This window comes from Lytechinus variegatus, chromosome 9, assembly GCF_018143015.1.
Source record: "Lytechinus variegatus isolate NC3 chromosome 9, Lvar_3.0, whole genome shotgun sequence".
Taxonomy (NCBI): domain Eukaryota; kingdom Metazoa; phylum Echinodermata; class Echinoidea; order Temnopleuroida; family Toxopneustidae; genus Lytechinus; species Lytechinus variegatus.
The window spans coordinates 26,545,499-26,689,677 of record NC_054748.1 but is presented as its reverse complement, the minus strand read 5'-3'; the positions used below and the strand labels follow the sequence as shown (position 1 = coordinate 26,689,677).

General features: G+C 37.2%; 6 protein-coding genes across 6 annotated transcripts; 2 read left to right on the top strand and 4 right to left on the bottom strand.

Moving 5' to 3' along the window:
- Positions 1 to 12,321: 12,321 nt before the first annotated feature.
- On the bottom strand, positions 12,322 to 13,572 carry LOC121421909 (gastrin/cholecystokinin type B receptor-like). Its single transcript, XM_041616710.1, has one exon. It carries the CDS (start codon positions 13,570 to 13,572, stop codon positions 12,322 to 12,324), a length of 1,251 nt encoding a protein of 416 aa, XP_041472644.1.
- Positions 13,573 to 28,916: 15,344 nt separating this feature from the next.
- Positions 28,917 to 36,128, top strand: LOC121422111. Its single transcript, XM_041616943.1, has 5 exons — positions 28,917 to 29,152; positions 31,186 to 31,280; positions 32,709 to 32,919; positions 33,140 to 33,205; positions 34,796 to 36,128. Exons 1-5 carry the CDS (start codon positions 29,077 to 29,079, stop codon positions 35,281 to 35,283), a joined length of 936 nt encoding a protein of 311 aa, XP_041472877.1. The 5' UTR covers positions 28,917 to 29,076; the 3' UTR covers positions 35,284 to 36,128.
- A 3,471-nt stretch (positions 36,129 to 39,599) lies between these two features.
- Positions 39,600 to 45,465, bottom strand: LOC121420996 (alpha-N-acetylgalactosamine-specific lectin-like). The gene is made up of 5 exons (XM_041615567.1): positions 45,376 to 45,465; positions 43,760 to 43,867; positions 42,063 to 42,182; positions 40,679 to 40,860; positions 39,600 to 39,866 (listed from the first exon to the last, which is right to left on the bottom strand). Exons 1-5 carry the CDS (start codon positions 45,446 to 45,448, stop codon positions 39,633 to 39,635), a joined length of 717 nt encoding a protein of 238 aa, XP_041471501.1. The 5' UTR covers positions 45,449 to 45,465; the 3' UTR covers positions 39,600 to 39,632.
- Positions 45,466 to 66,456: 20,991 nt separating this feature from the next.
- LOC121421780 (sodium/hydrogen exchanger 10-like) lies at positions 66,457 to 98,000 on the bottom strand. Its single transcript, XM_041616579.1, has 21 exons — positions 97,381 to 98,000; positions 96,228 to 96,457; positions 95,412 to 95,577; positions 94,734 to 94,853; positions 93,767 to 94,037; positions 92,395 to 92,538; positions 91,858 to 92,105; positions 90,614 to 90,798; positions 87,833 to 87,976; positions 86,989 to 87,147; positions 84,682 to 84,999; positions 80,299 to 80,499; positions 79,601 to 79,802; positions 78,515 to 78,663; positions 77,046 to 77,171; positions 76,423 to 76,521; positions 72,302 to 72,472; positions 69,746 to 69,883; positions 69,429 to 69,545; positions 68,691 to 68,876; positions 66,457 to 67,436 (listed from the first exon to the last, which is right to left on the bottom strand). The coding sequence occupies exons 1-21, from the start codon at positions 97,622 to 97,624 to the stop codon at positions 67,041 to 67,043; spliced, it is 4,014 nt and encodes a 1,337-aa protein (XP_041472513.1). The 5' UTR covers positions 97,625 to 98,000; the 3' UTR covers positions 66,457 to 67,040.
- Positions 98,001 to 104,664: 6,664 nt separating this feature from the next.
- Positions 104,665 to 124,907, bottom strand: LOC121421581 (secretion-regulating guanine nucleotide exchange factor-like). The gene is made up of 10 exons (XM_041616330.1): positions 124,802 to 124,907; positions 115,502 to 115,631; positions 114,416 to 114,565; positions 112,272 to 112,360; positions 111,798 to 111,969; positions 111,114 to 111,191; positions 110,627 to 110,791; positions 109,145 to 109,320; positions 108,151 to 108,187; positions 104,665 to 107,369 (listed from the first exon to the last, which is right to left on the bottom strand). The coding sequence occupies exons 1-10, from the start codon at positions 124,832 to 124,834 to the stop codon at positions 107,209 to 107,211; spliced, it is 1,191 nt and encodes a 396-aa protein (XP_041472264.1). The 5' UTR covers positions 124,835 to 124,907; the 3' UTR covers positions 104,665 to 107,208.
- A 28-nt stretch (positions 124,908 to 124,935) lies between these two features.
- Positions 124,936 to 143,895, top strand: LOC121421579 (nuclear transcription factor Y subunit alpha-like). The gene is made up of 12 exons (XM_041616329.1): positions 124,936 to 125,025; positions 128,584 to 128,740; positions 131,018 to 131,164; positions 131,899 to 131,955; positions 133,631 to 133,717; positions 134,944 to 135,087; positions 136,666 to 136,762; positions 138,008 to 138,085; positions 139,927 to 140,012; positions 140,679 to 140,852; positions 142,065 to 142,265; positions 143,399 to 143,895. The coding sequence occupies exons 2-12, from the start codon at positions 128,618 to 128,620 to the stop codon at positions 143,531 to 143,533; spliced, it is 1,329 nt and encodes a 442-aa protein (XP_041472263.1). The 5' UTR covers positions 124,936 to 125,025; positions 128,584 to 128,617; the 3' UTR covers positions 143,534 to 143,895.
- Positions 143,896 to 144,179: the final 284 nt, after the last annotated feature.

Genomic DNA, 144,179 nt, shown 5'->3' with positions numbered 1-144,179 from the left:
AAAGAAAAAAAGAAAGAAAGAAAGAAAGAAAGAAAGGAAGAAAGAAAGAAAGATAAGAAAGAAAGAAAGAAAGAAAGAAAGAAGGGAAAGAGAAAGAAAGAGAGAGAGAAAGAAAGAAAGAAAGAAAGAAAGAGAAAAAAAGAAAGAAGAAAGAAAGAAAGAAGGAAAAAAGAAAGAAAGAGAGAGAAAGAAAGAGAAAAAATAAAGAAAGAATGAAAGAAACGTCGGACGAAACTGCTCTCCCAATACACCGACCCTCGACAAAGACTTCACTGTGAGTTGACTAGCGTTTTCAGTGCATTTGCTGTGTTTTATTCATTCCACGTCACAGACTGAGCGAAGACTCGCTAGTATCATATCAACCGATTTTTGCATTCACTATGCAGCCGCTTTCTAGAACGCACCAATTCCTTTGAAAATGCAAGTCAAATTACAATGACAGCCGAGAGGTTTTGGTCAAAAGTTGCATGGTTGACTTAGAAAGCAGATCGTCTGAAAATTGCAAATATGTCGTTTGTCCCGAGCCCAAGAGTCGTCTCATTAAACTTGCTACGATAATAAATTTACAATTCTGTTTGTGGCAGGACAGCATTTTGATGGTAAACGCCAAGCTGGCATATTACCTAGGAAACATTTTACGTCTAGGTTAATCAGTCATAGTGGCTGACGTTACAGACGACAGATATCACTCTCGGGCCTTTTTATCAAAGTGGAGACAATGGCAGAGTTGGGATTCGAACTCACAACTTTGCGATTATGAGTCCAATGCTCAAACCACTGGACCACACGACCCGTTATAACAATAACAGTTAAAAGCTACTGAAATCCACCAATCTGATTGGCTGACAGTAATTTTTTTTTACACAAAAATGGTGCATTCGTTACACGTTTAATGAAACGGAACCCAGGACGACACCGCTGTTTTGATTCACTGATTGTTTTGTCATTGAAGAGCTTTTGACAAACGCTTTTCTGCGTTATAGAAAGCGTCTGTGTTGTGATTGCAAATCAATCCTTATTTTACAACACAAGTACGCCGGAAGCAATCATAAGAGAGGGGGCTGCAAGCCGCTCATTTTCCTTTCTTTCTTTCTTTCTTTCTATCTATCTATCTATCTATCTGTCTGTCTGTCTGTCTGTCTATCTATCTATCTATCTATCTTTCTTTCTTTCTTTTTTTTCTTTCTTTAATTTCTTTCTTTTTTATCTTTCTATCTATCTATCTATCTATTTATGTATTTATTTATTCATTTATTTATTTATGTCTTTATATCTATCTTTATTTCGATTTTCTTAGGGGGTCAGAGATTCTTTAGATTTTCGGAACGTACTCAAAAGAAAAGTAGGGATACAACCGAGCAAATTAAGCGACTGTGTTTATTACGATGGCAGACAGAGTTACTTCATGATTTTGCATTGTAAGAAATAAAAGGTGGGATTTGGTGCACAAATTTGAAAATTTCGGTTATATTTTTGGCAAGAAATGTGTACGTACCCACACACTTTTTGTTGTAGTTTTAGTTGTTGTTAGCTTTATTTAAGCCCCTTTCACATTATTGCTGCTGCGACTACTTTCAACCGTTGCGATTGTGTGCATTATATATTGTGACCAAATGATCGCAGACGATCGCACGAGCAATTGTGAAAGCCCCTTTAGAAGGAAGGTGGTTATCAATCCCCTACGAACGATCATATGTGCAGCTATGGAAATACCCCCCCCGCGCCCCCACATTTGGAAAGTACTACCTGAATGCCAATTCAATAAGCGTTATTGTGGAATGCTCATCCCTCTCCAATATTCAAACAAACGCATTATGGGGGAAAGTGCTCGTTTCCAGTGGATATTCTGAAAACCTGGCCTAGTTATCATCAATATGGCTATTAGCTATTCATAATGTTTTCTTCAAAGCCACCAGAAACCTAAAACCATGGCAACAGGCAACGCTATAGCAAATGCTGCATACATTACTTTATCCAGTCCATACTGAGGATTCACTAGTATATATATATATATATATATATATATATATATATATATATACATGAGATCAAGAGTATGGAGAGGGCTTTAACGACGTCAACACCCGTCTTCATCAAGCTTTCGGGCACATGCCCTTCATCAGGATCTTAACCAATATATAAAATACAAAATATAGGCCTACCAATAAAAATGGTAGATACAATACAATGCAATATATAACGGAGATAAGTAATTATAGTCCATAAATAATAACAAAATATAGATGCAAGTTAATTGTGAGTCAAAATGTAACGAAGTATATAATATACATGTATATAGTTACCGTAGGGTCCGTAAGTATAGTGTATTGTTGACAGTAACTATAGAATATATATATATAAACCGACACATTTTAGTTTAAGTAGCGGATCAAAGAAAATTCTTAACCATAAGTATAAATCTCGGCAGATCTCGAACCTCTCTACCTAAGCAGATTCCTTCTCTTTCTTGTTTTTTTTCTCCTCTCTTTCCCATCTCCTCTCACCCTTATCTTTTCTATTCCTAAATGTGCATTTTTCTTTTCCCTTTTTTGTTGCTTGTTCTTGGGAGCGTTTCATGAAAGGACTTGTCAGACGTTTTATCCGACAGGTACTGTTTTATCCGACAGTTACCATGGCAACAGTGCATCTCAGCCAATCCCAATCAAGGAAAGTTGTCAGACCTTACAGTTCCAGTTTCCTGATACCGTGTGGCCAGTTGAGAAATTGCTCTGTGCGAAGAACCAACACGTCTTGCAATTGCTCGATGACTTTCACCTGCCTCAAGCATCCCAATGGCCCTTAATCGTTGTTCGTGTCAGACGTGGCCTGATTTTCCTGATGGAAGCTTGCTTAGACCAGAGTAAAGTACTGTCAAGTCTAAAAGAGCTAATTTCATTCTGAGAATTTGCATAATCAGGAAGGAGAGCATCCCTACATGCAGAGCACACTCATGAACATAATTTTTGACAAAACTGGGGGCCGTTTCATAAAGCTGTTCGTAAGTTAAGAGCGACTTTAAGAACGACTGGTGATCCTTTCTTACGCGCTAAACCGTCGCCAATGAATATAGCATATACTACAAGAAAGGATCACCAGTCGTTCTTAAAGTCGCTCTTAACTTACGAACAGCTTTATGAAACACCCACCAGGTGTTCACTTTGACATATTGGTTCTTAAAAAATGTTGTCCATTCAGTGGCCATTTTTGCTTGGTGGAAAGTGCTTTTGCGTGGGACTTTTGATTCAGAGACAAAGATGCTATGCATGTCAAGTTCTTCTTCGTTATGAAGATATTCAATTGCTTATGTGCATGTGATTAGTAAGGGGTATTGTAGCACACCTGTGTACAAAAATTGTTTATATTTATGTCGTGAATTTTTGTGTGCGGCCTTTGACAGGGGTGGGTACTTTAATTCTTTTGCTGTCCAGTTTATATACCATGGACATGATATATTGTATAGATTTTCACATAATGTGTAGGCATTTCATGACAATTTGAATTTCATTGAAGAATGATATATCTTAATCAAGTATTAATTGCAGCAAACTCACTTATACAAGCGTTGCTGTCCAGTGAGTTCCGTTTTTTCATTTCTGTATTTTTTTATATATATATTTCATACTATTCGATTTATAGTATGTTCAAAACCGTTACAATATGAGATATAAATTCTTAATTTGAAATGCTAAACTTTACGCCACTGATCATTTAATTATGTTTATATTATCACATAATACTCCGCCTTGCATTGTAACTTAATTGTTGAACATTTGAAATGAAATAGATTCTTTACATAAAACGATCAATCCAACTTTTTTTCTTCAAATGACCATCTTGGCGATCTCCGAATTAATCACCACCGTAGTACATTTATTCACAACCAAATGATTCAAAGAAAACAGTGAATGCACTTTTTGGTGGTATAACATAATGCATTTCATTTATTTGATAGATTTACGTGACAAATTCTTGTAAAACATGACTGTGTCCGAGTACCATTTCTGCTTGAGACATGTTATGATATCCTAAAATTTTACACTGACCGGAGGACTTTCACTGGTTTGTATGGCACGATTCGTAAGAAACACATCAATTATATAATTTAAGAGGATTTAATGATGATAAAAACGGCTGATGACGTGCAACGGATACATCGTAAGATGACTGACTGCTTTCAATAATCGTGACATTCTGAAATTATTTAGGATCGAAGCGAGATGAGCACACGTATTCTGTTTCATCTACAGATAAATGACTGAAAACATTACCATTATTCCTATTTCTATAATGATACACTCCACCACAGCAATCACTTAATCCAGTGAATAGTGGCGCCAATGAACAGAACAGAGCATTGAAAAGTACATTAACTTTAATATTAAATTACATAGTTGGAATTCTCTTTTAGCTAAAAGGGGATAAATTCCCCCTCTAGAATTTTGCACGACACAAAACCATTGTATTTTATATTTTTGTTGTCAAATTCTCACTTTATGTGATAAATTTTACCCTTTGAATATAAAATCTCTGGCATGATTTGTCGAATTCCCTGTAGCTCGCCTTCAACATTAGTTCCCTTTCTCAATATCAGTGGCGTATATAATGAGCCAAAAATTGACCGGCCAGATATGGCGCATCGGGCAAATTTCAAGGGGAAAAAAAGTTTCCAGCAAGCCAAAATTTCGACATTTTTATTACAAAATTCATATTTTGTGATATATTTTGACATAATTATTATATTTCACCCTTCTTTGTTTCATTTTCTTCCCTTTTCTCTTTTTTTGGTCACGATTTATTATTATTTTTTTTTTTTTGGGGGGGGAACAAGTCCCCCATCTGTACGCCTCTGCTTTATACGTTCTTTCGCCAATGTTAAAAAAGGTGGGGTTTTTTTAATCTTATATGGAATCTTGTATGGTAGGGAATTTTCAAATTTTGAAATTTTTCAAATTGTTATTCAAAACAGTTACGATGAACTTTAACGACGTGTATGTGAATATTAGGCCTGGGGCCCGTTGCAGAAAGAGTTGCAATCAATCGCAACTCTAAAATTCACGTGCAACTTGATTTTCAACCAATCAACAGAGCGCATTTGGGACTTGCGATTGATTTTTTTTACTTGTTTTTAAACGCAACTCTTTCTGCAACGGGCCCCAGGTAATCATGGTAAATAATGGGTACATATTACCGTTTGACAAGATAATGTTTACTTTGAAAATCATGGGAAAAGTGTTATTCTCAATCTTTGATGGATCATCTTTGATGACATTTTATCTTTCGCTTTTGATAGTATACCCCACTTAGGCCTATGAAATGTGAGAAGAAAAGCAAATAAAATTTGTTCCAGAGGGGGAAAAGAAGAAATGGGTAGAAATCCTACTGGAAAGAATACAGTACAGGTATTGAAGGAATGGTCCGGGCTGAAAGTATTTGTAGCTCAATAAATGCCATAAAAAATAGGATTAACAAATAACAATGTTATTGAATTTTAAAGTTTAGCAATATTTTGAGAAAATAGTCGTAAAGGAATATTCATTAGGTGGGCTGATGATATCACATCCCCACTCGTTTTTTTTTTGTGTTTTATTAAATGAAATTTGGTTTATTCAAAATTTTTCTCCAAGATCTAGAAAAATTGGATTGACAACTGATTTAGTGCATTAGATATTCATTGCTGCAACTCATTTCATTATAATGGAGACATATTATTCACACAAGTATGAAATAATGAAAAAAAACGTGATTTTATTTAGCATAAGAAAACGGAAAGTGGGGATGTGACGTTATCAGCCTACCTAATGAATATTCATGACGACTGTTTTCACAAAATGGTGCTAAACTTTAATAACTTGCAGAAAGAGTTGCGATATATAATGACAGCACAACCCAAACCATTTTAAATTTTCTGAGAAAATTATTATGTAGGAAAGCTGCTCGCATATGACGTCACAAATCAAATAATCAAACTTCTAACAACTTTTTTTTAATTCATTGATGGATTTTCTCAAACCTTCACCAATAGTTTATTTCATTATTTTTCTGCTATTTCTAAAATAAACTTTTGTCAGGGTGAACTTCCCATTTATTTATTTATTCAAATATATTTATTCAGGATGACAAGATAGGAATAAAAAAGTGGTATCATTTACATTAAAGTATGAGAATACATAACACATGTGTTTCATGTATTTATGAAGCAAACTGAATTATAAAATATTAAAAAAATTATACATAATAAATTGTAACGAATTACGACAAAGATATAGGTACTAAAAAAAAGAAAACAATGTTTGGATCGAAGTGTATTTGAACAAAATGGTAGGTTTAGAATGCTCGAATTTACTATTGTGAAATTATTTCACACTGTAGACGCAGCGACTGTGTCGCAAATACTTTGTTGACCCCGTAGACTATGTGAAAGTGTGTGTGTGTGTGTATTTGAGTTTTGTCAGACGTGTATCAATCAGATATGATTATTTACGTCTGGGACCGACCTTTAACGTCACCGTCCGAAAAACGTGACCAGGGCTCGAACCTCTGCATCAATTTGTAACTTCCACACAGCTTGGATTACAGGCGCACGCAACAACGCCTAAGTGTGGTTTACACAGAATACTGAAATTTAAAAGTAAAGGTGCTTCACAGGGTTAAATGCTCAAATATAACAGTGTGAAAATAATTTCACACCGTAGACGCCGCAACTGTGTCGCAAATACTTTGTTGACCCCGTAGACTATATTATAGGGTGTATTTGTACATGCATATCTTAATTCTACAGACATTTATTTTCTATTTCGTGATACAGACCTAAAGGAATATATCCCCGTTCCCACACTTTGAAAATTATCATAAATTAAGCACCACTGAGTGCATTTCCCCCTGTAATTTGTAGGTATGTACACTGAAAAGAAAAACGGTGTTAATTTAACACAGGCCCGTTATCTATACACGGCAATTCAATTCAATTTATTTAACATCTCTTAATAATGACAAACAACCCGCAAACAACATATCGAAATAACATACAAAACAATAATCACAAAACAAATTAAAACAAAGCATTGCAAAATATTATCACAGAGCTACTAGCTCTATGCTAGCATGAAGCAGATGTTGTTTTCTTTGAGTTTATTTGTAGCTAATTACATCTGAACCATTCTTCGTAAATTTTCATCTCACTTTGTAGTTCTTGTTTCATATATTTAACATTATTCCCTGATAAAAAAAAAATTGTATCGTCTGCCAATTGGATCACTGACGTCTTAGAACTTATATTTTGAAGGTCACTGATAAAGATAAGAAATAGTATGGGTCCAAGTATAAAACCTTGAGGAATACCTGTAATTATAGATTTAAGAGAGGAATTTATGTTTCCAATGATAACATATTGTTCGAGGTTGCTTTTAAACCATTCTATGACTAACCTCCTAATACCATAGAAGTACAGTTTATCAAATAAAATGATATGGTCCATACAGTCAAATGCTTTCGACAAATCAAGGAATATTCGAATAGTTATTTTCTTCTGCTCAAATGATTTTACTAGTTTCTCAACTAATTCGATGAAAGTTAAATTGGTGTAGTATAATATGTCTGTAAAGCGCTTAGAGACGTCGTCCCGATGTGTTAAGCGCTATATAAATGCGGATTATAATTATTATATTAGTAGCCTTGTCTGAAGCCGTATTGTTTTGATAATATTTTTCTTATTTTTCAATGAAATTAATCTTTTACACAAAACCTTTTCAAATATTTTAATGAACACATTCAATACAAAAATGGGACGATAGTTATCAACACTGTCCTTATTCCCGTTGTTATAGACGGGTATAACTTTTGCGAAAGACATAGGTATCAAAGCAATTTGAACTCCCAGATGATTATACATGATGGGTGGAAAATTATGTAGTTGATTTAATTGATGTAGAATGATACACATCAGACCCTTGGTCAGAATTTCACTTCCTTTTACAGCGTTAAAGAACATAGAGTTAACATACTTCCCATTCAAATATTGTAAATGATAAGATAAATGGTCGATGTTTTCTTGAAGCTGTTTTGCACCTTACTACCAAATGAATAGAAGTAAAAAAAAAAAAAAAAGGGAGTTTCATAAGTCTGATTTTCATCGCTATTAAAATTACTAATATCGCAACGTTTCTTTTATTCTATTCCTATTTCATTAATAACTTTTCATGTTACTTTGGAATAATTTTTAAGTTCTTAAACTTATCAGTATACTACTTGCGTTTTGCACTTCGAATTTCATTGCTAACACTACTGTATTCCTATGCGTTTTATAAATTCTATGATTAAAGTCGGTGGGATTTTACGATTATTTGATATAAAATATACTGTCTTCCTCTTACACATACTCTTCAATGATTTGTGAACCGTCGTTTATTCCTTTTACAAAGGATTTTAAGGGTTTTCTTTGGTAATTAAAGGAAATCACGCATCATGAAGTGATTACATGCAAAATTAATTCAAGTTGCTTATTGAAGTCGTTGTCATTATGCAAAAAAAGACCATCTAGTGTTTCCTGCAGTTATAGATCTAAGTTAAAAATGTCATATTTTCGATATGTGTCTTGATGGGAATTCATCGAATTAATTAAATGCTTCTATCGAGAATGGTAAATTGGGACGATGGTCACCTGATACTTCACCATTTCAGCCTTGAATGCGTCCCCCACATTATAGAAGCCATATTATGTAGCCTTCATTATGTACATTGACCATCAAAATGGCGCAAGCTTTGTTCACATCACTTTTGGTGTAATAATGAATGAATTATATAAATGCAAACATCATTACCGAACACTGAATTATAATGTCCCTGGCGCTTTTTTTATCATTGTGTTTTACCATATAATGGAAAGCACGGTAAAATAAAGGAGGAGAGAAAGAGAAAAAACGAAAAGAGACAGGGGAGCGATAGCAAGTGCTTTCTTATCTTTCCAATAGAAAACAATATATTTTTCTGAATGGCTGTTCCTCTGAATTGCGGGATATTACTTGTGGTGTCCCTCAAGGGAGTTTGCTAGGCCCTCTATTGTTTATTATCTATATCAACGATTTTTATAGATCATCAGATATGGCATCTTTTATATTATTTGCTGACGATACAAACTTGTTTTTCTCTCATTCAAATCCAAACACCCTTGTTGAAATTGTGAATACTGAACTAAAAAACATTACTCAGTGGATTCGAGCAAATAGATTATCTCTAAATTTAGAAAAGACCAAATATATCCTTTTTAGTAATTCAATTGATGCCTTACCAGCTGATATAGTTTTTGATGACACTCCCTTAGAAAAGGTATTATATTCTAAGTTTCTTGGTGTAATAATTGACAATAAGCTTTCATGGAAGATTCATATCGATAATATTTCTAAAAAGATTTCACGCAACATAGGTATACTAAATAGACTAAAGATCCAACTTCCACCTTCTGCCTTACTAACATTATATTTTTCTCTAACATTACCGTATTTGAATTACGGCTTACTTGCTTGGGGCAACGCTCACCAAACTATCTTAGACAAACTTTTAATGTTGCAAAAAAGAGCGGTTAGAATTATTAATCAAGTAGATTTTCGTGCTCATACTGATCCACTTTTCTATGATAGTAGTATTCTGAAAGTAAAAGATTTATATCTGCTTCAATTAGGTCAATTTATGTTTAAGTATACTAACGATTTGTTGCCAAATTCTTTCGAGAATATGTTTTTAAGAAATCGCGCAATTCATTATTACCCAACGAGACGATCAGAAGAGTTTCATTTGCCTTTGCTTAGAACTCTCTTCGCTAAAAATACGTTTATATATGAAGGTCCAAACCTCTGGAATTCCTTTTCTGATTACTTAAAAAATTCTCCTTCTTTATATGTATTTAAAAAAAAGATTGAAATTATCGTTACTCTTAAAATACAAAGATTAAGTTATTGTTCCTGCTACGCGCGCACCCATACATTATCTGTCCTGATCATCTGAATGATTTTGCATTATCACTCTTGCTTTCTTTTATTATTTATTCCATACGCGCAGTGTTACCTTATTTAAATATTTAAATTTTAAAATGTTTTATCTGATGCTATGACAATTTTGTTTCGACAGTAATTCTTCAGGGTATGAAATATTTAATATTCGTTTGATTTTTGTGCTATAATTTTTTGTTCTTGTTATATGTTTGTGTTTTGTAATTTTGTCTGTCCTATATTCTATTTTACATGTCCGTCTTCGCAGGATTATAGTTACTATAGCATAATAATTGCTATTATAAATATTGTCACCGCTATCATTATTTTTTTTTTCTCTTTTCTTACAAAATCAAGTATTTTTCAACCAACAAATTTGTTTTTATTTTTTTTTGTTAATGTTGTATAAATAAAAAATGTTATTTCACTGGGTCCTAAGCAATACAAGCTTTGCTTTTAATTTAGGTTCCCCCACTTTTGTTATCTTTTTTTGACAAATTATTGTTAATTTTTCGATTTTGTGTAACTATTTCTTGATTGATATGTATTATTGTCATATTTGATTTGTTATTGTAAACGAAAGTGGAAAAATAAATTCAAATCAAATCAAGGAAAAGACAGGGGGAAAGGGGTGGCATGATAAACCAAAAATATTTTGATTTCACCATATATGTCGTATCGTAAAAATATTTATATATAAATTTTGACATTTTTTATTCCGAAAATCATTTTTTTGGGGGATAGATTTTGACATAATATTCAGAAAATAATATATATTTCAACCTTCAATATTTCATTTTCTTTCCTTTTTTCTCTCCTTTTTTTTTGGGGGGGGGGAGTTGTGAAAAATTTGGGGAGCAAGCGCTCCAAGCCCCTGTACGCATCTGGAGAAAAAACTGAGTATTGCTTAAATGTGAACATATTATTTAAAGATACAATTCCTCTGAAATAGGAATCATACAAACTTTTAAAGATATCTTTGGTATTTCCCCTCTTTTTTTGTGAAATGGGCTGAATATGCCATGATATTTCTTTGTATTACATATATCAGATCAATGGTACACTGTAAAAACTGTGGTGTTAAAACTGACACCAATTGGTGTTAATAGAGGACCACACCCTGAAGTGTTAAAATTACACCCTAAAGATTGAACATAACACCAAAGAGTGTAAATGTAACAACCAAAGGTGTTGTAATAACACCTATAGGTGTAAAACTAAAACCACCAATTTAACACCGGTGTAAAATAACTGGTGTGGTCCTCTATGTACACCGGTTATCACCACAGCTTTTGCTGTTTAATGGCATAAAACACACAAAAATACCGAAAGAGGTCTCTTGATATTTAAAGATTAATGTTTGAATTCTCTCAGAGAATTAGCAGTTGAATGAATTTTCAACAGGAAGTAAGATGAGATATGTACTTTAGATGACACACCATTAGGCCTATAATTCATACTATCGACCCTTCATCAAACTGGTAAGAGCTCTTAATACGGAAAATTAGATTATATCATTGATTTACAATAACTTATATATATCATGTTCTATCGATCCTTTCTTAATATTTTTTTTACATTAATAGTGCACTGTAAAACTGTGGTGTTAATAGAGGACTACACCCTGAGGTGTTAATGTTACACCCTAGAGATGAAACATAACACCAAAGAGTGCAAATGTAACAACCAAAGGTGTTGTAATAATACCTATAGGTATTAAACTAACACTGTCAATTTAACACCGGTGTAAAATAATTGGTGTGGTCCTCTCTGTACACCGGTTAACACTACCGTTTCTGCTCTGTGGCAATCATCCACTGCCCAAACCTCCTTGATATTGCATCTGAGGTGTATGTTTAGCATTATTCGATACATACAAGATGTAAATACAGATCAGGTGGCTCACAACTTTTGATATTATCTAAAATCGTCGCAGAGGTGGTCACGGTCGCCTGACTAGGCATTTAAAAGTCCGGGGTACGATCCCGGCCCCGGTACCTATGCCGGTGAGAATGGTATTTAAAATGCTACATGCATTTTTGGTAACTAGGTGTGCACTCGCTCAATGAAACACACAGACACACACATGACCGTTTTAACAATATTGACAAGATAATAGTGGTGTTAACGTTGTTGCTCCACCTGATATTTGGGATTTCTTAAAACACAAAGGAAAAATAAATTGATACGACAGCACCATAAATACAAGATTTCATATATATACTTGTATCCTCTATTATCTTTACTGCTTGAAGATTCACATAGATTGGTTGGCGCAACCCCTATTATTACATCAAAGGAGGTATTAATGAGAAAAAGTGGATGAGGAAAAAAATGATTTCTATCCGTTCCTTGATCGTTTCAACTTGGCAAGGATAGCTTGGCAATCTTTCCTGAAGTTTGCGTTGAGGAGGGCATAGACAAAGATACTGACAATGTGATTAAGGGTGCGCAACTGATAACAGAAGGAGATGATGACGCCCTGTGATGCCTTGCTGCGGTATGCAGTTACCTCTTCATCGGGGACATTGGTTAGGATGAAAGATGGCAGCCAGGAGAGGATGAGGATCAAGTTTGTTCCAAGCAACATCCTGGTCATGAGGCGTTCTTTCCTTTGCCGATTGCGATTCGGATTGACGTTGACCCTTGGAGGTTGGTCCTGAACGACGGAAGCTGCAGGGTAGGAGGAATACTCCACCGAAGAAACATCTTGAAGAGCATTCCCTTCTGCGGGACCCTTGACGCGCAGGAGATTAGTGTTTCCTACGACTGGTAAGTTTCCATTGGTCGCTGCTCCTTGTATAATCCCACTGCTGCCACCGCGCTGGGCTGAAGTGGTCGCCATCTCATGGAAATCACTTATACTTGTTCCACTCTGCTGCGGAAGAGCAATCTGACCTTCTCCTGCTCTCGCCCCCAAACCTCCCGCCTTGCTGATAGCGAAGCAATTTCTTTGGCGATCCGCACCTTGGTTTCCCTGGACACCATTTCCGGTAAGTCCCTCTCTGACCTTCATTTGCTTGCGGATCTCCAGATAGATCCGGACATAGACGCACGAGCAGATCACCAACGCCACCAGGTAGGACACAGACGTAAAGATCTCATTGCTGATATCCAGCCAGTCGGGACCCCCTCGGTAGATGCATTTCTTAACCGCGCCTATCTGCAAGTTCTTCACGTACAAAGCAAATTGGAAATTGCCAGACACCGCCAGTCCTATACTCGCCAGGATGACGACTAAAAGCTTCCGAGGGTGAGACCGCGACTCTAGGGGTCTGCAGATAGCCATATACCTGTCAAGTGCAATACAGGTTGTCAAGTAAAGTGCTGAAAACGAAAAGGCACGACTCCCGTAGATGCTGGACTTACAGACGAAAGCGTTGATGACTCCACCGCCCAGGGATCGAACGAGATGAACAGGGGCTATGAGACAAGCACACAGGTCTATAATGGAGAGACTGAGTATCAGCAAGGATGTGGTAGTTTTCCTCGATTTCTTTGCAAACACCCAAACCACCAGAGAGTTCCCAGGCACTCCGATGACAAAGATGATCGTAAAAAGAGAAACTGCTACGATAGCTGATGCATCCATTCTCGACAAACCATCCTTCAAAATGAAATCAAAGTTCCGTCCTCCTATCCGCGATCATGTCATTTGATCCTTTTCTTTTCAATAGAAAAGTAGTTTTTGGAGCACGCACTTGTAGGGGATACAGGCAACTCGTAAATTTCCTTTAAGGTATTCCGAATCTGTGATCATGACCGACGCACTATGGATCTTCTTTAATCGCAGTTTAAAGACCAAAATTCACTTTTTTTAAAATAGAAAATGCGATTTTATTTTGCCTGAGAAGGGTCCAATCATGATTCAACCTGATGCTCACCCATCGTCGGTTTCATATGAACTGGCCACACAGATGCATAAAGGGAAGGTATTTAATGCGATCGATGTCAACAGTTTTCTTTTGAGAAATGGTCACGTGACTTTATTTTCACCTCGTCTCAGCTCTTCTTTTCTTACCCAATCAGCGTCTCATTTCCCTCATCTCCTTTTCTCACCGTACAGGTCTTAAAAGTTATATACAAACATGACAAACAGCGAGTGATACGAGTAATGATGACTGCATGGCAACCGTTGACGAGTTAATGCGGGAGGGGGGGGGGCAAGAATCTGTACAATGTGAACTATTTGGGAATAAATTGAGGTATTTAAAGTGTCATTTGTCATTTGGAGACCAAAACCAAAAACAGAAATGACCATCATAATCCAGGGGCGGATCCAGCTTTCGCCAATAGGGGGGGGCCGAAAAATTATTTTCATCAACATTTTTCTCGATTGGCCGCTATAATCTGTTAGATTTTCAGGGGGTTTAGTCCTCACAAAAGACTGAAGTCTTAAGTATATGTTAGTTTTTATTGTTATAAACAAGATAAGGTATCTCATGTGGTCTTGATATATAATTCAAGCGCGAAGCGCGGGCTAAAATTCTTTGATATTTTGTGTCCTTAGAACTGAAGATTCTGAGCATTTTTTATAATCATGAACAAAGATAAGTATCCAACTAAAAAATGCGAGCGCGAAGTGCGAGTCGAAATTTTATTAGACTAACGTGAAAAGGGACTCTATTAGGACTGTTTTAGTGATTAATGAAGAGGATACAAGTATCACCAATTAAATAATGAGAGTGCGAAGCGCGAGCTCAAAATTTTTGATATTCCGACCTGAAAACTGGACAGTCTAAGCGCGTTTCAATTTAAATAACGAACAAGCTGTGTGTCTCAAACAATTAAATGCGAGCGCGAAGCACAAGCTTAATTTTTTGATAGACTGACATGATAAAGGAGCATTTTGACAAATTTTGGAAAGAATTTCCAAAGAGGATAGGTATCTCACAAATCAAACAATGCCAGCGCGCAGCGCGAGCTGAAAATTTTGATATAATAATTTGTGAAAATCAAACAAAATAATTGAAGCTTGATGTGCGAGCTAAAATATTGTGTGCGAATTGATTTCAGAACTGGATATATTAAGTGTCATTTAATCCTCTTGAATGCGATTCATTACACATTATAAAGTCCATTTTCCAATTCTTCCCCTCACCTTTTTCTTGTTTCCTTTCGGGGTCGGGCCGGTCGTTACGAGTCTGTAAATGACACATCATGGGTATAATACCCCTTTCTTACTTTTCTTTCTGTTTTTCGTATCAAGTTAAAGAGTATTTTCTGCAGGTTGTCAAAAAATAGGATCCAGGAGGGGGCCGGCCCCAGCCCCCTCCTGGATCCGCGCCTGTAATCTTTAGTCTCTGCGGGTGTGTGTGTGTGATTCTGTATCACTTTATTTCAATATTCAATAAATAAAGCATCAGAGTTCAGATAGAATTAAAAATGTCCATATAGTACATAATCTACATGCACAATGAACAAAAGATATAATGTATTATAAGCAAAGGTAGTCCCGGCTATATAATATCAAATCTTGAATTTTATATCTGTTTCACTTTACAGGGGACCTTCCTTTCCCTTTTCTTAATCAAAATCATGACATAATGCAGCTCGGGCGAAAATTTGACGATTTGACCTACCTTCAAGTTCTTCATGAAAATAAAAGAGCATTGATTCTCAAATACATAACATAGGAACCAAAAACCCCCACATAAATTGTTTTGACAAGCAGAAAATTGCTTCTGAATGAGGGAAAACGATATTTCTCGCTACTTGTATATGCCTATCAAATTTGGCCGTTACCCTGCATCGGTGAGGCAAACCTGAGCAAGAAATTGAATTTTACTTCCAAATTATGTTCTTACACAACTCGTCATTCCATTATACCCTGTTTTTTATTTCTTAGAAACAAGAAAAGCGTGTGATTTCATTTGTGATCGACGGCTGTAGTGGAACTTTGACATGATATTAGTCGGTTGATTGCTCGTACGACCTTTTATAAGGTATATAGACAGGGGTCGATATTGTTATAGATATCAAAATATAAAACTAAAATGACTGAAATAACAATCATGAGAGTGATAATAATACACAAAGTAGATAAAAAAGGAATTATTATGGCAAAGACTATAATATCTGCATGCCAACACCAATGTAACTAAGAGAGGTGCTAGTGACGATGATGATGATGAAAATGATGATGATGATGATAATGATGATGATGACGATGATGATGAAAATGATGATGATAATGGTGATGATGATGGTGAGAATGATGATGATTATGATAATGGTGATGATAATGATGATGATGATGATGACGATGATGATGAAAATGATGATGATGATGGTGATGATGATGGTGATGAGGATGATGATGATGATGGTGATGATGATGGTGATGATGATGATAATGGTGATGGTGATGATGATGGTGAGAATGATGATGATTATGATAATGGTGATGATGATGGTGATGATGATGATGATGATGATGACGATGATGATGAAAATGATGATGATGATGATGATGGTGATGGTGATGATGATGATGATGGTGATGGTGATGATGATGATGATGGTGATGATGATGGTGATGGTGATGATGATGATGATGGTGATGATGATGATGGTGATGGTGATGATGATGATGATGGTGATGATGATGGTGATGGTGATGATGATGATGATGGTGATGATGATGGTGATGGTGATGGTGATGATGGTGATGGTGGTGATGATGATGATGGTGATGAGGATGATGATGGTGATGTTGGTGGTGATGACAATCATAGTACATGTGATAAAAATAATAGGCCTCATAATAATGATACTGTTAATAAAGATGATAGTAATGATAATAGCGATAAGTTTGATAATGATAAACATCATGCAAATAAAAACAATTATACAACACATACAAGTTGAAACAATCTATTTTACTTGCACACTAATGTAATATTCGGAACGATCGCACTCATCAACATTGAATATTTGTATAATATGCTATGATAACGAGTCAAGTGAAGAGTCAAACCGCAAACGTTTCAATGACGCGTTGTGGCCCAGAGACCATAGGAAGTTACCGCACTTACCAGTCCCGACCTTTCGTTTGAGGACGCGCACGCTAATTTACAACGGTAGTTGATTTTGGAAGGGACTTTCTGGGCCCGTCATCATGGTCGTAAAACTCTGTCCTGCAATGCATATTGTGTGACATGAGATTTTTTGTTCGTTTTGCATCTGCGACGGAAACATTCAATATGCGTTTCGTGTGCAAAATTCTGGTTGCTACTATGGTAACAGCGATATATCGGATTGAGGACGACTTTCCAAAGCCACATTTGACTCCATCCTAGAGCTCCAGAGGCCGCCCGGGGGGCCACTTCCATTGATTAGTGGATACCAGGAGCGACCACGCGTAAAAGGGGACAGAGTGGGCAAGTACGTTACGTATAGTCCTATGTAACGTTATAAGGGTGTCAAAACGATGTCTAAAATACTGAAAAAGAAATATATATCCAATACTTGTAGGGTGTCACAACCTAAATACTTATTAAGAGATGCATTTTCATAATCTGGAAAAGACTTCCATTGTTTAGGGTGCTTTTCGAAACCCCATGGTCGCGCCTGGTATACACTCATCAATGGAAGTGGTCCCCCCGGAATTTGAATCTAATCCCCATTTCTGGGGAAAGTAAAACATAATGCCCATTACATCGTGTGCTAGAGGCATATCGTTTGTGTAGAAGGCGTAAACAATAAAATAAAAGAAACCCGTAAGCTCAAACAATGGTCCCTAGGGTCCATGCTCAAACGTATTGCATATGTTGTGTACAGAAATGGTTTCGGCTATAGAGCTTGATCTGACCCATGAAATCAATTGCCAGTGATCCACCAATAATCCACATTAAATGCAATATCGATTCGATGGACTGTAATGATCCATATCTAAGCCTTCATTCAGTAAGTTTTTCCTCACTCAAAATGTACTCGATTTGTTTGAAAAACCACTTTCTTATCCATGTCATAATCTATTTTAGGTCCTGCATTTCGAATATCTCCAGCCATCAGTCGTAATATAGTATGGTGCGGGTGTCGCGGGAAAGGATTTTGCACACGAAAAGCAGATCTGTCGGGCCTGTAACCCCCTTAACACAAAGCTTAGCATTGCTTGTAGAGCAGTTTTCTACGTTTGATTCTATTGACTATGATGTACAATCAATCTTAAAATCAAGTGTATGATTAAGCGTTAACTTTTGTGTTAGGGACCCCAATATTAGCGTCGGTGAGGATTGCAAAAGGTCCCAACTCTCTACATGCTCTACAACGCATCTATTCCTTTCAAATTGCAAGTCATATCATAATGGAGAGCTTAGAGGCTTTTGTCGAAAGTTGGTGGACTGGGACCAGTGATGTACCTAGGATTTTCCAAAGGGATCGAGGGGGGCCGGGGGGGGGCACTCAGTATATAATAATGCATAGTGGGTATGTGCCGCGGAGGGGACCCCCATCAGTTTTACACTCAAATTTCCGTTCCAAGGCATAGCATTTTTTGTCTTATTGAGAAAAAGAACAAAAAAGCCGCTCCAAGGCATAGCATTTTCTTCTTATCGAGAAAAAAAAAGAAGAAATCCGCTCCAAAGATTCACATATTTTTCGTTACGCCGTTCCGGTCGCATTGATCTGCTGCAATGAGCTGCATTTTTTGGTGAAAAGCGGCCGCAGAGCGCTATCCGACCATCGCCTCTGCGCGAGCGCACCCGGCGAGGGCCGCATGAGATGCATCATGCACGTCGCATGCCCGTTCCATGAGGATGCATACTCACTCGGCGATCTGTTCCAAGGACCCCCGTTTTCACCAACATTTGTCGAGGACCCTCCTGTTTACAATAAGCCAGCTCCATGGTGCCCGTTTTTTGTCTCGCCCGCGGCACACCCGTACCACTTTTTGGGTCGAGTGAAATTCGTCCGCTAAATAATTTGACAAGCAAAAAAAAAAGGGGGGCTTCAACCACAAATAAAGGGTTTCGTACCAGAAAAAAATTTGACAAACAAAAAAACAAAAAACAGACACACAAAAAAAGGTCTTCAAGTTCGAAGGAGCGGGCCGCATGTTGCTCGTCAGGAATCAGAAGTGACTCGTCAGGGGGGGGGGAGGGATACGTCCCTTGCATGGGTTGTGACTCGTCAGGGGGGCACTCTGCCCCCCTCCTCCCCGTAGGTACGCTAATGACTGAAACAGCAGATTATCCAAAGATTTGCACCGGACAAACAATTGCAAATATGTCGTTATCCAGATTCAAAGAATTCCGATGCTGTCACGGTCAATCAACTTTGTTATTTGACTTGCAGTTTCAAAGGAATCGGTGCGTTGTAGAGTGTCCCGTCATGTCCGTAGTAAATGTGGAAACATAGTTAGCATGGTTACTGAGGGTTATGGATTAAAACCCAAGCAATTGGGATATTTCCTTCCAGAAATAAAAAAAGAGAAAGAAAGAAAGAACGAACGAACGAAAGAAAGAAAGAAAGAAAGAAAGAAAGAAAGAAGGAAAGGAATAAAGGAATAAAGAAAGGAATAAATGAATAAAGCCGAAAGAAAGATATTGAAAGAATGAAAGAAAAACCCAAGCAAACAACAAAGAAGGGGGGGGGGGGAAATGGAAAAGCGGTCTTCAACGTTGGACTGTATATTAACATGAATGAACACAAAGAAATAAAACCTTGTTTCCATTGTGCCTGCTTCCCATGGGAAATGTAACACGAAATCAACCGGAAAACAGCGTACGGGACATGAATAAAATAATTTCATTTCATATTTATTTCATTTCATGTTGTGCTTATTTGATTTTAGCTATGTTTTCGCTATACAAGAAGAGGCATGACCCAAAGTCAAGGGCGATAAATTCTTTAATTCTGGTGGCCATCCGTAAAGCATGGCTGATTTAATAAGATTGCAACTAGTATGTCCTTGTTCAAAATCTCACCTTTTTGTCTTGACGCACTGTTTACTACTAGTATTAATATTGTAAAATTGAAGTAAAGTACCTGTGAAAATAGCGCTGACATTTTAGGACATGTTGAAACGCATTGAAATAAAATAAAAGAAGACGAATGTGAAAAGGAATTTAAAGGCACGAAAACGAAGAGGTCAGATTGGCTGTGAAACATTACTTTTAAAAATAATTACGTTAAACAACAATAATCATCATCATAAGATACAATAACATTATCATTGCTACTGCTCCTTTTCTGAAAATAAACAATTCGCATTATTGGGGGTAAGGGTGCACCTAACAATGCAGAAACGTATATATATATCTATATATGATATATATAAAGGGGGGCTGTTTTAGAGATGTCTTTAATACGCCATGGGGAACTAATACCCCAGTCACATTTCCCTTACGGCGAGTCGAAAACAGCCGTGTCAATAATTTTTATTCAAAGACCTATTATGTAGCTGGTACAAAAATGTTAAAACGGCTGTTTTCGACTCGTCGTATACGGCCGCCGTTGGGGAAATGTGATCAAGGTTAAAATAACACTCGATTACCGGCATTGGTGCAATACCTCGGCGTATACATGTATATTTAGCAATTACTCTACTGGTGTTTTAATTGTATGTCATAACTGGACTCAAAAGCGCCGCTAAAGGGGGGAAGAGGCAGTTGCCTCCGTGATATTAAAAAAGATGTTTTGTAAAAAAAATGCCCCCGTGTGTATGTATATAATACATCAGTCGCCTCTCTTTTTACCTTCTCTTACCAAAGTCATAAAAATATGGCTATAGATAGTACATTACATTTCCTCCCCATTTATAATCATAAAAACTGTTTTGAGAAGAGAGTGATATGTATATAAATAGTCATCATTTTCCTCATAAGCAAAGAATACTGGTATTTCAACAATGGCTGCTACATTAAATATGAAGTATCTATACCATTGTTTTTAAAAATAGGAATATCGTGAACATGGTTAATGATGGTGATGCTGCTGCTTCTGCTGATGATGGTGATGATGATGAAGATTCAAGAAGAAGAGAAGGAAGAAGAGGGAGAACCGAAAGAGGGAAAGCACGCTGAAACTTTTGAAAGAACTCATGCAGGTAATTAAAAAAAAAGAAAAAAAATCAAAATATCATAGATACTAAATGTTGATTTATATATTTTTTTATCAATGACCTGGCAGAGATCGTTCAATTCGGAAGTTTATCCTAATGAACGGGAAAAGGAAAGAGGAAGAAGAAGATAGAAGAAGAAAGGGAAGAAGAAGAAGATAGAAGAAGAAGACGAAAGGGAAGGAGAAGAAGAAGATAGAAGAAGAAGAAGAAAGTGAAGGAGAAGAAGAAGATAGAAGAAGAAGAAAGGGAAGGAGAAGAAAGAAGATAGAAGAAGAAGAAGAGGAAGAAAGGGAAGGAGAAGAAAGAAGAAGAAGAAAGGGAAGAAGAAGATAGAATAAGAAGAAGAAAGGGAAGGGGAAGAAGAAGATAGAAGATAGAAGAAGAAGAAGAAAGGGAAGAAGAAGAAAGGGAAGGGAAGAAGAAAAAGGAGAAGAACAAGAAGAAGAAATACAAGAAGAAGAAGGAGAAGAAGAAGAACAACAACAACAACAAGAAAGGGAAGGAGAAGAAGAACAAGAAGAAGAAGAACACGAAGAAGGAGGAAAAGCATAAGAAGAAGACGAGGAGAAAGAAGAGAGCATTCCAAGCAATAATCTGGATAATTAACATAAATTCTATTGAATGCTAGCTTTATAGCAATGGTATGCATGTCATAGCAACATACAGTAAAGGCAGAACGGCATATTCCTCTGAAATGACTCGTGCGTTTGTTACGGTCTTAAACTGTAAACTCCTGCTACAGTGTAACTCGCTCCCTAGATTATTAAAGTTCTTTCATCATCAAAAGGCAACTTCCATAACAGATTTGAGAAAGTTCAATGTGCTTTGACCATATTTTAAATATACACCTGTATATATTTAGTGTTTGAATAATCACAGGAACAGGATGGATGTAAAATAGATTATATCTAGGGGAAACACCTGCTTTATAGAAAATTCGGGAAATTCCACGAGATTTTTTCTTATAATGATATCCACGACCACGCGCTGCTTGGGATTATTTAGGGGAGGGGTGGATGAGATCTCAACTTCGGCTTTAGGAGAGTTTTGCATGCTCAATCGCAAACTGTAAGAAGCTTTATTTTCTAATTTTTTAACGAAAAGGTGGTAAGGCTGGCGAACCCAGGTGAGGTAAATGGGTACCGGTAGGAAGCTGTGTGCGCTCTGAACGCCTAGCTTTGCCGGGTAATATAGGAGCGCCTTGAGCACCTAACAAGGTGGATATGTGCGCAATATAAATATCCTATATTATTATTTTTTTTATTATTAATGATGGAGTGAAGTCAGAGAGGAAATGTCACACTCACACCCGGGGGGGCACTCGACAAAAAAATGGTGGGGGAGTGCCGCGGGCGAGACAAAAATCGGGGGCCTTGGAGCGGGCTTATTGTAAAAAGGAGGGTCCTCGGAACGGGCTTCGGAACGACCAATGTTTGTGAAAAGGGGGGTCCTTGGAACGGATCGCCAGCGTGTGAATGCGTATGCATCCCTATGGAACGGTCATGTGTGCATGATGGAGCTAGCACGGCCTCCGCTGGGTGCGCTCGCGGACCGGGCTCGCGGAGAGCTGAGGCGATGGCAGGACAGCGCTCTGCGGCAGCTTTTCACCAAAATTGCAGCTCATTGTAGCAGATCAATGCGATCGGAACGCCGTAACGAAAAATATGCGAAGCTTTGGAGCGGATTTTTTTCTTCTTTTTTCTCGATAAGAAGAAAATGCTATGCCTTGGATCGGCTTTCTCTGTTCTTCTCCTCAATAAGACAAAAATCGGCTATCTATGCCTTGGAACGGAAATTTTAGTGTAAAACTGGGGGTCCCCTCCGCGGCACATATCCACTATGCATAATATACTGAGTGCCCACCCCCCGCTCGGGGGTTACACCGTAAAAATATTTCCCTATCGACTGACTGTTATATTGTGTAATAACGTTATAACTTTTGTCGTTCTGGCGTTGGCGTCACAGGTGTGACTGAAGCTTGAACAGGGAGAGAGGCCGCTTACAGTGCCAGTGGCGTAAAGGGATTTTCGCAGTGACTGTAAAAACTGTGGTGTTAAAACTGACACCAGTTGGTGTGTATAGAGGACCACACCCTGAGGTGTTAAAATGATACCCTAGCGATTGAACGTAACACCAAAGAGTGTAAATTTAACAACCAACGGTGTTGTATTAACACACATAGGTGTTAAACTATAACGCTGTCAATTTAACATCTGTATAAAATAACTGGTTAACACCACCGTTTTTGCTGCGCCCAATTGCTCGTGCGATCATTTGGTCACAATATAGGATATAATATGTTGCACACAATCGCAACGGTTATAAGCAGTCGAACCACCAATTGTGAAAAGGGCTCTATGAAAAAATTATTTTGAGGGAGTGTTACACCCACAAATGTAATAATCGCCCACAAATGTAATAACGCCCACAAATGTAATAACACTTTACCCACAAATGTAATAACGCCCACAAATGTAATAACACTTTACCCACAAATGTAATAATTTTTGATCGCCCACAAATGTAATAACACTTTACCCACAAATGTAATAACACTTTACCCACAAATGTAATAATGCACTTTACCCACAAATGTAATAATGACTTTACCTACAAATGTAATAAATTTGAAGTGATTTTTGGCGAATTCGTTCTAACCTAATATCCTATAGTAATGCGTTCATATAGCACAAAAGTTCAAAGTCTTTTTTCCAGACCCGGTTAATGAAATATTACAGTACAAGTCCAAGTCTTTTTCCAGACCCGGTTTTTCAAAATTATAATATACGTCCAAAGTCTTTTTTCCAGACCCGGTTAATTCAAAAATTATAATGCAAGTCCAAAGTCTTTTTTTCAGACCTGGTCGTTTCAAAAGTTATAATATACGTCGGTGAGGGGTAAAGACAACACTCTCAGCCCAAGCATTTTAAGTGGGTTTAATTTTGAAGATTGGTCTCAGCTGTCATTTTTTACAATATTTCTTTATCTTTTAAATAACCGGGTCCAGACGAAAGACTAAGCATAATACTCGTGTTATTCCACAAGAATAAGAATATGAGTCTTTTGTTTTTAGGATTGTTTAAATCATTTTTAAATCACCGGGTCTGGAATAAAGACAACGCTCTAAACATGTGCTTTTCTACATGCATGGTCTTAATTTGGAGGAATGTTGGTTCTTAGATTCGTTGTTGGGGGTTGAGTTTTATTGATTTTTTATTCCTGAAATAATTGTGTCTGGAGGAAAGTTGATCTTCGACAATCGGTCTTCATGTTGTTCCACAGTAATTAGATTATTGGGTATTCGTTTTAGAATATTTGTAAAAACTATTTTATTTTTCAAATAGTAACCAAGTCTGGAGAAAGGATGTCTGCTTTATACCCACGCGTTATTACGATGTTTTGTAGGGGTAGTAGTATTATTTTAAAAAGACATATTTTTACTGGGTGAAACTTTGGAAATTTGGTCTTAGATTCGAAGTTTTTCAGTTACTTTTTTTTAATAGCCGGGTCTGGAGGAAAGAGTACGTTTTAAAACTTGTGTTATTCCACGAGAATAAGAATATAAGGTCTTATGTTAGAAGATTTTTTTTTCGTAACTGTTTTAGGTCTGGAATAAAGACAACACTCTAAACCTCTTTTACAACAGATTCTTAGGTTGAAGGTTTGTTTGGTCTTAGACTTTGATTTTTTTTAATTCTTACTATTAGCGTTTTTTTAAAGAAAACAATGGTCGGGCTGAAAGACTACGCTATATCGAGCATTAATAAGATTATGGGGTCTTTATACTGTTTTTAAACTGTTATTCATAATGTTTAAATAACAGGTAACCGGGTCTGGAGAAAAGACTACGCTTGATTCTCAATTTACTCTTAGTGCATAAATTTCACAATATACACCGTATAATTTGAAACAACAACAAAGACATTAATTCCACCAGTTTTAATTAACTGGGTCTGGAGAAAAGACTAAGCTCGATTTCCATTTTTTCCACAGAAATATCATTATCGTATCTTAGTTTGGATTTATATGATAAATTTTGAAATAACTGGGTCAGGAAAAAGACTTTGGACTAATTAAAATTCTTGAAACAACCGGGTCTGGAAAAAAAGACTTTGGACTTATATCACAATTTTTTAAACAACCGGGTCTGGAAAAAAAGACTTTGGACTTTTATTATATTTTTAAACAACCGGGTCTGGAAAAAAGACTTTGGATTTATATTTGTACTTTGATGTTTTATTAACCCGGTCTGAAAAAAGACTTTGCACTTTGTGCTATATGAACGCATTACTATAAGATTTTAGTTTAGAACGGATTCGCCAAAAATCCCTTCAAATTTATTACATTTGTGGGTAAAGTCATTATTACATTTGTGGGCGATCAAAAATTATTACATTTGTGGGTAAAGTGTTATTACATTTGTGGGCGTTATTACATTTGTGGGTAAAGTGTTATTACATTTGTGGGCGTTATTACATTTGTGGGCGTTATTACATTTGTGGGTGCAACAGGGAGATGGGGCGTTCTGGGGGGCGTTTCATGGAAGGACTCGTTTTATCCGACAAGTCCCATTTCATCCGACAGTTACCATAGGAACAGTGCCTCTCAGCCAATCAAAATCATGGAAAGATGTCAGATCTGAAAACTTGTCGGATGAAAATATTGGGGAAACGCTCCAATACTTTACGTTCATATGACGGCGCGAGTGTGGAAAACCGCGACCGAATCACAGGAGGGGCATAATTAAATAAAAAATCTTATTTTTTGACTTTTTTTTAACATTATATTCCTGTCTTTTCTACATTTCTGTTATTTTCTTTTCATTTTTTTTTTGTTTCTCGGTCCTGGATTTTTTTTCCTTTAGGGCGTAAATGCCCCAAGCGCCTAATGGTGTATCGGAAGGATAAAACAGCACCATTAATATTTGAAATATCTCATATTCGCTATGGGAATATGAGATATTGCAAAATGTTATATATTTGTTTATATTTTCCGCACATCGCATTTGACGGCATATGTTCCGAGAACTTTCCCTTGATTTTTACCCAGAACTTTTTTTAATTTGTTTGTCCCCCCCCCAATTAAAATAAGTGAATCCTGGACCATGTACGCCTTGTCGCCCCCCCCCCCCTAACCCACTGGAGGGAATTGTGTATATACTTTCCCTTTTCCCCATTATCGCTCACTCTCTTCCGCATACAACAGGAAATAATAGAGAAACCTTAATGGCATACGTGTGTATTTTGGGTGTTGTCATGGTAGTAGGGAGAGTTCACCTTGTCAAGTTAGTTTTGATAATAATACAAGCAATAGCAGATTTCTTTTTTGGTGATGATTTATTTGGATGAAAATTTATCTAAAAGGAAGAGAGTTATATGACTGATTAAAGTTTCTAAAATGTCACGCGATATGCGGGCTGCTTCCCCCATCCATATTTGTTTCTGCTCATCTGTTTTGTTTTTTTGGTACATATCTGTACTTTTTTCTTTATTATGTACATTATGTTCCTTCATTCTTTACATCTCATTTACTGACAAGCTCTGCCTATCAGGAGTCCTCGAAATCTCTCATGTATATTATTTATCTTTTTGTATTATCTGTTTCATTGATTTGTACTTATATGTCTGGTCTTTGGATAAATTCACCTTGAACTTGATATATCATTTGATATAAATTCCAAAATTATTTTTTGTTTATGTAGAAGGAACATGATGAACATTATATTTTTTGGTCATAGATAGTGTATAAAATTATTGGCCTTTCGTAACTGATCGCGAAAATGTTTAACCATTCAAAAAATTGTCTACGATCAATACGATTGCCACGCCTGATCTGATAAGATCACTATGATTATTTACGATTAAGTACGCCGTTTTAATCGTAGCGCAAATCGTGAAAGTGGGAACTAGGCACAAGTTATATGTGACATGGCCCGTATTCTGGGGGCGTTTCATGAAAGGACTTGTCGGACGTTTTATCCGACAAGTCCCATTTTATCCGACAGTTACCATAGGAACAGTGCCCCTCAGCCAATCAAAATCATGGAAAGATGTTAGATCTGACAACTTGTCAGATGAAAATATTGATGAAACGCTCCCCAGAACTCTGGTTTAAATTAGACCCTGGTTTAAAGTTGTGGTTTAACTATGGAGAGCCAGTTGGGGTACAAATCCCTAAGATTATACACATCCAATCTATTTACTCATATGACACGCAAATTGTCCGGGAATGATAACTGAAATATTTTGAAGTATTTTTCTTCATTATGAAAGCAAAAGGAAACAAAATAGTAAACATAAGAAATAAAAACAGAATTTTTAAATTTTGGCTCCGCATAATTTTAGCACAGCTAGACCGTGGTCTAAGTTAAACCTGACTTCAGAATACGGGCCTATGTCTAAAAATGTTTAAGTATCCATTATGATAGAAAAATATATGTAAACAAAGATATAAGACTTACGGTAAAACCCCAAAAGAGAGAATATACAAAGTTGACCTTAAAATGTTAATGAGGTTTGACAGCCAGAAAGGGAAATCGTTTTGTTCTTTATGGTATCGTACGTTTCCTGTTTTTCATTATATCCTGTTTTAAACTAAATGGGGTGTTATTCAAAATGTTTTTTTTGTTCAGTGTTTTGCTATTGCTGGGATAATATATTATCAGGCTGACTGAGTATAAGGTCCCTCCCCCCCGTGGGGGGTTCTGTCGATCATTACAAGGTGGACACCACTTAAGTACACACAACAAAAACTGTGGTGTTAATCGGTGTACAGAGAGGACCACACCAGTTATTTTACACCAATTTAACACCGGTGTTAAATTGGTGGTGTTAGTTTTACACCTGTAGGTGTTATTACAACACCTTTGGTTGTTACATTTACACTCTTTGGTATTATGTTCAATCTCTAGGGTGTAATTTTAACACCTCAGGGTGTGGTCCTCTATTAACACCAGTTTGTGTCAGTTTTAACACCACAGTTTTACAGTGCAGATGGGCGGGAGGGGCTTAGGGCCATGACCCCAAAATATTTCATGACCAAGAAAAAAAAAGAGTAAAGGAAAGAAAAACGCAGAAGGGCAAAATATGATTTTATTTTCTTTCAAACTGTCAATGTCAAGATCTATCTTAAGTTTCAATTTTGTTCTGGGAAAATGTCTCAGGTTTTACGCGCTCGCAACTTTTATTATTATTTTTTTTTTTTTACAAATTTTGGCCGATACGCTATGTCTGGGCTTTGCAAATGGAACCTAAAGAAGTATCAACGTTTGATAACTGGCCCGATATCAGGGTACCCTAAACAAATATTTTTTATCTAGTATTCCCACCCTAAAATATGCTTGATATATCATAATTATGCGTGATAGGTTGAGATGTATACCCTTTTCACGTATCGATCATTGAGAAGTAACCTATTTCCCGTTTTCCGATTTCAGCAATATTAAAACCCTTTGCACTATACGAGCTGATTTTGCCAGGCTGTGAAAAAAAAATCAATCATTTTCAAACGCTTTAATGGGTAAGCGTGATCTCCACCTCCCCCACCCCCCCCTCGTTCAAAAAGGGGGGGGGGGTTACTATTGAAATATAGAGGGGAAAAAGCGAAATAACAGATTATCATTACTCAATGTAGTATCTAGAAAACTTTGAAATTTAAATTTATGTTAATACTCATCTGTCCATTTTTTTTATTTCTTTTTATAAATACACGCCCGCCACTTGGCACTTGCACTGGCATATTTTTTTTTAAAGAAAGTTGCACCTGTGGCAAAGTACAGCGAGTGTGGGAGTTCGTGTCAGTGCGCATGCGCCATGGAGCAGGAAGAATGGAATCCGAGAATGAACCCCCCCCCCCCCCTCGATGCCCCGATGTCGGCTTCATAAAAAGTTCTGCACATCAGTATATATTGAGAGCGGCAATGTCAATCATTCATAAACTCTTTTTGACTTTTCGGCATAAACAAGATTAATTGGTCTCTGTAATCCAAACGTTAGTGTCAATTTGAGATCCTTGAGGTGACTTTGGTGCAATATGGCCATATCATATTTTCTGATCAGTTTACTGGGATGCTTTCTTTGTGTAGCTACAACTTCGCCGATTAATCAAGGTAAACTAACTGCATTTATAATACATTAGATGTTTGAACATATTTTTATAATAAAGTGGAGAAGGTGCATTCATTGAATGCGGCCATGCAAGGATCCGATGACCGGGGTAATAATTTGTCTGTAAAGCTCTTAGAGACGTCGTTCCGATGTATTAAGCGCTATATAAATGAAGAATATCATTAGTATTATTATTATTACAATTAGGACTCTGTTGAAGGTATACTTACTACGGGATAGGGCTCATTATACGCAAAGGAAAATGAAATTTGCATCGCGATCCAAATTTCGATTTTAGAAATTTAAAAAAAAAAGATCAAGTTCACGTTCTCTTGAGCCAGGAAGAAAAAAAGCGAGCAAAAAGTTGATTTTGAGGACAACGAAATCGCATATTGCTGAATATGAATTAAGATAAATGGTGATATCAAGAAGCTTTGGTATATAACCTGACTCTTGTTTCACAGAATGTAGAAGAATATTTTAAGTTGCATGTGATGTGTGTACAGGTGAAGTGAGTGTGTGCATGGTGGTGGAGAGCATAGGCAGCGGAAGCGGGGGGGGGGGGGGGGGACGGGGGGACAGTTCCCAAAAAAATTGAGGTGGGGGGACAACCCCCCTAAATTTTGAGTTGATAACTTTTTTTTTTGCTTGTCAATTTTGTTTCCTGCATCCCCCTTAAATTCTGGCGGACCTCCCTAAAACTGTTTTTGTCCCCCCCCTAAAATTTAGGTTGATAGCCTTTTTTTGCTTGTCAATTTTTTTTTACATGAGTCCATCACAAAATTTCAGGTAGACCCCCATAATTTTTTTTTGGCTTCCGCGGCCAATGATGGAGAGGGGGAAGGGTGGGTCGGAGTCATATCCCATTTCGGTTCCATGACATTTTCTCCGACGACAATTGCTCCGCTGTAATGAAATTCCCCACACAAACCGAATTATCAACTTCAACCCTTGATTTTCCACTGTACACTATCCTAAATCTAACATTAAACCCTATTGCAACCCTAGATTTATATCTTTTCCGAAATAAAGCTCGGGCCAATTGTCGCCGAAGCAGATGTCGTGTCGTGTCATCCCCAGTTCAGTAGGTACCTCGGTAATATATTTTTCATTTTTATCTTTAATTTCAGAATGGAAAATCTGGAACATTTGCGATCGAAATGAAAAAAAATTATGTCACAAGCGATTATGTTATGTCATAAAATTATCAAATAATATGTGTATTCGATGTTTGTCTCATAATGCGCATAGTCTGTGAAAGAATTGTTATCTTCAAATTACTGTTGCATAGAAAAAAAATTAATAATTCAAATTCATGTATTGTTTGAAGTTTATATCTGACATCATCTTAATCATCCTAGTATGTCATGTTTAATAATAATGATAATAATAATAATATGCAACATTTATCATGTGCTTAATACAAGGCTTCAAAAGCGTTGCATACTATTACCGCGGATTTAGGAAGGCTACACTGATCGGCACTCGAGCATTCGAGAAATTCCTTCCTACCGAGTGTCCATTTACTATACCTGAGTGAATAGTGGCAGATGTAACGCCTTGCCAAAGGACGCAAGTGCCATGGTAGGACTCGAACCCCGGACCTTGTGGTTCCAAGTCCGGAGGCTTATCCACTGAGCCACAACACATCTACAATGCTTATTGCGATATCTACTAGGATAAGTATTTGAATGAAGCACTTTTAAAAAATATGACCAATTCAATTCATGCGATGGTCACGCGTTTCTTTGCTATCTTGAAGATACAAAGCGCTGCTACTATTACCCTGGCCTTAGTTGTGCTGCTTTACAGGCGCTAATTATTAAGCATTCAAGAAATTCCTTCCTACCTCACCTGGGTTGAGAACAGCACAACGTTGGTAAATTTCTTGACGAAGGAAAACATGCCATGGCTTGGAATCGAACAAACACCCCTCATACTGAAAGACAAGAGTCATAACCTCTAGACCACGACGCCCCCACAAACAACCCAATTGGCTGTAAGTCAATTATGTCCTCTCTATTGATCATTACAGATGAGGCAACAACCGCAGAAAATCTGGCAGAACTTTCTAAAGATTTCCATGAATTAGTGAGCGTATTGAGACAGATAATTCCCGGACTTCATCAGGTAAAGTCAATTAATTCCGTTTAGTTCTTACACAAAGATCTCATGGCTTTTCGGTGTCACGACATAATTATGCTCCTGCGACATTTGTTCCAGTCCTATGTCGGAGGGCTTAGGGAGTTAGATTGTAGTCGAGTTTCTTTTGTTTAGAGTAATGTCAAGATAAAGATTATGGTTTATTTAATTTCCGAGGTAAGATTTTATGTTTGGCTTAGCGAACAGATTTTCTATCGTTGCAATTATCGCCGGAGCAAGTGTCTCCGAACCGAAATTTTCACTGTTTTTAACTTCGCAGTACTGTGGTATGAAGATTTCTCATTACAGGACATGAAACCTCCTTTTCCAAAAAAAAAACAAGTTTACTGCGCATGAATATATAGAGAGCGAGAACGCAGCGGTACGTGAAATTGGAATCTACGTCATGCATGGGCTAGGTTCCAAATTTTAATTCTAATGGCTGAAAAACTATCCAATGACCGCTATACTTTTGCGATATTCGAAATTGGGTAAAAATGCTCCATGAGGGTAATTATGTGTCCAACCAATATTGGGCATTTTTATTTATCCGGTGTGATAAAGTTTTGCCCATTCTAAAGTAATTGCTGCCCCGGATTGGTTGGAAACGTAAATACCCTCGTGGTGGTTATTTACAGTTTACTGGAATATAATAATTATTGCTAACTCTTATCCAAAGGTTTTGATGGGCTTTATTAAAGGTCAAGTCCACCACAGGAAAATGTTGATTTGAATATATAGAGAAAAATAAAACTAGCATAATGCTGAAAATTTCATCAAAATCGGATGTAAATAAGAAAGTTATGACGTTTTAAAGTTTCGCTTATTTTTCAAAACACAGTGATATGCACAACTCGGTGACATGCAAATGAGATGGTCGATGATGTCCCTCACTCACTATTTCTTTTGTTTTTTTATTGTTTGAATTATACAATATTTCATTTTTTAAAATTTAACAATATGGACCAACCTGACTGAACCGTATGGTATTAAACAATGCTTATTCCATATGTTCAGAGAGGAATTATTTTCGTTTCACTTGACAATGAGGAGAAAATTAGAATTTTCTAATTTCATACAATAAAATACAAAAGAAATAGTGAGTGGATGATGTCATCAGTCTCCTCATTTGCATACCGACCAGGATGTGCATATAACTGTTTTTTCGAAATCAAGCGAAACTTTTATATGTCATAACTTTCTTATTTTACATCCGATTTCGATGAAATTTTTAGTGTTATGTTTGTTTGATTTTTCTCTTTTTATTCAAATAAACTTTATGCTGGGTTGGACTTGTCCTTTAAATGAGCATTATAATATTATTGTAAGTTCCTTCCGATTTACTGATTTTTATATGTTTTGATAATACTTTTCATTCATCTTAATATGTCTCTATTTGCTTCGTACGATCATCAGTCTCAAGAACCCGCTTCGGAAACAATCGGAAATGGCAGCACCGAAGAGCTCCGAGACTACCTCGTGAATCACTTTAAGGTTCGGAACCGCCGAAGTAGCGATACGGCACTCTCGGCTCTTTCCGGTCCATTTACGAACGAGTCCGACGCTGTGACCGGTGTCAGCGAGCTAAATCGCATTCTTCTCAGCTATCATTCGCTTACACCAGCAGGTGATAATCAAATTATATATATTTCTTTTTGAATGATATGATACACAATAAAAAAAATCGTAAAATATGTGTCAAGTAAACCAATGTTAATTATCATTTTACCATCTTTATTAAGCATCAACGATATTAAGTCATGGTAGATCAGCTATGACTAGACAAATATCAGAATATGAATACTTTTTCGTTAATTCCCTGTTATTTGCTTATATACTTCTTTTAGGTGGCACTATTTATACTCACTGGGGACGAGACGATTGTCCCAACGGGTCAGAACTGGTCTATTCAGGTAGGTCATGGAACAGTGCCATTTTAGGACTTTTTATTTATACCTTTACTCCTATGGGGGTCCTTTTTAAGATTTGCATGTTGGGAGGAATAGTAGGAAATAAATGATTACTAAGTCAGTTCAGTGAATCATTAATGAAGTGACACTGAATAATTGAGAAAAGAAAAAAAAAATTGTATTCGTGTGTGTGACAGTACGTGGATATGTATAAGTTGTGCCTGAAAGAGGGTTTGTGGTATCAGCGAGGGTGTGTCTGGATGAGTGTGTGGAGTCGTTTATTAGAGATTGTGAGGGTGTGTATCTGGCAGCGAGGTTGAGCGTAACGGGATGTGTATGTGTGTGTGTGTATGGGTGTGCAATAATAATTGGGCGTGAGAGAGGGTGTGTGATGTTAGTGAGGGTGTGTATCTGGTGACGAGGTTGTGCGTAAGAGGGAGTGTGGTGTATTTGGGTGTGTGTATAGGGGTGTGCATGACAGGTATGTGCATGAGAGAGGGTGTGTGATGTTAGTGAGGGTGTGTAACTGGTGACGAGGTTGTGCGTAAGAGGGTGTGTGGTTTATTTGGGTGTGTGTATAGGGGTGTGCATGACAGGTATGTGCGTGAGAGAGGGTGTGTGATGTTAGTGAGGGTGTGTATCTGGTGACGAGGTTGTACGTAAAAGGGTTTATGGTGTAAGAGGGGGGTGTACGGGTGTGAGAGAGGGTGTGTGTGAGGGTATGTATGAGAGTGTGTGGTGTTAGTATAAGTATGGGTGTGTGAGTGCCTAATAGAGGGTGTGAGAGAGTAAATGTTTTGTGACCGAGTGGCTTAAGGCACCTAATTAGACATGACAGTCCGGAGTTCGATCCCATCTACGGCATCTTCAGCAACACATTTATATACGCCGATCCTTTATATACAATTGAAAATGTTTAAGGCATTATTCTTCACAACTTATGTGGATGCGACAAGGCAAACGTGTAAGTGTTAGAGTGTGTTAGTAGGATTGCAAGAGAATGAGGAAGAGAGAGAGAAGAGGGGTAGAAGATTCATGAAGTTGCAACTACTTCGGCCTTCTCTCAAAAAGAAATCTAAAATCTTGCAATTTGGTAAATCATTCATTCAAAATTCATATCCCTTCTACTTTTTACAAGTGTATAGTTATATAGTGTTGTAGTAGTATAATTCAATATGATGGCGCCCTTTATTCTCTTGATTAATCATATATATGGAGGTGCCTTGGCCGAGTGGTCTAAGGCGCCTGGCTATACATGGAAAGTCAGGGGTTCGATCCCGGCCGCGGCACCTATGCCCGTGAGCAAGGCATTTAATCTACAATGCTCTTTTATCCTGCTTTCAAATAAATGGAAATGCTTTATGCATTATAGGTAACTAGGTGTGCACTTGTTTAAAAAAAAAAAATACTACTACTACTATTACTACTACTACTACTACCACTAGTGCTACTACTTCTACCGCTGCTGGTGCTGCTATACCGACTTCTTTATGTCTTTCGGCGATATATTGCGTTGCTTCATTATGTTAATGTTAAGTCGTCGATTTGATGCCTCTTCATATCTTTGATTTGCATTTGAATTTGATTTCACAGGAAGTACAGCAGGAGCTTACTACAGCCACACTGGCGGTGGTGTCAATTACCTTTGCCTCCCAAAAGAGCCCATCTACAGCGAAGTCGAGAGAACGGCCCACGCGTCGCGATCCCTGCTTTACAACGCGGAGTACGAGACGAGCACTGCCCAAGTCCTGCAGGATCTCCATGACCAAACCCCAGCCTGTGCCATATGCAGAGCTCCACCAACCAGGCTCACCAAGATCATGATTCCAGGCCGTAACGTGTGCCCGTCTTCAAAATGGCGCCTGGAATACAAGGGCTACCTCATGTCGAGTCTGTACTCTCACAAGACCAGGACCGACTTCGTTTGCATGGACGAGGATGCAATGGGAATTCCTGGAACGACCGGAAGTCAAGATGGGGCCCTATTCTACATGGTGGAGGCTCGGTGCTCCCCAGGAGGGATACAGTGTGGGCCATATGTGAACGGATACGAGCTGACGTGTGCTGTTTGTACAATTTGATTCAGCTAAAGACAAGACTTGAATGGCGCTATAAAGATCCCAAAATGAAATTTAGGATCAAAACACCAATTTCGACACTCGCCTGATTACCAAAATAATTTCTCAAGGACATAATTTTATTCAAACCTCGGGCAAAAATACGTACACACCCAACAAAACTGTGTCAGCAAAGCCATGTATAAACCCATCTGAAATTTCAGAAAACAATCCCCCCCCAAAAAAAAAATTTAAAATGTGAGAGAGTAAATTAATTGAATAAGGGCAGGCGCACGAGCAGTGCATGGTATTGAAATTTAGTATTTAGGTATTGCCAAATTCAAACTATTAATAATCGATTTCGAGCATATGGATTGCATTTTGAAATATTTTCAGTTTTTATTGAAAGGTGTTATTAGAAATGCTTTACTGAATGTTTTTGTTTGTATGATTTATTTTAAGACGTCAAAGAAATAAAAGTGGAATGGTGGAAAATAAATCAAAATAAAATGTTTGCAATAAGCGAATTTTCATTAACATGATTGAATGATCTGATTATTATTATTTTTTTTTTGCAAATGGATGAATAAAAACTTAGATAACCTCTGATTTCTATACATTCACGAAAATGACACGATGCAATATTTTGTCAATTTTAAGATATATTGTTTATCATGAACATATTACGTTATTGTTACGCTTTAAAAAGTGGTAGCGAGCATATTTTAGTGACTTAAAAAGCACTATTCCGATTCACGACCAAGGGCCTTTAGCTGCTCATGTCAAAATTGTAATAGAAATTTGCTTATTGCGTTGAGCTATGCATGTTATTATATTCTTAATGAAATATATTTCAATTTTTATTTGGATTCTTATCTGGATTATAGTCATTAGTATTTCACTTAATATAACTATAGGCCTATCTATAATTATGTATAAACAATGATTTCAATTGATAGTCTAAACTCTATATTCCAAGAGTTTAAAATAAATTCAGATCGGCTGTGAATGGTGACCAGCCGAATTTTTAGTTTTAAATCTAAAAAAAAAATTGAATTCAAATCTGTTAGATCTATATCTAAATCAAAAAGGTTTAAATCTAAATCAAATATTCGGCTGGTCACTGTTCACAGCCGATCTGGATTTATTTTAGATCCTTGGAATTTAGAGTGTAGTACACAGCAAAAAATGTGGTGTTAACCGGTGTACATAGAGGACCACACCAGTTATTTTACACCGGTGTTAAATTGTTGGTGTTAGTTTTACACCTATAGGTGTTATTACAATACCTTTTGTTGTTACATTTACACTCTTTGGTGTTATGTTTAATCTCTAGGGTGTAATTTTAACACCTCGGGTGTGGTCCTCTATATACACCAATTGGTGTCAGTTTTAACACCGCAGTTTTTACACTGTATCTATCAATTGGCCAGCAGCACAACGTGTGAGGAGCAATCTACAATCAAGACAAGATAACAATGATTAAAGGGCCGAATGACTGACTTGCCTCAATAATGGAAATTAACTTGCAAGATATACATATATATGACTGGTGTGTTGGCTCAGTTGATAGAGCGTCCGTCTCACAACCGGGAGTTCTGGGGTTCAAACCCCGGCCGCGTCAGACCAAAAGACGTTAAAAGATGGCAGTTGCTGCTACCCTGTTTGGCGTTCAACGATTAAAGGGATAGAGCCTCGTCGATCTTGCGCTGCAGAGCGGCTGCCGGGCCCAAGATAAAAGTGGGCAAAGCAAATTTTTGGAGTATTTCATTTCATGTCAATTTCGAACGATAAAATATGAATTTTCATTTTCATGTACATGTATTTCATGAAGTGATAAAAAGAGATGGATAAAATAGATGGAATAACGGAGAGAAAATAGGAGAAGGAGGGCAAAGGCTACACTGGAGTAAAATAGGAAGAAAACGTTGAGAGAGGGAGCCAGAGAGAAATAAGAGAGAGAGGGAGAGAGTTGTGGAGGGTAGACGTAGAGAGTGAAAAGCATAGACAAGGATATATAAACAATTATCAAATCCGAATAAGCATGTCAATACACATTCTTTACAATACAGTAACATTAACACATATTAAAGAGACAGAGAGGAATACATACATGGATATAAAGAGGGAGAGAAATAGATGTAGAAGAGAAGTAGGAAAAAGAAGGAGAAAAAGGAGAAGAGGAAGGAGGAGGAGAAGTCCCTTAGGAAGTCTACAATTTAAGATATTTAGTACTAGGTACATCTCAGTTCATTGCTTTGTCTTTCTGTTATTTCAGTAATTGATATGATTCGAAAATGATAGTCAAATAAATTAAATAATCGCCCAACAGGATAAAGTACCATATTAACATTTAGAAACAATTTGTGGTTTTTATTCACAACCTTAATATTTAACGTCGTGTGTGCCTAAAATAAAGGGGTTTTCTAGCTAGGTTGAAAATAAAGTTAGTAGAATCTGACAAAAAAATCACTGATATTTCATCAAAATCGAACGAGGAATAAAAAAAGGGGGAAAAAGGAAAAAAAAATACAAAAAACAAGCCTTCACTTTCAAGGGGGGGGGCACCTCTGTTTTAATGGCATTTTTACATTACAAATTTCAATTGTGGCTCTCAAAGGGGGGAGGGCCGGGGTGTGGCACGGGCCGGCTTTTCCTCTGTTTTTGTGAAATGAAGCGAAATTTTGAAATGTGATAACTTTCTTATTTTACACCCGATTTTGATGAAATTTTCAGTGGTACGCTTGTTGAATTTTTCTCTTTTTATTCAAATCAAGTTTTTGTTGGGGTGGACTTGTCCTTTAATAATCTGTATTACATGCCCTCCTAGGCTCCTATAGAAAGAACACATGAACTACTGATAGATGTGATAAAAGAGGAAGTTTAAGTCGTATTGTCAATATGAGGATCTCCATAGCCTTAGTGATCGCAATATTCAAATGCTGATAACTTTGTCATTATTTGTCCGATTTTTCTCAAACTTTCATTGATCTATTTCTTTGCATTTTCTGTTTTCACAAATGCTATCTTGTTACAAAGGTTTCATTCTCCTTAAAAAATATAAAAAATAAAGCGCAATGTAAACAATCTAAGAACACAACATATCCTCGACATACCAGTCATGCCATTAATCCTAACCACGAAATTAGGCTGAAATCTAACCACAGTATTTACAAAAAGCTTAAAGGGGAAGTTCACTCCGAAGAAAGGTTTGTTGTAAAAATAGCAGAAAAATTAATTTAAAAATATTGCTGAAGGTTTGAGGAAAATCTTATAAATACTAAAAAAAAGTTATTAGAAGTTCAAGTTTGGGATTTGTGACGTCATAAAAGAGCAGCTTCCCCATTTGTAATATGAAATGTATAAATTTTTTCCTTTTTTTATGGTTCGTGATTAATATTTTTTTATTTTATTTTATGCTTGCATGCTTTTACCAGTCCTGGAAAATAAATTGAATGTAATTATTATTATTATTATCAATGTGATTAATATTATTATTATTATTACTATTTTTATTATCATTATTTATCATTACTATTATTGTTATTATTATTAATATTAGTAGTAGTAGTAGTAGTAGTACAAGAAGAACAATCTACTCTTCCAAAATTAATGTAAATTATTAGGCTCATGTTTATGTTTGTTATGTAATGTCTGTTTAGGGTTTGAAAGGTTTTGTTAAATGTTCAGTTTATCTCTGTTTGTATCACCTTTTACTTTTAAATATCAAGTCCTCCTACGAGTACTGTTGATTTGAATCAATAGAGAAAAATCAAACAAAATTAAGCATAAAGCAGAAAATTCATCAAAATCGAAAATAGTTATATGCACAAATGATATGCAAACGAGAGTCGATGATGCCCACCACTCACTGTTTCTTTTGTTTTGTATTGTTTAAATTATATGCAATATTTTAATTTTACAGATTTGACATATATGACCAACTTGAATAAACCATAAAATTTGAAAGCAATGTATTTTCACATGTACAAGGAGGAATAAAACGTTTCACACGACAATGAGGACAAAATTACAATGTTTCATATTTCACATAATGAAAAACAAAAAGGCAGTGGGTGGGTGATGTCATCAGCTCCCTCATTTGCACCCCGACCAGGATGTGCATATAAACGTTTTGTGAAACTACTCGAATTTTTAAAGTGGAATAACTTTCTTACTTGACATCCGATTTTGATGAAATGTAAAGCTTGTTGGATTTTTATTTTCTTATTACCATTTCTTGAGGTGGACTTGTCTTTTGAGTATTGTTATTATTACTATTATGTTATTATTATTATTATTGTTATTATTATTTTTATTATTGAAGTAGCAAGGATGACGTTCTTATACTTTCAATGTGTTTTGTAAGGTTGTTATAGCTGACACGACACAGAGAGTTTGCAAACGTAGGGTACGCTAACTGCACAGGAGATATCATTCCATTTCCCGTTATTTTGACGTGATACAACGCAGTCTTCATTGCCTCCACCATTATTGGGTTCATTATTCCGCCAGTTGGTATAGTTGAATTGTGTCCCATCTGACCAAACAAATATCCCGTTTGGGTCTGGTTGATGAAGTCCGATCCATAAATCCGGCCTGTTAGTCTGCAAGGAAATTGAAATAACACGGGCCATCCTTCATTATTCAAAGATTGAATTTGAATGTATTGGCTGATTTGATCCCTTTTTCAACTTTCATCTTAGGATATTACAAATGCAAATCATTGATTAAAAAAAAGACAAGAAACTGAACTTACAATATTTACAACAGTCTCACGTTGAAACATTCATTCTGTCAAGCACATTAGTTGCCGCTTGAAAAGAATTTATTTTCATCGTGTGGAAAGCCGGCCGAGTAAGCCAGCCGTCAACGTTAGTCCACGTAGCCAATCAGAAAATGACTTGTTCTATCCTTCGGGGTAGTTACCCATTTAACCTCTCTACACAGTGCGTATCAAAAAAAGTTTACACTTTGAAAAGACCTCGGAATTAAAAGATAGACAACATGCGGGTAATTTTTTCACATATAATCTTGGGTTTGGGTCTCATCTATCCAAAGAAAGTAAAAGTTTTTGACAGAATGTTACACTACGGTGTGCACTGTCCATTTTTGTAAAGCTCGCAGAAATCTGTTTGCGCACAAATGCTTTTATTTCACGCAGTGTCAAGGGAAAAGAACGAAATCAAACTGACCCTGCGAAACATTTCTCGTACATTTGCTTGCACTTTTAGTCATTTGAAATAAAACGGATACATTAAAGCATTTTGTAACAATTTTACCACCCAAATTGAAAATTCAACACTTATTAAGCACAACCTTTACCCTTTTTGTGCCAGCTGAATCTGAGGACAAAACTGAATCTGAACTTATCATTTTATGCGATTCGATTTCGATTTCACTCCATCATAATACTCACTTGACTGAGTCCCCGGATGAAGTCATTTTCCTCTGCACAGTGAATAGAAACCAAGTCTCCATGACACGACTGTTCATTGGTCGAGTTTCGACAGGTGGACAAGGCCTCTTGAAAGGAAACCTCCTCGGCAAAATATTTATAGCAACTTTCTTCGAAAAAAGTCCATTCATCCGGGCATCTTACTGTTAAAAAATGAAAATAATAAGAATAATACTCGCGGCATAAGCTTGGCTGCCATATAGGCGCTGAAGCATTCAAGAAATTTCTTCCCACCGGGTACCCATTCACCTCACCTGGGTCAAGGGCAGTACGATGCGGGCAAATTTCTTGCTGAAGGAAAACACGCCATGGCTGGAAGCCCACGTCCCTCAGATTGAGAGACGAGAGCTATAATTACTAGACCACGATGCCCCCGCATAATTAATAATTAATGTTACATGTACAACTAATTGACAGAGAGCTGTCCTGCCAAGTTCCTACGGGGGTGACCGTGATAGAAACAGAATTATCAATATTCATCAAACTGGTAATCAGGCTCCGTAACAAAGACTTACAATATATCGCTAAATGTCGTAGACAATTATACAAAACATTAAATGCAAGACAACGTAGAGAACAAAATAATAGCAGGGACAATGGTCGACATAGATCTTACAATAAAACTGAAATTAAAACTAATAAATTACTAGTGTAAAAAGTACACATTCGTTGCTAGTTCCCCCTTTAATAACAAGAACATTACAGCAATGAATCGCCAATAACTGTTCATAATTGGTAGAAATTTTTTCTTTCATAAGTAGCGACGATTACAGTAAGTATAAGTAGAGCAGGCGAGAGTGCCAGAGGCGTTCCACTTGTTTTCCCGTTTTCGAATTAGATTAGCAAACACTACAATATTTTGAGTTATTTGAATTGCATTGTAGACATCAAACGGTAAATCCAGTAATATTTCAATGATTAAGAATTTTAAGAAACTAAAACTCGTGGTTAATACATCGCATCTAAATGGCTTTATACAAGAACATATCCCTCTTCAGCCCCAATTAGCTTTTCCATTAATCGTGCCCCCATAACACAAAGGTAAGTAATTAATCGCTAAGTGAAATGGCCTATCAAGATTATCCAAGGTCATTGTTGCATTCGCATTTTGCTCAGTATAGATTGATAGAACCAACCATAATTCTTTTTATTTTTAGAATTAGCGATATGTTATGGGGGCCCTATGTAAGGGTAATCTTCAATTCATTGTTCAGAAAAATAATTTTTTTCTCTCTCTTCATTTCCTTTCTTCTATGAATATTTCAAATATATTTTTTTAATTCGACGCTTTTTTTTTTTTGGGGGGGGGGGGTGAGAAATTGTGTTTCATAACCTAATTACCTACCATGTTCACAGTTTTGACCGTCAAACCCAGTCTTGCAAGTACACGATGTAACAGAGCCTTCGGATGAATCTAAAGTCTCCACACAGGACCCTCCGTTGTGGCAAGGGTTGGGGAGACAGTCTTTGAAAGATAAATGACAGACAAAAAGTGTTAGAAAGGGTTAGAACCATCGATATAAAAGCTGGATGGAACGAGTTGGAGGCTGCCGCACACAAGACCTTGAAGCTACAGGAGAAATATTCCCTGACACAATTAACAATATACGAGGCTATACTAACACATAATAGACAACACACACACGCATAGAAAAGTGTGAAACTTCGTGCACGCTTCATGGCGCGCTGGACCTCTTGGCGGAGTACTTTTGAGTGTTCTCCCTAGCCTTAAAAGAGCGACTCAGTGTTGCTCCATCTATTTTTTTTCTATGTCGTCGGTTGAAAAAAGGGACGGCCCATGAGGCTGATGGTCCCACCCACAAAACCGAGGGCTGTGTACGTTTGTCTAAGTATACCTATATAACAGATACACCTTGAAAACTCCTGAAGAAGACGGAGGACCGTCGAAAATTCGAGTGAACCATAAAAACTTTATTGTCAATCAAAGCATTATCATCAGCATTTATTTTGTCACCTTACAGAAGCCAATACGTGAAACTTTAAGATGTTTATACAGCAGTTACAATGTTCAGATACATATACAACATGTTTTCCGCTTGGCGTAGCTTATCTCCAATGTAAATTGAATACACTCTATCGAAAACACCGTAGATTCTCTAAATGCAAATCAGCTAATCTAGTCCCAAATCATTTACATTAAACTCTTTGCGTAGTACTCTTGGAGTGATACTAGGGATCAATCCCTTTGGAGTGAACTGTATATTCATCCTTTTAGAGTGCACTATGACTCCTTTTGGAATGAACTACACGAAGAGGTCCCTACTATCAGCCCAAGAGGGGTGTGATTAGGGCAGGGACTAGATTAGCTCTTTTGGATTTAGACATTAGTCATTTTCACCATGTAAAATTCAACCGTGCACCTTCAGGACATGGTTTTGTACTGAAAGCAAGGTTTTTTCGTTGAGATTAGGCTATAAAGCAGAAAATTATTTTGAGGTAGACAGACGTAATCATCGACCTCCGAGGGAAGACTCCATTTGGGAAATAGAGGGTAAAGAGAAAGAGAGGGAGATAAAGAGAGGGAGAGAGAGGAGTGTGCGGGTGGGTGTGTGGATGGGTGCGTGAGAGAGAGAGGGGGGGGGGGTCCGGAAAGAGGCAGGGGAATAGAAACAGGACATGGAACCATGGACCTACTACATGATGGAACACACACTTTGCCCAAACAAGAAACCCATCAAGAAATCCCAATCAAAATATGTCATTTTAGCTTGACACAACTTGGGTTAAATTTCAGTCTTAATTTGAAACCAAAGTGTTGGTGAATCTGTTGGGCAATTTACCTTCAAATCTAACATCATTCATACTCTAAGGTAAATAAATTTAATTCGTCAAAATAAGAAAAACTGAACCTTATGATGATGTAGATATCATAAATCATATGCCTATGTTGAAAAGAATTGATACTTTTGTTTCGTTTTTTGTAGGACGCATGGTATAGAGAGAAAGAGACGGGCTGTTGAGATGGTGAGACAAGGAGGGGCGGTGATGGGGATGCAGCGATGTATAAATGAGGTTGCTTACGATTTGTTGTTGTAGTTTGCCTGCTAGTGGTTCCGGGAATAGACATGGCATGTGTTCTTTCCTTATCGGTCATAGTGGTAGGAGCAGTGGTAGTACCTGATCCTGATTCTGGAGGTAAATATTAAAATTTGTAATAATGATGATGATGATTATAATGAAGAAGTACTCAACTATTGAAAAAGAGGCCTTGAGTCTCGTACTTGCCCTTCAGCAGTTTGAGGTGTATCTAACCAATGGAGAGATCACAGTCCATACAGACCACAATCCTCTTGTGTTTTTGGAGAAACTCAAAATAAAGAATCAACGACTGTATAGATGGGGCCTCATGCTCCAACCATTCCCACTGAAAATTGTACCCATATAAGGGAAAAATAATGTAATTGCTGATGCTCTTTCAAGAGTATAAAAATTGAAATTATTTATATTTTAGACCAAGTGTGCCAATAAAAGAAAATGTCTTTGATGTTCATTTATTTTAACATGTTTGTTAGTACTATACCTTTGTACACGATAAATGTAAATGATTTATCAAGATGACTTTGAAAAGTTAAAAAAAAGTAATCTTAAAGAAACCTTTACTACGGTAGAGTTTTCTTTTCCCAGGTGGGGGAAAAGAAAGCTTTATCCTCTTTAAGGATATTCATAGCATGGAATGATTAAGAATACTCCAGAATGTCTCAGTAAAGCTCTGTTAGACATGTGTAATCTTTGAATAATTTTTGTTATTTCTGGAATGTCAGATAGACAATTTAAACCCCTAAACAATAGAACCTGCCTGCTGTGAACAGGACAATATGATGAGCTATTTTGTTTACATTGTTAATTTCACTGAGGTCATTCAAGAGTCTTCTGAAATTAGACTGCTCTAGAAATTTGCAAAATGTTCTTTTTGTAGACAATACTAGAAGCTTCCAGAATAGTGAATACTAGAAGCTTACAGAATAGTAAATACTAGAAGCTTCCAGAATAATTAATAATTTATATACATGTATATTAGCTGGCAGTTTCTTCAAGGAGATCATCGCATCACATCAGAACTCAGAGTTTAACGCCAGACTTTATGTCAGAGCATAGTTTATTTCCAACTGGAATGCAACATTTATCTTCTGTAGAATTATTTGCACGCCATCAATGAACTGTTTGCATGTACTTTGAGAGAATAATTCTCAGTTCTCATCGAGATCATGAATCTGTTTTAATGAACGCTTTTCAACCCATGGATTGCTGAAATTGACTGTCAATCATCATCAACACCGTCTTCACAGACATTTCAACTCATTACAGTGACTCTTGTTATTCATCGTGCTTCAACATAAATTTCATCATCGTCATCATTTTGAACTTTAATTAAAGGAATTTTCGCCAGCCAGCTTGGATATTATCTGGATCATAACTTTGGATTATAATCAGCACTCAAGATATGTAAGATTAATATTTATTTATATTTTGTTTAGTGATCTATGTATTTCCTGTAATAAAAGAAGAGGAAATCAAATTTAAAGCTAAATTTTCATTGTATTTGTTGCAGTATCGTAACACTGTAGAGATGGTGAGACAATGATGGTGTGAGGACGGGCGGTGGTGGGGCTGGGGAATGCATAAATGAGGTTGCGTACGATTTGTTGTTGTAGTTTGGCTGCTAGTGGTTCCGGAAGTAGACATGGCATGTGTCCTTTCCACTTCCGTCATAGTGGTAGGAGCAGTGGTAGTACCTGAACCTGATTCTGGTGATAAAATTTTTTTTTAATAATAATGATTATACTGATAACCAAAATTAATTATATTAATTATTAAAACTAATGATAAAGACATGATAATATAATGACATTAATAAAAATGTTAATGATAAATAATACTAACAGTGACAATAAAACATAGCAATAAGATAATAACAAAATGTCGTTATTATATTGTTTCTTACAATAATCATTATTTAAATATTATTATTATATTATTACTATTATTATCATCATTATTACCATTATTATAACTAATATTATTATTGTTATTATTATCATATGCTATTACTACTGGCGATTATCATTGCGTCACACTTATTCTTTTGGGGTGGATGATCTATTGTTCCATCCCCCCCCTCCCGAACAAAACGTGTGACGCAGGGATTTACGACAATGATTATTATCATCATCATCGTCGTCATTGTCTACTATTCACTGTCATCAACATAGAAAGAGAGGGGGGAAATGGGCGTGGCCGCATCTATAAGTGAGGTTTATCAGTAAGGTTTATAAGTTGGTTTCTTATGAATAGTTTCTGTAGAAGATATGGCAGCACCTGAACTTGATTCTGACGACGAAACATTAAAATACTGAATAGTAATAATAATGATAATCATATGAAATAAATAACAGTAATAAAAATGATAATTACAGACATTAATAATAATAAAATAGGTAGTAATAATAAGTGTAATAATAGTATAATGATATTGTTACATTATTTCTTTCAATAATCACTATTATTAATACCATTAATATTATTATCATTATATTAAATTTTACCATCATTACCATCATTTTTATCAGTATTTATTTATATTCATTGTCATCGAAATAGGAAAAGAGGGGGAATAGGTGTTGTTAGATTTCTGCTTTCTTCTGCCGTCTTAGTGGTAGAAGCAATAGGCCTACCAGTACTAATACTTGATAATAGATGAGTAATAAAATACTTGTTTATTTTGTTAATATTTTAATTTTGGTGGGGTTTTACAAAATTTTGAGCACCACTGTACACTGTTAGAAAATTTATTCTTAAAATAAAAGAAGTTCCTGCAGCAGAGTCTCGAGAACACCTGTAATCTTACCGAATTGCGTAATCTTACAGGAAATTGGTATTTGGTGTATGGAATCTTACAAATTTCCTTCAATAAAACACTCTTTTCCCCTTTTTAAACAGACCTGTTCTGATAAATTGCAAAAAAATCCTGTTTTATGAATTTACAGAATTATTCTGTTATTGCTTTCTGAAAAAAATTATGTTTATTTTCTGTAAAATCATGGGTTTTTTTCAAGTGTACCTAGACAAGTACATACTTTTTATCCCATCCCCCATTATTGAGCATATCTCCCATATGGTGTCCCCATCCCCCCCTTCCGTTTGGCTGCGCTTCAAAATACTGTAACTCTCTCTATATCTTTTGTCAAATTTCTCATATGGTGTCCCACCCCCCCCCTTCCGTTTGGCTGCGCTTCAAAATACTGTAACTCTCTCTCTATCTTTTGTCAAATTTCTCATTTATCAAGATTTATTAAAAAATCAAAATTCATGTGGCTTAATAGACTTTACATTAACATTTAATTTCAATCCATTTCTGTCCGTTAAAACACATAATATCTTTGGTTGATTCGGGGTCACTTTACAAAGCTTTAGTTACACAAAAGAAACTGACTCCAGATCCAGTGGCGGATCCAGAGGGGGTGGGAACATCCGGCCCTAGCCCCCTCCCCCCCCCCCCCCCCCTCTTGGGTGTCGTAGTCAATATTTTCAATGTAAATATGTCGTTCATAATACAAGTGTACCCCACACCTGGTGATTGTCACAGCAAATATTTTTTCGCCTATACACAAGTATACACATGTGAGGACCTTTTTTTTGCTTGTCAAATTTAATTCCTAGGAAAGAATGTGCCCCCCCCCCTTGAAAAAATCCTGGATACACCCCTGTCAAAGCTTGCATGCCGATTCGACTGCAATGAATGGTATATCATAGACTGGTTTGGTGTCGGTATCGTAGGTGTGACTTGTGACTTTGAATTGAAAATTTAATTGAATTGTGCCCCGCCCCTCCTTATACTCACCTTCAGTGCAACGTTCTCCTCGATATTCCGCCGGGCAGTGACATTTGAAGCTTGTCATGGTCTCCTCACACCATCCGTGTCGACAGGTATTATCTTTACAATCTAAAATAATCAATACATATATATATATATATATATATATATATATATATTTACAATATTTAAATAAAAAAGAGTTGCCAAAAAGCTGTTGTACATGTAAAGCTTTACACATTTGTATTTCTTCTCCCATACGTGTACTGTATCAAAGCAATAGCTTTGATCCAGCTGAGGCATGGCGGCTTGTCATTGTTCGAAACTCACCTTCACCCAACAAAGGAAATTATAATTGATATGGTGTCGAAAATCTGTCTTTCTGACGGTCAATTGAATCAGGGTTGCCTTAGCCATTAACCCGTCTCTGTGGTCTAGTGGTTAAGGCACCGGCGTTCAAAGCTGGGGGCCCGGGTTCGATTCCCGGCAGAGACATTTTTTCGGCATCACAATTTTTCCAAAGGGTAGATAGCTCTGGGGAACCTTGATTTAAGCTACGCCTACCTTTGTTCTCTTCATCCATTTCTTTACAATATTTAAATAAAAAAGAGTTGCCAAAAAGCTGTTGTACATGTAAAGCTTTACACACACACACACACACACACACATATATATATATATATATATATATATGTGTGTGTGTGTGTGGGGGGGGTGTGTGTGTGTGTATATACATATATTTTATGCCGATGACATGACTTTGTTTGTTAGGAATGAAACATCAATTAAAAGAATACAGGACATATTCCAAGCTTTCCATGACTTAAGCGGTTTAAAGGTTAACATAGAAAAAACTAATATAATGAGGATAGGAAAAAACAGGAATGACCAGGGAACACTACCATTTGGCAATATTGTAACGGAAATGAAAATTTTAGGCGTATATTTTTCCTTGGATGTAAAGAGGATTGAAAACCTGAATTATAAGGAGATTTTGAGTAAAATAAAAAGGATTCTGGGATGGTGGAAACAGAGAGACGTGACAATAATGGGGAAAGTACAGTTGCTTAATACATATGCCTTGTCAAAACTGAATTATGTTTCGTCATCATTAGTTGTTCCAAAGTGGGTAGTAACAGAGATCAAGAAAATTTGTTTTGAATTTATATGGAACGGAAAAGACAGAATTAAAGGAGACATTTGTTACCAGGACTACGGAATGGCGGCTTAAGGATGATAGATTTTGATTTATTTGTGAAAACTCAAAGAGTAATGTGGTTAAAACGGTTGCTTTATGGGTAAAGAAATATGGGCTGGAAGCGTTATTTTGACTATAGCTTTAGAAAAGTGGGAGGTAGGTTTATTTCACTCTGTAATTACGATGTTAAATTATTAAATTTAAAAGCACCAATGTTTTATTTTGAGATGTTAAGGGCTTGGCAAGATATGGAGGAAAATCGGAATTTTAGTGCAGGAAAAGCTAATCCAATTTTTTTCAATAATAAAGATTATATGTTGAGAGGTAAAATTATTTTGATGAAGACTTGTTTAAGAAAAATATTTATCTAGTAGGTCACATTCTCGAGGAAGAGCAGGTGAGAACAATCGATTATTTTCATAATTTAGGTTTGAGTGCTGAAAATATCATGGAAATTTGGAAGTTAACTGAGGTAATTTTGAAAAGCGGAAAATATAATGGGAATTTCCACCATTTATGCTCGAATGACGTACACAAGTACAATATCTCTTTGAAGATGTTTGGAAAGATAATTTTACTGAAAGATGTACCTTCTAGAAAGGTTTATGAAAATTTTGTAATAAATTTACAACATTTCTATACTTTACAAAGAAGGGATGGCCACAATAATTTTGATGTCTCAAAAAGAGAAATCTCAGGAATATTTATAAGACCTAGAATCACAATAATCTTACCAAAAGTAAGATAATTTCAATATAAATTACTTCATGGTGCAATATACACCAACGAACATTTGTTCAAATTTGGTTTTATAGATACTAATATCTGTTCATTCTGTAAACATAACCCGGAATCTTATGAACATTTATTCTGGCTTTGTAATGATGTTAAAGCTTTATGGCAGAGGGTCATTGAAAAACTTAGTTTGATAAAGCTTCAAAATGCAGAGTGGAAAGATATACATGTGGGAATTAATGGATCCGATCTTGAAGTGAAATTTTGTAACACGGTAATCTTTTTAATAAAATATATCATTTTTAGATCAAGGTCAGAAGGTAGAGTTCCTACTCAAGAAGAGAGTATTCAGAGAGTCGCAGAATATCGAAATGAAGAAAAAGCAATAGCTATTAAAAGGAACAAGTTAGACAAGCATTTATTAAAATGGGAGAGAATGTACCGAAATGGCAGGACTGAGGGCGATATCCAGGTGTGATTTGGGAGAAAGTAACTGTGTAGGTGTGTGAGGGTGTATGTGCATGAGGGTGTGTGTATGTGTGTTTTGGGGGAGGGATAATGAAGTTTTCCTTTTGGGATGGGTGATTCTTTGGGATGTTCTTTTTTTTTACTCGTCGATTTCTTTTTTTGATTTGCTTTGTTTTTGATGAGTGCAATTTATTTTAAAGCCAAGTAATCTCATATAGTTTTAAATCATTGTTGAATATTTGATACATGAAAGGAAAAGTGTTAGGCATATTATATGTATTTTTTAAGGGGATCCTAGTGTCAGTATATCTATTTGTTAATTGGTTTGTTTTGGATTTGGGTCTACTTTGTTTTGTTCTTTGTATTCCATGTATAAATAGCCCTCCACAAATGTGCAAGGGAAGACTTTTTGATTGGGGCGGGGGGAGGAGTGGTGTTTCAACCATTTTTATAACTGATTTCATTGTTTCTCCTTTAAGTTATATATGATTTATGCTTGTATTAAGTTAGTGAAAAAAGTCAAAATATGAAATGTAAAATATTATATTATGTGTTTTGAAATGTTAAATTGAAATGTTATATATTTTTGTTCATGGAATCAGAATAAAACAGTATGAAAAAAAAATATTCCGAATACGTCTATTCGGATGGATACGCAGCTGAATCGGTTGCGTTGTCACCCTGGCTTCATGTTTGAATTCGCTAATACACTGACAAAAAGTCAAGAGCTTCTTCCCCCCCCCCCCCTCTTCACCCTCTTCCACATTTTCACTGCCTATCTCTACACCCCCTCTTTATATCTATCTCACTCTTTCCCCTTCTCTCTATGAGACTCTCTCTCTTTCTGTTTGCATATAATATATCTTAATGTAAGGTATCCTCGGTATACTATTCACCATTTGAAAGGTAAGTGGAATCTCATATAAATGGTATATAACTTCCAACATTGAAAATGGTCATTTTTTTATATTATATACATGTATGCCATTGTTGTCACTCAAATCTTGGTTCTGCCTAAAGGCTTCCAGTAATTATAATGATTAATCCCTAAATAAATTACAATGACGGATATCTGATCAATTTCCTAATGGGAACTGCTTTCCATGCGGGATACAATTCTCTTCACTCTTTTGACAAAATTCAATTAATTAGGTATAACTGGTTCTTTTATCGACAAGGAATATGAAATGGAAATATATCATGGGCGAATAAGCATGCATTTCAAACAAGTGGGGATCCAACGAAGAAATATGGATAAATGATAATAAAAATTGGAAACGAGCAAAGAGGAAATGAAACATGTCCAGGCACAAATACTATGCACATTTAAAACCCCTAACAACAATGATATTTTTCCCTTTTTCAAACCGGTTGCCATGCCTTCCATAACAACGCTGAGCAGTATACATGTCTTTATCACTCTTTCAATTTTTTTTTAATTCTCTTTAAAAATTACCCGCTTTTTTCCAAAACGTAGTAAAGATATATACCGTGTTTGCACTTAATCGGCTTTTGAATCGGCTCGCGGTTCAGAACCGCGAGCCGATGTAGAATCGGCTTTTTCATAGCATGTAAACGCGATTTACTTGCATCGGCTCGCGGTTCAGAACCGGCAATTTGCACCACTATTACCGTGTTTACACTTAATCGGCATTTGGTTCAGAACCAAAAGCCGATGCAGAATCGGATTTTGGTTTGCGTTTACACGTTGTTACAGCTCGCGGTTCAGAACCGCGAGCCGATGCAAAAACCTGAAATGATACGTACACCAACTATATACCTCATAATACAGACAACGCTGTATCAGTGCGCTTACAAATACGTCACAATGGTAAAGTAAATGAAATGGGCGCAAATTGCCGGTTCTGAACCGCGAGCCGATGCAAGTTACTCGCGTTTACACGCTATGAAAGCCGATGCAGAATCGGCTTTCTACGTGTAAACAGAAAGCCGATTCTGCATCGGCAGTTGGTGCGCATTTCATTTAACTTACCATTGTGACGTAATTGAAAGCGCACGGATCCAGCGGTTCCTTTATTATGACGTATATTTTGTTGGTGTGCGTATCATTTCAGGGAGCGTTTCATCAAAGGACTTGTCAGACGTTTTATTTGACAAGTCCAGGGGAGCGTTTCATCAATATTTTCATCCGACAAGATGTCAGATCTGACATCTTTCCATGATTTTGATTGGCTGAGATGCACTGTTCCTATGGTAACTGTCGGATAAACGGGTACTTGTCGGATAAAACGTCCGACAAGTCCTTTCATGAAACGCTCCCCTGTATTATCCGACAGTTACTATAGTAACAGTGCTTCTCAACCAATCAGAATCCAGGAAAGTTGTCAGATCTGACAACTTGTCGGACAAAAATATTGATGAAACGGCTTTTGCATCGGCTCGCGGTTCTGAACCATGTAAACGCAGTGCAAGATAAACCAAAAGCCGATTCTGCATCGGCTTTTGGTTCTGAACCAAAAGCCGATCAAGCGTAAACGCGGTAATAATGAGATAATGTAGACTTTTCTGTAAAGAATTATGTGTATCGACCCTGTGTGATAAAATAGGACAAATTTCGTACAGCACGGTTGAAGTATCAATACACATATCTATTTAGATAAGATCCTTAACCTAACCAACAAAAAAATTGACTTTAATTAAAGAAAAAGCACAAACATAATAAACGATGATTTAAAGAAATGTATTGATTAAAGAAAATGGCTCCAAAATAAATTTATGCATTGAAATTTCTCATAAAATCATTCTTCCGTTTGCCACCTAATGTATGCCTTGGGAGTTGGTGGGGCCTTTGTTTGTCGGGATTGTTTTACAAACAAAATCCGAGTGTTTGATTAAAAAAAGTGCAAATTGTGGTGGTGGTGGGGGGGGGGGGTTCCCACTGATATTATAAGAATTTTACCTCGGCATATTAACAAGTTAAATTGCTTTTTTGCCAATTTATGCTAATCCAATGCCATCTTCCAGCCAGGGTTAGTTATGGTGACAACAAATACAAATACTTTCATTTGTTGTCAATACTATTTATAATATAAGAATAATTTCAATAGGAGGCTTCATCCTGCAAGCTCTGCCTTTTTTAGCAGCCTCCCACATTCCCAACCTGTTTTTTATAATCTTGACTACATGATATTTGTACGTAGTTCTAAATTCGTTTAATATATCAAGATGAACGAAACCAAATGATATATCGTAAACGTTGGAGATTAAATTAAATTCAATTCAATAATGGTATTTATTTCACAAACTTGCATGTATTATGGCACTTAGTTGGCTGAAAATTTGACGTACTTACATGGATTTTTAAACACATTTCAATTCAAATAGGAACACAGAATAAAGACAATTACAGTAGTATGGTACCGTTATACAAACCTTTCAGGATAATAAATAATCATGATAAATTCTAATAAATGGAAATAGACGAAAATAAAATGAAATGAAATAAAATACAACTCTTCTACATGTAATTATGAAATTCGTAAGTATGTGTTGACCAAGTGGCAATATTACACTGATTTTGATAGTAGATAGCCCATGTATGCCACGTGATATATGAACAGAAGACCAACTACTTGTGAATCAATTAACACAATGGGTGATTTCAAGTTCGCTGTTGGTGTTGGTATTGGTGTTGGTGGCACATTTTGGATTGTGTTTTCTAGCTGAAAAATCTATTTTGAGTTAATAGAAATTATTCAGATCGCAATATTGACAGCTCAATACAATCTTGAGCGACTTTTCAGGACCATCTTCATTCAGTTATGTTTGGTGTTATACTCGTGTAAAAGTTGACCTAACACCAACACCAAGAGGTCACCACTGTACTTGAAATCACCCAATCACTAACGGAAAAAACAGGGCAGGGGAGACCGGAGAAGATTCGCCCACTCCCCCATGATTTTGATTTTTTTTTAATATGTGGATAAAAAGTGGGGGTGAATACAGGGATAGAGAAACGATAGAAGAGACCTAAAAAGAGATAGGATTCGTTTATTTTTACCTTATCCCTCAAATTAAATCGAGTTGGAGAAATGATATATTCTATGACCCAACGGTTACACTTCGTAATTCCGAAGGTTCGTAATTCCGAAAGTTTTTTTACTCCAAAGGTTCTTAATTCCGAAACACGCAAATTGACTATACCTCGATGTTCGTTAATCCGAAAACGTAAAAGGGTTTGTTAATCCGAACATTTGTGGTGTTATTCCGAAGGTTCGCTATTCCGAAGTCTCGATAATCCAAAAAACAAAATAAGGTTCGATGTTCTGAAGGTTCGTTAATCCGAAAACGAAATAAGGTTCGTTTTTCAGAAGGTTCGTTAGTCCGAAAACGGAATAAGGTTAGTTAATCATTTAGTTTTCGGACTAACGAACCTTCGGGATTACGAACCTCATTCTTTTTCGGATTAACAAACCTTCGGAACAACGAACCTTGTTTCGTTTTCGGATTAACAACCTTCAAAACAACGATTTTTATCTCGTTTTCGGATTAACGAACCTTCGGAATATCCGAACCTTCGGAATTACGAATGTATGCGGACCCAACAACCCCCATGCACAAATAACCATGGGGCGCCCCTCGGGGGAGGGGGGTGCAAACTCACCGGGAAATCTGCAGACGCGGTGTCCTGGTGGTATGCCAAGATTGCTCTTTCTCCTCGGGCAAGCAGCGTCCTTGTCCGTGTTAAGAACGAGCTTTGGCAAGGTCTGTACCATGTTACCATTCTGGTGGAGTTTCTGCTTGCATTCGTTGAACATTGGTAAGGTGTAATTCAGTCCTAACCCGTCTGAACAACAGGTCTGCTCCTCGCTTCCAGTTGAGGATACGACACAGGCTGTAAATATAGATATCATACGAATGGGAAAAATAACGGTTATAAACCCGTGTACTTCAGTTAGATATACCTCCATTTTAAAGGATAGGAGGGCTGCCAGTAAAGCTAGCCTTTATTCTGCTTGTTACCTCTCAGAAAACTTTGTCCGCCACCCCGCCCCCCCGCCCGGATCCAGGATTTTCACGAAGGGCCGGGGTGCATTTTGTGTCTGATATTGACGAGCCCACCCCCCAAAAAGGTCATCACTCACAAAATGAAAGGAAAGGGCCATCACTCCCGAATAAGAGCAGTCTCTCTCTATTTCTCTCCAGTGGCGTAATAAGCCGAAAAGATCGAAAGGGCTCAATATGGCGTATCACGCAAAAATAACAAAAGTTGCGAGCGACCAAAGCCAGCGAGCAAAAATTTACATTTTTATTACAAAAATCCAAGTTTGTGATAGATTTTGACATGATATTCAGAAAAATAATATATTTCACTTTTATTCCCTTGTTTATTTTTCTTGGTCGTGATTTTTTTTTTTGGGGGGGAGCCCCAGCCCCATATGTACGCCAGTGTCTGTCTCTCTCTTTCAATTGTATGGGATGCACTTGCACCTTCTGCTCCCTGGATCTGCAACTGCCCCCCCCCCCCCTCTCTCTCTCTCTCGATGGTGGTGGATTATAGGTCTGCTCCTGATCACAGCACTCGTCTTCTGTATACCATACTCATCAACTGCCTTCTACCCCCCCCCCCCCCCACTTAGCCCTAAAATAGACTGGGCTATTTCGACACCCTACGACCCGACCGCACACCCTACGACCCGACTGGTCGCCAACTGGCTTGCGACTGAGTGAGAGGAGATGAATCGCAATGTAGTCATCATAGGTGAGCGGCCAGAGCCCAAAAGTGCCTTATTTCTTAACTTTAATCCCCCTGGCTGGATCAAAGCAAAATCATTCATCAAATTAAAGGGAATTTTCTGAATTTTTCGGACTTGGGCACTAGCTAGAAATGCCATAATGTGTAGCATCACCATGGAAACCAACCTTGAGTAAGCCACGCCCATTTTCAATACCTATTGAATAGTTATTGTGAATTCTGATTTTTTTTTCGCAATAATTTAAATCATCAGGTATTTTTTCTTATTTTCAAAGGATAGATGCACTATATATTGTAAGAAGAATTACTGAAAAACAACTTAGCATGAATTTTATGAACATTTTCTCAGAAATTCTTGCCTAGCAACATAACTTTCCTTAGAAACCTTTCCGCTCCTTAAAGCCACTTATTTTTCCAAATCAAACCTAGATTTTAAATTTTTTAACTAGGTTAAATTAAACCAAATAAGTTACACAAATGAAATCAAAATGAAAATTTGCTTAGCTCTACCCGACATACCCTTTCACAACATACACATCGCCATATTATTGTTCATTTTGACTGCATTGAAACACGTAAGTACAAGTCATATACTTAACACTAGTTTGTGGTGAATAATACCTGATCAATTAACATGCAATATCTTGTCTTCAATAGAACAACAACAAAATTACCATTTGATATTAACCAGGGATACCAATTTGTTGCCTATATAGCAACGACTCTGTTAACACTCTTTTCCCTGGACAAATTCTGTGGAAAATAGTCCATTATGAGCAATAACACTGACACAATTATCTGAGAGATGCCTACAACCTCGTTTTCAATAATAATTCAACAAACTGACTATTTTATAGCTTCCATGGAGACAAATGTATTGCCTGAAAACAATATTCCCTAGTCTAATTAAATCTAATTAAATTTATTTTTTAAAAAGGTCAACATCACATATATATTTGATGTATTTTTTTTGTTTTCTAGATTTCTTATGTATTTCTTTGTTTTTCGATTTTTTTTCAATGGAAATAGTCGGAGACTTTACTTTGACCATAAACAAAATAAAATGAATTGATTTTAAGCAGTAAAAGGAAAAATATGATACTTATTATGAATTTTGACGAAAAACACTATTTGCATTGGATTTGTACACAAATTGACGTTTTTGAACAATTTTGGATCTGCATGCACTTACGAAATGTTGCGTAATTTCGCGAAAAAATGTCGAGAGGGCTGAATCTGCCCCCCCCCCCCCGTCTTCTATAGGGTTAATGCTGCTACAGCGATGTGTGCTACCCTTTAGTACTACTACTACTACTACTACAATTACTGCTAATACTACTACTAAAACAATGATGATGATCAAGGGCGCCGGAAGCGGGGGGGCAGGGGGGCACTTGCCCCCCCAAATAAAATTTTGGGGGGGCAAAACGAGATTTTGCCCCCCCAATGTGCCCCCCTGAAAGATGAAAAATGATAAATTATGTAAGGACAAAAGTAAATGAAGGCACTTTTCTGCCTGAAAATTGTCATTTCCATTGTCAAAAATGAAAAAACTTTGCCCCTGACGGGGCAAATACATTATCATAGTAAGCCTCGCGTCTTTTGACGAACAGTTCCTCTGTGAAACATAGCTTTGATAAGCCCCCTTTCCATCTTATTACAGTGTGATAACGTTTAACCTTTTAATGAATACATTTCAGACTAAAAGCGAATGGCAAATTCATAGTGGTCCATCAATGATTAGGTTTATAATTCTATGATGCTGGCTGTGTCGTCTAACAAACGCTCGGTCGCCCAGAAACGCCCAGACCGGACCCGATATCACTAACGCGCGTGAACACTAGTTACTCGAGCAAGATATGGAATCTATGTCATAGCTGTCAAGCCCAGAAACCATAACATCTCGAGAAACTTGTTTCAATTATTTCATTTTCAACTAAATATAAATTGAGTTAATACAGTGATAACAAGAGAGCGGTGTTGGCTCAGTCGGTAACGCGTCTGCCCATCGAAGTCGAACCAAAGATCGTAGGTTCGAGTCCACCCTGGGCGGATGACTGAAGTCAGTGCGTTGTGTGTAAACGTCTCTCCCATGTTTCATAGATGCAGGCTATGTTACAATGGAAAACACTCCGTCCCTCGGATAGGACGTTAAATGGAGGCCCCGTGTAAAGGAGAGTCACCACCCTTGCACGTTAAGAACCCACTGCACTATTCGTATAGGGGGAAACCCCGGTGTCGAGGTCCACCTGCACCCCCCCCCCCCAATCAGTTATATCGGGAGAAGAGACCTGTGGATCATAGTGATTCAGTTCGCTTTTCGCCTCCCAGGCACAGGTGACGCCAAACAAATAATAATAACAATTCAGCGCCCTAAAGAAAATACCAAGGTCATTCCAACTCATATAGACATGTTATCAGAACTACACTCAGAATAATCATGTGTAGAGGATTATAATTTATTATTTGTAAAAATGGTGAATCCCACTCGAAAGCAACTTAGAGATAATGTTTAGACATGAAAAAATAAAATCATCTGTGAAAGTGTCTTCTTGACCGGACTCATATTATCCGAGATATGAATAAAAATGTAAAGAATATAAAAGAAAAAAAGCGTTACAGCACTGCTCTACTATATAAAAAAAAATCTTAAGATATTTTTACAGCCCCGTATTTTCCTCTATTCCTTTTCATTGGCATGATTGGAAGGCGTTTTATCTGTTACTATTTCAGCTATTTACTGCACCCGCACCTGCACCTGCATTGCACCCACTTGATCAATGAAAGAAATTTATGTACCATTTTACGAGGCCGCCATCATTTTCAAGCTTAACCGCTCACGATGGCGGTCTCCTGCATTCGTTTAAACTGTTATTTTATTTTCATTGAACATTGCTGCTTTTTTATATTAATTTTTCATTGCTTTGTTATGACTATTTCTTAACTTGTTTTGTAAAACTTAATTGTATCACCTAGATGATATGTTGAATATTTATGCTGAGTGCAGAAATAAATTCAAATCAAATCAAATCAAAGCTCATATATAGCACTTATAATATATGTATTTTAGATTCCAAAACTTCTTCCCATTACCTGTTACTAATCAGATCGAGATGGCAGCTATGTTCTCTGGTTCATCCCAGCTTTTGTTATTCATGGACGTTTGCAAAAATAAAAATAAAAACAACCCGGGAGTGGGTGGGGCTGCAAGACCTAAATTTTCGAAGAAACGTAAGAGCGAGGGGATTTGTGATGGGGGAGCTTTTGCATTTTCTAGAATAAAATTGAAGGATTTCGTGCACACTTTTGGTGAATTTTGTGAATTTTGCCCTCTCGATCGGCGGCCCCGGCTCTTACGGTCATGTTTGTCATCTTAAAGTCTTTAAAAGGCCTATATAACATTGGTTTGAAACAATTTCGTTTGCAATAAGGCTCGTAATTTGCTGGAACTGCGACCCTGGTCATGAAGAAACACCAGGCTGGGTCAGAAGGGAGGAAACAGAAGGAGCAAAAAGAACTCCAAGACTGCTTAATTCTCAAGAAATTCATTTTTGAATGCACTTAGAAACGCAACTTTTATCCTAAATTTTACAAAAAATCCTTACCGTGGGGGGGGTGGGGGTCCCATAGCCTCTTCCGCTCGATCGCTTCGGTATCTCACGCTGTCAAAAATATTGTGCCCCCTTCGGGATTTTGCCCCCCCAAAACTGAAAGTGTTCCGGCGCGCCTGATGATGATGATAATGATAGATAATTATGATCATAATAGCAGTGTAAATAAGGGAAATGATAGTAAAAATGATAACAATAAATAATGATAATCATCATTATCATCATCTTCATCATCAAAATAGTCTACCAATTCTTCTGATTTCTTCCATATCCTCCTCCTCTTCTTAATCTATTTTTTTCGCATTCTTCATCTATTTTCCTCCCCCCTCCTTCATCTTCAATTCTCTTCTTATAGTTATCACGGTTTAATGAATATTACCATTGATATGCTGACAATATTGATCTTTTCAGTTTAATTTGTAAAACCATAAACAAGTTGATAATTCAATTCAATTCAATTCAAAATGGTTTATTAAAAATCCTTTCTTTGCAGCCAAAGCCGAATTGCGAAAGTTTACATTTCAAACAAAATCATCAATAACAAGGTAAAAATAACTACTACGAACAAATTTCAATATAGACATATATGTAACAGAGTATTTCATAAATAAATTTAAATCAATACTCACTGATAAATAAAAAAAAAAGAAAATATTCAAAATACATGTAAATATGAGTGGATACAGGAAATGAAATGGAAAGCAGAAATTAATAGAAATAGTGGAAGAGAGAAGAGAAGCAGAGAGGGGGGGGGAGAGAAGAGAAGAAATTGATAGTGGAAGGGAAGCTGAGAGAAAAGGGCGAAAAAGCAATTAGGTCACATTTTTTCATACATACTTGCAATGATACATATTTTGGCAGATTTTTGTGAAATTGATTAAAAAAAATAAATGTTGATAACGAGAACACTTACCGAAGGATATAAAAAGCAGGAAAACGAGGATCAAGTGTATTTGAGGCCCTTTGTCCTATAAAATAATTATGAAATGAAAAGGACTTGATATGACAAGAAAATCATGAATTATACTGAATGAGGAAGAAATGGAGAAGGAAAACTGAAGGAGCAAATATATAGTTGGGCTCTAAGCTGTGAAGGGATAACACATAAAATATAAACTTTGATATTGTCTTGTTTATTTCTTTGAACATCAAAATAAAACTTGTATTATTTCGATTATTCTGTAATAGTTTATCATGCATTTGTTTCATGTGTTTTGTAAATGTTATTTGATTCTTGATGTAGACAATGCTTCATTAATTCATTATTTGTTATGTCAAGGCATTTCGTGAATGAGAATAAACACAATATGTGACCCTTAAATTAATCAAACAAACAAGTGGAATGCCTCTGGCCGTCTGACCTGCATCACGCGGTTCAATATAGCAGCAGTGCTGACTTTGAATACTACTCTAACTCGCACAAGATGTTCAGTGATACTTGATTACTCTTATGTACAAGTTTCATGAATCAGATCCATAAACTTTTAAAGTTATGATGGTAATTCAACAGATACACCCAATTCGGCCAAAGTTCATTGACCTTTGACCTTGGTATGTGACCTGAAACGCGCACAGGATGTTCAGTGATACTTGATTACTCTAGCTAATGTCCAAGTTTAATGAACTAGACCAATAAACTTTCAAAGTTATGATGGTAATTCAACAGATACCCCCGATTCGTCCAAAGTTCATTGACCCTAAATGACCTTTGACCTTAATCATGAGACCTGAAACTTGCACAAAATGTTCAGTAATGCTTGATTACTATTATGTCCAAGTTTCATGAATCAGATCCATAAACTTTCAAAGTTATGATGGGAATTCAACAGATATCCCCAATTCGGCCAAAGTTCATTGACCCTAAATGACCTTTGACCTTGGTCATGTGACGTGAAACTCATGCAGGATGTTCAGTGATACTTGATTAACCTTATGTCCAAGTTTCATGAACTAGGTCCATATATTTTCTAAGTTATGATGACATTTCAAAAACTTAACCTCAGGTTAAGATTTCGATGTTGATCCCTCCAACATGGTCTAAGTTCATTGACCCTAAATGACCTTTGACCTTGGTCATGTGACATGAAACTCTAATAGGATGTTCAGTAATACTTGATTAACCTTATGGCCAAGTTTTATTAACTAGGTCCATATACTTTCTAAGTTATGACGTCATTTCAAAAACTTAACCTCAGGTTAAGATTTGATGTTGACGCCGCCGCCGCCGCCGTCGGAAAAGCGGCGCCTATAGTCTCACTTTGCTTCGCAGGTGAGACAACAAAAACTGGGCATCTAAAACCTCCACGTTCGTTAATTACTGAACAAAACTCTATTGGTTCACGTAGCTTCATCTAAGGAGTGCAAGCACTTTGCAATGTCACTTAACACCCCCAAATCATCCAAGAATATTCTCGTTGCATTTATAAGTAATTAAACTTAGTGGGGAAAAATAAAGAACTTACCATTCTTGTATGTACAAGCAATCACCCGAGGGTCGCCAAAGTCTAGATGATGGCAATTATATGGTCTGGTTTTGTCCGTGCTGTCTTGACCCGTAGTTTCTTTAACAAGGAAAAATAATTATTTTTCTCCTTCTGATGGTGATTAGGAGGTACGGTCCAACACCATGTGCATTGTCTCAGGAGACAAATTCCTTTTTTTTGTTCTCTCTTCTCTCTTTGACACAAATGTTTAAGTAGACCGTGGGACACCCTGGTTGTGAGGTATGTTGTGATATCACTGCGTATTACCGTGTTATATAGGAATATAAAGTGCGCCTAGCTCCTATTTTTAACAGGGCGTTGTATGGCGTGCGCATACCTCGCGGAATAAAAAAAATGATGCAGTTTGGATGGTGACGTCGAATGCCGGTCCAGACATAAATAATCATATCTGATTGATGTACGTCTGTTAGGTTTCATCACATTATTGCAACCCTATAACACTAACCCTATATCTTAGACGAATTAGATAAAGCCAGGATCAAAACTAATTGTCACACCCACCCATAAAATATCAAGACATATTTACATATCCCCCGCCCCACCCACTCCTACCAAAGGAGAGAGAGAATAGCAATTAAAAGCTTAGGAGATTTTTTTAAGGGGGGATGGGTTGCCGATATTTTCCCCTAAGTATACAAATCTGAGTAGCACTAAATTAAATCCAAACAAAAATGAACATAATGCAGGGTTGTGACTGGTACGTCATAAATAAAAAGATCTGAAAATAGCTGAAGAGTGTTGAAAAGGTCTGAAATAGAGAGAGCTCCCATACTTTTGTACAGAGGAGAGCCAAAAATAAGCTGAAATTAAGATGAAAATCAAAACAAAATCTGAAATCAGCTAGAAAATCTGAACTCGTCACACCCCTTTTAACGTCATCTATGTGACTTTTGCCTTTATGTTAAGCAGTGCTTACGGAAATGATCACCCACACTTATATATGCGCACCCACTCCCGCTCAAACACACACACCATCACAACACACATTCTCGCGCACACACCAAATCCCACCTCCATACCGAATATTCACGATGTAAATGTATCCCATAGTGAGGAATACACACACCAGCATCGCACACACATTATATAGATATACACTATAGACCCACATAAAAAAGTAAAAAAAAATAGGTCATGACAACTTCGCACACACACTCACGCATTAGCGGTTTCACTCACATTGGAGCACACATATTTGCACTTTCCATCAAAGTCTCTACAAATCATTTCATCCCCCAGACCCCCTCTCTCCCCTTCTCTCTCTCTCTCTCTCTCCCTCTCTGCCTTTCTCTTTCAATCCCAATCTCTGCAATTTAATTCTCTTCAAATCCATTTACATACATACATCAAATATAGAGAGAGTCTTTCCATTTCATGCTCGAGGCGCTTTACAAAAAATATGACAAGAAAGTACAATTTTGCTCCCAAGTGCTTACAAAAATATGAAAGGGGTATTAATGAGAAACAGATATTTTTTGGCTTGTTTTTTAATACTCGTCAAGAACATGAACGGATATTGACAGGGAGACTTTTCCAGATAATGGGAACCATGAAACTAATATACAGTGCGTATCAAAAAAAAGTTTACACTTTGAAAAATCCCTGGGAATTAAAAAATATACAACATATGGGTAATTTTTTCACATATAATATGGGTTTGGGTCTCATCTATCCAATGAAGGTAAAAGTTTTGACAGAATGTTACACTTGAGTGAGCACTGTCCATTTTTGTACAGCTCGCAGAAATCTGTTTGCGCAGAAATGCTTGTTTTCACGCTGTGTCAAGTGGAAAGGGCGAAATCAAACTTACCCTGTGAAGCATTTCTCATACATATCCCTTGCACTTTTAGCCAATTGAAATAAAACGGATACATTCAAGCATTTTGTAACAATTTTGCCGCCCAAATTTGAAATTTCAACACTTAGTAAGCACAACCTTTACCCTTTTTGTGCCAGCTGGATCTGAGGACATAACTGAATCTGAACAAAAGTTTATATCAGACATCTCCAGCATTTTTCACTAAGTTTTTATCATTTAAAGTTGGTTTACATTTCATTTTCATTTAATACTTGTTTCTCCACACTTTTCCCAAGCTTGGCAATGATTAACAAAATGAAAATCAAGCCTAAGCCATTTCATGTAAATCACAGCTCAGTGTAAAGCAAATATCGTCACGATGGACTCGGTGTGTGGGGGAGTGGGATGGGGCGCAATGCACTCTTCGAAGTGTTTTGGGCAAGGAAACAAGTTTAAAAAGGTAAAAGATATCTTCATATCAATTTTACTTGCTAATTTCCACATGTTCTTCATGATTGAGGTCTATACTTTTATTCGCATAATTATTTCAAAGTTCTGCGAAAATCATTTTTCACCAACTTTTCAAAACTAAGTGGTGCTCAGTCAAGCAGAAATATTTTTCGACAGTTATATCGTCATTTTCTTAAGTGGATCTGTACCAATGCTGAAATGTGGAAAACTCGTCAGGATATCACAAGTATATAATTTTACAGGATTTTTTCTAAGTGTTAACTTTTTTTTGATACGCACTGTATTGTTGACCGTTCTTGGAGTTCATTTTAGCAATTTGTAAACGAAAAGGATCTGATCTAGAACGTAGTGAATCGTGAGATTGTTGGACTGGAGAAAATAAGGTTTATTCATCTCTCTCCATCTTTCTAAATATCTGTTCTACCTCTAATGCTTCTTATAACTCTTTACATTAAATAACGGGCAAGACAAATATGAAAGCATATACACCAGAATATTATATATATATATATATATATATATATATATATATATATATATATATATACAGTGCATCCAACAACAAAGGAAACTGGTTTCACTGAGAGACGGATTTTACAATTCGTTTTCCTTTGAAAAGACATGGGAATCCAGGTTTCCTTTTTTCTGGGAAGCACTGTGTATATTTCACTATAAGAAATAATTTGCTTCAATTTTGCTGTATATCAATCAGGGCCCTGTCTCACAAGAGTTACGATTGATCCAATCAATCATAACTCCATGGAAATCCATCAGTGTCATTTTTTTCTACCAGAAATGTGCACAATATCCTTTGTAAACAAAGAGAAGCACGGCGGATATTCAAGACATGGATGTATGTATGCATGAATATAAATTATAGCTAGAAAATATTTTGAACAAACATGCATAATAGATGTTGACATTCAGTAGCGGACCGTGACCCGGAGGAAACAAAGCATTGGGGGGGCACTTCATGCATTGTCTGTGAACAATGCTGTGCCCCCCAATGCTTTGTCTCCTCCGGGTCACGGTCCGCCAATGTTGACATTGCTGGCCGTCCATCAGATTGATCAGATCAATCGCATCTCTTTGTAAAACGGGGCACTGAGATCTAAATTGAAGTTGCAGCCTGGTCAAAGGGGAAGTTCACCCTGAAGAACTTTGTTGTAAAAATAGCAGAAAAAATAATAAAAAAATATTGGTGAAGGTTTGAGGAAAATCTGTTAAAGATTAAGAAAGTTATTAGAGTTCAAGTTTTGTATTTGTGACGTCATAAACGAGCAGCTACCCCATGTGTTATGAAATGCATGAATTTCAAATTTTGTATGGTTCCTGATGACTTAATTTTGTTTTCTATTCATGATCGGGTGTTAAACGATTTGTCTATTGATATACAAAAGGTACAGTGAAAACCATTTTCAATTTTCTGAGAAAACAACATTTCATTGATTTTCTACCATTTACTATGTAGGAATGCGGCTCGCATATGACGTCACAAATCAAGTAATTGAAATTCTCATAACTTTTTAATTCTTTGATGAATTTTTCTTAAACCTTCAGCAGTTGTTTTTATTATTTTTTCGACTATTTTTACAATAAAACTTTTTGTCAGGGTGAACTTCCCCTTTAAGACGATAACCCCTTCTGGATATTTGTGATCCCAGATCACACCAATTCTGATCCAACCTTTTAAAGTTGGGGGGTGGTGCATATATTACCGGGGTAGCTACTTTTCATTTGGTCTCATGCCACATGGTTTAATTTCTGGTGGGTGCTTCAGAAAGCTGTTCACAAGATACGAATGACTTTACGCACGATTGGTGACCCTTTCTTATGCTATGCGATATCTCTATGTAATTGATTTATGACCTAAGACCATGTTCCAGTCGTACGTAAAGTCGTTCGTAACTTTACAAACAGCTTTATGAAACACCTACCAGGTAGTTTCTTCTTATAGACTATGATTGGGTGCAGATTCTTGTATGCAAGACTACCAACAAATCATTGTCGATAATAAACAAACAGTGGTTTAAAGGAAATGGGAGGGTATAGGGAAAAGCCGCAATTTTTAAGGAAAGGGAGAATTGCTTCCACAATGATACCCATTGCTGCTATTGTGATAAAACATTAGAAGGCATCTCCTTACTTATTCTTATTCAGAATACATACACTGTACTATTCAGCTTTCCATCAAACCTTTATTTCAGTACAGCCAACATGATCAATGGAATACATTAGTATGAATTTTTTTATAATAATCTTATATATATAAAATAAATGTATTTCAATGCATTTTCCATTACTTCTATATTTATCTGAAAGAACAAATCATCATATCTCCCCATGATTAATAGAATATTTTCAAAATCCTGTATTACTAAAACAGTAACACAAACGCCATGGGTGTAATCATTCATTTTGTTGCTTATGAATAAGCTTTACATTTCAAGAACAGTGCCTTTGTTATTATACCTGACATTCAAGGCCATGTATTCTTATTTGAACTCATTTAACAAGATGAACCTTAATATCTCAAAATCAAGAAGCATGTTTCTCAAAATACTGTTGGTGTGACCTTATCCTTATACCCAATGTAATATAGATTTCAAACCGTTGTTGACTTAAAAACTTTCAATAAAAATTGGAGGAATTCGTCAGCATTTTGAACTTATTTTGAGGCACCTCTGCTTTTAACAGTGACTACTTCAAGTAAACTTCAGTTTGAAAGAACATTGGAGACATCTCGATCAATTGATCAGAACATCTAAGATATAATTGTAGTAGAGAAATCTCTATAGAGCTTTGTTAGTTTTACAGCTTAAGCATTTGCGGTGTTCTCTGATTCTTCTGCTAAATACTTTTTTGCTTGAACTTTATTAAGTTCAGATTAAACATTTTAAGTTGTAAATCTTAAAGTTTTCATGGGCACGCCAATTCTTCTGTCAAATACTTGTTTGCATGAACTATTTGTTAAGTTGAGAATGTTCAGACTAAACGTTGACCCTTGGGGTGAAGTCTTTGGATTCTCCTTCCTCCGGTCCAAGCATTTGCTCCCCCTGATGCGGGTCAAGGGGCGGGAAAGTGCTACCCCGAGCGGAGCGTGGTGGGGATTTTGTGGGCGCCTTCTCGGCCCCTCCACCATTTTTCAGCTTTTCCTTTGACATGGACAGACCAAGATTGGGGAGGAAGTTCTTCGGAACCGGTGTAATTGCGGTTGGGACTGGCGATGGCGGAGCCAAGCCCGACTGCTCCACATCAGACTGGTTGTCCTCCTGATCCTTGGCCACTTGGCTTCCCTTCCTGGAGAGCATGATCTGTGAATTCTTCTGGCGCAGCTCAGCAGCATGTTGCAGGCACATGTTGGATGTTATTTCTTTGATGGTAATCTGTAAGGGGACAGGCAGATAGATACATGCTAACTTTAAAGTAGCTTGATAAAACATGAGAGGCGAAAGGCTGATAGATGTGGTCAAGGCCGCTGGGGAAATCTTCTCCCATAGACTTTGTGCACATAACCTTAACTAAGGCCTAATTAAGCCAAGGTCAGCAAAACATGGCCTCAACTACATCCCTGGTAGTTGTTGTGAAACATTGTAAAAATAGAGCCCTTGAATGTATGGATGAACCATGCAGGTACATAAGTGGTTAGCACTTTTTTTTTTTAGTTGCTCAGGCAACTAAAAAAATAAAGGTGACTAATGTCACAATGCATAATAATGTCACATAAAACAAAAATCTTTAAATATTTCCAAACTTCTATAAAATCCAGAATTCCATAAAAATCAGGAAGACTTACATCCCTGATCATGAATGTTGCGAGGAGAGGAGAGATTCTCCCAAGACACTCCAAAGCATACATGAGGGTGGGGTTTCATTCACAAAGCTGTTTCTAAAGTTAAACACAACTTTACCCTCAACTAGTGGCCTAGCCTATAATCTAGGTAGAGGCTGCACATCTTTGCTGTTACGCAATTTACCTGTTGCCCCCGAGATTCTTTGAATCCCATAGGTTTTACACAGGGACCACCCAGTTCCCTTAAGGCAATGGGTTAACATAAGCAATCGTGTGATGCTGCAACAAACAAAAAAGAGAAAGTGGGCCTAGGTACCCTTGAAGATGAGGACTCTCTTCATCTCCGTTTCTTGTTTTTTTTTAACAATGCCTTGATCTTGTCCCCTGAGAAATAACCTTCCTGACTCCATCATAGCAGACTTTAGGGATGGGTTCTATGACATTTGCTCTAGCGAGAATTGCTCCGCTCTAAATTCCACACACTTATTGAATGACCAACTCTAGGTTTAACACTAAACCTAACAAAAAACCCTATTGCAAACCTAACCCTAAATCTTAGACAAAATTAAGCCTGGAGCAATTGTCGCAGAAGCAAATTCTGTTTCACCCAAAAATGATAACCCTCTTTTGTAGTGCCTTTCTCTTCCTCCTCTCTGTGTTGTCTCTGTCTGTGGTATATTTTAAAATTGACCACGTCTGGCAAACATTGATGGGAAAGGTGGACTAACTACAGAAGCATCATAACCTCACCTAATCGCAGTATTCCACTGAACTCCGCACTTCTAAGGAAGGGAAAGTATAAGTAAGAGTATTTTTTATTCAAGACTTTCAATAATAACAAACTTACTAGAGACCCTTTGCTGTCTACATCGAGCCTCCCGTCCATGACCGGTCCGTTGTATTCATCGTTACGCACCACGAAAAGACGTGGCTCTTCCTCAGCGTTGTACTGGAACGTCAGCTTGTGAACCGAGCGAGGGATGAGACAAGGACTTCGGATTTCTTCGCGTGTGTGAGCGTTGTATGCCGTGCCCTACAATATACAATAGAAAATGTCAAATAAATGCTATATGGCATTGCAAGAACTTCACAGTCAATTTTAAATAGGTTTAGGCTACCCACATATACAGTATACATTATTCTTTTTGGACAAGAGAACTTGCTATGGGCAAGCAAACCTAAAAAAAGTGTGTGCTCTCTATAAACCCACACCCTTCATGATATTCCAAAGGTATGTTGGCTCAGTCAGTAGAGCCGTGGTTTCGCAATCCGACGACCTCTGTTTGATTCCCATTTGGTGTGCTAGTGCCCTTTGGTAGAACATTGGCCTCCACCACCAGTCCCTTGGAGAGGCTTGCCTATAAGCATTAATACCATTTTAAAAATTGGGCAATAAACATCACTACCACCAACAATAAGTAACAGGAATGTAATTATGTTAATAAGTATGATATCAGAATATCCTCGCCATCATTGAATACAAGAAACAGTATTCTATTTCTTGCATTCAATATGAACGTTGATAAGTATGATATCAGAATATCAGAAACATTATTAAATACATGACATGGAATAGCTAGCTTACATTGATAAGTATGATATCGTCCATGCTGGCATCAATGTTGAATTGATAACGAGACTCTGCAAGATCAACCAGGTAGCCACGCTCCAGATGTAATTTCACTTTTTCCTGAGTCCAGCCCTGTGTGAAAAAATAGTTATTAAATAATTGCGATATGCATTCTAATCGGGGGATATAATTTGCATACCTGACAAGCCATTTATTTTATGGGTGGACCACATCAAATATTTTACTCTTATTCATCTAATATTTCTAATATCCTAAAAATTCTGAACCATTCAGTATAATTAGATTATGAAATTTTGTATTTCACTGCATACCTGATAAGCCATCTGCTCCATGATGAGTGGGGTAGCGATTCTTATAGACACCACGCGCCAAAGACGGTATTCCAAGGATGGGTAGAGAGTGAATGTATCAATAGCCATATTCATGTCGTCCGCAGTGATGAAATAAACCTATGAAAATAGAGGCACAGACTGATGGATGAACTGCTGCTTGGTCTAATTGTACTTTGATTAAATGATATCCTAGTTTTATATATATATATATATATATATATATATATATATAAGATGGGTTGTATGAGAGGTTTCTGATTGGTCAACTGCCCTCTTCTTGCAATTACGTAATAAAATAATAATAATAATAATAGTGTATATTTGTAGAGCGCACACACCGTCAGCAGACGCTCATGGCGCTAGCCGAGCAACAGTTCTCTTTTACAATGTAAAAATTATATTTTATGGAAATTTATATAAATACTACACAAGAACAATTAACAAGTACGATGTAAGAATAATAATAATAATAATTTCACATCTGGTTCATTCACCCCAACCCATCCATCAGCCAATCATCATGTGGAACCCAGTGCCCTCTAGCTGCCCCGTTCACTGACAATTTAAGGGGTAAACCCAGTCAGTACATAACTCACAGGAGCTCTAGCAATCTGAGGACACCGAGTCCCACATGAACAGCCAGCGAACGGGAAGGGATGAATTATCTTTCTTTTAATCATAAATGGAATACAACAAAATACAATATACATTTGAAATCAATTACAATTGAAATAGGTATGTCTTAAGGTGATCTTTGAAAGTAGTATATGTCTTGATGGAGCGAAGTGAGAGAGGAAGCATATTCCATAACCTGGCTGCTGCATTCGAGAAAGCATGGTCTCCCCAGGAATGATAGGTACGGGGAGTTTGAAGCAGCTTACAATCTGTAGATCGTAAAGTGCGGATAGGATTGTATGGCCTAAGGGAATCCTGGATATATTGCGGTGACAATCCATTGAGGGCTCGATATACAAATAATAAAAGTTTAAACTGAACTCGTTTGTGGACAGGAAGCCAATGTAGAGAATGTAAAACTGGTGTGATTGGAGCCATTCTCGGTGTAAAGGTGAGGAGTCTGGCACTTGAATTTTGAAGAGATTGCAGTCTATTAAGTTGTTGTTTTGTGAGTCCATAGAAAAGAGAATTACAAAAATCAAGCCGAGATGTGATTAAAGCATGAATTAATTGTTCACATGCTTGTTTGTTTAAGAATTTTCGAATAAACCCTAGGTTCCGCAATTGATATCTAACAGACTTTGATGTGCTAGATACATGTTCAGCAAAAGACATATTGGTATCAAATACCACACCTAGGTTACGTACCTTAGAAACTGGTCTAATAACTTTATCGTCAATATGTACAAGCAAGCGATCATGGTTAATTTTCACAATAGACTTTTTCGAACCAAAAACAATGATTTATGTAATCCGGTATATGGCCACGATCGTGGCATATACCAGCAATTTTTGCACGGTAGCTTGTGTATGAAACCTCATAGGGTGATGTAATTTGATACGATATCAATTCAGAAGTCACTGTGTCAGTGCAGGAACGCCCTTAGCACCACACTTCCGCCCACAACATATCTGTGCAGAAACGCCCTTGCGCAATGCCCTTATGTGCGCATATCAGGGCCTTTTAGTGCGCATGCAATACAGGAAAGTATGGTGCTATTGAAGGGCGTTCTTGCAATATAAACACAACGAAGTGTTCTTTTCTTATATAACATATAGTACATGTTAATTGTTTTTCGATATACAATATCATTCGTATACATAAATTTTGAATTTCTATTGTGCGTTTATATTTCAACCAGAGGCCTCGCTGAAATATAAATGCACGCGAGAAATTTGAATTCTATGGAACTCATATTATGGTATGTTGAACTTCTTAGCACGCACTAATCGTGATCTACATTGTCCAGAGGTAAATTCATTAGACCATGACTCACCATTAGATGTATCATGTATTGAACTTCTTTCTCACATCTCTTCACTCTTATCAACAAAGAACAACATACTCTCTGTTCATCTGTTCCTTCTTATTCATTCGCAAATTCAACAAAAAGATTGACTTCAATTTCATTTAATATAAAGCCTTTGATTCATCTGTGGAACTGACTTCCTCTAACTCTACAAAACATTACTTCACTTGACCTATTCAAAAAGCATCTGTAAACACATCAATATAATAAGTTTAGCATGCTTGATGTGGAGTTAAATGAGGGGAGTAGAGATAATGCATACATTGAGTGCAAACAAGCCAGAATCCGATACCCTCAATATTGATATATCTGCAAAGTGCTAAGATACATTGTTCCAATGTGCTTTTGGAAAGTGGAATATTTTTATTGTTATTATAACTCACACAGCACCTAAATTTTGCATCCTCTGGAAAAGCAATACATAAACCCAATAATCATCATATTATGATATATACCTGTATAGCACATATTTTTATATCCTCTGGAAAAGGGGATAGATAGATCCAAGTGTGATTATTACTATCATTATTATTATTTTTATCACACGTACCTGTACAGTTGTTTCGCAGACGACGGTTGCATTGCGAGGCTTCTTGGTGAGGACACCCATCTCGCCTATGACGTTACCTACGGTGAGGTAATCCTCAAAGACCTCATTGTCATCAGAACCCGTTGTGACAGGGGGGTTGTCATGGTCTAAGAATGCACTACAACCGTACAGCTGTAAAACAAAGAGAGAAGTGAGAGGTGAGTCAAGAGAGTGAAAGGTTGAGGAGAAAATCTATATGAAAAAATGAAAATCCATAATTTATTGTTCGAAATAGACATGAAATGAAATACTCCAAAAATTTGGTTTGCCCAATTGATCGTGGGCCCGGCAGCCGCTGTGCAGCGCCAGATCGACGAGGCTCTATCCCTTTAATTGTTGAACGCCAAACCGGGTAGCAGCAACTCCCATCTTTTAACGTCTATTGGTCTGACACAGCCGGGGTTTGAACCCCCGACCTCCCGGTTGTGAGACGGACACTCTACCAACTGAGCCAACACACCGGTTGGCTCACCACGATGAGTTGGTAACTTTAAGACCACCACACAACTTACGACTGGTCCACGATCCTATTTTGGAACAAAACGTATTTTGCTTATTTCCGGAAATGTGAATGAAAAGTATCTTTTTATTTGAGGTTCAAATTAACTGAAAGAATACTAAGATAACAATTTTGGATGAAGGCAAGCCGTTATTTTGGATTAGAGGCACAGTTAATATCAAATCACAGCCCATCGTACATGTATGATTGCTTTGACGTTATTACGACTAGAAACTAAATTCGCTTTTATTCTAATAAGGATAGGATAGTTACAGATTTGAACATACTTAAGTATTTGTACAATGATTTAGAACATTACACAGTAAGATAAACCATGTCTCAATATTAGCATCAAATTCTACTATGTTTTATTCCAAAATTGGGTTGCAGCTAGACCAATTGTAAGGTGGCCTTTAGTTAAAGGAAATAAGAAAATTTGTTATGACTAATACTAATGACTAGTTAAATAGACGAGGGGGGGTGTTTCACAAAGATATAAGTATGACTTAAATCACACTTAAATTCCGACGCATACATGATATGCAACGCGCAATCTTATTGATCAATACGCAGTAGTGCGGGTTCTCTTGGCATGATCTGACCAATGCGGTCAAGCCTTTCATACCGTACGCAACTCGGTACTTAAGTGCGACTCTATGTCATACTTAAATCTTTGTGAAACACCCCCTAGGTATGATTCTGAGATGAGGATGGCTTATCAAATAACATAGATCCACATTACTATCTTATAAAAAATAATATAACGTTTCATATCCAGGTCGTGTGGTCCAGTGGTTAGGGCACTGGACTCAAAATCACAAGGTTGTGGATTTGAATCCCCACTCTGCCATTGTCTCCACTTTGATAAAAAGGCCCGAGAGTGATATCCGTCATCTATAGGGTCAGCCACTATGACTGATTAACCTAGATGTAAAATGTTTCCTAGGTAATTAGTTATATACATGTACCAGCTTGGCGTTTACCAGCAAAATGCTGTCCTGACGAGTTCCTACAGGAGTTACCATAAACAGAATCAATATCCACAATGGAATATTTTTTCCATAGGGACCATATTTTGGCTAAGGCAGGCAGCACAGAGAGAAAAAATCGCCTTGAGGAGAAATGTGTAAAGGCAACCACGCATCTCACGATTGGTCTGCGACCCGATTTCAGAATAAAATGCAGTAGAATTTGATGCTAACATTGAGACTTGGAATATCTTTACTGTGTAATGTTCTAAATCATCGTACCTATGTTCAAATCTGCGACTATGCTCTCATCCTTATTAGAATAAAAGCGAATTTGATATCTAGTCCTAATGACGTCATAGCAGTCGTATGATTGGCTACGATTTGAAACTAACTTGGCCTTTACTCCAAGAAAGGCTTGCAATCTTTCAAAATGGTTATATTAGTATTCTTTCAATTAATTTTAACCTCAAATGAAATGATATGTTCCATTCACATTTTCAGAAAAGGAGCAAAATGTGATTTGTTCCAAAATCAGATAGTGAACAGTCGTAAGGCATGCGGTGGCCTTAAGAGAAGCAATGTCAGGATGAGACAGAGAGAAAGAGAACAATGCCAATGTTGAACATATAAAACACAAGTGGGATGCCTCTGGCCGTCTCACCTGCATCACGCAGTTCAATATAGCAGCAGTTCTGACTTTGAAAACTACTCTAACTCGCACAAGATGTTCAGTGATACATGGTTACTCTTATGTCCCCTTTTTATGAACTAGACCAATAAACTTACAGAGATATAATGGTTATTCAACAAAAAAACCCAACATGGCCAAAGTTCATTGACCTTACATGACCTTTGACCTTGATCATGTGACGTGAAACTCGCACAAGATGTTCAGTGATACTTGATTACTCTTATGTCCAAGTTTCATGAATCAGATCCATAAACTTTCAAAGTTATGATGGTAATTCAACAGATACACCCAATTCGGCCAAAGTTCATTGACCTTTGACCTTGGTCATGTGACCTGAAATGTGCACAGGATATTCAGTGATACTTGATTACTCTAATGTCCAAGTTTAACAAACTAGACCAATAAACTTTCAAAGTTATGATGGTAATTCAACAGATACCCCCTATTCGGCCAAAGTTCATTGACCCTAAATGACCTTTGACCTTGGTCATGTGACCTGAAATGTGCACAGGATATTCAGTGATGCTTGATTACTATTATGTCCAAGTTTCATGAATCAGATCCATTAGCTTTCAAAGTTATGATGGGAATTCAACAGATACCCCCAATTCGGCCAAAGTTCATTGACCCTAAATGACCTTTGACCTTGGTCATGTGACATAAAACTCATGCAGGATGTTCAGTGATACTTGATTAACCTTATGTCCAAGTTTCATGAACTAGGTCCATATATTTTCTAAGTTATGATGACATTTCAAAAACTTAACCTCAGGTTAAGATTTTGATGTTGATTCCTCCAACATGGTCTAAGTTTATTGACCCTAAATGACCTTTGACCTTGGTCATGTGACATGACACTCTAATAGGATGTTTAGTAATACTTGATTAACCTTATGGCCAAGTTCCATGAACTAGGTCCATATACTTTCTAAGTTATGATGATGTCATTTCAAAAACTTAACCTTAGGTTAAGATTTGATGTTGACGCCACCGCCGCCGTCGGAAAAGCGGCGCCTATAGTCTCACTCTGCTATGCAGGTGAGACAAAAAATGAAAATAGAGCAAAGGATAATAAGGGAGAAAGGAAGTCAGAGATAGGGGAAGTAGATAGAAAGAGAGAAAAAGTTTGCAATTAATTGGGAGTTGTTTGATATTTTAAAATATACACGGTAATGAAAAGGTTTAAAGGGGAATGAAACCTTTGGAACAAATAGGCTTGTGTAGAAACAGAAAAATCAAAGAATAAGAATAAAGAAAGTTTGAGAAAAATCGGACAAATAGTGAGAAAGTTATGAGCATTTGAATATTGCAATCACTAATACTATGGAGATCCTCACATTGGCAATGCGACAAGGATGTGTGATGTCACTGATGAACAACTTTCCCTTTGGTGGACTGCAAAATACCTTCAAAATGTCTCTTTTTGCTTTTTCTTATGATGATACAAACTCTTTATCCATGATTTATTCTTATAAAATATGTATTACATGCCCTCATGTAGAAAGAACAGTATTATTTATGGATAGATGTGATTAAAGATGCAATTCAAGTGAAATATATACTAAAGTAATGGGAGAGTTGTTCACAAGTGACATCACACATCTTTGTCCCATTGCCAATTTGCTATCTCCATAGCATTAGTGATCGCACGCAATATTTAAAATGCTCATAACTTTCTCATTACTTGTCCGATTTTTCTCAAACTTTCGTTGATCTGTTTCTTTGATTTTTCTGTTTTCACACAAGCCATCTTCTTCCAATAGTTTCATTCTCCTTTAACGTACATTTCGCACACATTAAAGTGCAAATGTTGGACTTTGCCATTCTTTGTCATTCAAACATTTGTGCACCGCGCAAAAAGCAGGCTTTTGAGAGGGGAGAGGACATAGCAATATTTTTTACCAATTTTTGTTCTACTTACCTTAACAAGTCCCGATACAATAAGGAAGAGACCGTCTGATTCGTCACCCTCTCTCACGATTACCTCACCGTAGTCGAAGTGAAGAAGGCTGGCACGGGCCTGGTTTAAACATAATAACATATAGCATTGGTAAAGCATTGATTATCTCGTTGCCTATTCAATAGTGTACTATATTTATATATTACCCTGGCTTTAGCTCCAGCTGCTTTTTCTGCTGCTTGTTGCTTTCAAGGAATTAATCCTGCCAGGTACTTAATCCTTTCACCTGGGTTGAGTGCAGCGCAATGTTGACCAATTTATTTATGTTTTGCTTGATGAAGCAATATCAAAGTTATCTGTTTCTGGATGTTTAATGAAGCAATTTTGCAGTGATATTTAATTTAAATCAAGTCAATTCAATATCTTTGTTTAACCATTTAAAGACAGGCAAAACATGATTTTAAAGAAACAAAGAATGAGGGAAGCAAGAGAAATCAAATTAGGGGCACCAAAGAGAATACATGTATACCACAAAAGTTGAATCCAACTTACCTACAGAATTCCCTGCAGTTGAGTGGCTAACAGCAATTTTGTCAGTGAAAACCAATCAAAGACGGTTTTATGAAACAGGGCCCATATCTCACCTTGATAAAATTGATGAGCTTTTCATCTCCGGCTAGCCATGATACATTCTTTAGGAGGTTCTCCGGAGGAGGTGGAGGAATACTGGAAGGAGCATTCATCAATCTCTTCATCTTGATCTCAACGGTCTAGGTTTTGATTTGTAAAAAAAAATGGGAGAAAAGAACAAGAATTTCAACAATGAGTTCCAATTCTGATAGTTTTACTGGTTTTCTTAAATTAATCTTAATCTATTGATTACAAGCATTTGGTTTTTGACATTATCCATATGAATCAAAGAATTTTGATACACTGTGAAATTGAAGCCTTTAAATTTTAAGTCCTAAGTATCATAATAAGCTTTAAATCATGTCAAAATATGTAACTGATCTGCCAAATGTTTACTTATATTTATATTTTGTTGGGGTTTTGGGGTTTGGTATACAGAAATTAACAGGAGTGCAGAAGTAAAATCTGTCAATAGTGGTTTCTTAAAAACGTCTGTGTGAAAACAGGATATTGGATCCTAACCCTTCCAGTTTTTAGCTTCAGTCTTATTGAGCAAGCCTACCCTCTTTGTGGAAATGGGTTATTGGTTATAATACAGCTACACCAGAGAAAATGATTCCAGACTGATCAAAGCTATTATATTATTTCTAATGACATATATCGGTCCGTTTGGAGTTTTCGTTGACTATATGTAGTTAAATAAACAAGAGTTTAAATTAAACCTGTGTTCATAATACAGGCCTATGGGTTAAGACCAGGGTAAGAAATTGTTTTTTATTTTCATTCTCTACTTTGGGGCAATTGAGGAATATTAAAGGGACTCAGTATAATTTCTCTTAATTGTTACCTTTCATTTTTTTACTCTACGTAAACGCATGTTTTTAAAAAAACGTCAGCTTAAAGGGATGGTCCAGGCTGAAAATATTTGTATCTTAATAGACTAAAATTCACAGAGCAATATGCTGAAAATTTGATAAAAATTTTATCAAAACCAAAAACAAATAACAAAATTATTGAGTTTCAAAGTTTATCAATATTTTGTGAAAACACTTATATGCACATCGTCATGAATATTCATTAGGTGGGCTGATGATGTCACATCCCCACTTTCCCTTTTCTTATTTTATTACACGAAATCATAATTGTTTCATTTCATACATGTGTAAATGATGTGTCTCCATTATGATGAAATAGGTTGCGGCAATAAATAACTAATGCACTGAATCAGTTGTCAGGAGTGCAGAAGTAAAATCTGCCAATGGAAGTTTCTTAAAAACGTGTGTGAAAACAAGATATTGGATCCTAACCCTTCCAGGTTTTAGCTTCAGTCTCATGGAGCAAGCCTACCCTCTTTGTGGGTTATTGGTTATAATACAGCCACACCAGAGAAAATGGCTCCAGTCTGATCAAAGCTATTACACTATTTCTAATGACATATATCGGTCCGTTTGGAGTTTTCATTTGTGTGACTAACATTACTCACCTTCTCCAGTTTGTGAGCTTCAGTCTCGTCAAGCAAGCCCGCCCCCTGTAGTTCATGGATGGTCTCACGAGAGTGGTTGAGAACGGTGCGGATTGCCTGACGGGTTTTGACTGAGACGGCAATCCCAGGGTGATCCCTCTGTAGAAGACCTGGTGGAGATTAAATGACTTATTCCAGTAAAGTACACTTAAAAGTAATATAAAAATACAAATCTGATCCACAACTTTCCCAAACAAAGGCGAAGACCATAAGTTTAGTTGAGGAAACTGAAATGAACCTTTTTCCATCAAATCTGCATGCGGAGTTTTCAGAGAAGTAGACCAAGTGGTTTTAGACTATTAGTCTACCTAAGAAGTAGACCAACTGCTTGTTGTCTATTATTCTACCTAAGGAGTGGACCAACTGCTTGTTGTCTATTATTCTACCTAAGGAGTGGACCAACTGCTTGTAGTTTACTAGTCTTGTAGACTTTTTTCTACCTAAGAAGTAGACCAACTGCTTGAAGACTATTTTCTGCCTAAGAAGTAGAACAACTGCTTTTGGACAATTAGTCAACCTAAGAAGTAGACCAACTGCTTGCAGTCTATTAGTCTTGTAAACTTTTTTCTACCTAAGAAGTAGACCAAGTGCTTGTGGTTTATTAGTCTACCTAAGAAGTAGACCAAGTGCTTTTATACTATTAGTCTACCTAAGAAGTAGACCAAGTTCTTGTGAATTATTTTCTACCAAAGAAGTAGACCAAGTGCTTGTGGTTTATTAGTCTACCTAAGAAGTAGACCAAGTGCTTTTATACTATTAGTCTACTTAAGAAGTAGACCAAGTGCTTTAGACCATTTTCTACCTAAGAAGTAGACCAACTGATTGTAGTCTATTAGTCTACTTAAGGGGTAGACCAAATGCTTGTAGACCATTCATCTACCTAAGATGTAGACCAACTGCTTGTGAATTATTTTCTACCAAAGAAGTAGACCAAGTGCTTTTAGAATATTTTCTAAGTAAGAAGACCAAATGCTTGTAGACATTAGTCTACCTAAGAAGTAGACCAACTGATTGTGGACCAAGTCAATATAAACCAGTCAACCTTACCCAATTCCTTGACCACCTGTAGTCTTCCTGTCTCTGAGATGTGTTTGAGCTCCCGAAGTATCTTCTTGTTGTCGACCATGTGATCGATGATCTTGCCGACTTCCTCCTCACCGATGATGTAGCCCTTGCCGACATCGTAGCCAAGGCTGAGCTGGTTGTTGATGCGTCCGTTGACCACCGCAATAAGCCGAGGGATCAGAGCCTACAGAATAGAGATTCCCAAAAGTAACGGTGAAAAATTTTCAATTTTGTTATTCATCTAAAACAAGGACCTAAAGCGTAAGGGGATGTTGCATGGAAGTTATTTAGCAAAAATCAACTGAAAATCTGCAGTCAATCAATTTCATTGGAAGAAAATCAATATTTCTTATTGCGACAAGCAAACAAGCAATAAATTCCAAATTTTCAATTCATTGCAAACTTATGATTGATTTTAGAACATTTATTCAACACCAAACACCGTATCTTGGTAACCCCACGTCTCTCTGCCCAATTTAACACTTAACATCAAACACCTAAACACCATGCTTAAAAGAATTCTTCATTACATGATTTAGCTCATTACTCTAATTTTTCTGAAAAATCATTTCAGCAGATATCATTTATTTACAGTTTTGATGATTCTTTGTAAGTTTTGTTTTATTTACGTATCAGAGTTTATCTGTAAAGTAAAGTAAAGTGAAGTAAGACTGCTATACCTTGGTAAGCCTGAGCATCCTGAGGCCTCGAAGAAGTCGGAATAGCTTGACGACCTTGAGGGAGGAGACATTGATGGCGATGGTGACGGTGCCCTCCATCAGGGTCTCTGCGATGATGATATCGACCAGGGCCACGACAAGGATGAACGCATCAAACTTGTTCCAATGGCTCACAATGTAGTGGGGACCAAGACCTAGAATCTGTTGGTTTCAATGTAGATTAATATACTGGTTGATATACGGATGATTTAATGAATGAATGAGTAAATTACTTAATTAATGAATAAAATGATGACATCGACCAGAGCCACGACAAAGATGAATGCATCAAACTTGTTCCAATGGCTCACAATGTAGTGGGGACCAAGACCTAGAATCTGTTGGTTTTAATGCAGATTAATGAACTGATTGATATACAGATGATTTAATGAATGAATGAGTAAATTACTTAATTAATGAACAAGTGGAATGCCTCTGGCCGTCTCACCTGCATCACGCGGTTCAATATAGCAGCAGTGCTGACTTTGAATACTACTCTAACTCGCACAAGATGTTCAGTGATACATGGTTACTCTTATGTCCACTTTTTATGAACTAGACCAATAAACTTACAGAGATATGATGGTTATTCAACAAAAAACCCCAACATGGCCAAAGTTCATTGACCTTACATGACCTTTGACCTTGATCATGTGACCTGAAACTCGCACAGGATGTTCAGTGATACTTGATTACTCTTATGTACAAGTTTCATGAATCAGATCCATAAACTTTCAAAGTTTTGATGGTAATTCAACTGATACACCCACTTCGGCCAAAGTTCATTGACCTTTGACCTTGGTCATGTGACCTGAAACGCGCACAGGATGTTCAGTGATATTTGATTACTCATATGTCCAAGTTTAATGAACTAGACTAATAAACATTCAAAGTTATGATGGTAATTCAACAGATACCCCCGATTTGGCCAAAGTTCATTGACCCTAAATGACCTTTGACCTTAATCATGAGACCTGAAACTTGCACAAAATATTCAGTGATGCTTGATTACTATTATGTTCAAGTTTCATGAATCAGATCCATAAACTTTCAAAGTTATGATGGGAATTCAACAGATATCCCCAATTCGGCCAAAGTTCATTGACCCTAAATGACCTTTGACCTTGGTCATGTGACGTGAAACTCATGCAGGATGTTCAGTGATACTTGATTAACCTTATGTCCAAGTTTCATGAACTAGGTCCATATATTTTCTAAGTTATGATGACATTTCAAAAACTTAACCTCAGGTTAAGATTTCAATGTTGATTCCTCCAACATGGTCTAAGTTCATTGACCCTAAATGACCTTTGACCTTGGTCATGTGACATGAAAGTCTAATAGGATGTTCAGTAATACTTGATTAACCTTATGGCCAAGTTTCATGAACTAGGTCCATATACTTTCTAAGTTATGATGTCATTTCAAAAACTTAACCTCAGGTTAAGATTTGATGTTGACGCCGCCGCCGCCGTCGGAAAAGCGGCGCCTATAGTCTCACTCTGCTTCGCAGGTGAGACAATAAAATGATAACATTGACAAGAGCCACAACAAAGATGAATGCATCAAACTTTTCCCAGTAGCTCACAATGTAGTGAGGACCAAGACCTAGAATCTATCACTTTCAATGAAGAAATGCAAAAAAAAGCTAATAAATGTATAGTTAATGAATTAATAGATGAGAAAATTCAAAAATGATGATATCGACAACAACCACGACAAGGATTAATGGATCAAACTTGTTCCAGTGGCTGACAATTTAGTGCTGATCGAGACCTAGAATTTATCTGTTTTGATGAAGAAAGGCAAACAAAAGCTAATAAATATACAGATTAATGAATCAATAGATGAATGAATGAAATGATGACATCAACCATAACCATTACAAGAATGAACGCATCAATCTTGTTCCAGAGGCTTACAATGTAGTGACGACTGATACCTTGGTTTCAATGAACAAGTGCATAAGAAAACCCTGTTAAATATATGGATTAATTAATTGATACATAAATAGATACGTAAACAAATTCATGTACCAACAGATTATTATTTTAATAATCATTCCCAGTTATGAATGATCTGAATATCAATTAAGCTGTTAATGATTAACTATACGTAGTTAAATAAACAAGAGTTTAAATTAAATCCGTGTTCATGGGTTAAAACCAGGGTAAGAAATTGTTTTATTTTTATTCTCTACATTGGGGCAATTGAGGAATATCAAAGGGATGGTCCGGGCTGAAAATATTTTTATCTTAATACATAGAGTAGAATTCATTGAGCAAAATGCCGAAAATTTCATTAAAATCACATAACAAATAATAAAGTTATTGAAGTATAAATTTTAGAAATATTTTGTGAAAACTGTTGTCATGAATATTCATTAGGTGGGCTGATGATGTCACTTCTCCACTTTCTGTTTTCTTATGCTATTACATAGAATCATATTTTTTTCATTATTTCATACTTGTGTGAATAATATGTCTCCCTTATAATGAAATAACTTGCAGCAATACATATCTAATGCACTAAATCAGTTGTAAATCCAATTTTTCTAGTTCTTGGAAGAAAATTTTTGAATAAACCCAGTCAGACTGCAGGTCCCAAGAAAGTTGCTTCTTTCATCCAAATGATATTCATGACTTGAGATGTTTTGCATATTTAATGAGCTTCATGCAGACCAAAACACCTCTTTTCATTCGGTTATTGCTGCTCTAATTGTGCATCAAATTTCATGAATTTGGTACCATTGTAAAGAAGAAGAATCATTCTTTTATGTCATGTGTTTGGATTTATTCAAAGATTTTGTAATATAGGTTAAAATTTTGATCTAAAATATGGACCAAAATAAATATTTTCACCTGACAAAAGCTGCTATTTTCACACTTTATTTTTGTTTGAGCCCAAATGATTTTTATATCATGATAAAGCTGAATATGTATGCTTTGAAATGATATAGGTTTCAAAATAAGAATTGGTTTAATCGGGTCAAGATCACACTTTTCATTTGCAAAGTACATAAAGAATACTGCACTCTGATTGGTCAAAGAGACCACACAATGGCAAATTCCAACGGTCCCAGTGCTTGGGTTCGTGGGAATGTCACACTTCCCATGTTGTTATCTCCTCAAATACCCCACGCCTGTTGTTCTGTGAAACTTATCCAGCCAATCAGAACTCTTGACTTCATGCAAGCACAAAATTTCAGAAATCTCGTCTTGTACCTTGGTGGGAAAAGTGTGATCTTGACCCGATTAAAAGGTGCCGCATATCATGAGTGGCATTGTGAGAAAGTACAGAAGTTCAGCTTTATAGTGATATAGATATCATTGAGGCTCAAAATAAAAGTTTTGCAAAATTTGCAAAAGAAAACAGAGGAAGAAAATTCAGTTTCGAGGCACATTTTCAGGCCAGAAATTTACTATTTAAAAAAAATATTGTATACAAAATAAATGACCAATATGAAAGAGTAACTTTTACTCTATCTGATGGTGCAATAATGTTTCACTTAACTTGAGGTTAAAACAGGTAAATTCTTAGCCATGAGATGATTTGGATGAATCTGGCCTTTTTGCTCATTAGCATAGGGACCTGCAGTCTGACTGAACCTAATTTCATATAATTAAATACAAAAGAACAAGTGGGGATGTGACATCATCAGCCCACCTAATGAATATTCATGACGACTGTTTTCACAAAATATTGCTAAAGTTTAATATTCAATAGCTTTGTTATTCGTTATCGGATTTTGATGAAATTTTCATCATTTTGCTCAGTGAATTCTACTCTATGTATTATGCTATAAATACTTTCAGCCCGGACCATCCCTTTAAAGGGACTCACTATAATTTCTCTAAATTATTACCTTTCATTTTTTCACTCTACGTAAACATGTGTTTTTAAAAACGTTGTCAGCTTAAAGGGATGGTTCAGGCTGAAAATATTCATATCTCAATGAATAGAGTAAAATTCACAGAGCAATATGCTGAAAACTTGATCAAAACCATTTCATTTCATTTTCATATAATAAAATACAAAAGAACAAGTGGGGATATATCATCAGCCCACCTAATGAATATTCATGCAGACATGCCTAGAGAACTGTTTCAACGGCCTGGACCATCCCTTTAAGGGCTATTTCCTTCATTTTCAGGGATACTCATTGCTTTGGGGTAACAAGGAATTATGCAGTAAAAGGTGTTTGCGACAGATCTTGGGGCGACTCTAGAAAGAATATTGCCCCAAAGCATGCATTTTGGGGAAATTTTAGGGGAGATTTGAGTTGTCGTGAGGACGAAATTTGCCTGTCGCCCTCATGTGTTACCTACACTGACTAAGACTCACTTTGACAATAGCTTCTATGGCGTAGATGCAGAAGAAGACAAAGTTTGAGATCCTGAGGGCATCGTTGATCTTCTCAAAGGTGGTCGGCTCCGAGCTCACGGTTGTCCCGGGCGCCGCCGTGGGGGTCGGCGCATCCAACTTGTCCTGGATGATGAACTCCATGATGATGGGGATGATGTTGAGGATGATGACGATGTTGATGGTGATGTCGAAAGCCATGTGGTGGCACACCTTATACATAAGCTTTCCTACTTTGTGCTTGGGCATGGGAATGGCAGCGATCTTCTTCTCGCTGATCAGGTCTTCAAGTTTGCGTTTCTGGTAGGACACAGGGAAAATATGAAATGGGATATGCTTCATTGAATATAAAAAAAATTCTGATTCGTATTTTGACTTTTCTCCTTAGATTTGTGAAATTCCTCCATGGCAATATAGTAAACAAATCGAGTTAGCAGTCAGCCTGAGTAAATAAAAAAATTGCAAGGCAGTGTAGTCCACTTGCTTGATGGGGAACGAGACAAACATGATGGAGGGAGGGAGGAAAGGTTAAAAGGAAGCCTGTAAAGCTAAATTATCACATATTCTGGGTCATTTTGCTTTGACCAAGCTTAGATTTTGGTCTTTTTCTAATGTCTGAGTGATTTCTTTTCATGCTGATATCCTAAACAAGTTAAAGATTTATATTTTTTTCAATTTCCCACTTCTTTTCAGGAAGTTCCCAGTATCAAAGGATTTATCTTTGTGCAAAAAGATAAGAAGTGTCAGATTGACTACACTTCTACCCCCCCCCCCTCTTCTATCTTTGACTTTCTCTTTCTCCATTATCGCAGATTGTGCAGCAATGTTTGTTTATTTTTACTCTTGTTTTGTGTGTTTTATTTTTGTTGTTGTTTTGTTTTGTGTGTGTGTCTTCATGTCTTTTTTGTCTTTTGTCTCTGCTCATCTTTTAATTTTAATTTCCTTTATTATAATTATCATTCATATCTTTATATCATTATCTATTTTGTATAGATATATAGTTATTTGTGTTATACTTTTTTTCGTCTTGAGTGGCCCACACTTTACAAGCCTTGCTTTTCAGTGGACCACTCCGTTTTTTCCAACATTTTTGATATATTATCTTCTGTATCAGGTGCATATTCTTTAGATTTGGTTTATTTGAATATTTATCATTTGTATTTGCTGATGTTATATTTTATTTATTGTAATTATTGCTTCATAATTTTGTTGGAAAAATTGAATAAATGAATGAATGAGAAGTGCAATCGTAAAAACATCAATTTGGTTGAAAGATATTCTGCACTGACTGATAACGGAGGATTTGAGATCGGGCTCATGATACCCCAATAATTAATAAATGTAAGCTTCAATCTTATAGGCCTGTATTATGACGTCTGACTCAACTTAGGCCATGGACTAACTCTGTGCTTAAGGTATGGGAAGTAGAAAATATACAAATTCTGTTTCCATCATATTTTTTGTGTGTTCACTGTGCTCCTTCCTTGTTCTTTAAAGGCGAAGACAAGACAGCTATCTCATTTATACTTCCCAGAAATTTAAGAATAATTTGAATGTCAAATGAGCTGATACTGTGAACCCCTTTTGTTCGAGTTTTATGTCACAATTGGGTACAGTTAATTACAGGACAAGTCCACCCAAACAAAAGCTTGAATTGAATAAAGAGAGAAAAAATCAACAAGCATAACACTGAAAATTTCATCAAAATCGGATGTAAAATAAAAAAGTTATGGCATTTTAAAGTATTGCTTATTTTCAACAAAATAGTTATATGAACGAGCCAGTTACATCTAAATGAGAGAGTTGATGACATCACTCACTCACTATTTCTTTTGCATTTTATTATATGAAATATGAAATATTTTCATTTTCTCGTCATTGTCATGTGAAATGAAGTTTCATTCCTCCCTGAACACGTGGAATTCCATTATTTTAACATTTTGTGCTTCAGGCAATGAGGTCCTAATCATCAAATTTGGAAAAAATAGAAATATTGTATAATTCAAACAATAAAAAACAAAAGAAATAGTGAGTGAGTGACGTCATCGACTCTCTCATTTGGATGTAACTGGCTTGTTCATATAACTATTTTGTTGAAGATAAGCGAAACTTTGAAAATGTCATAACTTTCTTATTTTACATCCGATTTTGATGAAATTTTCAGCATTGTGCTTGTCTGATTTTTTTTTCTATTGATTTAAATCAACATTTTTCTGAGGTAGACTTGACCTTTAATTACACCACAAATTTAAACCCAAGTTCAGAATACGAGCCATGGTCTCTTCTCACCAGCCAAGGATAGATGCCTCTGACCTGCCAGGACTTCTTGAGGTCATCCACCAAGATAAACTGGTCCTTCTGGTCAGCCGCAACCTCGGCATGCTGCACAAGGAGACGCACTGCCTCCCTGGCGAGCATACCATGCTCAAACTGCTTCCAGTAGCTGATCTGTGATAGGTATAAAAACAAACAAATCCTCAATCAAGCTGACCTCTCATTGATGCCCCCAAAATAATCAGATCATTACCACCTGTTAGGCATACAAGTACATGACCCATGTTGTAGTTGATTCAGCAAATAGTTCAGTGATCATCAAGAGAAAGAAAATGGGACAAACTTTGAATACATAGGCCCAAATTCACAAAGGTGGTTTTGAAAACCCTCGGTTGAGTCCATGGTTTATGCAGATTTCCTGTATAACTTACGCTTAATTTAGCGCGTATCGGGCGCGTGTATGAAAAATGTCCAATGCTGATGCGCGCTTTTGTCACAGTCGCCAAATTGACGCCTGTTACCATGGTTAGATACGCTATTTTATTCATGAGTCCACTGTTTGAAGAGTGGACTCATGAATAAAACAGTGAGGATTACCACGGCAACATGCATCAATTTGGGGCACTGTGACCAAAGCGCGCCTTAGCATTTTACATTTTTTATACATACGCCTGATACGCGCTAAACTAAGCGTAATTTATACAGAAAATCTGCATAAACCATAGACTCAACCGTGGGTTTTCGAAGCCACCTTTGCGAATTCGGGCCATAATGCTTATAAATAGCAAAATGGTTTGAAATTCATTATACCACAGATCTAAAAGAATGACTTGGTTTAAACATATCTTTGATACATTACCTTTTCTGCTTTGAGCATCCTAAGCCTGGCTTCTTCCATCATATCGGCGAATTCCTTATGAGACGGTTCATTGGGCACCATGGCCTTGCATCCCGGACACACGCTTTTCCTCTCTCCAAACATCAGTTCATCAACAGGTGTGTCCTGTACAAACAATCACAATAATAATATAGGGTATTTATATTGCGCACATATCCACCTTGTTAGGTGCTAAAGGCGCTCCTATATTACCCGGCTAAGCTAGGCATTCATAGCGCACACAGCTTTTCAAGGAATTACTTCCTTCCGGTACCCATTTACCTCACCTGGGTTGAGTGCTGCACATTGTGGATCAGTTTCTTGCTGAAGGAAATTACGCCATGGCTGGGATTCGAACCCACAACCCTCTGTTTCAAAGTCCGAAGACTAATACACTGGCCACAACACTCTCGTTAATAAAAATAAGCATTTGCAAAGTGTATACCGAGAACAATCCCAACCCATATTGCTGTTTTATTAAGAAATCTTTTGTACGGAATACACATTTCCCTCTTTCAATTTACCCCTATTTAATAGCTTTCGTTTGTTTGTTTTCCTAAAAAAAGCAAATACTGTTTCATACAATCCAATCTTTACGTAGTGAGAAATTTACACGGATATCTATTGGTATTCTTTCGATATTTCTCAAATATAAATTTATGTTCAAAATGTTCATTATGTTAAAATGCTCTATGTTAGTATATAACTTTAGTCTATTCCCAATCTTTTCCCATTCTTCTTTCTGACATTACTTCTTCCTTTGTATACAATCGTCTCTGTATCCCCTTCCCTATATCATACATTGATTTGCATTGTTGTTATTTTTTTACTGTTTGTTGATATGTTTGTATACTGAAATTTTACACTGTACAAATTCACGTAATTCAGCCTTTGTCTGCTAAAAAACCATTTATCTATCTGGAAATGATCTATTCCAAGGCGAATGATTATCATTACCCTGGCTTTAGCTCACGCTGCCTTCAGCACTATTGCATTAAAGAAATTGATCTTGCTGGATACCCATTTACCTCACCTGGGTTGAGTGCAGCACAATGTGGGTAAATTTCTTGCAAAAAAAAAACATGTCATGGATGGATTCAAACCCATGACCTTCTGGGGCCCAAAACACCAAGCTTAGCAATCATCATAGAACAATTTTTATGATTGATTGCATTAATTACAACTTGTGATTAATCATGACAATCCAGCGTACATTTAATCGCTTGCCTTTGTGTTGCGGGACCATGATTGCATGACAAATGTCACAGCCACTAGACTATTATGTCCCCTTAACAATCAGAGTAATGATCAATTAATTTGATTTTGCTGATTTGATTTGATCTGATAAATCTGGGTGGTCTTTATATTCCATGATTTTTGCCCTGCAGCAAATTCAACACATTATTGGAATGACATAATTCAAAACAGGGCTCAGTCTTACAAAGAGTAATGATTGATCCAATCAATCATAATTATATGAAAATCAATCAGTGTCATAATTTGTTAATTAAGGAGATTTGCAAAATCTCCTCAATGAACCAAGAGAATCACGCTGAATCTTCAAGGGAACTGTGAATGTATGAATACACATCATATCTTCAAAACATTTTGAACAAAAATGTATTTTAGATGTTGACGTTGCTGGCTTTCCATAGTTGTGGATGATTGGATCAATCAGATCAATCACAACTCTTTGTAAGACAGGGCCTTGATGTAACACTATACCTTATCCTAAACCTAACCCTAAACATGACATAAAACCTTTTTTGCAACCCAAACTCTACAATAGCTTGGACAAATAAAGCCCAGAGCAAGTGTTGAGTCACCGGTCTTTAACAAATAGTCAAATTTGACTTAAAAAGTCACACTTTGAATCGAAATGGCATGCTTTTTGACACTACAATCAGAACATAATGTAACAAACTCCAAAAAGACAATACATGGATGTGATTAAACCTGTCATATAGAAAAAAAGTACCTGTGTAATTTTTCAAATGATACAAATTACTAAAAATTTGTCTGTTCCGACCAAAAACCACTCATGATGTCCTCTGACTGGAAATCACCAAGTGTGACTATTGGTGGGTTTTACCATGCCTGAGGCCGATCGCAAAAAGAGTTGCAATTGAACCCATTTTGAAAATCAATCGCAACTTGATTTGCAACCAATGAAACACGTAATTGGGAGTTGCTCTTGATTTTTGCATTATCTTTGCATCAGGCCCTGGGAAGCGTTTCACCAACAGTTTTGTCCAACAAGTTGTCAGATCTGACAACTTTCCTTCTTTTTGATTGACCAAAAAGCACTGTTAGCAAGGTAGATGTCGGATGAAATGCCTGACAAGTCCTTTCATGAAACACTCCCCAGTGGGCTGTTTCAAAAAGCTGTTTGTAAGTTAAGAGTGTCTTTAAAACGACTGGTGATCCTTTCTTGTGGTAAATGATATTTACCATTAAATGTTCATTGGTAATTATTTCCCGCGCAAGAAAGGTTCACCTGTCGTTCTTTACTTACGAACCGATTATAATACACCCACCAGGGGGGTGTTTCACAAATATTTAAGTGTGACTTAAGTCGCGCTTAAATGCCGACACGTACATGATATGTAATGCGCAAACTTATTGATCAAAACACAGTTGTGCCATCCACTTGCCATGATCTGACCAATGTGGTGATGTCTTTTATACCGAATGCAGCTAGGTATTTAAGTCATACTTTAAATCTTTTTGAAACACCCCCCAGGTCTGATATGTTCTACCTACATCATCACCAGCCTTGGTGCTATATGGGTCAACAATCTCGCAAGCAGCTGTCGCGATGTCCCAGTCGGCATCGGCGAGGAAGCGGTCCGCCTTCAGCATGTTAAAGGTTCGGTTCTGGCCCTCGTGGATGCGTCTCACCGCTCCGGCCATGGCCAGGCGCTTCGGGATGGATATGTCGCTCATGCCTGTGTATAGAAAATACCAGAAATATGTTCATGCCAAGAGAAGGAAGAAGATGATCACTCTAAGATATTGGTATTATCATTGATTATATTTTTGATATCATCAAAACAGCAGAGGGAGCATTAGTAACAGTGGTGGTAATAACAATGTAGACTTTATGCTTATGATGTCATAGCCTCATAGCATCCTCCCACAGTAGATAGAAGAATGCACGTGAATGTCAGATATGCACCAGCTACAGATCACCAACACATGAAACCTCTAAGATGGCGGCGTGGTGCACAAGGTCTATAGAAGCATTTTCACAACCCAATAAAGATTAAGGACTATCATTACACAAATTTGGAATGTACTTTTTCTTGCTTTTATTTAAGTTTTTATTTATTTATTTATTTATTAGAACATATTTAATCAGGTACAAAAGATCAGTATAAAACTTTCATCAATGACCTGATGAAAACATAAAGAATAACATAAATCATCACATCATACATGAAAATATAGTCAAAATCTAAATCAAAGATAACAATACTTAGTAACACAAATAAACAAATATTGTTACTTAGATGGTAATATTAATTAAACTAAAATACTTTGAATTATTAAAAGGAACAGTAACTAATTTTAATACTACTAATTGTATAATTTATTCGCTGATAAAAACAATGAACAATGAAATAATCCTGGCACAATAGAAAATCGAGTGAAAAATTAAAAAAAATAAAAAAATGGCAATCAGTTATAAATGTATGTCTAACTATAAGATATCAAAGGGTTAGGATCATTACAAATAAAAGCAATGTAACATCAATATTAAATATGAATAGGGGAATTGTATGTTACAACAAATGAAATATAAGTAAGGATCATTATGGACAAAATCATTGGATTACTAATACTATTAATTACCTCCCCTTATGTTCTCGGCTGTTGCATAAGCAATTGCGACGAAAATCGATATGCACATCACCCATGGCATAATTGAAAGAACTAAGAATAAGCAAAAGTAAAGCACTTTCATAACTAAACTATCAAAGAAAACGATCCTCTTGATATCTCACCTAGCATCTTCAGCAGAGTCTGTATGGTGGTGGCATTGATGACGAGGGTCAACACCACGATGCCGGCCGTATGGAAGAGGAACTTGCTCCCGATCACATTATCCCCAGCAAGGTTCTCGACCACGAGAGCCAGGGCCAGGCCCACGGCGCCCCGGAGACCTCCCCATGTCATGATGACCGCGTTGCGCCAGGTCAGACCGTAGCCGATCCTCGACAGGATCGGACTGAAGAGGCTGATCACCATGCCCCTGTAATGTGTATAAATAGTCAATGAATGGGTATGAATTTTGAATGAATAAGAGTACATTGATAATCAACGAGCATGAATATTTAATGAATATGAACATATTGATAAGTTGCGAGACATGACAAACTGGAAAGCTGCCATAGCCAAGAGGTAAATACAATTCCATGACTTTTCACAAATATTCCCCAACTTTTCCCTGAACACAAATTTTTCCTGCCTATTCCAGGATTTTCCATGACTGAGAAAACCCTGATTATAAGTGAAAGCATCCGCCTTAAATCGATTCCTACCTGATGATATTGATGGCTAGATAGAGAATGATGAGGTAAAACCAGTCCATACTATCTACGCTGACCAGGGCCTTCTGGGTAACGACCACACCCACCATCATAAAGATAAGGGTGTTGGCTAGATAAGCGAGCATCTCCCAAAACCTGGGGAAATAAAATATCTGATGGTAAGTGATTACTTTTCAATACATTTACTGAAGATATTGGGGAACACTTGATAACAATCAATTGTCAGTTGAGAGCCGGAAGGGCATTCTTGCGGTACTAAGTCAATGGTAATAGCACCCAACTGGTTCTCAATAAAACATCTTTCATCTGCAATAGCGCCTGGTTGGTTCTCAGCTGACGACATGTTCATATCTAATACAGATCAGATGGGCATCATAAGGTCATAAGGTCATAGCAAGCATTTCCTGATATCTTTGGAAATCTAAATAAGTGGATAAGTACCACTTATTTAGTATACCTTCATTGAATTTTTTTTTGTATTTCTGGGAAGAATTGATAACATGCTCATATCAAGTGCAGATCAGATCAGGTAAAGTTTTATGCAACAGGCCCAAGGTCATGTAAAGGTCATATCAATTGATTCGATGAATCACAAATCTTTGTGTTGCACGGCATAAGCATTATAAGGTCATAGCAAGTATCTGAAAAAAATTCACTTTAAAACGTTGTGGAATAATTGATAAGTTCATATCTAATGCTGATGTGAATGTAGTGGGGGTAATGAATTCATTGAATAAACAAGATGATAAGTAAATATATATTGTCTTTGCCATCATAGGTGAAGTTGAGACTAAGGAGTCAAAATAACCATCTTTAAATAGACCTGTTGTCATGTAATGTACACCTAGGTCAAAGGTCATCTCAGGTCACACATCACAGCTTAAAAGCAAGACCCTTATTAATTTTCCTGCTCAGCTGTATTGAACAAGGGGACTTAGAAATGGAAAGGGCTGTGAAATGTGTATATTTGCAAGTGGGATGACAAAATATGGATTCTGGTGTTTGCGGTTCAAGGTTTGAGAACAGGTTTATATCTTATACTGATAAAAATAGGTGTTGAGGAAAAATAATCAATACAATTGAATAAAATCTGTTCCTCATGGAAATAATCAAATGGTAAATGGAGGTGCAATAGCTCCGTCGGAAGAGCAGGGATTTTGGATTCCGGTGACCCCAAGTTCGATTCCCGCTTGGTGCGCTAGTGCCCTTTGGTAAGGCATTAATCCTCATTACCAGGTCCCTCGGAGAGGACATTAAGCCGTTGTATTTCTGGTTGCTTGCTTACAAGCATTGATGCTTTCTTAGCATTCAGGTAAAAAAATCACCACCATTTACCAATTTCCCCTGATCAGGGTACACATACCGGTGCAAGAAGACTTCAACCTCTGGACTGATGGAGGTCTTCTCAGCGTTGACGATGAGACCGAGGACGACCACAGCCAGGACACCAGAGACCTTGAGCCAGACATCGCCTATGTAGTACGTGAGGTAGGTGGCAGCCAGGGTGATGGTGATCTCGACCAGGGCATCGTTGAAGATGTGCGAGAGCCAGAAGACTGTTAATTTCGCGACGGCGTAGCCAAACAGCGGTCCGGCAATGGCAACTTGCATGAAGTACAGAACGTTCTGGCCGACTGAAATATCAAGAATTGGTTTTCTGATTATTAAAGGCAGGCAAAAAAATTCATAGGAAATTTTCCAGGGCTACTTTTATTAGCTCATCAAACAAAATTTGCTGTTTTATTACAGTTTACATGGACCCCATAAGAATTTCAGGAGGAAATTCTATTCTCACTATTATTATTATTATTATCATTACCGGTATTTTATATTCAATATTATTCCTTTTTCATTAATAGTTTTTTGTTATTATTATCAATATCATTATCTTCACTATTACTTTTTATTAGTAGTACATGTATTATTTTCATATCATTATCATTATTTCCGGTAGTATTATTAGAAGTATCATTATAAATTTTATCAGTAATAGAAGTAGTAGTAGTAGTAGTAGTAGTAGTAATAGAAGAAGTAGTAGTAGTAGTAGTAGTAGTAGTAATAGAAGAAGTAGTAGCAGAAGTAGTAGTAGTAGTAGTAGTAGTAGTAGTAGTAAGAGTAGTATTAGTATTAGTATTAGTAGTAGTAGTAGTAGTAGTGGTAGTAGTAGTAGTAGTAGTAGTAGTAGTAGTAGTGGTAGTAGTAGTAGTAGTAGTAGTAGTAGTAGTAGTAGTAGTAGTAGTAGTAGTAGTGGTAGTAGTAGTAGTAGTAGTAGTAGTAGTAGTAGTAGTAGTAGTAGTAGTAGTAGTAGTAGTAGTAGTAGTAGTATATACCTGACGATGCTAGGTGAGGGAAGAAGACAATCTTCATGAACACATTGAAGATAACAATGGCACAGCCGTCATTCAAAAGTGATTCGCCTTCGATAATAGTCCCAAGCTGTTTGGATGCACCTGCATTGCAATAAACAAAGACATGCTATCACTTCTTATCAGTAGGGTTATATGTATGAGTAATGTCTTGAAAATGAATCAAAGATTTTTATGGCCTGGCTATCATTCAGAAGAGATTCAATGATTGCCCCAAGATGCTTTAATGCACTTGAAAGAAAATGCAGTCAACATAGGGAATGCAATCTTTTCTCTTTGGTGAGAGCGTTTGTACAAGTAATGAAATCATAATGATAAAATGAAATGAAGACTACAAAGTCCCCCACCATTATTCAAATGTGATTAGCCTGTAACAATCGTCCAAAGCTGGATGAATGCACTTATGATCGCAAGCAACTAAAGAAAATATGAAATTTTTTCTCTTTTTTGTTCCATGAGAGCCTACATAGAAAAATTATTCAATGTTTCTTTTCAGTAACCATAAAAAAACCTTCATTAAGAAGTGATTCATCTAAAGTTCTTTGTATTAATGCACCTTCACAAACTTGATATAAATAGGTGAGAAGAGTGCCATCATGGCTATCAAATTGAATCTCTGCGAGTTTTAAGATTAGAACATACCAAGGTCTTTGAGAAGGGCTACCACAGCCACAGGATCGGTAGCACTCATGATAGCACCAAACATCATGGATTCACTGAAGTTCCAGTCGTAGTTGAAGAGGTTCATCGCCAGTACAGCTGTCAGGACCGCTGCCACGACCAGACCAAGCAAGGCAAGAATGCACACCTACAGAATTTGAATGACCATGGCTGCATGTAATGGCATAACGCACCCATTGACGCGTATTCTCAAGAGGTTTCAGAAGTACCACGGAACAAAATAGATTATGCAGATTTTTGTATTGTCATGCTTTCCTGTTTGCATCCTTTTTGAAAATTTTATTTTTCCTAAAGTGTACATGATGCACTAAGCATAATTACGTACAATAGAATGCAAAGTTCATAGTTTTTCTACCATGGTACAATTGAAACCTCTATATAGATTATGGGCCATTGGGTTATTTCAAGTTTAGTGCTGGTGGAGGTGTTCGAAGCACAATTTTGATTGCCTTCTCAAGCTCCAAAACCTCAGCTGAGCATACAAAAATAATTTAATCCAATTCAATTCATGTCTTGCAGTAAAAACTGAATTACACATGCTTTAAAGATCTCAGTTTCAATACACATGGTATACAATACCTTGTCAATTAAAATCATTTAAAAGCATATAAAATTTGCAAAGAGAATCATTGATAAAAGTATTCTTAAATGCTGACTTTTGATGTATTTTTATGTATCTTGAGAGAAATTGCATGATTTTGATTTGTTGAAGTAAATAAGATTTATTAAAACAGAAAAAAAAAGTTTTTTCACTTCTGATACACCCTGTATGTATACCTGAAGAAAGGATCTCATAAAGGTGTGGACATCCATGGCAAAGGCGGACTCAAAGATGAGGATTGGGAGAAAGATTTGTAGTAGGACGTGGGGGTCCATGTTGGCTATGTCCTTGGTGTGTTCCTCAACCAGGGGGACGTTGGATGCTACCACGCCCAAGATGGCGCCCAAGACCAGCAAGATCACGGTGTAGGGGATCGGGAGCTTCTTCAAGATGGATCTTGAGATGGCTGTAGGAAACATAATTTAGCTCTTCAAAATCAAACTAATATCCGATACTGAAGAAAGGATAGGATAATTTTTTTACTTTTAGAAAATGATATTGAATAAATTTTTGTTTTTATTATAATGAACATAACGTAGCTATGACAATGCTGATGATGAAAATACTACAAGTCTAGTAAAATCTATAATTCTAGTAATAACAGAAAATATGAAACATGAATAAAAAAATAATATTAATAAACTAAAGCCCGGATTCTTGACTGCACAATGTTTAATTTTTACTATCTTTTCCTAGGCCTACTGGTGATGAACAGCAAAATATTGAGACCTTTTGGGTTGTCCGAGATCAACTGTAGAACCATTTTAGATTAGAAGTCTATCTATAGTAGATGTAAACCTCCTATAGTTAGTCCAATAGATCTAGATGAGTCAGTGGCAAATGATAGTCTGAAAGCCATAATGTTAGATTGGTAATTAATGCCTAAAATATTAAGGGTGGGACCAGAAGGCTTGCTTGACATGCGCTATTTTGTGCGAAGTTGCTAATCATCATCACCTCAGATTGATCACAGATCACGCAATTACGAATGGAGTCTAAGTTTTTAGATCTAACTTAGTCTATCTATTCTAAGTTAGATCTAAGACTAGTTAGAGTTTACTGTCTTAGACTAGAGTTTAGACCTAATTGAAAATTTCTAAATCTAACGAACGCGAACAGGACTAAGACTAAGTGCCGTACTACTACTAGACCAAAAGCTTCAGTCTCTGTATTTTGGTTGTTCCGCTGAACTACGTTGGCTCCACTCACCATACATGGGGATTACGGTAAAATGTCAGAAATTGTTGAATTAATCCCCAGAAACGACGGTTATTCCTGTCTATCTAGATTAACACTGTCAAGCAATTAAAGTGTGGAATAAAAACTTACCGCCAAACAGACAGCATCCAAATATAAAGATGACTACTTTGGGGGCATGGGCGTGGATTTCTTTACGTTGAACATACTCTCCACTTGAAGCGTTGCCAGTTGTCGTGTCACCGATAGTTTCTCTAGTCGGTGCAGAAGATCCCGATCCCCCAGAACTCCCGGTGGCAGACTGGATAAATACCGCCACGGCGAGTGCTGCCACGGCAGGCGCGAGTTCCCGCACTTCCACCACTCTCTTCTTCATTTTGCTTGGGAGATTACTTGTGGTTTCTTAAATATTTTACGTTGCTAAACTTCTCTTCATTTCGTCGACGGGTTTCCTTCGTCTTTCTTTACAAGCGCCATTTTCCATGATTTTGTTTCCTTTTTACATGATTACTAATTGTCAATTTTTCTTTCTTCGGCGACGAAAACGTTGTTTATTTCCAATTTGTTGTCAGATGACGTCATCCAGTTCAGCGCGTATTGCGTGTGTGATGTCATAATTGCAAAAGGAGAGGTCGCGCGACCTTTTGTAAAAAGAAGTAGGTCAGTGGTCAACCTTTATCCAAGCACAAGTCAGAGCTAGCTGGCATGTACTTACAGTGCAGTGCATGCAGTTATGAGCAAAATACCATTTTCCCATTTTGTCAACCTTATTTTACCAAAATGTTTAATAGCAGTCACCTACCCAAAGAAAAGAAAAAAATTGAGGTGAATTGTTGCAGATTGTTTCCATGTTTCCAATATATAACAATAAACAATTTGAAAATTACCCCCATAAACTGTACATAGTGATGGGGCTGGGAGCACTCAACTCCATTATCAATAAATTTTATTTACAAAGATAAATATGCTTTTGAGTTGAGAGCTTGTCATATTTTTTCATTTCCTGATGAATCAATTAAAGTTATACATAATACTGTCTCGATAAGTTTAATTTTTTCCATTATTTGGGTTTCATTTGCTTCAGCTTAAACCTATGCAGGACCAACCAGGGGGGCGTTTCATGAAAGGACTTGTCGGACGTTTTATCCGACAGTTACCATAGGAACAGTGCCTCTCAGCCAATCAAAATCATGGAAAGATGTCAGATCTGACAACTTGTCAGATGAAAATATTGATGAAATGCTCCTAATGCTGACCAGACGTCCCATATTTCACGGGATCGTCCCGTATTTTGCTCCTTTGTCCCGGCGTCCCGACAAACCCTTCCCGGGATGCCTCTTTGTCCCGTATTACAGGATAGTGAAAATGTAGTTAATACATTTAATAGTGACGAATTTTCATCAAATAACCAACAGGTGACAAGCACAGACAACAATAAAATTGATAACTGTAATTCTTCAGTGATTTTCTTGCTAACCCAATACATTGCAAACGAATTGGCCTCCTGCCTGTGTATGATAGGCTACTATAATAGCTAGACAGGTAGATTCTCAATGGTGCAAACAATCTCGCATGATAAACGTAAATAGGCACGTAAATAACAACACTTCACAACATTAAAATTGCCAAAATATATTCTTGTGGTTTATTCATTCACAACATGAGGTTTTCATAAATTCACAATATACCGGTACCCGACAGAAACTGAGACAGTCTTTCTGAACACAAATACCCTTTTCACATTTACAGTTTAAAGCGGGTTCAAGTACACAACCATTCTACAATTTACTCTTTTCCAGCGAGTTGATAAAGTCTGTTACCCATGTTTTCTTTGTGAGCATTAGCATACCTGTTAATAACTAGCACAAAACAGATCTACCCTTACAGCTGCAGCATTTTGTACTAGCCAGCATTCAAGAGCCATACTCGTGAACTCTTATGACAATCACGCATCACTGAATTGTAATGCCTATTCCGTAGAATGTATTGCATGAATGAACAAATGAATCTACCATTTACCACACCCAGTAACCTTCTGCACTCACCGCACAGAAACTGTTAAGGCGACCGCACACCTTACGACTGGTCTGCCACCCAATTTCAGAATAAAATGTGGAAGAATTTGATGTTGATATTGAGACATGGCATATCTTACTGTGTGATGTTCTAAATCATTGTACAAATAGTCGAATACCTATGTTCAAATCTGTGACGATGCTATCATCCTTCTAAAAATAAAAACGAATTTAATATCTAGTCGTAATGACGTCATAGCAGTCGTACGATTGGCTATGATTTGAAACTAATTTGGCCTTTACTCCAAAATAAAGGCTTCCAAACTTTCAAAATCGTTATATTAGTATACTTTCAATTAATTTTAACCTCAAATAAAATAATTTGTCCCATTCACATTTTCAGAAAATTAGCAAAATGTGATTTGTTCCAAAATCGGATCGCGAACAGTCGTAAGGTGTGTGATGGCCGTTAGCACTAACATTGCACTAACAGAGCCTGTTACAATCGGTGATGTGGCAGCGATGCCTAATGCTACAACAATGCATTACTTACATAATAATTTGACTTTACTACCCGAAGATGTGACTGGGCTTACTGTTAGCGCTCTGTTAGGCTAACAACGTTTCTGTGCAGCCGGCACTGGTTGTTTGAGGTTGCCTTTGCGTTACTGTTAGTGAAAAAATATAGCAGCGTCCACTCTCAAAATAAATCCGTCAACCTGATATGATTTTTTACTGTTTGTAACAAGCAGACATTATTCATCTGAATGAGATGGGTGATGTTATTCCTTTCGATTCAACAAAAATACACCATAAATGGATGTGACACGACTATCACATTATACTAAACATGCAACAGTTGTAATGAACTTAGAGAACAATGAAAAAGAACTAAAGTGTGTTTGGATCCACAAACATATTCAAGACTAACTCTGTTTAAATCAAACAATTGAAGAAGAAAAAAATGTTTTTGTGTAAATAAACTAAGGATGCTCTATGGATACCACTCAAATTTGCCTTGGAGATTTTGTGCCTTTTTACCCCATAGAAAATGTGGCATTGCGAGGAAGATGTGAAAAATGTCACACAAACCACCAACTACTTGTCTCAAATCATGGGGGAAGTACTTAAACATTATCTATAACTTCCTTTTTGTAGTTTGAAGTGATTTCTTTGAATTTCTGTATTATCGTAATCATTTTACCCAAGTTGACCTTAAATTCATATCCCCCTATGGACTCTGAACTTGCAATTATGCAATACATTGCTAAAGCGGCCTAAGATAAACTTGAAAAGGTGGAATATGTAACAAGAAGTTTGAAAAGTTTTTTTTTTTAATTGTTTCAACCAAAATCAAACAGATTTATGCAGACTGAGCTTTGTGCTCTTTCATTTACCCATTTTAATTCAATTTGAGAATAAGTAAAATAAAACCCAAAACAAGACAAGGAAATATTGATTTCATACTTACAACTACTCTACAACATTCAGTATCTTTAAGCAAAGGAAAAAAGAATAAACAAATAATAGATCAAGGATTAAATTTCAATAAATGTATACAAACAATGACAATAATACAAATTATTCAAGCTGATCCAAATAGCCTGCAATATACAGTGAAGGGTAAAGAAATGAATAAAAGATGCTAATATATCCATTAATTTTTATATCTATTCATGATTATTAAACACAATAATATTTCTATATTTTGACAATAAATTTGAATAATATGAATAAATGCAGAATATATATGAAGATTTGTTTATATAACACTTATCAATGAATTCATATTCCTTGGAAGCAGGACTCTTTTACCATTTAACCACATCATCAATGCACTTGTTACAATAACTAATTATAATAGGAACAAAAACGGAACCTGTAAATGACATATGGATAAAGGAAAAAAGGCAAAAGAAAACTCTTAAACACATTAAATTCTGACAAAACACCTTGACACAATAAAGTATTTATTTCTGAAAATATTGGTCGGGGATAAAACAGTAAAAAGAAGGAAGCCAGATTCGTCATCGAATATAAGAGAAACAAGTAACATAACAGAATCATAAAAACGAACAAAGATATTATAAAAAGCAAAGATATTGATGGATAACTAAAAAACAGTGTCCAATTACTGTCTGATTACAACTCCAAATAATTGTAATTCCATGAATTTCAAATGTTATCCCTTATACCTTGCGTCTGTTGACAACAGGTACGAATAAAATATGACATGAACAGTTATTCCACATACTTTTCCATCATTGTGCATGGAACAACCATGGAGTTATTTGTGAGAACACAATGGAATGTATTCTGAACTCGGGTTTAAATTAAACCCTGGTTTAACCCTAAATAGACTGGGCTATTTCGACGCCTATAAAGACTGGGGGGGGGCTGATTCAGCCCCCCCTTATGATCTCAGCCGTTGATCGCGCGATCGCGACGAAAATTGGCACACGCGTTACCCATGGCATTATCTACAAAACTATAACATCAAATTCGGCAAAAAATCTCATGTCTCATTAATTATGCTAATTTATGCGTAAAATCATAAGTTTGCTCTAATTAATAAAATAATGCCCCTGAAATGCTAATTTTTGTTTCATATACTCTAGATATTTCTTCTAGGTATTTCTTTGTTTTTCGACTTTTTGTTTTTTATTGTTTTTTCAATGGAAATTGTCGGGGACTTTATTTTGACCATAAACAAGATAAAATTAATTGATTTTAAGCAGTACAAGGAAAAATAATGAAACATTTATGAATTTTGGCTAAGAACACTATTTGCATTGGATTTGTACACAAATTCACGGTTTTGAGTAATTTTGGGTCTGCATGCACTTACGAAATGTTGCGTAATTTTGGAACCGCGTACCCGGGGGTCACAATTTTGGTCTCAAAAGTTGCGCGAGACTTGAAAGTAAAAAGTCAGCGAGCGACGCGGTCAAAAAATTTCGCGCAGCGGATTTATCGCGAAAAATGTCGAGGGGGGGGGGCTGAATCAGCCCCCCCCCAGTCTTTTTAGGGTTAAAGTTGTGGTTTAACTATGGAGAGCCAATTGGAGCACAAATCCCTGACAGTACACATTCGATTTATTAACTCATATGACACCCAAATTGTTCATCATTGATTGTCTGGGAATGATAACTGAAGTATTTTTCTTCATAATGAAAGCAAAGGGAAACAAAATAGTAAACATAAGAAATATACAATATAAACAGAATTTTTGAATGTTTGGCTCCCCATAATTTTAGCACAGACTTAGACCGTGGGCTAAATCAAACCTGACTTCAGAATACGGGCAAATGAAAACTATGGTTGCAGATGCCTGATGGAAAATAGCTATTCCCTAGATCAGGATAGAAATTATGAACTATTAGAAGAGAATCGGATATTCCAAGTACATGCCAATTCCATAAATTATAAGTGAATAACAATAACAATAACATTAATAACTTTTGTGTGGACTAATAAGCACAAATATTCCTAACATCATTTCTGCTATTTTATATCATTCTTTAATGTAAAAAACGATCTTCACTTTCAAAGAATAGCATTATAGAATTACATTTAGAAATTAAATGTGTTTTTATATAGTACATTAATCACATAAGAATACTTTAAATATTCATATACAAATCTGCAAATATTGTTCGTTTAATGAAACAAAATAATGATGCATCTATCAAATGAGTTGTGATAATAGACTTTAAAAAAAACAAACAAGAAAGAATAAAAGTCAAGAACTATGTTGGATTATGCATCCATGCTATTATGCGGGAAAATGTGTATTATTGTATTAATATTTATATTCGATTCATGTACATTTATAGTACATGTATGCTCATTCCAAATTTCACAATTTGAATATCATTTACTATTAAAAAGTTATGGGAAGAAAAACTGAAAATCTAATAACTTTGAATACCTAACTATCATTCTACTTTGCAATTTTCAGTTTATTTTTGCACTATATTAATCAGTATCTATCAATTTCAGAATCGTTTTTCATTCACCATTTCTTTATTGTAATGTTATTTAAATAGTGTTCTTTGACAAAACGATGTGAATGGTTTGAGGTACATCTCATATGGGTAAATGTTTTGTTATTGCACAGACATATATTACAGCATTCAATTTCTGCACAAGAGACAAACCCCCTATGACTACTGTTTCATATTGGCTATCTTTGTAAAAAAAAAATGGGTCTTAATTTGTGAGAGAAAATAGTCTTCACCATTTTTTTTATGACAGAAATTGATCTTGGTTTTTTATGATTATGTTGTGGAGCGTTGTGGCCCAGTGGATTAGTCTTCGGACTTTGAAACAGAGGGTCGTGGGTTCGAATCCCAGTCATGGCGTAATTTCCTTCAGCAAGAAACTGATCCACAATGTGCTGCACTCAACCCAGGTGAGGTAAATGGGTACCGGTAGGAAGTAATTCCTTAAAAAGCTGTGTGCGCTATGAACGCCTAGCTTAGCCGGGTAATATAGGAGCGCCTTGAGCACCTAACAAGGTGAATATGTGCGCAATATAAATACCCGATATTATCATTATGATTATTATTATTTTTTTCATCCCTTTCAGACATCAGTTCAAGAATTTGGATGAAATGTACTTTAACAAAAATCAGACCTCAGCGTATTCCAGTTGTAATCCTCCCATTCCAGCATACACACAATCGGAAATGCAGGAAAGGAAAAGGTGCTGAGTGCAATTCATACTAAAAAGACATACATGTAAAATAGGGTTTCATAAGTTGCCTACAGCCATTGGGCAACAACCTAGTCAAATATGAAACAGTCTACATGAATTCTATGTACTAACTCATAATATTAATAATAGCTGGATTTACATAGCGCTTTTTGCCTACGGATACAAAGAGCTTGCTATTATTACCCCAGCTTTAGCTCGATGTACCATTACCGGCGCTCAGTGCATATAAGGAATTAATCCTGCCGGTTACCCATTCACTTCACCTCGGTCAAGTTCAGCAGTGTGGATAAATTTCTTGCTGAAGGAATAAACATTACGGCTAGGATTCGATCCCACGACCCTGTTTGAAAGGCGAGAGTCAGAACCACTAGACCACAGCGCGCCCACAATTATGTAGCTTGATCGGATAGTTAAAGTTTGTAATTGAAGAGCAATGATATAGGCATTTTTTTTATCGCAATAAAAACATAAAATGATACATCTGATTAAAAAAAACTGTCTTACGCCGCTCTACATTCAAACACTGTGAGATAAACAAAGAAGGAGTAATTGTTAGCCTTTAAGGCCAATGAGACTGAAAGGATATGAACAAATATCAAAACCTTGGCAGTTTTATTTCCATTTAAAGTACTTCTCGTGAAAAAAAAGAGTATTCATAATATAAGAAAAGGAAAATTTATCTATCTGATAATTCAGTGTAGTAGTCTCTTTCAATAAAATCGATTTTGAAAAAAAGGTCTTCTCCTTGAGTTCCAAATAGCAGACACAACTTCTGCCAATTTTTTTTTACTAGTAACGCAAGATGTCGAAGAGGAATAATGCTTACACTTTTTTAAAAATCATTTAAGTAAAAGGTAAATTCAAATTACAAAGATTTTAAAAAATCTCAATTAAGCAATACAATGTGAAAATGCCATGTTGATTTTTTTTTTCATAAAAATATATTTTGTTTGGTTCTATCACTTGTCCTAGCAAACAGTATATATCTCTTGAAATAGACTCTGTTATTTTACAAAGTATTATACATATATGTCCCCAACTTGAGGGTTATTTTACAATAAAAACATATATCTATTTTTCCTGCCAATCATAAAAAAAAACTATTACAATTTGTAGTCCAGGCCCTGTTTCACAAAACATAATAATCAGAAATATTTGATATCTGTGATGAATTTGTTCTCAGCCAATCACATGGTACCATTTCAGTAGCTTTTGACAGTGGCTTAAAACTTACCACTGACTTTTATAGAAACGAGTTGACAGAGGTACCCCTTATGGACACCAAGGATTATACAAGTCTAATTTGTACAGTGTGTATTTTTTTTCAGCTCTAAAACCTTTACGTCTTCCTTTTTGCCATGTTTTCTATTGCAAAGACCAGGGTTCGGTAAAACAATAGTTAGGGATTAATCACGTGCTTGATTTTCATGATTGATTGTAGTCAATGTAATCAATCGTTAGAAATCTACTACGATGGTTACTAAGGTTTGTGTAATGGGCCCCAGGAGAATACACTTCAGAATTATTCATTGCCTGATCAGTTGTCAGTACCGACAAATTTCCTTGATTTTGATTGGCTAAGGAGCAGAGACAGATTTCATGGGAAGACTTGTTGGACGTTTCCTTGGGACGAGTGCTGTTTATTTGACAGTTACTATGCAGTATCGGTACTTCTTAGCCATTCAAATTTAAGGAAAGTTGTCAGATCAGACAACTGACAAAGATAACAAATGACAAAGGTTCATGATATGCTCCCCGAATGTCTGACTGTTGCTATGGTAACTGATGAAAGATCAGACAAGTCGTTTCATTAAAATGCTCCCCAGATTGGGAAATATCAAATGAATATGACATTAAAAAGATTAAAGACATGAACACGATTGGCCTAGTAAAGTTATGTGAGATTGGAGCTGGTTAGTCTGCCTCAAAGACCCCATTCTTTATCCCTAACAAATACTTTCCAATCAGTGAACCAACCTATACCCATGTACTTTCTCCCACATTATGAGTCCATCGATATTGAAACATCTTTGTTAAAACATCAATGTTTCAAACACTTTCCATCTCAATAGCTGTGTCTCCTTAGGATTGAATAAGTTTGAGATAGAGGAGTGCCAGGGTATATCCCTCACATGGGATTTGGGTTAAGTAAAAGGGGTGAGAAGATGCATCCCTGACAACCTCCATACATTAAGGTAAGTTTGAGGAAGAGGTAGCCCTTTACACAAGAGTGGACCTGAATAAAATGGGAGGAAGGATGCACCCCTGACAAACCCCAATCATTTGCTCAACAGTACAATTATTCTGGACACCTGTTCATTGCACCCACAAAGCTTGTATGGAGACCCTGATATTGTCAAGCAATTCACCTCCTCAGTGATACAAAGAGGGTAAAAAATGACAAGTCTGGGAATAAGACTAGACGCTTATCTGAATAGCTTTGTCTCTTTAGGATAGAATAAGTTTGAGATAGAGGAGTGCCAGGGTATATCCCTCACATGGGAGTTGGGTTAAGTAAAAGTGGTGAGACGATGCACCCCTGACAACATCCATACATTAAGGTAAGTTTGAGGAAGAGGTAGCCCTTTACACAAGAGTGGACCTGAATAAAATGGGAGCAAGGATGCACCCCTGACAAACCCCAATCATTCGCTCAACAGTACAATTACTATGGACACCTGTTCATTGCACCCACAAAGCTTGTATGGAGACCCTGATATTGTCAAGCAATTCACCTCCTCAGCGATACAAAGAGGGTTAAAAATGACAAGTCTGGGGAATAAGACTAGACGCTTATCTGAATAGCTTTGTCTCTTTAGGATAGAATAAGTTTGAGATAGAGGAGTGTCAGGGTATATCCCTCACATGGGAGTTGGGTTAAGTAAAAGTGGTGAGACGATGCACCCCTGACAACATCCATACATTAAGGTAAGTTTGAGGAAGAGGTAGCCCTTTACACAAGAGTGGACCTGAATAAAATGGGAGCAAGGATGCACCCCTGACAAACCCCAATCATTCGCTCAACAGTACAATTACTATGGACACCTGTTCATTGCACCCACAAAGCTTGTATGGAGACCCTGATATTGTCAAGCAATTCACCTCCTCAGCGATACAAAGAGGGTTAAAAATGACAAGTCTGGGGAATAAGACTAGACGCTTAACTAATAACTGACGTCACATGGGTACCAATAAAAGTCAGCAGAAAAGAAAAAAACCTGAGCATCATTGACAGAAGGCATAGCAGTGTCCGGCACCGACTCCTACTTTAGATGCCACGTGACCGTCCAAGCCTTGGACTTGTTTAGGGAGGAGGACATTGGTCTTGGTTCCATCGGCACACATTCCATGCTCGTTCCAGCCCCATGCTAGAAGCTTGTTATCCTCTGTAAATAATAATAATATGATGCAACACATCCACTTTCAAAACATTGAAGACACATCAACCCATATTCTGAAGTCGGGTTTAACTTAAACTCAGGTTTAAAGTTGCGGTTTAAAGTATGGATAGCCAATTGTTACATAAATCACTAACGGTACAGATATATTTCAGCTCATTTGGTTCTCAAATCATTCATAATTGTCTTGGAAGTATATATATAGATGACTGTCTTCACCATCGATTAATCAGGAAAGACCACAGTAAAAATAAGAAACATACAATGTAATAAAAATTCTGATGCTTTTGGCTTTCCGTAATTTTAGCACAGAGTTAGACCATGGTCTAAGTTAAACCTGACTTCAGAATACAGGCCATAGTATGAAAGAGAAGAGTGAAAAATTCCAGGGATGCAGTGGAAAATTCAAAAACTGATAATTCAGATATTATATGACATAACAAACCCCCTAGCAGGATGTCAAAGACACAATCTATAAAAGAAAAGGGAAAATTACCAAGGATGGAATCGAAAATAAAAAAACTTCCACATTTGCTTCAAATATTTAATTTATCATTTAACTCTTGATACATTATCTGTGCATGAATTTGAGTTAAGTATCTTACAGAACATTTCAACAACAAATGCCATTTCCAAGAGATCAAAGCATAATATCTGGGTTATCTTTGCAATCTAACTCATGATACATTACCCATGCATTAATTTGAGTTATGTACCTAACAGACCATTTCAACAATAACAATAATCAACAATGATCATTTCTACTTACTTGTTATTGCTAAACTGTGCTCAGCTCCACAAGCAATCTAAATGAAAACCGAAAATATCATCAACACAGATACATGTATTCATAAAATGATATAAAGCCACTTATCTATAAAGGTTTGCTGTCCTTTATCTGTACATTAAATACAAACTTGAAAATGAATTCCACAAGAATACAACACAAAAAATACAACAAAATAAACACCAAATGTAGATATAAGCTGCTGGCTAGCCTACTGGGAAGCCGGGCCCAGGCCTGGTTCTCATGTTATGCAATGTTGCACATGATCTTTAAAGGGGGAAGGAACTAGCCAACGTTGTGTGTTGTCTCCCACGGACTGTGTCCTATAAATGGCCATCTTAAAATATACCTCTAATTATTAGTAACATAGAGGATAAATTATCAAAAACTTGAATTTGTGCATAGAAACCAATATGTTCATTGGAAAGGGACATGCTATGCTACTTGGTAACATAAGCATTGCGAGATGACTTGGTAATAGTGGTAGTGAATTTTTTACCCGATTGCTAAGAAAGTATGAATGCTTGTAGGCAAGCAACCCGAGGACCGACAGCTTAAGGTCCTCTCCGAGGGACCTGGAAATGAGGATTTATGCCTTACCAAAAGGCAAATGGGAATCGAACTTGAGTCACCGGAATACGAAAACCCCACTCTACTGACTGAGCTTTCGCCCCCATCCCCCCTGAATGTATTGAGTATTGAATTTGTGCATTATCATTCAAGTGGGCCTATATTAAAAGACTACACTGCTGAGAATGCTGCATTGTGGGTAATGAGCCTGACCAGATATGAGTAGTTCAGCCTTCTGATGGGGCTATTTAGGCTGATGGTTGTTATAACCCTTTAATAATAATATTATAGGTACATTTACCCAGGGAACCCACTTCAGTTCTGAAAACTGTTCTCCCAGCGGGACCTACTATTGATATCACCCCATCTTTAGACATGATATACCACTATTTTTTCTCAACCTCACCTGTTTAGCATTGTTTAGAATGCTTATTTCAGTAGGTATATGACAGCAATCTGGAGTTGTGTTTGTAGGCGTGGCATTGCTCTCCGACTCTGTGTTTCCGTTGGCTAAAACCTTGGCAGCAGGTCTCCCAAGCTGCCCGTAGTCGTTCCGACCCCACGTGTAGACCGACTCATCCTCTGCAAGCATGAAATAGCATTATCACATAATAAAGGCTTGAAAACCCTTGTGTCCAAGGTTCAAAGAATAGGGAATTGCACTTTCAAAATTGTTGAAATTTCAAAGGAATTAATGACAGGTTAAGATTTTAATGTTGGCGGTGCCAAAAATGGCCCTTTTGTAATGGTGGGCCGCAAATGTCTTCCTTCTGCTTTTCAGGCAAGATAAAAAGGAATATACACATCTAATATAAGGCAGCTGGTTTCAAAATGATCAAACACTAGTAAAAACTAGTACTACTACTGCTGCTGCTGTTATAGCTCCCCATAACATTAATTATGATAATAGTCATATTTGTATAAAGCAACTTCTTGGAAATTTATTTTGGTAAAAACAACCCTTGATGCAGGACTCCACTGCATGTCATGGTTCTATTTTCATTCCCTGGGGAGCATTATCAGTGCATCCTCGCCCTTAGGAATCGCCTGTTGTAGCCATCATCTAAGTTCATCCACCGTCAATGATATTTATCCTAAACCCATAAACAGTACAAAGTGCACACACTACACTCCCAGTGGAGTATTGCCATTGCATCCTCTCCCTTCAAAGAGTCTTTCAAATAGAACACTCTCCACTCCCTGGAGAGTTTTCGGGCAGTTACACCCCTTCCCGTTCAGACTCGTCTGTTATAGCTAGCATGTGTGTAACGCTTCTGAGGATGCTTTGTCCTGAAAATGTCAGTTTTAAAGAGTACATCTTCTACTCCCTGGGGAGTTCCCAGGCAGTACATTTCTCTCCCTTCTAACTCACCTGTCATAGCTATCATGTGTGTCCAGTCGATATGGATGCTTTTCATCCTAAAAATGTCTGGAGTAGTATAAGTAGTACACTCTCCACCCAAGGTGAATGTTCAGGCGGTACACCCTCCTGCATTTGGGCTCACCTGTTACTGCCACCATAAATGTGAAGCCATTGTGGAGGCTTTATATCCTAAAAAAGGTCAGAGTATTACTAACATTACACTCTCCACTCCCTGGGAGTTTTCGGGCAGTAGACCCCCAGCGTTCAGACTCACCTGTAATAGCCATTATGTATGTCCAGCCACTGTGGATATCGTTTCACCCTAAACCCATACAAGAATACACTCTCCACTCCCTGGGGAATTCAGGCATTACATCCCTCTCCCTTCTGACTCGCCTGTTATAGCCACAGTGTGTCAGGCAAGTGTGGATGCTTTATATTCTAAAAAGGTCAGAGTGTTATATCAAGTATACTCGACTCCCTGGGGAATTTTGGGGCATTACATCCTCCTGCGTTCAGCCTCACCTGTTACAGCCATCATGTGTGTCCAACCACTGTGGATGCTTTTTATCCTAAAGCCATCAAAGAGAGTGGGGTCTAATCTCTGGGGCGTCTGCTTGGGGTTGGGTGACTTTGGTTGTGCGAGTTGGCTCCACTTGTTACAGCCCCATACATAAACCACACCCATATCTAAAGGAAAACAAGTAAAGTACATGTATTGTGAAAGCTACTATTTCCTTACAACTTTTTCACCCATGTAGAAAGAGAAAAACGTAAAAGAGTGAATGCCCCTATTTTTCACATACAGCTTCAAACTATTATATCCATGTCCCTATAATTTTTCAATTCCAAAATTTGATAGATTATAATTTCATCAGCAAGAAAATGACATCGCATGTCACCCTTTACACATCTTATCATCAGTGCGAAAAGGTAAAATGGACCAAAATCTGAAAGGTTTGGTCAGAAAAAGCCCAGTTACCATGTAATAAGTGTTACAGTCCCTTGTTACCTGATAAAGCTGCACTGTGATACGCTCCTGCTGCAACCTGAACAAACTTGACATCTACCTCGTCCTCTTTTACCAGATCTAAGAATAGATAGAAAAATAAATAAATTGCCAGGGTGAACTCAGGTCAATATTTTTCCTGCTAACACACCTGACTAATGTATTTCTGTCAATCTCAATTGGATTGTATAACATGTATATTAGGTTGAATTGGATTAGAATTAGGTTTGGACTAAATTGGATTGAATAGGAGTAGGATGGACTGAATCAGATAAGACTGGATTAAATTCAGTTGGATTAGAGTACATTTGATTGGAGTGGATTGGAAAGGATAAGATTGGAGGGAATCAGATAAAAGGTAGAATGGAATTTGTTAGATTAGATTTGATATGATCAGATTAAAATAGAATGGATTGAAGTACATTTGATCCAATCAGATTGGATCGGATTGGATTAGCTTGGATTGAATTAGCTTCAATTTGATCAGGTTGGATTGGATTAAGTTGGACTGGATTGGGTCTTATTAGATCAGCTTGAATAATATCACAATAGAATACATTAGATTATATTGGATTAGCTTAGATTGAATTAGATTGGGTTTGATTTGATTTAGGATGAACTGGAATGGATTCGATTGGATTGGATTGGAAAGATTATATTTAACTAGACAAGCGACTCCATGCTTACTGTGCACAGGTTTGTTCCATTGTTGAGGTACCCTCATCTTACTGTCCGTCCAACCTAGTTGACCCTTCTTGCCCGCACCCCATGTCCAGAGCTGACCGTCTGTTGATACGGCCAGAGTATGCCGTAGACCTCCTGATACTGCAGCAAACCTTGGGCAATCACTGCCTGAAACCTACAGATTATGATGATAATAATGTCTGTAGAGTAGCTGTATTGTGCACTTTCTGATATGAACATCCGACAGTGGCCATAACGCCCGCCCCCCCCTCCCATTATACATTTTCATCAAGTACTCCATTAAAGGTCAAGCCTACCCAAATGTTTTAACAATAATAATAATAAGTGATAACAACAAATACAACAACAAAAATAAATAAACAAATAAACAAAATAAATAAATTTTAAAAAAAATAAATAATAAAGACATACATTGTAGGTATCTAAACCATTTATCAGAACTGTTAACTTTTTTACCTCTATTTTTCTGGGTTTTGTGACGATACTCTCCTTGAGCGTAAGTTGACCATGTGTATTTGAACCCCAACAAAGCAGCTCATCATTCTCTAAAAAGAAGCAAATCAATTTGGGTAAAATAACAAACAAATTAATTACCCAATTTTATAAAAACTAAGCTAACTTTGCCATTGTTTACTACAGTAACATGGCTCAGTAGCCAATCAAAATCAAAGTTTCCATAATAATTACAATAATAGTAGAGTTACCATAATGCTAAGTCTTGATGAAACAGGGGGGTGTTTCACAAAGATTTAAGTATGACTTAGGTCGCACTTAAATGTCGACGCGTACATGATATGCAACGCGCAATCTTATTGATCAATACGCAGTAGTGCGCGTCCTCTTGGCATGATCTGACCAATGCTGTCATGCCTTTTATACTGCGCGCAACTAGGCATTTAAGTGCGACTCTAAGTCATACTTAAATCTTTGTGAAACACCCCCCAGGTCTAAAGAGAGCAATAAACACCATCATTCATCAAAAGTGATAAAAGGCCTTCAGGCCCTACATTTTTCAAAAGATCTCTTCTCTGTGCTTGGCATCTATTTCTGTTAAATATTTCATTAATTATTCTTTTTTCACTTTCAGTACATGCTATCTACGTCAACCTAAAAAAAAACCTGTGACTCGCTAGCAAAGTTAGGCTGCTTGCAATTATAGCACTTATGAAAACAAGTGGCATTATGATATAATAATTATACCCACTTCTGTAGCATTTATTTAGCACTAACTTCTTAATCAGAAACCTCTATGTGCTCTACAGTAAGGCAGCATAATTACACTGGCTTTGGCAGAGCAGCTCTTACATGCACTGCTTTTCAAAGAATAAATTTCTGCCAGGTAACTGTTTTCTTCACCTTGGTTCGAGTACTAAACAATATGGATAAATGTCTTACTGAACAAAATTGACACCTGGGTCATAAACTTGTTGTTATAATGTGGTAGGGTCCATGTTATAAGTACAAATACAAAATTACTAAAACAAAGTTACTATCAACCAATTAGAATGAAGGTGTTTGGTAACCCAGAGCGCCCAGGAGCTCACTGTGTATTTACCCATACTCACAAGACAAGGGTAGATTATGGTCAAAATATCTAGCAAGATAAATTGTGAAAACAGAAATTATGCACTTACCACGATGATATGGATGAAGGTCTATCGAAAATTTCTCTCCTTCTACCCCAGTCTCGATCAGCCATTTTGTTATGATTCATAACAAAAATGGCCAATCGAGACTGGGGTAGGAGAGAACTTTTCGTTTTTTGAGGTTCCAGTCTGTGCCTCGATGTCAGGATTCTAATACTCGATAGACCTTCATCCATATAATCGTGGTAAGTGCATAATTTGTTTTCACAATATATCTTGCTAGATATTTTGACCATAATCTACCCTTATCCTGTGAGTATGGTAAATACACGGTGAGCTCCTGGGCACCAGCCCGCTCCGCGTGCCGGTGCTCCTTGGGTTAGGTGTTTGGTAGCTTCCCACTATTATTGTTATTACAACAAGTTTTATGAAATGGACCCCAGGATTAGGATTTGAAACCACAACCCCTGATTAACAGGCAGGAGTCAGAACCCACAACACCACGACTCAAATTGAATAAATACAGTTAAACCTGCTAATAGTGGCCACCTCTCTATAGCAGCCACCTGCCTACAGAGACCACTAAAACTGATTGCCAATTGCCATAGAGGCAGATTGTGGGTATAAGAACTGGGCCCCATCTTACAAAGAGTTGAGATTGATCCGATCAATCACAACTATGGGCGGCCAGCAACGTCAACATATAAAATGCATGTTTGTTCAAAAAAGATTTTCTAGATATATGAATTTATATCCATAAATTCATTGATTTCTTGACAATTTGGTGTGTTCTCCTTTGTTTACAAAAGACATTTTCAAATTTCCTGTAGAAGAAATTATGACACTGATGGATTTCCAGAGAGTTATGATTGTTTGGATCGATCGTAACTCTTTGTAAGACGGGGCCCTGTTCAATAGCTCAGCCACCTGTCTATAAAGGCCATATTTTGTATTTCCCTTGTGGTGGTCAGTATAGGCAGGTTTCACTGTATAAAAAGTGTGAAAAATAATAACCTGTTATAGCCACTGTATGATTCCATCCACACGCAATCTGTTTGAGAGGCCCAAGGTCCGGAACCCGGACCAGTTTGCTGATGTCCGAGGTATGACCAAGACCAAGTTGACCTTTGTTATTACTGCCACATACATGGAGCTCCCCATTTCCTAGGTGTAGCCAAGAAAAAGAATGATTAAGACTTGATTAAAAAACAAATTAAGTTATTCATAAATGATAAATTGAGATAAAATGAGCGAGGACTTCTACCAAACAATCTGTGATTGTGGAAAAGAGCCAATATTCATTAAATTCATTTATTTCTTCATTTATTCAATTATTTATTCATTTATCTATTATTTATTTTATTTCTCACTCTATTAATTTATTTACAAGTTTATTTATTTTTTCAATTATTTATTTATTCATTCATTCGTTCATTCATTCATTCATACAGTAATTTTTCAGTTAGACCTGTGGCTCATGAACACAATTAGTTACAAACACATAAAAAATGTAGAAACAATAAGTAAAAATTATCCAAATTAGGTATATTTAATGATAATGATAACAGGGCTCGAATTAAGAATTTAAAGGGGCAAGGCCATTTTTTTTAAGGGCACTTAAGGGAAAGGGCAGGCAGTTTTCACTTTATGGGGCATCCAAGGCCACCAAAAAAAGGGCATCAATAATAAATGCACTTTTCAATGGGGCACATGCACTGGATTACCGCAGGGCACCAAGGCCACAGCAAAAAAGGGCAGTTATTTTGGCCTTAAGTCTACAAATATTTGAAAGGGCATCAAGGCCATTCTGAGGGCATCTAAGGCCATGGCCTTGGATTAATTTGAGCCCTGTGATAAATATACATGTCTATTTACCAAGGGAAGCCACTTCAGTCCTGAAAACTGCTCTCCTAGGGGACCTGCTATTATTATTACCCCGGCTTTAGCTGAGCTGCCTAGGTGCTCAAGCATTCAAGGAATTTCTTCCTACCGGGTACAAATTCACCTCACCTGGGTTGACTGCAACACAATGTGGATAAATTTCTTGCTCAAGGAAACTACACTATGGCTGGGAAAGTGTTATTGAAGGCCTTCACTTACCTGTTAGAAAAAGAGTGTGACCACCTCCGCCCACAATGGTTTTCACATCTTCTGGAAAATTTTTAAGATTTTCAGGTAAAAGGTGATCTCTGTGATGACCCAGCCCTAGCTGCCCATAACTGTTCGCTCCCTAAGTGAAAAGATATACAGTAGGAAACTGGTCAATTAAGCATGAAATTCCATTACTTTAACAAACATTCAATACACAGACAATAATTTCTTATCATTTTCCATCAAAGATGCTAGGTGAATGTGATATATGCAGATACACTTTGATTATGACGTCATTGTAACCTGCAAGCATGATACCGAAGTAAATGTATGAACCGAAAATCACCGCATAACGCCGTAGTTCTGTTGGTAGTCCTGACGAATGAACTGTACAATGTATGATTGAGTTATGAGACATGACACTGGCGACGAGGATGGGATCGTCTAGGATTACGAACTGGCAACATTAAGGCAATTTTTCAGAGATAAACGACACGACGAACCGTGGATCTTCTGTGAGGGCAATAACGTGTTGTCCCACGTACTTAGTTTTCTGTGGTGTTTTCGAAAACGTCTGTTCAACGCAATCACGGGTACGTTGCCCGCACGGATACGGTGAACTTTCTTTGACTCTACAAGTTAAGTGAAATAACTAGCAATGGCTTTGGCACCATCGCGTTTATTGTTTGAAGAGTTTGACAAGGACGGAGATATTGAAGCATATCTAGACAGGCTTGATCAATATTTTATCGCTTTGGATATCACAACGGAGACCAGACATGAGGGTAAGCGTAAAGCTATTCTTCTCAGTAGTATTGGTAGTGACACGTACAAAACAGTGAAAGATTTGGCATTTCCAAGCAAACCAAGTGAGAAAACGTATGATGAACTCAGTGGAATTTTGAGGGGACATTTCCGTCCTAAGCGCTTGGTTGTATCAGAAAGGTTCAAGTTTCATAATGCTAAGCAATCACCAGGTCAAACAATTTCAGGCTTTGTCTCCTACCTGAAAAAGCTTGCTTCTTCATGTGAATTCACAGGGGGAGCATTAGAGGAAGCTCTACGAGACCGCTTCATTGCAGGCTTGTACTCAAGTTCCATTCAGAAGAAACTTTTGTCCAAGAACTATAGATTCCAGGAAGCTGTGGAATTAGCATTAGCAGAGGAGGCAGCATCATGTAACATCAAGGACATGTCCAATACTAAAGTAGATGATGGGAAGGTGAATAAGGTGTCATATTCACACAACAGACGTAAAGATGCTACCCAGGTCAAGCAGGGTCAATCTAGTACAAGTAAGCGACCTAAATGTTATCGCTGTGGACTGTCAAACCATTCCGCGCAGCAGTGCAAACACAAAGACGCAGTGTGTTTCAAGTGTCAGAAAAAGGGGCATTTGAAGTCGGAATGTAAGTCAGGTGGGAACCAAAGAGGAAAAACAAATTTTCCACGTCAAGATAATGGTCGCAGGTCAGTGAAACAGGTCAAGGAAGATGATGATGATGGAGCGTATGATGGTAAAAACAACGTAGACTTCCTAGACTCTGTTTTTCATGTGAACAACGTGACATCTCAGCCTCCATATATCGTACCAGTAACAATTGAAGGGGTTGAACTGCAGATGGAATTAGACACGGGAGCTGCAGTGTCTATCCTCACCTATGACGATTACTTGAAACATTTCAAGCATGTACAATTGCAAGCGATCAGACGTCCGCTGCGCGTATATGGAGGTGCAAGGCTAGACTTAGCAGGAGAGATTGATGTGGAGGTCAAGTACCAGTACATGAACCAAGCTATGACTCTTACCTTGGTAGTCGTCAAGACTTCTCAACACGCTCCACCTCTCTTTGGACGATCTTGGCTGAGGAAACTGAAGCTAGACTGGAAATCATTGATCTCGGATCCTCAGTATTCAATCAGTGTTGATGCAGATGTGGGAACGGTTCTGCAGCAGGAGTTTGCGGATGTATTTAAGGAAGGACTTGGAAAGCTAAAGGCCCACCAGCGTCATTGCATCTGAAGGAAGGTGCTCGACCAAAGTTCTGCAAGGCACGCAACGTTCCTTTTGCTCTACGTCCTGCAGTTGAGGAGGAACTGAAACGTATGCAGGAAGATGACATCATATACCCTGTAGATTACAGTGAATGGGCAACCCCATTGGTATGCATACCGAAGGCCGATGGACGGGTACGCCTATGTGGAGATTACAAGGTGACTGTGAATCAGCAGATTCATTGTGACCAGTACCCCATTCCTACTACAGAACAAGTCTTTTCAAACTTGGTGGGAGGAAAGAAGTTCTCTAAGATTGATCTTAAATGTGCATACCAACAAATGATGTTGGATGAAGCTTCGCAGGAACTGGTGACGATCAACACCCACCGAGGTCTCTTCCGCTACACCAGGCTGCCATTTGGTATATCATCTAGCCCAGCTATTTGGCAGAAATTCATAGAGCAGGTCATATCTGGACTGGATTGTACTTGCGCCATCATGGACGATGTGCTCGTGACAGGAAACACAGACCAAGAGCACATGAGAAATCTGAAGCAGGTATTCCAGCGTTTCCAGAAGTTCGGACTTAGGGTGAAGAAGGAGAAGTGTTCCTTCATGAAAGACAGTGTGGTCTACTTTGGGCGGAAGCTATCATCAAAGGGAATTCAACCAACGAGTGATAAGGTTGAGGCAGTTCGCCATGCCCCAACCCCAAAGAATGTGTCGGAGTTGCGCTCCTGGTTAGGAATGGTTAACTATCACGCGCAGTTCATTCCTAATCTTTCTACAATGGTCCATTCCTTGAATGAACTACTTGGATCAAAGCCGTGGTCTTGGGACAAGGACTGTGATAATGCCTTCCAAGCTGTAAAGAAGGCGATTTCTACAGAGAGATTGCTTACACACTATGATCCAGAGCAGGAGCTAGAACTGAGTGTAGATGCTTCACCCTATGGAGTGGGTGCAGTTATCTCCCATGTGAATAACAACGGCAACAGGAAGCCAGTAGCATATGCCTCAAGGAGCTTGAATCAGCATGAGAAGGGATATGCACAGTTGGACAAGGAAGCACTGGCCATTATGTTCGGTCTTCAGCGTTTTCGCACGAACCTGTATGGAAGGAAGTTTGTGATACGTACAGATCACAAGCCCCTGGAACGGATTCTAGGTCCAAAGACTGCAATACCTACCTTGGCTGCCCAGAGGTTGCAACGATGGGCAATCATCCTGTCAGCTTTTGATTATGAGCTGAAGTATATTCCAGGCAACCAGAATCTTGTGGCAGATGCTTTGTCACGACTTCCCTTACCGGAAACTGTGCAAGGAGATGACGACATCTATAACATTGCAGCCTATCACATTGAGAGCCTTCCTATCACTAGCAAAGAAATACAGAACAAGACAAGAACAGATCCTGTGCTTTCTAGGATTCTTCACATGGTGAAAACAGGAACATGGGTGGAGGACAAACAAGATGAAAGACTCAAACCATTCATCAGAAGGAAGGATGAATTAAGCATGGAACAGGATTGCCTCTTGTGGGGTTATCGAGTAATTGTGCCTCCTAGTCTACAAAGAGACATTCTACAAGAGTTGCATACAGCGCATCCTGGCATGGTGCGTATGAAGGAAATTGCTCGCAGTCATGTTTGGTGGCCCAGGATTGACTATGACATAGAGCAGATGGTGAAGTCATGTCAGTCTTGCCAGCAGACGCGGAACCTTCCAACAGTGGCACCACTTATGCCATGGGTATGGCCACAGTCACCATGGACACGTATACACATAGATTATGCCCAGAAGGACAAGAAGGACTATCTAGTCGTCACAGATGCATATTCCAAGTGGCCAGAGGTCATTATGATGTCAAGTACAACGTCAGCTGCAACTATTTCAGCATTGAGGGACTTGTTCAGCAAGTATGGAATCCCTCTGCAATTGGTTAGCGACAACGGCCCACAATTTGTGAGTGAGGAATTCGAGGATTTTCTCAGGAGAAATGGTGTGAAGCATGTCAAGGTCGCACCATATCATGCCGCAAGTAACGGTGCAGCTGAAAGGATGGTACAATCCTTTAAAAGATCATTGAGTGCCAGCAAGGCTCAAGGTCGCAGTCTTCAGCAGTGCTTAGATAGTTTCCTACTTACATATCGCTCAACTAAGCATGCGACAACTGGACAGACCCCAGCAAGTTTGTTTCTGGGACGGGAGCTTCGCACACGTCTCAGCTTAGTCAGACCTAGTACCGAGGACAAGGTCATTAACAAGCAGAGTGACCAAAAGCTTCATCATGACAAACAACATGGTCTGCGTGAATTCTTCCCTGGAGATCGCGTGTTAGTCAAAGACTTTCGTCAAGATGAAACTTGGTGGTCAGGAACAATCGCTGAGCGACGAGCGCCAAAGTCCTGGAGGATGGCAGAGTCTGGAAAAGACATGTGGATCAGTTGCGTTCAGAATGCAAGGTGTCGATGGACGATACCACTCGTACACAGGTGCCAACACCATCAGCGCCTGTGAATCCAACAGAGACTTTAGAAACTGAAAGACATTTGTCTGCCCCAGAAAGTCTGGAGGGTAATCACTCTCCCATTCAGGCGAAATCACAGATCGAAGATGATCCAGAAACTATGCCTTTCAATCTTGGCGAGGCACTCCCTCTTCGACGTTCTAAGCGTGTAAGGAAGACGCCGGATCGGCTCATCGAGTCCATGTAACAGATGAAGGATGAAGTTTGTAAATATAGTTTAAGCTTTCTAGTGTTAAATTTTGATGATATTTTGATGTTATTTCTTTTCTACAAGATTTGAGTGGTGTTGTTTGCACGATACGACAGTTGAAGCAATTATGTTCTTTTAAACAACTCAAACACTTGAAACCGATTATTTTCATTTAGCATACTATACTGGAAATAGTAAATTTTAAAGAAATTGTTGTTCAAGTACAAAAAAAAAACAGTTTTCAAATGCCATTTATTGGGAAAACCTCACATTAATGTTTGTCATTGATAACATGGCGGTACAACAAACCGGTGCAAAATTTGTACATTTCAAAATCAACAACACAACTCAGATTTTGTTTGTAAATATGTTTCTTCTTTGTTGCTTAAGCAAAAATTTGGGTTTTAGCATGCCAATTTTTGCATGGACATAAATGCCATTGCTGAGACAAAATTGGGCAAAGATCATCATTATTGCTTTCATGACATTTATTTCTTTTCCAAAAGAAGTATTGATCAATGGGATGAAAATTGATATTTTCATGGCTTGATTTTCTTTAAAAAAAAAGAATGGTTCAAAAAAAAAAGAAAAAAAAGGAGGAATTTTTCAGGCTTGTGACAATTTTTGATGTTGTCTATACTGCAAAAGAAAAGAAAAAAATTATGTTCGTTTTTGCATAGAGAAAAAAAGCACATTGGATTTTAGTTGAAGTTTTGGAGGAATAAGCTAAGGAGGGAGGAGTGTGATATATGCAGATGCACTTTGATTATGACGTCATTGTAACCTTGAAGCATGATACCGAAGTAAATGTATGAACCGAAAATCACCGCATAACGCCGTAGTTCTGTTGGTAGTCCTGACGAATGAACTGTAATGTATGATTGAGTTATGAGACATGCCAGTGAACAATTAGAGACAGTAAATGTACAAAAATAGTTAAGCCCATTTCCGAGATCCGATTTAGTGCTGTGCTTTAACTATGGGAAGCCAATTTTGACATTTCTTACAATACTTGTACCAGCTCATTCTACACTTGAATCAGTTATAACTGCCTGAGGATAAAATAGTTTTCTTAACCATTAAAGCATGTGGAAAGAGCATAATAAAAAGAAAACTTTTGGTCATTTCAGCTTCCCATATAATTTTAGCCCAGATTTAGGTCTTAGAAGTAAGCTAAACTTGACATCAGGGCCCTGTTGTACAAAGAGTTACGATTGATCCAAACAATCGCAACTATGGACGGCCAGCAACGTCAACATCTATTATGCATGTTTGTTCAAAATATTTTCTAGCTGTGATGTATACCGGTATTCATGCATTGTTTTCTTGAAAATTCACTGCGCTTCTCTTTGCATAAAAAGGACATCGTGCAAATTTTTTTCGTAGAAAAATTATGATACTAATGGATTTCCATGGAGTTACCTTTGATCAGAACAATTGAACTCTGTACAACAGGGCCCAGAATTTCATTTTTTCAGAGGGAAACACATCATCAACTGGTACTTTATGTCGATTAGATTTCCAACAATCCAATAAGAATATCTGAATTAGAAAGGCAAGTTAAGATCAATACATCAACAGTAATAGTTTTCAGGTTTCATTTCACAAATAATCACAAGAGTCAAGATAAATTATTTCTCCAAAATATTTTTTGTCACTATTTCACTACTTTAATTCATCATTAATTAGGCTTTAATTTTTTTTTCAATCTCAATTTTGTTAAGCTTTTACTTTCACTTAAAAACAAAAGACTGATCCATTCAGATTCATTCATCAGCTATCAGTTACATTAAATCACAGTAGGGGGCACGGTCAATATGGAAGACTCTCCAATATATATTGCAAACAATCTCCAATATCGAAGACTTGCTTTGAAAGAGGACGAAACAACGCCAACAGGCAACAAGACCATAAATTTTTCTTGCTGAGGTCAGAAGCCCTTTTGTTTAGTGTGTGTAAGACAACAAAACTCCTCATCAAAACAAAAATAGATGGTAGATTTTTCAAGTAGACGGTGAAAAGGGATAATTTCTCGTGAGGAATCTGTTTATCACATTTTCAATTTTATATCCTTATCTTAATGCATCCTTATGATCAAGTCTCTCAGTCTCAGCCACAGGCATACGGCACTTGTTCACTGCTTCCACCCTGCCTGTGGGAAATCTACAGGTAGGACTATGGTATGCCAATGTTGGACACAGCACACACTTTAAAAAAATCATTAAAATACCACTTTTGTGTAAAAAAATCAAGCATTTTCCCCAAACAAAAAGAGAAAATAAGCCAAACATTGCCACCATTATTTTGCCACACATGGAGATATAACTGAGAACAAGGTTATATCATAACCTTGTTCATTGAATGAGTGGCATACGGTATGTGTACAGTACAGCATTGCCAGTGCAACTGCAAGCTGCATCCGTGGCAGACGGACTACTCTACTGTCACTGACATGACAGCGAGTGCAGTGACATGCCGGTCGAGGTCTGGGGCCAATTGCATGAAAGGGCATGAAGGGTCTTTCCAATTAAGGACCGTCTTTCGTGTCGCCCATCTTTTATGATATGCTAGTATAAGCGGAGGGTTTCTGAAATTTATAATAAAAAATAAGATTCGTTAGCTTGTTCTTAAATCAAATTTTATACAATTTCATGATATATTACATCATTTTATAAACAAATAATGAAATATTTTGTTTATTTTAACGGACGAATAGAATATGTTCAGTAGAGGCGCACGGCCAATATTGGAGACTGTCTCCCATGAGAGAGATTAGCTCCAATATCAGAGACTTCTAAAGAATTTGGGTATCCAATTTCAGAGACAATCTCCAATTTGGGAGACCAATTTTCTTTGTTTACATTTGCTTAAAAAGGATTACCTTGGCCACTCACACAACATGCGAGGTTAGTAATACTAACCTCGCACAACGCATGTGGTTTCATAGTGGACTTTGACGTTTTCATTCATCACACGAATGTGAGGGAATAAAAAAACGCCAAACATTTGAGTATTTCTCCACTAATGGAAATTTGTTTTTATGATTTAACTTTTTTTTTTAATAAATTGAAAATTATTTATAAAAGTGTTTTTATCGCTTACCTCCAAGTCTCAACCAGGATACTCCGTTCGATCCGTCCTTAATACTGCGGTGGAAAGTACGCAAACAACAATCGAAAAGCAATTTTTCGTATCGAACATTCTCAATTCAAGTCGTCAGCGCATAATAGGAAATTGTACCAAAAATCAACAGGTTGCATCTCATGTATATACTTATTGGTAAAGTACGCCATCTTTTGACAAGATGATGATGAAAGTGGATTGAACGAGCAAGAAAATAATGCTGATCGCCTAGAATGCAGCTAGCTTGCAACACCGTAAACAAAGGTACGGTAGGCACTTAAGAACCAAGTTTGAAAGGACACTCGTAAAATTACGTCACTCTCGCGATGAATAATCATTAGATCGTGGTCGTGCGTGTTCAATAAAAACTCTCTGCATGCATGCACTCAGTGTGTATTGAACACGCACGACCACGATCTAATGAATATTCATCGGCGAGAGTGACATAATTTTACGAGTATATATCCTTTCAAACTTGGTTCTTAAGTGCCTACCGACTTTGAAATAATATCGCGCGCCCTCTTTAGGCAAAAGTTGATATCAACGCTGATCAAGAGGCATCTACGTGAAGATCACGAAAAATGCTCTTATTTTATTCAAAACAACACCAAACAGAATTCAACAAACGATCCATATGGTTCGGTAAGTGTCATAGAATAAATATATTGCTTAGCTACGATGTAAAGTCATAGTTATTTTAGTAAAAAGGGTGTGAAAGATTCGCGTGCACCAGGTGCATATGAATCCTTCACACACGAGACGATTTGAAACCATGAGTGTACCTTGGCGGCAGATAAAAATGTGATAAGCAGATTCCTCATGAAATATTACCCCTTTTCACCGTCTACTTTTGTTTTTATAAGGATTTTTGTTGTCATCCACACACAAAACAAATGGGCTTCTGACCTCAGTGGGACAAAAGTTTGGGTGGAAAAAATCATGCTTTTGTTGGTGTTGTTTCTTTTGTTCTTTTGCAAAGCAATTAAGTCTCTAATATGGGAGATTGTCTCCCTGGCCTTATTGCTTATTGGAGAGAGTCTCCAATATTGGCCGTGTGCCTCTACTGATGTTTGCAGATGATTAAAATACGTTTCACATGGCACATCATAATAAAAGATGGGCGACACGAAAGAAGGTCCTTGCACAGACCCTTTCGTGCAATCGGCCCCTGACGTCTGCCGGTGCGATGGCACTGCGGTCGTGTGCCGGCCCGGCTGCAAGTGCCACGCCACCCGAGTCCCGGGCGCGAAGTGTCGGGCGCCACTGGGCACTGCCTGGCCACTGTCACACAGTCGCACTGCCACCGCACCGTCTGTCTGTCTGTGCCGATGCCGGAGGCATACCGGTAAGTCATCACTTTACTCATCATATTCTAATGCATGCTGCATCAAATCAGGCATCCGATTGATTACCAGAATGAAACATATCGTCCTTGTACTTATTTGCCACATTTCATTTCTAATCTTACCCACGAAAATACTGCTGTGATGGGCGCTGCCATGTTGGATATCCCGTCGGCCCTTGCGCAATCACTGATATGGTAATATTATGCAAATTAGCGTATTGTGGTAATTTACCACTCTGGATTGGCCAGCAATGCGCCTCGCGTACTGGACAATCGCCATAGCGTTTTCCTATTCGTTCATGGCTGCTGCTCCTGCACCTTCGGCCAATCACAGAGTTTTTGCACCTGTAAGTTGTCCATTTTCACTGGATACTGTACCCATCACAGTATGAGTGGAGAGAGTGTGGTCCTAGCGGGAATTTAGAAGTAGAAATAACATTAAATCTTGTGGGATTTACATTGAAATATGGGAAAATGGGTGATCTTTCGTGTGGGAGTTCTCAAAATGTCTTTGTGGATATTGCGTGTGAAATCGTTGGGTTGCGCTGATAATGGCGCGTTGTGTTTGCGAAGTGTATGTGTGCGATATGTGTCGGGTGTAGGTACGGTATGGTCTATTGATGTGTTGGGTGAATGGATAGGCACTGTAATGTAAAAAACGAATATATATTATGCAAACTGTATAATATTTTATAATTTATCACTTTATTTATGAGTACAAGTACAACCTTTTCAATCTGTTGATTTAACATTAATCATTATCATGTTGAAGATTTCTGTTTTAATTTATACGATATCCTTAATTTAATTCCCAATTTTATTTGCCGCAAATAATTTTGATGATCGAAGGCAGCTCAGTCTCAGACTCCGTCAGGGGCAAGTAAACTTTAAATTTTTCTGCGACTGCGTAGTTTACTAATTTATATCCGTAAAAATAGATGATATTGATAATTTTCCCAAAATTAAAAAAAGTTGAATTGAACTTTATATAAGAATATAGAAAATATTGAACGGTAGTTTGGAAAACATTTAATCTCATGCATGATCTACGCCATCTTTAACTCTAACTTTAGGACTAGTATAGGGTCCTGAGCTGAGTGCATGAAAATTTTGAATTGCACATTAAGGCTTACATGTAAGCATGTTAAACTAAAAAGATAGAAAATATACGTGAATGAGATATAAACTGGTATTGAGAAAAAATCCTTTTTTGTTTTTTCTTATCCATGCTTGGTTGCTGTGCTCTTTCCCAGAATCTTCTTTCCATCCTTTCTTTCTGAAATTCTTTCATTCATTCTTTATTTTGTCTTTCCTATTTAATATTTCTTACTTTAGAATTTATACTTTCTATATTTTTTATTGTTTCTTTATCCTGTTTATCTTTTTTTCATGTCATTTCTTCCTTCATTTAATTTTTTCTTAAAGGGGAATCCAACCCAAATAAAAACATGTTTTTATAAGAAAAAGAAAAATCAGACAAGTTGATAAGTGAAAGTTTGAACAATATTGGACAAACAACAAGAAAGTTATGATTTTTTAAAAGTTGTAAATATTGGTAATCACTATACCCATGGAGACTTCAAATTGGCCGCATATGGGATGTCATAGTGATGTAAGGCAAGGACTACTCATCCATGTACTCCAATACATATTATGGCTAAAATGTCAGTTTTCCCAAAAGTTTTATTTCAAATTGTATTTTTCTTTCATGAGGACATAAAACACTATACTACCTGGATCATATTCAAATTACTGCCCCAGGGGAATGGGTACTTAGGAGAAAACCACAAATCCCTGATAATAAAGTACATGGCCTATGGGAAAGTTGTCCTTGCCCCTTGTCATAATTTACTTACCAAATTGCCAATTTGAAATCTACATACTATTAGTGATCCCAATTTTAAAGCAGCTATAACTTTCTTATTGCTTGTCCGATTTCTTTCAAACTTTCGCCATTCTGTTTGATTTATTTTTCTCCTTCCCAACAGAACATTTTATGGCCAAGGCTGGATTCCCCTTTAACTTGTCTTCCTCAGTCTTTGAACATTTTATTAGCCATAATTGGTCTTTGGGTAAAGACACGCAACACCCAATTTCCAAGTATGTTGGAAACTTCGTTGCCCGGGGGGGGGGGGGGGGGGTTGGGGGTCACTTCCATTGACGAGTGGAAACCATGTGTGACCATGAATCGGGTTTCAAAAAGCACCCTAAACAAGTATTTTCCGTGTTCTGAAAATGCACCCCTTAACAAGTATTGGCGTGTGAAAGCCTACCCTTATAAAGGTCAAGTCCACCTCAGAAAAATGTTGATTTGAATCAATAGAGAAAAATCAGACAAGCACAATGCTGAAAATTTCATCAAAATCAGTTTGAAATAAGAAAATTATGACATTTCAAAGTTTCGCTTATTTTTCACAATATGAGTGAGTCAGTTACATCCAAATGCGCGAGTCGATGATGTCACTCACTCACAATCTTGTTTTTTTATTGTTTGAATTATACAATATTTCAATTTTGACAATTAAGACCTTGCCTGAACCACAAAATATGTTAAAATAATGGAATTCCACATGTTCAGGGAGGAATTAAACTTTATTTCACATGACAATGACAAGAAAATCAAAATATGTCATATGATAAAATACAAAAGAAATATTGAGTGAGTGATGTCATCAGTTCCCTCATTTGCATACCGACAGAGATGTGCATACAAATGTTTTGTGAAATGAAGCGAAACTTTAAAATGTCATAATTTTTGTCTCACCTGCATAGCAGAGTAAGACTATAGGCGCCGCTTTTCCGACGGCGGCGGCGTCAACATCAAATCTTAACCTGAGGTTAAGTTTTTGAAATGACATAACTTAGAAAGTATATGGACCTAGTTCATGAAACTTGGCCATAAGGTTAATCAAGTATTACTGAACATCCTATTAGAGTTTCATGTCACATGACCAAGGTCAAAGGTCATTTAGGGTCAATGAACTTAGACCATGTTGGGGGAATAAACATCAAAATCTTAACCTGAGGTTAAGTTTTTGAAATGTCATCATAACTTAGAAAATATATGGACCTAGTTCATTAAACTTGGACATAAGGTTAATCAAACATCCTGCATGAGTTTCAAGTCACATGACCAAGGTCAAAGGTCATTAGAACTTTGGCCGATTTGGGGGTGTCTGTTGAATTACAATCAAAACTTTAAGTTTTTGGATCTGATTCATGAAACTTGGACATAGTAGTAATCAAGTATCACTGAACATCCTGTGCAACTTTCAGGTCACATGATCAAGGTCAAAGGTCATTTAGGGTCAATGAACTTTGGCCGAATTGGGGGTATTTGTTGAATTACCATCCTAACTTTAAAAGTATGTTGGTCTAGTTTATAAAACTTGGACATAAGAGTAATCAAGTATCACTGAACATCCTGTGCGCATTTTAGGTCACATGACCAAGGTCAAAGGTCAATGAACTTTGGCCATAATGGGGGTATCTGTACTTCGCAAGTTTATTGATCTGACTTTGAAACTTGGACATAAGAGTAATCAAGTATCACTGAATATCCTGTGCAAGTTTCAGGTCAGAGGCATTCCACTTGTTTTTATTTTACATCCGATTTTGAGGAAATTTTCAGCGTTGTGCTTGTTGGATTTTTCTCTTTTTATTAACATCAAGTTTTTGTTTGATGGACTTGTCCTTTGATAAGTGGAAACAAAACGGTACCCCGACAATATTCCCTGAATTTTATCCCCTTAACAAGTACAACGATATCTTAATTATTAAATGTCATGGACGTGATCTGGGACGTCGGCTAAAAAGTACATCTCGGGCCTTCTGGCCATAGTAATTACATGGGGCGGGATGTTAATTACCTTCAGTGATAAGTATTTTCCTTCATACCTTTACAGAGACTCAAGTAGAAGTTGAACGAATTCTTGAACCATGGAAGGGAATACAGTAGCCCAGACTTTGACCGCTGATCAGCTCGGTCAGATCCAGACCATTCAGACCCAAGGTGCCCAGACCGGTGGTCAGCAAGTCCAACTGCAGTTGCAAGGACAGCAGGTATTTTTCTTTAAATTCAGAAGTCTTTTAAAAGATTTCTCCTATAATGCAAAATGTATGGTGATACATCATATAACACTGTGCATATGTGCGTGTTAAAAATGTATTAAGGCACCTATTTCACACAGATTCATTTAAATTCAACTACATGTACTGTTTATTCTTATGTGAAAGGCCATATGCTAAATTATTGTTACCTCTGACAGTTTCCATAGGAACAGAGTCAGACCAGCATTACTCCAGCCAATCATGACAAAGGATATCACCAATTTTTGAAATCATGCAATCGATCATTCAAAAAAATAAAAATAAAAAAATAAAGACAGTGGCAAGCAAAAAAAAAGAGAGAAAAACAACAGAGAAGTGCAGCAGGTACAGATGGATTAAAATATGTTATATCAAAATCAACCTTTTGTATGAAATCACAAATCAAACCTCCATTTACTAAAATGTAGAATAGATAGGCCTATAATGATTAATCATACCGAGAACAATCCCAACCTAGATTACTGTTTTATTCAGGATTCTTTAGTACGGGCTACATGTTTCCCTCTTTCAATTTACCCCTATTTGATAGCTTTCGTTTGTTTGTTAAAATAAAGTATTATATCATACAATCCATTATTTACTGTGAGAAATCACACACATATATTATTCTTTCAATTTTGCTCAAATATGTTTACATATTTTGAAATGGTCATTATGCAGAGTTGCTAATTTTCCGGATTTTTCCGGAATTCCGGATTTTTTCCTTTGCTGAAAAATATTCCGGAAAAAAAAATCGATTGTCAAAGTGAAATCCGTAAAAATTTCCCCTCCAAATCTTGTCACGGAGTTCGCTACGGAGAGCGCAATTTCAATTTTGGATGGCCAATTTGCGCAGACGGAAAATTATTAGCGTTGTGCGCAGCATGAAGTTTAGCTGGTACTGTACTTGCACGGTACGCGCGAGCAATACATTGTAGCAGTTGCAAACGCCGCCCTATACCCTGCAGGGATACGGGTGTCAGCGCTATCCCAGTCGGGCGATCGCCCGGTAGAATCGCTCGAAGCACGGCCCGGTGTGGCTGCAATTGCCTGCTGCTGCGTGAGTGATTGGTTGTCTGCCGCGGGATTTCAGCTGAAAACCTATTTGCTACCATGAAATATGTGTTCTCTGGTGCGTATTCATCAATTCATATGTGTGAACTATCCATCATTTTGATAGAAATTGTGATTTATGGATTTTCAATAGTATAGGATTGTCTTGTTGATGAGTACAGTGAGTGAAAAAGGGCACCCCAGCTGCTACATACACCCGTCCCGAGTCGCACCCATTGGCCGCAGCATATTAACCCGCAGCAGGTTAACCCGTACCGTAATGAGTACGGGTTACATGATTTATTTATTTTTTGAGCACCTTTCTTGCCTATGATATGAAGTTTATTATGTCATTAATTATTTGTTATGTACTACTGTAGATTAATTATTTCAGCCCTCTAAAGAATAAGAAAACGTTCCAGCTTCAGGGGGCTTCGCCCTTGACCCCGCCAGGGGCCCTGGGCGGGCCCCTGGACCCCGGCCTGGGTTTTCAGGATTTTTTTGAGCTATCAGTTAGCATCTCTGATTATGTTTAAATGCTCTATATAACTTTATTCTGCTCCTTATATTTTCTCATTCTTATTTCTAACATTACTTATTCCATTTTATATTTCTCTCTGCATTCCCTTCCCTATATTATACATTGATATGTGCTTTTTGTTTTTTAAATGTTTGTTTATCTGTTTGTATACTGAAATTTTACTCCGTACAAATTCATGTACAGTTCAGTCTTTGGCTGCTAATTGAATTTATCATAAATACCATTTATATATCTTTGTATCTATCTATTAGTATCTTATTTCGCCTTCCTCTTTGCCACGGTAGCATATCATTGAAAACTCTCATAAAACGCCTTCCTGAGTCCAGTAAGACAGAGGTTAGACACTTGATTTTCATGATTAATTGTACATTGTAGTTGATGCAATTAATCTTAGAAAAATGTTCTTTGAATGATCGCTAAGCTTTGTGTTACACGCCCATACTAATATGTATATATAAAATATAATAGCATAAATAAACATTTGGTGAAACCACAAAAATCTATTTTAGAAGAATGAGTTTAACATAGTAACCTTTTTATTAAGAGATTTCACATATTGCTATGCCTATGAAGAGTAACATATGCGGCGTGCACTAAAGAGCAGCAGCTGAATGCTAAACTAATCCATGTGTTTCACTTTCCTCCTCAATGTTCAGTTGGTCCAGGTCGGTGGGGGCGGTCAGATCTTGGCCGGGGGTCAACCGATCACACTGCAGGTCGCTGGAGGTCAGACGGGGACAACACAGCTCCAGCAGCTGGCCCAAACGCTGCAGGTCGTGGGTTCCGGTGGTCAGGTGCAGCAGGTATGTTCCTCTCAAATGAAACTCAAGTCCTCTAAGTTATGGACCAACCTTCCTGAACTCATCAAAAAAATATTTATCTTCTTAAACTTCTAACAAAAAGGCCTTAATTTTTTTTCCATTCTTCTTAATTTCCTTCAAATTCTTGAAAAGCAACTTGAGCTCTCTACAGAGTGGTCTTTGTGTAGTATAAGTCCAACATGTTGTTATATATCAAGGTGCACAGTCGAAGCCATAATCGAGTTAGTCATCACAACAAAATATACAATTACCAACAATAGTGACTCTGAAAAAGGGAAGAAATAAATCAAGTGTGTTCTGGTCCATGTATATTGCAATCTGTGCATATAAGTTATATCTCGCTTTATTAACAAGGGGACAGGTTCATGTGATTGTAAGTTTTTATTATTGATATTGTTATTTCTTATTTTATATGTTTATAGCTATATTTTGATGGTACATGTATATGAATAATCATAATCTATTTCTCATTATGTTTTGGGTTCGTCTGTGTTGTTGACATGTGCCCTGTGTCCCTCGCTCAAGGAGGTCTGCTTGCTATTGAAGGAATGCTAAATATTCAAAATATTAAAAATGGATGTTAAAGCTTAAACTTGCAGCAAAGAGGGATATCATAAGAAAGACTTGAGGTTAATTTTCACCTTAATATTAGTATAATGTCATATTTTCATGGTGTGTGTTACGTGTACGTGTTAATAAGAATTTTTTTTTTTCAGATTCAGCTCATTCCCACCCAACAGCTCCAAGGCAATACCCAAACCACTCAGGGTCAGGTAAGTAAAAGATGATTCAATGATAATAGGGAGTTTTCGCTCAGCAAGCTTTCAAGAATAGAGGAAATGGTTCACAAAATTTTCGACAAAGACCTTCCAGCTGTTCTTTGTCATTTGATGGGCATTTGGCAATGCATCTATTCAAGCGTCGTGGTGTAGCGGTTCTGACTCTCGCCTTGTAATCAGAGGGTCGTGTGTTCGAATCCCACCATGGCCTAGCGTCCTTTGGCAAGGCGTTACTCCACTCTTTGCCACTCTCCACCCAGGTGTTAAATGGGTACCCGGTAGAATGTGAATGCCTATATGTCGTATGCCTAGCAATTGAGTCTTGGAACTCTTGTTGGAATGCTTCCCAGAGAGTGGAGGTGCATACATTGTATGTGGGCATGCAAAGATCCGATGACCGGGGTAATAATATGTCTGTAAAGTGCTTAGAGAGGTCGTTCCGATGTATTAAGCGCTATATAAATGCGGAATATTATTATTATTCAGTTCTTGAATCCTCTGTACATCGCTGAGTGAAAACTCTATTGACTGGCCTTAAGGGGAACATTGAATGTGGCCTACAAAAGAATTAAGGGTTTTGTTTCACACAGGTGGCCTTGAATCAGTTGTCTGGAACCATTTGGCCTGAATTCACAAAGGTGGTTTTGAAAACCCACGGTTGAGTCCATGGTTTATGCAGATTTCCTGTATAAATTACGCTTAATTTAGCCCGTATCTGGCGCGTGTATGAAAAATGACGAATTCTGATGCGCGCTTTTGTCACAGTGCTCCAAATTGACGCCAGTTACGATGGTTACATACCTTTGAGAATCTGGGCCTTTGTGTTTTGCAGATTCCATGCCGAAAGGGTGCATTCATTTCAAGAGGTGATTTTTTAAGCGTAATCAATGCAAGAAATCTGTATAAATGATTCAAACTACCTTTGTCAATTCGAGCCTTAATTGTCCAAAGTTTAGACGAGGCAATGGGTTTCTCAACAAGGCAACATTTAACTTTCCCCTCGAGCCAGTAAATACAGTTGTATTTCCTCTGCAGAAATTATTCGTAATCTTCAATATCAAAGGGCTTCAACTTCATAATCAATATTAAAGTTTCTTTCCATCTATTTTGCTTCTTTTTTTTTTTAACCTTTCTCTTCGATTATACATGACACTTTAGTATCGATTTAATAATCCCTATTTACCATGATTATGATGATATTATATTTTGTTTAAATTGTGTGCAATCAAGCTACCTTTGCAAAATACAATTCAAAATAAGTAATGAATGATCTAAAGTTACTGGTCCAAGAAGTCGTTTGCTTGACAACGTTAAGTGTATATTTTACGACGATAAAATTGGTCATAGCACTTAATATTCTATTTGCTTCTAATTTGTGTAGTTTAGGAGGTTTTGCAAGAAATATTTGTAATCGATTGTAAATATTCTGTTGCAAATTTTCAATGAATGGATCAAGTTTAGCTCTAGCGCATCAGATAACACTCCTTGCTGCCAGAAGTCAATCACAAATTAACAATTAATTTGCAAGATATATGAATGATCTAGAGACCAAAAATGGACTTGCGATTGATCATAAGTTTCCTGCGACACCCCTTTACAGTTTATTAAACATCCTCCATTGGGGTTAATGTGGTCGAATCAAATGCCGACATATATATTACTTTACTAGGCTCAGGTGGTACAGACACAAAGTGCCACATCCCAAGGACAGCAACAGCAGACACAACCGGAACAAACACAGCAACAAGCTCAGCAGGTATTGACACTATTTCATTGTTTTTTATATTCATTTTGATGGGTTGAAATGGTAAAAGTATCAGTGGTCTCAGCCTCAGCAATTTTCATTTCTGTCTTTCCAATGAAGATAAATGCCATAGCAGGGTTCTGTTTGATAAAGCTGTTCGTAAGTTACGAGTGACTTTAAGAACAACTGGTGATCCTTTCTTACGTGCCAAACCAACGTCAATGGTGTATACTATTTACCACAAGAAAGGATCACAAGTCGCTCCTAACTTACGAACAGCTTCATGAAACACCCTCCAGGAGCCCATTGCATAAAGCTTTTGCCATAAAAAACTGGCAAATTTTTTGCCAGAGTTCTTATGTGTAATTTTCAATGGCATAATTTTGTTTGCCAGAGTTTTTTATGGCAGAAGTAATATGCAAGGGGTCCCAGGATTCATTTCAAAGTGAGCAGATATGGTCCACAAAGAAATCGCTGACGTCGTAAAATTTGAGTGATCTCATGATGGATGTACAGGAATAGATTTTACAATTAGAAATGATTCACAAAGATTTTAATGAGGCTTTAAAAGTTGCACGCACAGGTCACGCACTAACGCGTATCTATCATTTATCAATAATATAATGTGTGCACGTTGGAGTGACTCTAAGACTCACTTGACTCTTGTGAAACACCCCCAGCGCATGCTTACATGTTTTGATTAAGCTTTTGCTTTTGATGCTGCAATCTTTATCAAGATCCGGTTGCTTGAAAGTTACTGTTATAGTAACTTAGCCGTCAAATTTTAACCCCCCCCCCCCCCCTTTCATGAGGTAGGCACTTTTTCACCAAGCAACCATGTCTGGTTTGTGATTAGAGCAAATCGTAGACAAATTATATTTTCTTCAAGCTAAAAGAAAGTAGTTTCATTTCGTGAGAAAGTCTTTTAAATCTAGGTTAATTGTCACCATATTATCATAGATCTAGATCTGTAAACTTATCTTTGTGAAATCCTGAAATCTTTATAGCTCAGGGGTCCGTTGCAGAAAGAGTTGCATTTAAACACAAGTCAAAAAATCAATTGCAAGTCCCAAATGCGCTGTTGATTGGTTAAAAATATGAAGTTGCGAATGATGATTTTTAGAGTTGCGATTGATTGCGACTCTTTCTGCAACGGGCCCCAGAACCAACAATCAACCTTGATTTAAAGACCATATCTTGTCATATTTTTTTTTATTTTCATATTTTATTTCACTTAGATCCAAATTGTACAACCCCAGCAAGTTCAGACAACAAACCAACAGGGTCAGCCGGTGCAACATATCATTGTCCAGCAACCACAGAACAACTCCCAACAACAGCAGCAACCACAGCAACAACAACAGCAACAAGGGCAGATACAGGTAAGACCATAATTGGGACGGTAAATTGCCAATTTGTCTACTGCCAACTCGTCCACTCACCACATGGTCTTCTTTCATTTAGTCTAATGCCATTCCATCCATCAACATTTCGTCTAACCACCATTTGGTCCAACAATCATCACTTCGTCTAATCACCATTTGGTCTATGACCATTTTGTCTCGTAACCACTTGGTCTAATATCCATTTCAATTTCATTCATTTTGCACAATTGACACATACATGTAGTCCAATTAGACCAAATGGTATAATGGACTAAATGGCTATTGGACCGACTGGTAATTAGATGAAATGGTGAGTGGACGAATTGGCAGTTACACCATGTGGATAGCGGACAAACTGATGGTAGACCAAATGATAGTAGACGAGTAGGCAATTGGACGAATTGGCATAAGACCAATTAGAAATAAACCAGGAGGACAACAGATCTGTTGGAAAAAGTTGTCATATTTTATTTTAGGAATGGGACATCAGTGTGGTTATTTTCTTTTATATTTGTTTTTCTGTCATATAACATTGATTACTTATAAAAATTCACTGGTGAATACCAGTAGCGCAGTTATGATTTTACATTTTCTAAAAAAAATGTGTAGGAAATCTGAGGTATTAAGTTACCAGACTTAGGGGGTGTTGCAAGAAAATATTTGCGATCAATTGCAAATATTCTGTTGCGATTTTACAACTTATAGATCAACGTTAGCTGTAGCAAATCAGATTAAACTTCTTGTTTTAAGGAGCAAATTGGCAATCAATCACTGATTTGCAATTAACTGCAAGACTTATGATTGATTTAGGGACCAAAAATTGACTTGCAATTGATCGCAAGTTTCTTGCAACACCCCATTAGAAGGTAAATGTTAATATTGTATTAAGTTTTAGTCTACCTAATTGCCATAATTTGACTGATATGACAAAATGTAACAGTCTTATGCACTGTTTTGATCATTGGCTGTATAAAATTTGAGACTAAATAGCAAAAAGAAAATCTAGTGAACTATATGGTCCTGAAACAAATGAAATGCCGACAAATGCATAGTAGGCCTGTAATTAGTAATGAGTTATGCGGGAATGTCATATTGTGTGCTCAAACTTGAATTGAATTTGAATTGAATCGAATTGAATTGAAGTGAATTTGAAATGAATTGAATATGAATTGAATTTGAGTTGAATTTGAATTGAATTTGAATTGAATTTGAATTGAATTTGAATTGAATTTGAATTGAATTTGAATTGAATTTGAATTGAATTTGAATTGAATTTGAATTGAATTTGAATTGAATTTGAATTGAATTTGAATTGAATTAAATTGAGTTGAATTGAAATGGTTGATTTAAAAACAACATCAAACAGGCAGCTCACAGGCTGAAAATGTTCAGTTTACATACACAAACAAATATCAAAAGAAATAGTGTGATTAAATGAAGATGAGACACAGGTCATTAATTAACCTATGATTTGAATGAATGATTATGATAATAACAATTTCAATATGCTATTGAGAATGTAGACATTTTGGAGATAATGATTAAGTGATTCAAAACGTGTTTTTTTTAATATAGTTGCAGCAGCTGATAACTGCAGATGGACAGACAATCTACTACCAGCCAGTCGTTGCCGGGGATAACCAGGTCACTTTATCAAGTGGTCAATTACAAGGTACATGGTATACCCCTCCCCCCCCCCCCCATAACCACTTGCGCTATCAGTAGCCATTGTCAATAAAGAGTTACAATTGGTCTGATCAATATACAAATAATGCATGCAGCCGAGTGCGTTAGTGGAAATGCAGAGCACGTGAGGTTTCTTTAGGTAGATGCCGCACTATGCACGAGCCGCTGGCGGCGAGTGCCCAGTGTGCATCATCTGAAGAAACCGAGCTTTCTCTGCATTTACTTTTACACACGACAGAGCAAGTGCATTATTTGTTTTATAAAATAGCAACACAGAAAAAAATTCTTGAAAAGTTACAGTACAGTTTGTTGGACTTCTACCGCACTGGTTTGCTCGAGCATGCAATGTCAATTTTCGTTGCGCACCTTTTGGATGTCATGTGACGCATATTGGCCGATCGCAATGCTTGAAATAATACACCTATTTTATAATGTAGACTACATGGAAATACCACAATGTCATCATTTTTTATCATGGAAATTTGCATAAACAAAGAGAAGCACACTGAATTTTCAAGAAAACAATGAATGTATGATCTGTACTTTACATTATATCTAGAAAAATATTTTGGACAAACATGCATTGTAGATGTTGACGTTGCTGGCTTTCCTTAGTTGTGGTTGATTGGATCAATCGTAACTCTTTGTAAGACGGAGCTCCGAATGCTCCCTTATCGTGAGTGGTGATGAATCACCATGGTATTAGTAGTATTAGGATTTTTTCTTTTCTTTGTAGACACGAACACACAATATTCATTTGATGCAATATAAGAGCAATACAGAAAAAATATGCCTTGGTCGAGGGCCATGCTGGGAAACGAGCCCTAAACTTTCATGGTGTAGGCGGACGCCTTATAATAGTAGTAGCAGTAGGCCTGAAAAAAAATTTGCATTTACTGCAGTATAAAAGCTTATCCAATGTTGCATATTTAAGCAGTAGGTTATGAAGGTAACCTCAAATTCTTAAATGGATGTTTAGTAGGAGTTGTAACTGTAGGAGTAGTAGTAGAAGGAGCCGTCATCATGGAATTGGGAAAAGGACTAGTATTTGTATTTAGATTAGGAGTACTTATACCAGTACTGATAAAATTACTTTGTTATGGTTGTTTATTGTGTAGTGAATAAAGTAAATCTTGCTCCTTTTTACAAATATGCACTTACAATGTTTGGAGAAAAAAAATTAAATTTGAATTCAGGATTTCACTCTCTGTTATGACCTTTGACCTTGCAGGAAGCAGTAGCAGTAATGGCGGTGCTGGGGATAACAATGGGGTCATGCAGTTACAGACAACTAACCAAGTCCAACCGGGTATGACCTTATTGCACTAACATTATTCACATTTGCCTCATTCCATGGAGCGATATCACGTGACGTCACAGTGGTGGGCATAATGATGGGAAACCTGTGCATCAGACCAATAATGATAATAGGCATTTATATAGCGCCATCTATCTTGAAATTATCTATTCGCATTGTTTATTATTATTATTACCCCGGCTTTAGCTCGAGCTGCCTTTCAGCGCTTAGTGCATTCAAGGAATTAATCCTGCTGGGTACCCATTCACCTCACCAGGGTTGAGTGCAGCACAATGTGGATACATTTCTTGCGGAAGGAAATTACGCCATGGCTGGGATTTGAACCCGAGACCCTCTGTTTCAAAGTCAGAAGACTTATCCAATGGGCCACAATGGTTTATCATGGTTTGATGAATAGGTTTCTATTGTTTAGCCCTCCATCATGGATGGACGATGACGTCACTGGGATCGCTCTATAGCCTTATTTCATTGAAGCTTGCGTTCATGTTAACTTTGTCGTTGTTAACTACCATGGAAACCATTATTGTTGTGATCAGCTGCTGAGTCATGTTGTCATGGAAGGTATGATGATGGCAAAGTTACCAGAATTTATGTTTTCTATATAACACAGGCCTCACATTTTATGGAAACTCATTTTTTAGTTTGTTTTTCTTCTCTCAAAATAATTGGGATTAGAGCTCTACAATATTTGCAGGAAATATTTAGCTTTGTTTATGCATTTTTTTAAATTACCATCATATGAGGCTCAGATTCATTTTATCTTTTTTTCTTAACTTGCTGTATTCCTTTTTTAATTATCTCCCGACCTTTTGCATAAAAGTTACTATTATAACTTCCATCCAATGGTATTTTTAATGGAATCCTTGATTTTAATTGGCTGTTTAGCATCGTTGTCATGGTAGTTTTTATTACATGGCAAAGTTCCCAAAATAGTAACTTTTATGCAACAGGTCCTAGAAAAATAATGTAAACTACTCAATTAGCAAGGTATGGGATTCAAATTCCTTTGCTTTTGGTTAGCATGATTTTAATACCACCTGATTCATGATTTTACTGTGATTTTAATGCAAAATGTTTTGATGTGAGAAAATTGCGTTTTCCATGAAATTCTGTAAATTTTTGTTCTTCCTGAATACTGTGAATATTTTCCTGTTTTCCAAAGTGTGTGGAACAGCTGGGACTTACACATATACCCTTGAAGAAGAGCATTCTCTTCAAATAACACAGGGCGCGACACTGGCACTGGTCTGACGGTCCCAGACCAGGTGGGTGTTTCATAAAGCTATTCGTAAGATACAAATGACTTTACGCGCAACTGGTGATCCTTTCTTATGCTATGTGATATCTCTTTGTAATTGAGTTATGACCTAAGAAAATGTTCCAGTCTTGCGTAAAGTCGTTCGTAACTTTACAAACAGCTTAATGAAACACCCACCAGTAAAAATTGCTGTCAGGCTAGTAGTTTTTCAGAAATAGCCAGATTGACTGGTCCAATATGACCAGTAAAAAAATATATCAAACTGATTCAAATGCTATTTTCTCTTTTGTAAATTATGAAAATGGCTTTGGAATCTTCAAAAATTGAGAAATGGCTCTCATGAATTATGTTGTAGTGGACAATAAAAGCAAATAAAGTCAACAAAAGAAACTGAAGTAGCTTTTTATATTTTTCTTTATTTTGGGGGACCAGTAAATTTTAGGTTCGGACCAGTAAAAAATTGAAAAATTGGGGATCTGCTGGTCCGACATGAACAGGTTGGACCAGTAGAAAAAAGGGTTTAGTGTGGAGCCCTAAATTATAACAGTTATCACCTATGTTTATTTCATTTTAGCTTCAGGAACTACTGCAGCAAGTACAGCTGGAGGTAATCAGATTCTCCAAGTAGCAAACAATGGTACAGACAACAGCATTGTTATGGTGAGATAATGTTCCATTATTTATAGACTTCACATTGAAAAATGTACTTCAATGTAAAACATAGTGGGGGAAAGGGCATTCATCTTATGTGGGACCCTCACTATGTAAATTCCCTCGCACGGGAGATCAGTAATAGCAAGTGTGTTGAAACATTTAAGATCAAGCTCAAAACTTACGTTTTTATCAATGATTTCTGTGATCCTTTGTTATTCTGTTTGCTCCCCCTTCACTTGCGCCCCTTGATCATCTCCAACAAGATGGATATGGCACCTAATGAATTGCATTTATTATTATTAGAATTAGAATTCATTCCCTCTTCTAATTAACAAGATCTCATTGATAATAATGGAAATATTCCACCTTTATAGAGTGCATCAGATAAAATGTTTCTAAGTGCTTTGCAGATTAGTTTTTACCCCAGTCATCGGATCCTTGTTCGCCCTATGGCAATGAATGCGCTTTCTCAACTCCCTAGGGAGCATTCCAACAAGAGTTTTCAAATCCCAATTGCTATTGATAGGAGGCTTTCTGCATTTTACTGGGAACCCATTTAACACCTGGGTGGAGAGTGGCAAAGTGTAGTTGAGCCATCCATAGTTTAAAATAATGGATTATTGAAGTGTCATGTAGTGTAAACTGGCCCATTTGATTTTCCATTTACTGTAGATGATACCAGGCAGTGGGGGTGTTCCTACCATGCAGAGAATCCCTCTACCGGGAGCAGAGCTCCTTGAAGAAGAGCCCTTGTATGTGAATGCCAAGCAGTATCATCGAATCTTGAAGAGGAGACAAGCTAGAGCAAAGCTTGAAGCTGAAGGAAGGATTCCAAAAGAAAGAAGGGTATGTGCGAGGAAGTTTGAACTATGGCTGACTTTCCTTCAGGGTGCTACATAAGCACTTGCCTGATTGCCCGGGGCAAGTAATAGTTAGCGTCGGGCAAGTGTTTTGAAGTAAAGTCCAAAACTACTTGCCGAATTGGGAAAGCAAAATTCTCAAAGTAGAATGACCAAAATTAGGGTCGATATGATATATTGACCCTAATTTGGTTCATGGCAGGCACGATAAAATCATTTTGGAAAAAGAAATGTTATAACAAGGTAGATCAGTTCATGTCAAAAGAGAGAAAAAGGTTAATTTTTTATTTTAAAAAAATGCAAAACTTTCTTTTGGAGAGGTAAAACTTTTTTTTTCAATGATTTTTTTCAGGCAAGTGAAATCGATTTTGGGCAAGTATATTCGAACTATTTAAAATTTTGCTTGCCCAACTGGGCAAGTGCTTCTATAAAGAGTTATGTAGCACCCTTCTTTCCTTCCAGTCTCTTGAACAGATTTCACTTCATGTACATTCAGCAGCGTGAGAGCAATGAGCGATTTCACCCTAATGACAGCCATATTCACCCCTAATATTTTCATAAATGGAATCACAATGGAATGCTTTCAGATGACAATTTTTCTAAAGTTGCCCCCAAGGTCTGGCTCAAACGATATTCAAGAACATTTTGAAAAGAAATTCTATTTACATCAGAATAATGAGATAAGCTTTTACAGCATAATTGTTCGTTGTGAGTAAAAAAAAAAAAAGGAGCCCTTGAAAAGAAAGAAATAGCTCCGGAATTTAAGATATCTTTCCAAAATGGCAAACAAGAAAAAAATCCCCCACAGAAATAAAAGTTATTTATTTCACTGGCATTCGGGTTAATTAAGGTTTCAAATGTTCACAGTGGAAATATGATAACCAGTCAAATCGTTCTAATGGTGACTTTCCAAGAGATGCCCAAAAGTGGCCTGTATAGACTTATTTGTGTACTCGATGCACCTCCCAGGTATCGCTTATAGTGCTTTCTATAGGTAGATGGCCACATGTTTTACTGTACTTCGGCATGATTCAGTGGCGCTGGAACATTCTGAGCAGATAGAGCTCGGGGGGGGGTGAACCATTGTTAATGCTCAATGACTTGCCCTCGCAAAGAACATACTGGCTCATCTGCATGAACATTGCAGAAATTAACAACCTCGCATAGATCATGTTTTTAAACCGTTTCTCCCATCCAGAAATACCTTCACGAGTCTCGTCACAACCACGCCATGAACAGGATCCGTGGTGAGGGCGGGAGATTCAACTCCGGCGAAGGCGAAGACCTCAACTCGTCGTCTGCCTCCTTGTCAAAACAGCAGCTTCAGCAACAACAGCAGTTACCCACCATGGTGCAGCTACCACAGGGGATGACCCTAACAGCGGGCGCAGATGGACAGGTACATTGATTTGTGAATAATATAGGTTATGTATAATGTTGCACACGTACTCACCATGTTAGATGCTGTACTACCTCCTATATTACTCCTGCATAGATTGGGTGTCAATTCTAGTTCTTAGATTTTGGGGGAATTCCTTCACACTTGTGCAGCAAGAAATGGATGAATGTGTTGCTGGAGCGTTGTGGCCCAGTGGATTAGTCTCCGGACTTTGAAACAGGGGGTTGTGGGTTCGAATCCCAGCCATGGCGTAATTTCCTTCAGCAAGAAATTTATCTACATTGTGCTGCACTCAACCCAGGTGAGGTGAATGGGTACCTGGCAGGAATTTATTCCTTGAAATGCGTGTGCGCTGTAATCATAGTAATTACGGCAGCCAAGCTACAGCTGGGGTAATAATATCCAAGTCCTTTGGAAGCGCATAGAGACATTATTCATAATTGTGATATGCGCTATACAAGAACTGTTTATTATTATTATTAAAAAATTAAAGCAGTGCATGAGGCATATGTAGATTTTTTGTGTAATCATGGTTCATTCTAGACGGAATTTAGTGCCCTTTTGCCAAAAGCATGCATTTACTATTGAACCTTTCTTGGTGTACGCGACGAATTAGAATCTTGGTATATGTGGAAGAGCCATGGTGTAGTGGTTCTGACTCTCACCTTGTAAACAGAGGGTCGTGTGCACGAATCCCACCGCGTCTAGCGTCCTTTGGCAAGGCGTTAATCCACACTTTGCCACCTTCGACCCAGGTGCTAAATGGGTACTCGGTAGAATGCGAATGATATTGTATGTTTGAATTTGCCAGCGCCATAATGAGGGTGCGATGAATGCAAGAAATGCTCCCCAGGGAGTAGAAATTGTGCCACTTTTCGTGCTTGAAGTGAATCCAATGACCGGGGTAAGAATATGCTGTTAAGGGCTTGAGCCGTTCTGGGAAAAGCGCTATATAAAAATTGGCTATCATTATCACATCATACTAACTTTTTATGATGAATTTATTTTAGTCACATCACAAGTACATGAAAAATCCTAGTTAGATCATTGTAATATGTAAGATATGTCTTTTATTAGTGTTGTTTTTGTTGCTATTATTATTAGATAATTTTTGTTTATATTCTTTGATTTAGGTAAGCCAAGAAGGGATGATTCACCTCAGCATGCTGACGGGAGTTAACGCGTCCACCGCATCACAGGTTCTGATTGGTCAAGGCAACGCCGTCACGACATTATCATCTAATGGCGTCAGAGGGGTGTCACAATAGTATGCTGTCGGACCTCAGCCAATACGGACAACTAGAATAGAACTCCAAGGCCATAGGGTGCAGGAGAGGAGGGAAGGTCATGTTGGGATTTCTGAGAAGTTTTTGCGATTTTCAGAGAGTTTTGGTTTTAAGAAAGCTAGAACTCGGAACTTTGGATCAGATGTTTCCAAGGCCCTAGAGTGCAAAGGGAAAGACCAAGTGGGAAACCTGTGAAGTTGTGAGATTTTCTGAGAATGCAGGAGATGGTTAATGCTTCCATCTCATCACAAGTTCTGGGCTCCGTGACACAAAGGTTTGCGATGAATTGTAAGTATGAAAGAACCGCTTTGATTGGTCCCTGGTCAGTATTTTAAACCTAATGCGCGTGTAACATTGATATTGATTGGTCAGTTCATTTAACGTTTGATCGCTAATCTTTGTGTTACGGAGTCCTGATTGGTGGAGGCAATACCATCACAACATGATCATCTAATGGCATCGTAGGGGTCTCTCAGTAGTCTCCTTGATGACCTTGACTAATATGGACTACTAGAACTCAGAACTTTGGACAAGATGTTCCCAAGGCCATAGAGTGTATTTGGGAAAGATCAAGTGGGAATACCTGCAAACTTTGGAGATTTTTTTAGAACGTTGCTTCAGGAGAGCT

What these genes read in the sequence shown, in the direction of transcription:
- LOC121422111 (XM_041616943.1), top strand. Translation starts at nt 29,077, where the DNA reads ATGGCCATATCATATTTTCTGATCAGTTTACTGGGATGCTTTCTTTGT. An exon ending in AACTTCGCCGATTAATCAAG is followed by an intron (nt 29,153 to 31,185) that starts GTAAACTAACTG and finishes TGATCATTACAG; the next exon opens with ATGAGGCAACAACCGCAGAA. An exon ending in TCATTCGCTTACACCAGCAG is followed by an intron (nt 32,920 to 33,139) that starts GTGATAATCAAA and finishes TACTTCTTTTAG; the next exon opens with GTGGCACTATTTATACTCAC.
- LOC121420996 (XM_041615567.1), bottom strand. Translation starts at nt 45,448, where the DNA reads ATGACGGAAGTGGAAAGGACACATGCCATGTCTACTTCCGGAACCACT. An exon ending in CCAAACTACAACAACAAATC is followed by an intron (nt 43,868 to 45,375) that starts GTACGCAACCTC and finishes ATTTACCTCCAG; the next exon opens with AATCAGGATCAGGTACTACC. An exon ending in GCAAACTACAACAACAAATC is followed by an intron (nt 42,183 to 43,759) that starts GTAAGCAACCTC and finishes TATCTTTCAAAG; the next exon opens with ACTGTCTCCCCAACCCTTGC.
- LOC121421581 (XM_041616330.1), bottom strand. Translation starts at nt 124,834, where the DNA reads ATGGCAGCGCCCATCACAGCAGTATTTTCGTGG. An exon ending in TCACAGTGCAGCTTTATCAG is followed by an intron (nt 110,792 to 111,113) that starts GTAACAAGGGAC and finishes GTTTTCCTTTAG; the next exon opens with ATATGGGTGTGGTTTATGTA. An exon ending in GCACAGTTTAGCAATAACAA is followed by an intron (nt 107,370 to 108,150) that starts GTAAGTAGAAAT and finishes TATTATTTACAG; the next exon opens with AGGATAACAAGCTTCTAGCA.
- LOC121421780 (XM_041616579.1), bottom strand. Translation starts at nt 97,624, where the DNA reads ATGAAGAAGAGAGTGGTGGAAGTGCGGGAACTCGCGCCTGCCGTGGCA. An exon ending in GGATGCTCAGGCTTACCAAG is followed by an intron (nt 79,803 to 80,298) that starts GTATAGCAGTCT and finishes TCTATTCTGTAG; the next exon opens with GCTCTGATCCCTCGGCTTAT. An exon ending in TCTGCGAAACAACTGTACAG is followed by an intron (nt 69,884 to 72,301) that starts GTACGTGTGATA and finishes CTATTTTCATAG; the next exon opens with GTTTATTTCATCACTGCGGA.
- LOC121421909 (XM_041616710.1), bottom strand. Translation starts at nt 13,572, where the DNA reads ATGGATGCATCAGCTATCGTAGCAGTTTCTCTTTTTACGATCATCTTT.
- LOC121421579 (XM_041616329.1), top strand. Translation starts at nt 128,618, where the DNA reads ATGGAAGGGAATACAGTAGCCCAGACTTTGACCGCTGATCAGCTCGGT. An exon ending in AACTAACCAAGTCCAACCGG is followed by an intron (nt 138,086 to 139,926) that starts GTATGACCTTAT and finishes ATTTCATTTTAG; the next exon opens with CTTCAGGAACTACTGCAGCA. An exon ending in CAGACAACAGCATTGTTATG is followed by an intron (nt 140,013 to 140,678) that starts GTGAGATAATGT and finishes CATTTACTGTAG; the next exon opens with ATGATACCAGGCAGTGGGGG.